The 121,896-nt window shown below is 48.4% G+C and overlaps 1 protein-coding gene across 2 annotated transcripts; it reads right to left on the bottom strand.

Annotated features, from left to right (window-relative positions):
- Window positions 1-3,150: 3,150 nt before the first annotated feature.
- On the bottom strand, window positions 3,151-106,390 carry CCDC149 (coiled-coil domain containing 149). 2 transcript variants are annotated; one of them, XM_041752841.1, is made up of 13 exons: window positions 106,190-106,390; window positions 71,816-71,977; window positions 69,699-69,737; window positions 54,200-54,307; window positions 37,461-37,577; window positions 36,498-36,670; window positions 35,692-35,764; window positions 34,209-34,293; window positions 32,041-32,185; window positions 23,072-23,148; window positions 21,638-21,670; window positions 16,851-16,967; window positions 3,151-5,800 (listed from the first exon to the last, which is right to left on the bottom strand). In XM_041752841.1, exons 1-13 carry the CDS (start codon window positions 106,235-106,237, stop codon window positions 5,421-5,423), a joined length of 1,557 nt encoding a protein of 518 aa, XP_041608775.1. In that variant the 5' UTR covers window positions 106,238-106,390; the 3' UTR covers window positions 3,151-5,420. The 2 variants fall into 2 exon arrangements, with proteins under 2 accessions (XP_041608775.1, XP_041608776.1); XM_041752842.1 differs by lacking the exon at window positions 21,638-21,670 and having other exon boundaries at window positions 106,190-106,388.
- Between the last annotated feature and the right edge of the window lie 15,506 nt (window positions 106,391-121,896).

Here is a 121,896-nt window from a genome sequence, read left to right as displayed (position 1 = left end):
TGGCCCTTGGAGGCTATTTTTACCCCTCTCATCTTACAGATCTGTTTTGTTAATCTCCTTATATTCGCTGTTTTGACTTCCCAGCCAGCTTGCTAATCAGTTTGCCTGTTTGACTCACAGGGTTTGCATTTGTCACTGAGACTTAAACACACACTTGTTTTGATTTCTTTTTGTAAAATTAGAAGCGTTTGATGTAATGACTCTACCTAGACACAGCTGGTAAAGTGAGAATAATGCTCAAGTTTGCACAGTTTAAACACAATGTAGACAATAATTAGAAATGCTATCTTTAGATGTTTAGGATAAGCTTTTTCTCAGAATTGCAGTGAGTTTTTTTTTTTTTTCCAAGTGGGGCTTTTCAGTGCGTATATATACAGAAACACTAAAAACGTAAGAAAATAGAGCAAATCAGTGAGTGCTTTGGTCAACTTGAAAGACTGCAGGAAATAAACCAACTGATTTTAGATCTGGCATTTTTGACTGAATGCATAAAATCTTTACATTCTCCATAATTTTCACGACTGCCGTATGATCTAATAATTTTAGGTGACAGATTGCGACTGATAAGTTGTTACAGTATGCTAGAAGGAACAGCCTACATTGTGGGCCTGCAATGGGGGTAGAGAGAGAAAATGGTGCAAATAATAATCACCATTTATACCAGGTAATCAAAAAAGATATAGTTCATGATGTTTGTAGAATCCAGTAACATAGGGTCTGCAAATGATAGAAGTTACTTCTTTCCTTAAATATAACTACAAGATAGCAGCTGGTTTGTGGCTTTTTTTTTTTTTTAAGCCAATTGTTTTAAATTTCATAGGCTATCACTGGCCTCAGCTAAGATCCAAAATATATTCCTGGGCTCACGTAGATTCCAGAACGTCAAACTTGTCAGTATTGTACAAACTTTCCCTATTAGAAAAAAAAAAAAATCCCCCTCAGTCGAGAGGGGCTGTGCAACGTAAGGCGGCACATCTGTATCTATCGTTTTAAATTGCCTTCATGCTGTATCAACTTGCTTTGTTTTGTTTTTGGGAGCAATCATAACATCGGGAGACAGGTCCTTCTTATTTTTTCTGCTTTTCATTTCTAATTAGATTCACTACTGAGCTCTCTATTGCATCTCTGATTTTTGAATTTTTCCCTGTTCAAAAAGACATCTGGAAAAAAAAAAGGGGGGAATATGTTAAAGTAGTGGGTTAAGGGTGTGGGGGGTTCTTTTTTGATATCCTAACTGAGGGTTCTTTTGGCTTTTTGACATCCTAACTGAGCCGTGTCATGGTACCCTCGGTATTCATTAAGGACGGAGATTTTTTTTCCAAATGGAGGCTTCCAGAATGAAGGCAGAGGGAGTAGGTACTCAAAGAGAGGACTTTTTTTTTTTTTTTAAATAATTTATTTACTTGAGAGAGAGAGAGAGAACAAGCAAGGGCAGAGGGAGAGGGAGCAGGAACCACCCCGCTGGGCAGGGAGACCAATGCGGGGCTCCATCCCAGGACCCCGAGATCATGAGCTGAGCTGAAGGCAGATGCTTAATCGATTGAGCCACCCAGACTCCCTCAGAGGGGCCTTTTTCAAAGAGAAGTTAGGACACCACGCTGACCAAAGGGCTGCAGAAAAGCGACAGAGTGAGGAGAAGCCCCAGTTTTTGGAGGAGCAGAAAACCAAGAGGGGCGAGGGCCTGCTGTAATTTTAAGGAAACACGGTAATACCAACCAGCTGGTAGCTGGTCTTTGAAATTCCCCGAAGACAGAATGAACCTTTTGTGTCCCATGGTGAATGGGGGTGTGAATGCCCCCGTGGGCCTCACTTCGGATGTCCAAAGATTCACCCCAACACCCCAATGACTGATGCCAGAACCCATCTTAAGACCTCCTCGTCGCGATGGTGGCGTGTGCCGGGGACCGACGGCCCAAGAGGAACGATAATGGGAAAATGCACTTAGTTTGAGATTGCCAGGTGGAGCAGCTCCAGCCGGGGCTGAGCTGGGTGCCACCGGGGGCCTCCGAGCTAGCTCGGGGAGCGAAGCTTCTGGAGTAGCTGGTGGAGCTGCGAGGGGGAGACGAAGGCGGGCAGAGGGGGCATGGAAAGAGGCGTTAGGCGTGAGAAGTGCCCGGTTTAAAACAGCCACTCCATTGCCAGGGGCCTTAATTAAAAGAATGACACACGCTCATATGTAAAAATCCACACCTAGAGGCTCTCCGGTACCGAGCGGTCACGAGAAATGCAGGATGTGCAAACAAGCTTTCATTAAGAGACCTGTCGGCTCCGTTTCATTTATCCAGACTCCTCTGCAATCTGCCAGCAACTGAGCTGGAAAAATAGCACAAGGACAGACACACTTGAAGAGGCCGACAAAGGTGGGAATGTCCCAGCGACAAAACAGAGCAGATGATAAAGCAGCCAGGGAAGCGCAGAGATGGGGCGGCATTGTTCTTCACCAATACCCAACCGCCGCCCTGCCCCCCAACTCCAGACTCTCAGGAAGCACAATATTCTGGCCCTTTTAAGGGAAGAAAATGAAACAAAAGCAGATGTGGGGTTCAGGGACAGTGCTCCTGGGGGCCCATGCACACCTAGTCTCAACTTGCCCCTACAGTTGCTCGACACCTGATTTTGTTTTGGCGTTCACGCTTTTAGGGTCTGCATGTCCCGTTCACATGGTGATCCTGAGGAACCCACCCCCCTTCTCGGTGATTCCATCTCCCTCACCAGGGGCTGGTTTAGACAGAGGCGTGTGATAATTCTGGCCAATGACATGTGACAAGAACTAGGTTTCTTGCTCTTACATGCATGCACGGACATGCGGGAGAAACTTCCTTCTTGCCTTTGGACACGAATGCGAGAACAGGTGATTGATGCTGGAGCTGTGGCAGCCCTCTTGGCAGCTTGGGGGAGTAGCTGACATTGAGGCAGGCAGATGGAAACCCAGATCCTTGATGACTTGGCGAACAAACCAGCCCCGGGATATCCTGCTTCTGAAGTTCCTGTTATGCAACAGAATTCATTTCCCTATTGTTTAAGTTTCTTCAAGTGTGAATTGTAGCTGAGGGTACTCAGACTGATGCAAGGTTACCCGGTGGAAGCGGGGGAGAGAGAATGCTGTGCACTTTCACGATGACTCTCAGGAAGACAAAAAACAGCCAGAAGTGATTGCCGAAACTCCCTTTAATGTCTGTGGAACAGAGGAGCCGCGTTGGGCTGGAACGGCAGGGGCGAGACAGTGCCACACGGACATATGGGGCATTGTCAAGGTTACACATGTGAACAGGGTCAACTCATTGGCTCCAACTCCATCTAGTGACACAAAACCCTCCCAGGCAGACTGCACACACAGTTCGTGTTATCAGTCCCCCTGCCCCCCACCCCCACCCTGATCCCCACCCTCTCTGGGACTCACAGTAGTTTCCCTGCCCGTGATGGAATGTGATGGAGTTTATTATAAGCTCTGCTTTCCAGCAGGTGATTGAATGGGCCCTAAAGATGTGCACCTGGCCGACTGTGTGTCAAAACCAGAGCTTCCGTGGGGAGAGATTTTTCTTTTTATTATTATTGTATTAAATCTGGCTGTGATTTCCTTTGGTGGCTCTGGCGTACGATGCAGCAGTGCTGAACATTTGCAGATAGTTAAGGCCTAGTGCCGCAGGAAAATTATTTCTGTGGCTGCTGGCCTGTGCAAGCTCTGCAGCTGCAGAAGCCACCTCCCCGGAGAGGAAGCGGAGGGGGCGGGTCTGGGGGGCAGGGAGACGCTGAAGCGCAGGGGGATGAGTGGGGCATCGAGGTCTGAGGGGCAGGGGCAGGTGGTGCGTCCAGGAGCAACAGCGCCCCACCTCGGACATGCCCCTATTCCACTATTGGGGTGACCTCTGCTGAGTGGTAGGAAGGCAGCTGGAGGCCCACCCAGGCCCCAAACTGGACCTTCTTGTCTACACTCTGCTCGCCTTCACGGTGAGACAGCACAAAATCCGACAGAGCTCCTTCTCCGCTGGCAGAGTCACGCCAGAGGTGACACGTGGCGGGCTGGCCGCCCCCGTGCAGGGTGCTCACCTGGGATCACAAGCCTGCCGTAAACATCTGATGTTTCGGATGAATTTTCATCTTGCCCACCCCGGGAGCCTCTCTTTTTCCTGCAGGAGAGCCTCTCAAAGGAGCGATTCTGGTTCTTGGGAGGGGGGGTTGTATTGAGCTTTGGGATCTTGTGTCAGGCCTTTCTGGGGGTAACGAACTGAGGTGAGCTCGAAGATAGGTCTATTGTTTGACGAGCCCTCAATTTTCCGTAGCTCCAGATGCCGCCTAGAAGAGCTAACTTTATCTGGAAGGAAAGGACCAGGAGGTTGGACATTCCCTCCTCCCACCCTTGATTCTTGGTTCCCCAGTCCCCCAAAACAGGCTGTAATGAAGTTACTTTGTTTTCCTCTGTCTTTCCACTATCGGGCCACTTGCTCTGTGTCTTGTGTCTAAGATCCCAGTACCTGGTGGCAAGGGGGGGGCGCAGCCCTAACACCGTGTGGAGGCGCGGAGGGTTTCACGCAGCACAAGAAACTGGATTGGCCCTAAGCAGTGATTTCTGTTTATCTCGTCCCAACCCCACATGGCCAGAACACCCTACAGGCCAGAGAACCCTATATGCATCACAGGTTAAATGCAGAGAAGCAGCATTCCCAGGTTGTGGCTCTTATCTCAGAAACAAAAAAATCAGAATACCTTCGGAGTCCCCCTCCTCCCGTCTTCTCCCTCCCATCACTCCAGGTCGATTAATCCTCCAGAATTACAGGCCGGAGAACTCAGCTCTAGCAGTCAGCAAACAGGTCTCCACGGGGACAGTGGATTTCAATCCGGAAACCCAACCTTCTGGGCCCGCGTAAGCCCCTGGGCGCCTGCCAGTCGGTGCCAGGACAGACAGGGCCGCGGGCGGGGTGCCCAGGACACCCGTGCTGGGAGGTCCCCCCGGCCCCGACATGAGGAGGCAGAGCCGAGGGCCCTCTGGATCCCTTATGCTCAGTGACACCTTTCTCTCCGGCCGCCGAACCGTCACAAAGACGGGGACCTGATGAAAAACCGCATCCGTTTCTAGCTCTTCCCATAATTTTGATCGACATTAAACGCTACTAGAAAAACATCTTACCTCTAATAAAACTAACGCGGGCGGGGAGCCGTGTGGCCGCCGCGACTCCGGGCCTGGCCGTGTCCACGGCGGGGCGTCTCCCGCAGAAAGAGATGACACCGAGGAGCCTGAGGACCCGCATTTAATAAATCAGACTGTGGCGGCACCGTCAGGAGAGTCAGGGTGCCGCAGGGCCCGCGCCTCCTGTTGCTCGCTGACGGGGGGACGGGTCTCAGGAGAGCGGCTCCCCCGGGCTGCTCTGAGGCTTCCTGCGCCCCCCGCGCCCCAGCGTGTCACCCCGCGGAGCCCTCGCCCCTCAGGTTTGCAGGGCGCTCCTGCTCGCGCCGCCGCCCCCGGGGGGCTCCTTGCTGTCCCCTGGGGCCGAGGCTCCGGCTGCTGCCCGGCTGGACTCAAAGGAGCCCGGGCGAGATTTGGGGGCGTCCCCCCTGCAGGCCATCTGGTGCCTCCGGGCCACCCCGGGGCTCGCTCGGCTGAGCCCTTCTGGTTCCAGCGCTGTCTGTGCCTCTGTCATTGTCGTGATTTCCCCCACCAGCCTGTCGGTCCCTTCTTCCTCGGAGGCCACCGAGGGGTCACACCGGTCCCCGTGGCTCTGGCTCGCCGGGGCGCGGACAGCCAGCCTGCCCGCATCCTCCGGGGCGCCCCGGCTTTCATCGCCATCCGGCTTCGGATCCTCCCCTGAAACAGAGCCGGACGGCGTCAGACCTCTGGCCTCACCTGTCTCTCCTCCCGACCTCGGGCCCACGTCACGGGGGCTCGGAGGCGGGCAAGGCCGCTGCGGGGGATCGGGGTCGCGGGGTAACAGAGGAAGCAGCCACCCCGGCGACTGCGGGGTCACCGGCGGAGGGAAGGGGAGCGGAGGCCGTGGTCCGCAGCCACCCCTTCCAGGCACCTGCCCCTCTCCTGCTTCCCCCCCAGCCGAGCCTCCTGGGGAAGCATCTCAATTGCGGACAGAGGTTCTGCAGATCCCGCGGCTCAGCAAAGACCTGGGATGTTTAGTAACGAAAGGAGGTGCTGGTGGCCTTCCGGGTGGGAGAGGGAGAGAACAGTGTGGGAGGGATTTAGGGTCCTCCGTCCTCCCATTCACCAACAGCACCTCATCCTTTGATGCAGACTGCGGATGCTTCTTTGGTTTCTTTTTAAATTCTTTAAAAAAGATTTTATTTATGTATTTACTCATGAGACACAGAGAGAGGGGTAGAGACACAGACAGAGGGAGAAGGAAGCTCCCTGCAAGGAGCCTGATGTGGGACTCGATCTCAGGACCCCAGGATCATGCCCTGAGCCGAAGCCAGATGCTCAACCACTGGGCCCCCCAGGTGCCTCTCTTCAGTTTCAGTAAGTGCTACATGCAAAAGAAATGCTAAGCTCCCCACCCCTCCTAATGAAATTGTTCTGCCCAAACCTTTTCTCTAAATATCAGAAATTTTCAAGGTGCCTGGGTGGCTCAGTTGGTTAAGCCTCTGGCTTTGGCTCAGGTCACAGACCCAGGGTCCTGGGATCGAGTCCTGCACCAGACTCCTCACTCAGCAGGGAGTCTGCTTCCCCCTCTGCCTTTCCACCCTGCTAGTGATCTCTCTCTCTCTCTCAAATAAATAAATAAAATGTTTTTAAAAAAAATAAAAAATTCCTGAGCCCGACTAGACTGGCAGGGGATGGGGGGGAACGGGGTCCTGAGAACTTGGTGTGTAGCCCCATCCTCCTCCTCACTACCCTGTGATCAGGAGAACTTGTCTGGCCTCCTTTCCTCAGACACAAAACGAGGGGCAGGACTCTCCGATGTCCCTTCCAGACCTAAGCAGCGGTGGCTCTGCAGGCCTGAGCCACACTTTGGCTGCCACCTCCCAGCGCCTGGTTGTGTGCATTCAATGCCAGGCTCTGAGGTTCCCAGAGGTCAAGGTTTTCTTAGTCTTCAGGCCAAACAGGGGTGAAATGCATGGAAGAGTCTCACGGGGCTGGTTTCAGGGGAAGGAGTCTGGGGAACACTTCCGGGTATCCCCAATGGGACCTGGCAGGCCTCGGATACACGGGGATGCTTTCAGGCTGGCAGCTGGGACTCGGGGAAGCTGAGGGAGAACTCAGGATGGTGAGAAATCGCTGACCCGTTCTGACCATCATCTGCCTGCCTGGGACCTTTCCCCGGAGCCTCGCTGCATCCAGGATCCATTTTCATTCCTTTCACGTAGATCTCCGCCCGCAGCCTCATTTCCTACGGTTCTCTCATGTCTGTGTGTCCTTCCATGCAGTCTGTGCTATCCTGCAGTCTCTGCAGGCACCTAGGGCCCACCCCCCCAAAGTGAATCATGCCAGCTGACGCGGTTTAGTGCTTTTCTGAGTCGGGCTCGGGGCTCAGCATTTTACATGTTTATCTTATTCCAGAATGTAAGCAGTGGGGTGGGGGGTGGGGGGGCTCACCTGACTTGTTCATAGTGCTTGGCATATTCTAAGCATTCAAGAATGTTGATAAAAAGTTCCTCACTTTCCTTTTTTGGATAACATACATAAAAGTGTGCCCATCGTTAAGTCTACCCCTCACTGAACTTGCACACTGGGGACACACCCATGGAACCAGCAACCAGGACAAGGGGCGAAATATCACCAACCCCCTACAGCCACTTCCCAGTCTCCTCCCCTAGGTTCCTTCCCAGCTGCTCTACTGCCAAGAGTGACCACTAGCCTGCACGAGACACCAAAAGAGGAGTTTTGCACGGTCCTTGGAGTCGGTGCGCGAGGACCGTACTGTATATCCTGGTTCGCGTCTGTGTGGCTCTAAGTGTATGAGATTGATCGATGTTACTGTCTGCGGAGTTGGTTCATTTGAATGCACCACAGTGTTCAACAAATATTTAAGCACCGAACGAAAACAAGCGGTCCGCAAGGAAATACAAATGGAGGGCAAACCTGAGAAACGACGACATCGAGCTAACTAAAGATACCGAAATTGCAAAGAGATGCAATTTTTCATCTACTGGACTGGAAAAATTAAAAGGTTTGCTAAAGCTCAGTGTTGCTGAGGATGTGGGGAAACAGGTACGATCATACATTACAGAGGAGAATACAAATGAGCAAAACGCTGGGACAGGGCATGTAGGCAGTCTCTGTCGCAATCCTAACGACGTTTACCCTTTGAATCAGCATTTTCATGATTAGGAATCTACCTGTGGATGTTGGCCCAAAAATTTCAAGATATACGTACCTAGATGCTCACTATGGCATTGTGGTTTTATTTTTGTTTTTTAAGATTTATTTATTTATTCATTTGAGAGAGAGAGAGAGAGAGAGAGAAGGGAGGAGCAGAGGGAGAGAATCTTCAAGCAGACTCCCCACTGAGTGCGGAGCCCAACTCAGGGCTCCATCTCACCACCCACGAGATCACAACCTGAGGCAAAACCAAGAGTCGGATGCTTAACTGACAGCACCAGCCAGGTGCCCCAGGACATTGCTTTTTTTGTAGCAGAAACCTAGAGAGAATCTGAGTGCCCCTCAGATTCTGTTTATAATCGCAGAGTCGTAATAAATTTTTTTGGTGGTGTACACTAAAACTTGTAAGTTGTGTCTAGGGGGGCAAGCTGAGGGTCAGGACAGAAAACAAGCATGGACGAAGACTTTAAATTTAATTTTATATCTTTCTGTGCCATTTACATTTCACTCATTCATTCATTCATTTTTATTTATGTGTTTGTTTGCTTATTTATTTATTTATTTATTTATTTATTTATTTATTTATGTAGGCTCCACGCTGAGCACGGAGCTGAAGGCAGAGCTTGAACTCAAGACCGTGAGATTAACACCTGAGCTGAGATCAAGAGTCGGATGTGTAGCCAGTTGAGCCACCCATTTGCCCCTCTGTGTCATTTATATTTTAAACATGTGCTTGTGGGACGCCTGGGTGGCTCCATGGTTGAGTGTCTGCCTTTAGCCCACGGTGTGACCCCGGGGTCCTGGGATCGAGTCCCGCATCGGGGTCCCCGAAGGGAGCCTGCTTCTCGCTTTGCCTACGTCTCTGCCTCTCTCTGTCTCTCATGAATAAATAAAAATCTTTAAAACAATAAACATGTGCTTGTATTATTAATTTAAAAAGGTAAGATATGCAACCCGCAAGATTTTATCACCAGTTACGGTCTCGGCTTTCCTTTTCCGCACTACGCTGTAGACCTACGAGCCTCCGTCCACGGCTTCCGTTGCCCGGCGCTGATTCACAGCTCAGATCCTTCCGTCTGGCCTGTGTCCTTCCTACCAGCCAGCGCTGTCACCACATCCAACGCTCCTCTCCGTCCCCTCCTGTCTCCTCTGTAGCATGTTTCTAAGGGCCACATCCACCTCTCGAGCTTCTCTCCCTTTGGTTCCCCAAACACTGTATCCTTCTGTTTCTCCCTCAACCTAGCTCGGTAAGGATGCCATAGTCGTTTCCCGTAACTGCTGGAACAAATTACCACAGATTCAGCAGCTTCAAAGAACACACATTTATTCTCTTATGATTCTTGAGGTCAGAGGTCCAAAATGGCTTTTGCTGGGCCAGCACCAAAGCCACACGCCCTTGGAGGCTCTAGAGGGAAGATGTGTTCCCTGCCTCTTCAGCTTCTAGTGGCTGCCAGCGCTCCGTGGCTTGCAACAGCATCCCTCCAACCACCCCTGCCGCGTGGTCACGCTGCCTTCTCTCTTCTGTGTCTGCCAAATATCCGTCTGCCTCCCTCTTACAAGGAGGCATAGGAGTCCATTTAGGACCCAGCTGGCTAATCCGGAATAATCTCTCCAGCTAATCCAGAATAATCCTCTGTCTCAAAGTAAATCAATCATGCTGGCACGTGCTTTCACCCATCAAAGGCCACATTTACAGGTTCCAGGAATTAGGACCTGAGATCTTTAGGGGCCATTATTTAGCCTACTCTGGATGCCTCCTGGGTTCCAGATCTCCGTCTGGCCCCTCAGAGTGGGCCCCCCTCAGCTATGTGCCGTGCGTTTCCCTTGTCTTCATTCACTCTCACTCCCTGGCCGTCTCATGACCTCAATTTGGCCCCCAAATCTGTGTCTGTGGCTCTGACCCCTTTCTGCCGGCGATGCACCTCCGGGTTTCTGGCTGCCAACTGGATTCCCCGACCTGGATGATCTGGAAACCTCCTCCTCCTTCAGCCTCCCCCAGTAGGTGTCCTGGGGCCTGCCATGCCAGGACTGGGTTTGTGGCGATTTGGGCTTCACACCTTGTATTACTGTTCTCTCTTTTCCTACCCATCAACCGCCGGGTAGTACTTATGCCCCCTGGGCCATGAACCAAAAGCAACCTCTCCACCACCCAAATTTGAACGTGGAAACCCCAATCCTGAAAGTGATGATATTAGGAGGTGTGGCCTCTGGGAGGTGATTCAGTTTAAATGTGCTCATGAGGGTGAAGGCCCCATCATGGGATTAGTGCCCTTTAGAAGGGGAAGAGACAGCAGAGTTCTTGTTCTCTCCCTCTGTCTCTCTCTGTCTGTCTGTCTGTCTCTCTCTCTCTCTGCCGCTGAGGACACAGCACATGGTTCTCGGCAAGTCCAGTAGAGAGGACCCTCACCAGACACTGAACCTGCCAGCAGCACCCTGATCTTGGACTTCCCAGCCTCTAGAACTGCGGGAAATAAATATCTGCTGTTCACGAGGCTCCCCTGATAGTCTCTTGTTAGAGGCGCCTCGGCTGATGAAGACACTCATGGCTTCTTGCACCTGCCTCTTCCTCTCCTTTCTCAAGGCAGACCCTCCCCGGGCACGGCTGGATTTCTAAGGCCTCTCTATATAAGTCACGAGGCGCATTTCCCCAAAATTTCAGCTGGATTTGACTTAACACCACCTCAGCCAATGGACAGGTGAGCATTCAGAAAGCAAGTGCAAACCACTCCTGATGGTTCATAAACCTACACCCTGGCGGGCGACAGCAATATGGTGACTAGTTGTAGGATCTGTATGAATTTTTGAGGATTATTTATATGATTTAGAAAGGCTCGGCATTCAAAAGTGTGTAAGGCTAATTACTTGCAGCCTAAAAAGTCACTCAGTCTAAAAAGTTTGAATTAAAAGGCAGCCTAGGATTTCTACACATGTGACAATATTATTCTACGCGTGTTCCATTTTAACTGTGCAGATGGTGCATAAAGGTATCTGTTAGTAAGAACAGTGTGTGTTTTGAGCATCGATTTATTTAATTAAGTGGCTGCATGTGGTCGTGAGGCTTTATTAACCTAATCAAGCATTTACAAGTGCTGAACCCCAGAGTTAAAAACTCTGAGAAACTCCAGAAGAAATGAAATGTTAGTGAGCTTCGATGCACCGTTAGGCCTGAAATGGGACTGAGATGAAGGGACGCAGGAACGGGTGGTGGGAGACGGAAGTGGTGGGTGCGATGCTTGGCACACTGGAATCACGGGGGGCAGGAGGGGCGACTCAACCTTGACCACTGTCCCCACACCCCGGGCCCCACACCTCTGGTACAAATTTGCCTCCCCCGTTCCAAAAAAAGCCATTTTCTTTCTCTTTAGCCTTTTCGATGTCCACAGACAAAGCCCCAGGGACAGAAGTTTGACCAGGTCTAATGTATCCTGTCTCCCGCCTGCTGTAGTGACGGGCAGCAGCGTCTTACTGTCCCAGGAGCTCACTGACTTCGGGAACTTTCCTGTACCTGAAACTGACGCTGTTGCTCGTATTACAGTGAAACCCACGAACATACAAATGTGCAAGTGACGCAAGCCTTGATTTTTTTTTTTTTTTTTTTTTAGAAAATAACCAGATCAGTTCAGCCAGAATAATGTACCTTCGTTCCTAATGGGTTTCTTTGCTTCTTGTCTCCGCAACCCCCCCCCCCCCGCTCTGATCCAAACGGCCTGGGGAGGGACCTCGCCTAAAACTTTGCCACTGCAAGTGGGGTCCGCGAAGAGTGGTGGCACCGCGGCCTGGGAGCTTGTTAGACATGTAGGATCTCAGGCCCTGCCCCACGCCTCCTGGTTCAGAGCCCGCATTTTTTTATTTAATATTTCAATTTATTTATTCATGAGAGACACAGAGAGAGAGGCAGAGATACAGGCAGAGGGAGAAGCAGGCTCCATGCAGGGAGCCCGATGCGGGACTCGATCCCAGGATCCTGGGGTCACACCCTGAACCAAAGGCAGATGTGCCACCCAGGCGCCCCCAGAATCTGCACTTTAACGAGGTTCCAGGCGATCTGGGTGCACATTATAGCATAAGAAGCATCAAGAGCTTTACCCACAAATCTATTTGTGTAGTCACTAATCTGTCAGAGCTCCTGGCCTGACGTTCTAGGCCTTGAATGACTCAACCTCCATCTACCTTTCTACTGACACCCCAACTCCTGCCCTTGTAGCCCCGCACTCCCCCCAGCCCTGCCCCCTGGGCCTCTGCCTGCGTGGATGATGCCGCCGTGTCGCCTCCGTCATGCAGGAAGGTGGCTGGCTCCATCGCCACTTCCGCTCCAAAGCCCGTGGGACTCAATCCGGGCAGATGTCATCTCTACAGCACCCTAATCTCCACAAAGCCACGTCTAGACCTCCGGGGGAACCCTGTGGTACCTTTTTACTCTTTCACCCCTTTAGTTGTTACTTAGGTGTACTTGGCTTATAAAGATCACCGGGAGTACCTTACCTGTACCTTACCAGTTTTTATTTTGTATTTATTGTTATTTTTTTCTCCATCAGTGTTTAAGCTCTGTCAATGTTCTATATATAGTGGGGACTCAATAAATAGCTTATTAAATGCTCAGGCCTGCAGACATATATATGAATGTGTGAACAAACGAACGTATCAGATATGGAGATGCCACACGTACATAAACGAAAGCAGCCCTTGAACGTATGGTATTTGTTCGAGGCTGTATTTGGCTTGTGACCCGAAGAAGTTCTTACAATGGGACTTTTGGGGAAAAAAAAAAAAAAAAAAAAAAGACTTCTAACTCACACATTTAGCTACATCCGGGGCAGCTCAGGGAAGCAATAACATAATTTTCATACTAACAAAAGAAAATTTTTATGGTGGTTGTACAGGGGCTATGGGAAACACGGAGTCAAAATGAACAAGTTTCCAACCAAGAAGCAAGAATGGGTAAATTACGGTCCTTTCTGCAGTTAAATTTTTCACCAACGTGAGATGAATAAACTCCTTCTGGAAATTACTCTTATGAAATTACTTCTTCCAGGACACTTAATAGTATATTCCGGTGCCCCTGAAAAATTAATTAACCTTACCTGTAACAACCTAACCCCTAAACCATTTGCGCTGTTTTTACTGTGGGTCAGGCTAATCTTCTCTACCTTAATTTACATCTAAGGAAGGGTGGTCTAAATTACACCGGGGCCTTTTGGTCGCTGGTACTTTGCCTTGTGCCATTTCTTTAGATGACATTCTGCTCATGTCCAAACGCATGAATCTTTTTTAAAATGGCAAACCTCTGAGATTACCAGGGAGAACTTTTCAACCTTTTTTGGGGGTTGGAAGGAGGGTAGCAACACTGCTGCCACCCTTAGAGGTCAAAATACAGCTGCAAGCAGGAGGTGGACAAGGCCATAATTCTATTGTTTGGTCCTAGCGGGGAATTTTTTTTTTTTTTTTCTGAGGAAGTCTGGATTTTCAGAGCCTCGTGACCATAAAGATAGAGGGGCTAGGCTCCATCCAGGATTAGATTACGGGTCAACAGCAAGATTTATCAATCCTCTCCACCCTTTCGTTATCTGAAAGATATCTAAAAAGTACACCCAAGTCATTTTCAGGAGACAAAGAAAAGTTACCGAAAATGCCACAGCTGTTGATCTGTATAACTAAGGCCTTTGCTACTTGCTGGGGGAACAAAAATCTTCCTTTAACTCTGTGATTCTGTTAACTCTTAAGCTGCGAGAGTTCTGGTTTTCCTTCGGGAACGGACACATAGTGTTGCCATTTCCATTAAAGAAGGATTTTTGAGCTAGCTCCGCCTGGGGAAATATTATTAGAAAATCATTGTAATTATCCTGTGCTGTTTTAGCAAACAGAATTAGCGTCATTAATACTTATTAATAACAAAACACATATCAATAATGAGGAGGCAATCAGCTGATATAAATGCTTTATGACACAAATAGTACAGAACAAAAAAATATTCTTCTCTAAAAGATGAAGAAAAAAGTAGCTCTTCACAGAAAGACTGTTAGTCTCCCAAAAATGTGTCACCCTCCCACATTGGCCCAAAGGGGACATTCATCTTCTTTTGTTAACTGATCTCCGATGGGCTTTGTCCTCCCAAGTGGGAGCTTCTTTCACTTGGAATTAATCAGAGATGCGGCGGTGATGAGACCATCCCAGACGCTGACAGCCGCTACATAAATGCTTCCTTATTCCCACCCGCACTGGTGAAGGACAGGCCTGGAACAATGAGAGCTAATGATGGGACTCTGGAAGCTATCATTTTGAATCAGGCCATTACTTATGCTACCCTTGTGAAAATCAAGCCCGGCTCATGTTGCATTTCAGTTTAGCAGGCCTGGGCCCACCCAGGGGCTCTGCAAGCTCAGAGCAGACAGAGGGCTTCAGATCTCCACGCAGACACCGGGTGCTGGCATGGGATGACCACTGGCCAAGGCACGCTCCAGCCTGCACGGTGGGCCGTGGTATGTTACAGGCCAGACTTGCAAACAGCCGCGTGCTGCTGGCTGGAAAGAGCCGCCTTGCCTTCTGGCCAGTGTGAAAGCCACCCGAGTCAGGGGCTCTCTCTCTCTAAGAATTCTCCTTGCATACGCTCGGAGATCCTCTCTGTTGAAATCCTAGACCTGTCCTATTCTTACCATTCTATGCACTATTATGAATGATTGAGACAAGCTTCAAAACAGCTGTGCAGATGCACGAGTGAGCCTTGCTGAGCCCAGCTCAGATTAGCAGAACTGCTCGCCTGAACCAAAGACTCCTGATAAATAGTACATGGTAGCTGCTTCCAGTTCTACATGTTGGGGTGGTTTGTTACACAGTGGTAGCAACAGATTCGACTAGTTAGTACAGTTTGATAAAAGCACAGTTTTTAGGTCAGATAATCATCAGGTTAGAAAGACAGGGCAGCCCAGGTGGCAGGGTTACAATGTTAAGAGGAAGACAATTGGGGGCCACTAGAGATTTCTAAGCAGGATACAGACATGTTGGAGAGCAGTTCTCCAGAAGCTTTATCCTACAGCAGCAGACGGAAGACGGGAATGAAGTAGGGAGAGTCTAGAAGACAGGGAGATTGGGACTGAATTCCTGTTGAGGAAAGCAAGAGGGTTAAGCCAAAGCCAGAAGTGGTAGGAATGGAGGTGTGAGAAACTCTGAAGAAAGAGTGGCCTCAGACCAGATGTGGATGGGGAAGGAAAGTTGACAGTGGTCAATGGTGACTCCAGATGTAGCTGGGTAGCTGAGGGAGTGACGAAAAAGGGAGGAAATGTGGAGAGTTGGTGACATCATACTTGAGAAGTCCAAAGAATATTTAGGTGGTAAAGTTTGCACTTTGGGAAATAAGAGGCTGAAAGTCTGCAGATGGCACCTAGTGGGGGGGAAATATTTTGAGAATATTTTCATAGAGGTGATGGTTGCAGGCATGACTCAGAGCAAGAGAAAATGGAGAAAAAATATAGAAATCAAGGAAAGAACTTTGGCACCTGCATGCTGGGTATATTAGGTACCTACTGCTGTGCCACAAATGACTTCCAAACTTAGCAGGTGGAGACTCAGGAGCCTGGGAGCAGTTTATCTGGGTGGTTCTCACTAGTGGTCACTCATGAAATTATCATTAAAATGTTGAGGAGGGCTGTTGTCATCTGAATGCTTGACCGGGGCTGGGGAATCTGCTTCCACCATATGGCTGGTGGCTAAAAGGCCTCAGTTCCAGACCACATGAACAGCATGTGGGACTGCTTGGGTATCCTCAAGACATGACAGCCAGCTTCCTTTGGAGAGAATGACCCAAGACAGAGAGAGCAAGGAAAACCCTATATATGTTTTATGACCTGGCCTACGAAGTCACATACCATTACTTATGCTGTATCCTATTAGTCACATGGATGAATCCTGATACAACGTGGAGAGAAATATACAAGGGCATGAACACCAGGAAGAGGGGATCATTTGGGGCCATGCCAGAAGCTGGCAATCACACTGAGGGTAGCAAAAGATGACAAAAGAAAACTTAGAAAGATGGGAAAGATAGTTTAGCTGGGGAAACAAGATTGCCACATGGGAAGACAGCTGCGACTTGCCCTTGTGGGCTTCTCTGGCACCCTCAATGGGCCTGTGATCCCCTTCAAGACACTCTGCCTCCAGAAGGTGTGCCTGGTAGAGGAGAAGCTTTTATCCTGCTTTCGACTGATTCCTACACCACACACCTTGTGCCCGGCAATGTGCCAAGATCTCCCCAAGGGTGGCTCCATCATCTCACCAGCGCAGAGGCGAGGCGACAGACAGAAGTCACTAGTCCAAATTCTCAGTGCCAACACGATGGGGTGGAGTATGAGCCTGAGCTGTTCAAGTCCGGAGCCCTTTCTCTCAACCTCTGTGCCACTGTGCTGAGGACAGAGGCCTGCATTCTTCTGCTGGAAGCCCCCAAACAAGACAAACCGTGTAGGCAACAAGAGGAAATGCAAGGGATGACCTCGCGGCGCCAGAGAAGCTGCAGGAAGGGGAAGAACTGACGTCCACCGAGCCCACCTCCGTGCCAGGCCCAGGTCGGGCAGAGGCAGAGAAATCAAGGTGTACTTACCGTCCTGGGAATTTGCTTTGTTCTCAGTGGGCTGCTCGATGAACTTCAGCAGGGGGGATCTCGACCTCTGTATGGTGGGAAGACTGGGGTCACTGAACAGTATGGTGTCCTTGCTCCCTGTTGTGGAAAAGGGGGAAATGGACATATTATGTCACCAGCTGACTTGTGGTGATATTCGCCCCACACAATCGACTGGCTGTTTGGGTGAATGAGGCACTTTCTTTAATCATAGGTAATGCTGTGGAAGGGAGGTGGCCAGCAGGTTCCTTCTGTAGTGTGAGGACCAGGCAGTGAGGGCCAGGGCCAGTCTGGGGGTCCTGAGAGTCTGCTCAGGACGCGGCCTCCCACGAATGCCATCATTGCAGGGCAGCCTGTTAGGTTGGCTCAAAAGTGAGTGGCTTTGATCTGGGTGAGATGACAACAGGCCTAACCACAGCAGAGTGTTTCGGAGTGTGGGTTTTGGGGCCACACTATGGGGTTTGTGTTCTGGACTCCGTTGCCTGCTAGTGGGTTGACCTCCTGCAAGCCACCTGGCCTCGGAGTCCTCATCTGTAAAATGGGCAGCGCCCACCTCGTTGGGCGGTGGTGATGAAGTGAACTGATCCAGGGAAAGCACTTAAGCACTTCATTAGTGCTCAATACACATATTTTGAAATTATTCTGTTACAGTGTAGACAGCACTGCCATATACACTACCTTTGGTTTAATCCACTGTGGTCATTTAGACCAAGTACTGACTCTGTCATAAGGCAGGTGGTATCAGGTTTCCCCAGATTATTAGGACATAGAGTCCCGTTCCAGCCAAACCCTTTTATCTGTATGAAGTTTGCGAGTGGACAGAGGGGTTGAGGGAAAGACTGTTATGCCTCTACTGTTGGGGCCATGGCAAGTTCTGGAAGCCAGGAGCAGGGAAGCATGGCTTTGAAACACGGGCATCGTGAACACAGACACACAGACACAAAACACGTGGACATGAAGGGATGCTGCCCAGGGGTCAGGAGAGCACAACAAGCGGATCTGATCCCAGACTTCTGTCCACAAGGCCCGGTTATTCCCTTGGTGGCAACGGCAGTGCCGGAAACGAAACACCCCCCCGCCCCGCCCCGGTCTGTGGTCCCAGCCTGTGCTCCAGCCTTAGCTGTCCAACTCTGAGCATGACCTTTTCTAAAGCCAAGCCACTAAACCTCTCTGGGGCTCAGATCGGGGACCCCAAAGCTTTGTGATGTTACCCTGTTTCAGATTCAGCAGACACAGAATGGTATTTCTGTAGAGAGAATGGTATTTCTGCATGTCTACACAACTCTACAGGGTTCTAAAGAATCCTCCTTCAGAGAACCAGGTAGACCTCGGACCATACCTCTGAGCCCTCAGTCCGCTTACAATACTGTCTTCCCATTAGGGAACTTCATTTCTAAGACTGTAGGAGAGAGTTTGGCATACAGTAGGTGCTTAATAAATAGCCGGTGAACATCCGAATAAATAGGTGATGGATTCTTGGGATTCCTGATGTCGTGGTGGGCAAAGGTGCTTTTTTTTAAGCAGAAAGAGCCCTCTGGTTTCTGCCGAGGGTCATCCCAGAAGAGAAGTCTGGCGGGAGCCAATCCCGAAGCTCTCCACTGGCACAACTACTATCTTACATAGGAAAAAACCCGAAATCTTTAAGGACGCAGTCTGGAGAAGTGTCCCAAAGAGAACTAGATCTACAGGCTGGGATATTGCTAAGAGGCTCTCAGGAAGAAATACACGCCATCAGGTCTCCCTTCGTACTGCAAGGACCAGCTGGGAACACTTTCAGGGTTCCTGGGACCCCGAAGCAGACGCCTCAGGGTGGACTTCTTTCCTTTCCCTCGATCAAGGCAACCGCTGCTGTCCCCAAGTCAGGGAAGATTCCATTTCTTGAGGCACCTTTCCCTAGCAGATAGGCTGTTCCTGCAGGAAGAGACACACGCTGCCCCTCTGTGTCCCGACCAGCCCTCTGAGTCCCCTCTGCCCTGGTGGCCCAGGAATCAGAATTACGGGCTGAGCCGGGAGCCCGTCTCAGCTGAGTGCGAAGGTGGCCCTACGGGAGGCCCTCAGCCCTTCCTGTCATGAGGGGTTCTCCAGGGTGCCAGGCCTCCGTGGGCCTCTCCAGCTGCAGAGCATCATCCGTGTCACAAGGGATCCGCCGAAACGCAGGACCAGCACCAGCCTCTCCAAGAGGGAGCAACAAGCAGAAGGGGAGCGAAGCCCATCACAGTGGGGGACGGGCAGGGAGAGGATAAGCACTTCCCGGAATTCCTGCCTGGAGAGATCATGTCCTAACCCGAAGGTAAAATGGTAAGAAGATTTGATCCTTCTTGCAAGTGCTGGAAGGACCTGCAGGCCTCCCCAGAAGCCTGCCCCGCTGTTGCTCAGTCTGGCTTCCATCTATGCTGAGGGACATGAGCTCTAACCCGATAACGTACCGTTTCACTGTTTCATTTTGGTGCCTGGGCCTGGACAAGGAGGGGTGGGCGAGGTGGCCCACACGGAGTCAAGCCACAGCCCCTCCACTTGCTGGCACATGAGTGCCTGGAAGCCCTCCTGGCTCCCTGTAACACAGCATCCCTTCTCTCCTCCTCCCCTCCTCCCAAATGTACCAAGCACGTTCAAAATTGCACATTTTCCTCCTCAGGCTGATGCTTAGAGTGGAGAAGAGAGAATTAAAATGAAAAACTCGAAGAGCCAGGCTCTGCTCTTGCCAGGTTTTTTTTTTTTTTTTCCTGGCTTTGAGGGTTTCTTTTTGGAGCAGGAGCACATCCAGGAAACCTCCCGTCAGAGCCCCCAAGCACCACCCTCCCTGCAGAGGCTAGCAAAGGGCTGGGGAAACTGAGGCTGGGGAGAGGGGTGTCATTCCCAGGTCGGTTGCCCCCCACCCAGCACCCTGATTTCTCACAGGAGCCCGTGCCTTCCCACCTCCTGGGAACCGATTAAACACTCTGGAATATGCTCTGCTATCCAGATGACTTCTCCACGCGGGCTGGGACATTTGTCAAACTTGCCTGTTTCCCAGCAAGATCACAAATTCTCCCCAACCCTATCAAACAACGTGGAGAACCACGTATTTGTTGGCTGAGACTGAAAAGGGAGGGAGAAGAGATCCAAAGAATAGTCCTTGTACACTCGAAGTCCAGCAGCAGTTCTGTCTCGGAGGAAGGCCGACTTCACCCCTGCCCCTCGGAGTCTCAGGGGAGACTCTTCTGGCTTCTGAATCCGTCTTCTCCAGTCCATCTTGCTTTGGAAACCAGTCCCCAACTGACCTCACCGCCCCCCCTCCCATTCCTCTCTTCTCTGAACTGCGGTTCCCCAGCACAGGTGGAAACACCTGAGTCCAATACCAGCCCCTGCAGCCTTCGGTACCCTCTCATTTCCCAAGCCTTGGTTCTTTTTCATCTGAAATGAGAGGGTTAGACTAGATCAGGGAAGGGGAAATGTTTGCTCTCATGTGTCAACTCTAGCCAGGAGGTGGCTTCCTGGAAAACCAGTGGGGACGTCTGTTCTGAGGGCCACATGTGTAAGCAGCATGCAAGGGCCGTGCGATTGATTGGCGATGCCTGCCACTGGCGCGGCAATGGGTGTTCCATAATATACACCAAGTGCTGGCCGTCCTGGAACTCTTGGCTCTCCACATCCTTCCAGGTCTGACATTCAATGACTCTTCACATTCTTCACTCACACACCAACGCCTTCATCACTCGGCACTTAATTATGCATCACTTTCTGCTTTCTTGTCACTGTACGCATCTCGCTCCCCCAGTGAGACTCTGGATTCTTAGAGGGGGCAAGGGGCGTGACTAGAATGCCTGGTGCAGAACCGAATTCGCAAAGTTGATGCTCAAAAAGGTATCAATAGGGGTGCCTGGGTGGCTCAGTCGGTTAAGCATCTGCCTTTAGCTCTGGTCATGATCACAGACAGGGTCCTGGGATCAAGCCCCGCATCATGCTTCCTGCCCCAGGGAGCCTGATTCTCCCTCTCCTGCTCCTCCTGCTTGTGCTTTCTCTCTCTCTCTCTTTCAAATATATAAAATCTTTTTTTTTTTTTTTTAAAAAGGTTTCAACACACCGATGGACTGATTTGTTAAAGACAACACTGATCCTTTCAAGATGCTTTCAAGTAAGAGAAAGCTAGCAATTCTCTGAAATTACTGGGACTCATTCCCCTCCAGGGGGTTGCAACTGATATGGCTTCTATGTGGGGAGAGGAAGAGGAAGAGGAGGAAGAGGAAGAAAAATGGAAGAAAAAGAGAAAGAGGTGGAGGAAATGATGAGAAGGAGGTGGAGGTGGAGAAGGGGAGGGAGGAGGAAAGCACACGCTGCCCCTTGCTCCCCCTTGCTCCACTACTCGGTAGGTTAAATGGGGACCAGGAACCAATGAGCGGATGGAAGGGGCTGATTGGATTTATACGGCAAGAGGCCCTTCCCTTACTATTTCCCTCTGTGATTTAAAAATGTCACAAGGCGATGCCTTGTTGTGACATCTGGGGAGGCCCCACTGTTTTTCCTGTCCCCCCACTTCGTGTCTGTGTGGAGGCCAGGTACTAAAACAAACACGGCTGTGGCATAAAATCGATTTAGCCAGGTCCCTCAAAGCTCATTTTACCATTTAATATTTGCTGGGTACTAATTGAATTCTCTATTTCAATTGACTGTTCTAATCAGAAAAGTGCAATGATACATAGAAAATGCACTTCTATTTATTTACATGCAGGGATGACATTAATGCACTGCTGATATTAGCCACAAACACAAATATTTTAAACAGAACATACTCCCGAATCCTACTGAAACATTGTAGCTCAGGCCTTCAGGCAGCAAAAAAGGAGGAAAGAAAGAATTGTTAATGCATAATAGCCATTCCAACCCAGACCAAACAACACCAGAGAGAGGAAATTCTCAGCGTTCCTTTACTTATTCAACTTCCATCTTTTTACATAAATTGTAGAAATAAAACATCGTGAAATTTCACTAAGTCATTTGGAGAAGGGGGAAAAAAATCAAAACTCCAGTACATGCACAGAAATAGCAATCTGACTGCACAAATAAACGATAAATTTGCCTGACTGTGTTGAAATTCAATGCAATAAAAAGAAAGGCCTTCAAAGAAGATAAGGTTTTAACGGCATCAAAAGGTTCTCGTGCAAAATGGATCATTCAAATCCCCAGAATGGCACTTGCCACTAATTAGTTCTGTTAGGTCTTTTGACATCAAGTTCAAGGAATCTCTGTTAAAACTTCCAATTTATGAAATGCACTTGCAGGCAACCTAAGGCAGCTATTCAGATTTACATTAAGAAAACCTGTTGTTGTCCATGTCCCTATGGCAATTTTCATTTCTCGAACATTACAACAGGGCAGCAACTGATATGATTCAAGGGTAGAGGAGGCTGGTTTGTGCAGAAAGGTTAAGTAACTAAAAATATATGTACAATCCTGCTTCCAGGGAAAGGGAGGGGGTGGAGAATGATAAATACAAGTTTCTAGAGAGTGTAAAGAGAAGGGGCATAGAGGCTGGGGGGGGTCTCATAAAGGGGGTATTTATTAGGATAAATATAGCTAGTTAAAGTGAAACAGCAGAGTTTCCTCACAACATGTACAACTGTAGGAAAAAAAAATCTCCAAAGGAAATTTTGATTTTAGAGCTGCATAAAATGGGGTAGGGGCAGAGAGGGGGGAAGAAGGTTCTTAAACTCATTTTTACAGTCATTTTTAGGAATGATAATAGAACAAATTTTTGTCAGCATATTTATTTTTAGGTGTGATTCATTCATTTTTGGGGAATGATAATTAAATAGAGCACATTTCTGTCAGTTCTTATATTTATTTTTAGGACTGATAAGTAAATTGAACAAATCTCTGCACATTCTTATATTCAATTTTAGGGATGATAATTCAAACGAACAAGTCTTTTTAAGATACCTATGGGTAAAAAAAATGAAACAATTTACTATATTTGTAAAAGTGAAAAATAAAACGTACACATAGACAATGACAATTTCTGAATTTAGGCCAGCAAGACGTCATTGTTTCACAGATGAAAACTTGCATATTTACTGAGTTTTTCTGATTTCCTCAAAACTGATGGCTTCTAAGTTTAAAGTGCTTATAAATTTCTCAGTAATGATCGTCAAATAAAAGGATAATTATGTGAGGGCTGCCTTTAAAAAAAAAGAAAAAGGAAAATAACTTTCATGAAGTTGGCTTACCTGGAAGACTCCACAAACCAGAAACTTCCAGAGTTCTTAATTTTTTCTCCAGTTCAGCCACCCGATTCCCTAGGATTCTGGAAAATGGGAGAAAATGGCAACAGACAAATGAGCATCTCAGAGAAAAGGTTTTGAGATTTAAGGTGTATGTAGAAGGCACAGTGTGTGTGCATGTGCAAAGAATATATATGTACGATATATAATATATTACACACACACTGTTGAGAGTACATATGAAAATATAAAGCGAATGATTAAAAAATATTAAAGTTGCCATTCAAGTGAGTCCTTTGCCACAACGGTGGGGAAGCTAAACAATTATTCCATCATTGCCCAAATGTCTTACACAATCTCTATCTGGGAGTTGCTCATTGCTAACAACTATAATTCATGGGGCACCTGGGTGGCTCAGTGGTTCAGCATCTGCCTTTGGCTCATGTTGTGATCCTGGGGTCCTGGAATCGAGTCCTGCAATCCAGCTCCCTGCAAGGAGCCTGCTTCTCCCTCTGCTTGTGTCTCTGCCTCTCTCTGTGTGTCTCTCATGAATAAATGAATAAAATCTTTTTAAAAAAATTATAATTCATTTTGAATACCCTTAGTAGTATCACACCTGATTCTTTGAGGGTAGATCTGAGTTCTGGAAAGAACCAAGTCTAACAAATAAGATGGGCGAACATGCTTGGTAACGTGGTGTTGAGTCAATAAAATAATAAGATCTGCCTGCTTAGACCTAACCTGTGTCTTACTGATCTCCACATCCTTGATACCTAGCAGGATGCCTGGTTGACAGTAGGTGCTCAATAAATATACTTGATTAAAGAAAACGGCTTTCCTTTTCTCAAGGCTTGCAATTATCTATGGAAAGAATGAAGAAACAGGCATTTCCAAAGAACTTCCAGCAATTGCAGGATCGCTAGAAGAATTACACCGATTTCCAAGGCGACCATTCTGACACGTTGTGGCATATTATTTCTAGAATGTGTGTCCGAAAAGATTATACTGTTTACTACTTGGAAGCCAAACTTTGTATGCATGGAAAGACATAAACGTGGGCAGGTATTTCCCCTCTTCCACGCTACACAAAATTAAACATGGTTGGGAAATGATTTCATAGTCATCTAAAACTTCAATCATTTTCCTTTGGCCTGGAAATTGAAAAACCAGTCTTTATAGTATTTGGGGGATTTTCTTGGTGCTGCCGTGCTAAAATGATGCGGAAATCACCTTAATAGCAAAGTTTCAATTCCTTTCAGCGAGAGAAATCAGAAGCCAGAATTGTTCTCCTACCTCTCTTTATGTTCCAGAGATAGCTGCACACACCCACATACACACAGAGACATGAATATGTATATATCTGCACATATATATATGGCTTTGGATTCATCCTTATTTTACCTGAATTGACTTGCAGCATCTTAATTAATATTCCCTTTGAGTTCCCAGAAAACCCTGACATTACTATATGTGGTTTTCTTCACCTAGGCTTTTCCTTAAGTCTTAAATTCTGCATAGACTTTATCAATTACTTTCAATTTTCACCCTATTTGTTGGGTCTATTCTGCTTTCATGTCTCTGACCCTTCAATAAACACCATTCCTCGTAATCTCGCTTTCAATATTTTGCTCAGACCTTCTGATCCGAGCTCCCTTTTCACCAGCTGATGGGTTTGAGATGCAATCACAGCAGAGTTCAAGTTGATGCCTGTTTCTTAACGAGATCAGATCATCTGTATGTGGCTGCCTCTTGGAAACAAAAGATAAGGCTTAACTCCTCTGTGTATGCTGAAGGATGCCATCAGAGCAACGTCTGGAGGCGTGGTGAAGAGACATTTGGGTTTTGTTTTTTGTTTTTTGTTTTTTTTTTCCTGATATTCCCAGACAACAGAGCCCTGTCTCTCAGGAATGGACTGAGGCGAACTTGCTGGTGTCCTGTACTTTGAGGGACCTGCCTGTTTGTCAGTGGTGACTGCTCTCTTTGGCCTGACACAGGCATCTGATACAGAGCTGGGGGTAATAAAATGGACCCAATGGGAGTTGTGCTAGCAATAATAGTAGCAGTAACATTATCTAAAACAATAGCAACCACACTACTGTTAGCATGACAGCGAAACTAATCTTTCCTGGGTCCTGGCTATGAGTCCGAGCCCACGCTGAACACCTGCTGAGTTTACGTGAGCTCATCTGACCTGACAAAAACCCTGCAGTGCATGTTGTATCATTATCCTCTTTTTTTTTTTTTTTTTTTTTTTTTACAAATGTGGACCCTAAAGAACAGAGAGGTTAAGTAAACTGCCCAAAGGCACACAGTTGACCTCTAAGCTGTGTCTTTTGCCAACCCTCAGTCCTCTCCTCCACTCCTCTCTACTCCACTCTTCTCTACTCCACAATCTACTCCACTCACTCCTCTCACTGGGACACAGAGGCACAGAAATCAGTTAACTTGAGCAGAATCACAAGCAGAACTCAGCTGGTGATGAGTCTGGATTTGAACCTACAACTCAATTTCCCACCCAAGTGCATGGTCTTAACCAACATCTCATAATGGCATTTTAATTTAGACAAGCATTCTTGTGTCTGGAGCGAGTACTCTTTAAAAACTGTTCACAGTTGGAAATACAGATGCAGCCCGGCTGACCTGTGATATGACCCAAGATTCCTCAAATGACAAAAAGGCTCTTCCTGATTGGCTTCAGACACGGAACAAGCATGGCAGATGGTGCACTGAACGTGGTGTGGTGCAGCCGAGGGAGATGGCAATATGCACTGAGAAGGCAGTAGACGAGGAACAGAGTCCACTGGGCTCAGTCTGACCAATGCAACACCCAATTATCGAGACTGTAGGGGATAGCGAAGAGAAGCAGCCTGTGTCCCTGTACTGGAGGGACTAAAAGTCCAGTGGGAGACAGACGTACACACAAAGAGACGCACGCACGTACAGAGCCTGTCCAAGGTAGGAATACTATTTCTCTATCACTTGCTCTCTCGCAGGTATTACTCTAAGCACTGCACAGGTATTATCTCCCTTGCCCCTTGCAACAACTGATGAGGGAGCCCTTAATGTGCTTAGTTTATAGATATGGGAACGGGGATTCAGAGAAGTCACCTAACTCGCCCAGGGTGACACGGCTGGGTGGTGGGGGCGGGGAGCCCAGAATCAAAACGTCGGCCTGGAAGTGCACAAGTACTTCAGCAGAAGCACAGAGTGGGAGCGAAGTAAATGAAAGATGAATCCAGAGTGGTTTTTAAGGACCCAGATCATGAATGATCTTGTTGCCAAATTGAGAATGGTGAGATTTTTAGACACTGGCAACAGTGAGATATTGGAAGTAAAACCTGCACAGAAGCAGCATAATGAAGCTTAGGGGAAGTATTCTCGATGCAGAGTACAGAATGGACCGGAATGAGTATGAGTAGAAGCAGAAAGGCCAGTCCGCAGGGTAATGTCCAAGTCAGCTCAAAACAAGCCAGTGGGGACGTGGGAAGTCAACCGAATGGAGTAATAACACGGAGGGAGGTGAGGCATCTGACAGCTGGCCTCGTGGCCGAAGGAAAGTCTGGGAATGCGGAGGTGAGCATGGAGGCTGGGGTAGGTCTGCTCACCGGCACAGTGTGAGAAGTCAGCAGAACTGGGCCCTCGAGTATCTCCTGTGAAAGGCAAGAAAAGACTAGAGAGGTGCAGCTGGCCAGGGAAGAGGAGAGCCGGGCAACATGTGCCTGGAAGCCAAGGGGAAAGAGATCCAGGTGGGGTGGGGTCAATACCATCTCATTCTGGAAAGTGGTCACATGGGATGAAAGAAGTCCACCTAGAAGATGTGCCTGACCCTTGAGAGAGATGTTTTAGGACAGTGGAGGGGGCGAAATCCAGAATCCAAGCGACAGGGTTGAGAGAAGCAGACTCGGAGCAACTGTAAGCAGTGAATACAGATGACTCTTCAAGGAGTTCAGCAGGGAATCGGAGGAGACAGCTAGGGCAGTAGCTTGAGGCATAAACAGGTTTGAGAGAGGATTTTTTTTTTTTTTTTTTTTTGTAGGATGGGGGAGATTTTAAGATAAGGTTTTTACTTAGCTGTGGTTTGTTTTAGGAGGGATTTCAGCCCATGTCTACCCAGGAGTCTAGGAAAATCCTCAAGACATGAGGCCTCCAGATAGGTGTTTAGTAGTAGTTTCTGATAGTAACAGTGTCATTGGGGATCTGCAAAGGCCGACCTAACCCAGGAGCTGGCCACCACTGTGTGTCTACTTCCTGCTCCCCAGACAACACGGGGAGCAGAAACCCCTAAGTGAGGGTCCTTGGTGGAGGGTCCATCCTAAAGAAGAAGGGACCGTGGCTCTTCCCTGCCACCACCTCCACCCCAGGTGGCCTTCTGGTGCATCTCTGCTCTGATCCATGACAGCTCATGCTGCTACCAAGATCATGAACTTCCAAGCTACCTGTTGATAAGTCACAGGAACCTCATCCCTTCTTTAGCAGAAGTAAGACAACTGCCAACTCTCTGGTGACGAGTACCTCCAGGAAAATGCCTATTAATTGAAAATCCTCACAAAATATAAAGTCCTATGTAGATTCACCAGTTCTTCAAGATGGCTCCCGTTTGGGCTTCCCAAGGTGTGTGTTGGGGGGGGTGACTGTCAGGCAGGGGAAAGCCAGTAGGGGGAGCACAGGCCTACAGAACAGGATACCTCCATTCTCTCATGGAATGCTCCACCGAAATAAAACTACTGCATTATCTTAGTTACAAAAGGCTAAGTCAAGGGGAATCACAGCAAGCAGACGGGATCCAGATTCTATTCCTAGCCCCCGCTCCGTTTGTTGTATAATTAGTTTTTTTACATGCCCCCAAATAAAACATTTATTGAAAGTGTGAAACCAAAGGCCTCCTAAGTATTAAAAATGGCACATTAGGTACTTTATGTACTGATGTGAAGCAATCTTTAAGATCTATCATTATGGAGAGAAAAAGAAAGGTGCAGAACAGTGAAACGACTTTTTTTTTTTTTTTGATACCAGCTATCACTTGTAAAAAGGAAAGAAAGAAAGAGAAGGAAGGAAGGAAGGAAGGAAGGAAGGAAGGAAGGAAGGAAGGAAGGAAGGAAGAGAAAAAAGAATATCTATACTTATATAAACATACACGAGTATTTATATATGTCTGGGTAAACGTATTACACATTTACTTACATATGCATCCTTGGAAACAGATACGTAAGTAAGGAATGGGGGTTCCTTCCAGGAAGGGGAATTGGATGGCTGAGAGATGGTAGTAATTTAGAGACACATTGTTTAACATTTTAAAATGTGAACCATGAGATGCTACAAAATTATTAAATAGGAGTTACAAAGGACAGGGTGCATTACAACAAAATTAAACCTGAAAAAAAACAAAAGCAAGCAAACAAAAAAAACCCCAAATTAAACCTAGTATAACGAGCATGTCTGTTTTTTTAAAAGGAGGGTGAGAGCCCATGGAACGTAGCTCCGGGCGTGCTGGTCACAGAGGGTTATGGCAGGAACGTGTTAGGAAATCAGTCTGTCTGGAGAGGCAGGAGCGTGGGGCTGACGGCCTGGGGGGTACTGAGCAGGACTCTGCTTTAACAGTCCAGCTTTTCCCTGAAACCAGTATCACACTACATGTTAACTGCCTAGAATTTAAAGAAAAAACTTGAAACAAACAAAAAAAGTCAAGTCCAGCTTTTTAGGGGAGGTTTGTGCCGTGCTCTGAACTGTAGCTGGCGGGCAGGTATGAGAGCGCTGGGGTGGGCGGTGGTGGAGGGCCCAGGGTCTGAGGTTGGAGGGTTGATGAGGAGGGGGTCTCCCCAAGGAAGAAGGGGTGACAAAGCAGAGGGGGCGGGGAGGGGGTGTACACTGAAGGCCCACGACAAGGACCTGAAATAAATACCAAATCCATGAAAACCGTAAAGTGTATTAAGGGAGCAAGAAAAAGGATTAGATAATCCATTCATTAAATAACCATAAGCACCCATGTGGGCTCAGCACCATCCTCCCCACTGGGAGAGAACAGTGATTCTGATGGTGGGCAGGGCCCACCCATTAAATATTCTTCGAATCATACTTTAAATGGTGGCACAATATTCTATCTTATGGATTTACTATGATCTTAACCAGTCTCCAACTTAAAAACATTCAGGGGGGGCAGTGCCTGGGTGGCTCACTCAGTTAAGCATCTGACTCTTGATTGTGGCTCAGGTCATGATCTCAGGGTCGTGAGATGGAGCCCCGAGTCAGGCTCTGTACTCAGCGCAGAGTCTGCTTGAGATCCTCTCCCTCTCCCTCTGCACTCCTGTAGTCTCCCTCTCTCAAAATAAAATAAAATGCAAATAAAAACATTTGGGCTGTTGCTGTTTTCTCCTCCCTCTTATAAACGAATCCATGGTGAACCCCGTATGTATGAATCTGAGGGCATCCCACCGAGTTTTTCCTTTAGGATAAGTTCCTAGATGCACAGCCTGTGGGTCAAAGGGCACAAGCACTGTGAAGGGTCTTAAAATGTACTGAGGAATGGACGGCCCCAGGTCTGGACTCCTTGAATGTGAAGGGCCGAAGGGATGTGGAACCTGTCAACCCAGCAGTTGGACATGTGGGTCCTGCTCTCGATGGCAAGGTGGGGACAAGAGCTGTGAGGAGAGCCTGCAGAGAGTGAGAGGCAAAGATGGGGGGAATGAAGCCCCCCCACACACCCCCGGCGGGGTAAGGAGAGCAGGAGACCTGCGGAGACCTGGGGTGGAAGTGAGAGGTGTGGAGGGAATCAAGGGGGTGAGGAGAAAGTCAGAGGAATCCAAGGAGGTGAGTGCAAGACAGGAGCTGGGAGGCAGAGAAGCTGTAAAAGGAACAGACTCAGAAAGTGGGTTTTGGGGGTACTGGGGACCCCCGAAGGAAAATTGCTGTGGAAAATTTGGGAAGAGGTCTTGGGAGGTGTTGAAGCGGGGGTGGTCTTTCTTTCCTGTGCACGGCATCCCCTAGGGCTTGCTCAGATCCAAGAACCCCAACATTCCTTCCAGAACCAACCCCCCCCCCACCGAATCTGCATTTCAAAACCAGTGCCTCCAAGTGATTCTGACACGGAAGTGTGCCCCCCGGAACACACTTTGAGGGGGTGGCTGCTGAAGCAGCAAAGGTGGCCTCTTGTTCACAGAGATTCTGGGTTAGTGGAATTTAGGGGGGAAGCTGCACGGCTGGGCAAAGGCTTTGGGGGTCCGGGGAGCTCCGTGTGCTTTCTGGGGGAAGAGCAGGGGCCAGAGGAGGGGCGGGGTGAGCAGGTGGGAAGAGGTGCTCACAGGGCAGCCAGGCCCAGAGGAGGGAAGGGGTGGGGCCCGCCAGGCTGGGGGGCCAGGGTGTCTCCGGGAGACAGGAGGGCAGGGTGGAGGGCCCGGGTTCGAGGGGAGAGTCATTCTGGGGGCTCATGGTGCGGAGCGTCTATTTTCTCAGTAAAGCCGAGGTTACCTGCTGGGAACCCACTGGGGCTTAGAAGGCCCGCGAAGGTTTCAAAGAGCCCCAGTGGGTGCTTCAGAGGGAGTCAGCGAGGACAGAGAAGCTCATGCGGAACACCACCGGCTGCGGGGGAGTCCGCCTGGATAAAATAGACCTCGCACCTATTCTGGGGAGATTTCCATTTCTTCTCCCTCCCCTGAGGAGTATCTGCATTTTAGCACCTGCCCGTTTCATTCCTTGGTTCGGGTTTTCTTTTAAAAGAATTTCTGAAAACTTCTGTCAATAAATTACCCCGTCATCCCGCTGAGACTGCCAGACTCCCTCCACTGCCCTCCGCCTTCCGTACGTGTATCTTCATCCCCCGCCATCTGCCCTTCACTCCCGGCTTCTCTTTTTTCTTTTTGGTTTTTACAATACTCTCCATCATCTTCCAGCCCCCCCCCCCCGCCCCGCCTGTCGCCAGGACACCGATCCCGCATCCCTCCCCTCCTCCTGGAAGCCCAGCTGATCCCGCATCCCACCCCCCCACCCCACCCCCCCGAAGCTCAGCTGATCCCTCATCCCCCCCTCTCCTCCTGGAAGCCCAGCTGATCCCGCATCCCTCCCCTCCTCCTGGAAGCTCAGCTGATCCCGCATGCCTCCCCTCCTCCTGGAAGCCCAGCTGATCCCGCATGCCTCCCCTCCTCCTGGAAGCCCAGCTTCTCAGTGCCTGCTCCTGTGTTCCACGCCTTCCTGTTGGTTCTGTGTGGAGGTGTTAGAAGTGGGATCGGCCACGTAATTTGGGGGGGCCCCCGGTGAAATGAAAACGCAGCCCGCCTTGCTAAAAAATGACTAAGCATCTCAAGACTATTGGACCAAGTGCGGGGCCCTTTGGAGTGTGGTCGCTTGTCCTCAAAGCCAAGCCCTGTTTGTAGTGTCTGTTGCTCTTACTGCCTATTCACCATGCTCTGAACACCTCCAATTTTGCCTGTGTCTCACACTCCTATAACTCAGGGGAATTTGCCCCACCTCATCACTATACTTATAAAAACCAAGGGAGAGCCTGTATTTCAATGGTTCCGTCACACCACCTCTTTTGCTTCTCTGGAAGAGACATGACACTCCCTCCTAGGCCCAAGTGCCCGTGGAAGTTGATGCTTGGTGTTCCTGCTAGACAGGACCCCTCAAAGTCATGCCATAGGTTACAGTGGCCCTGAGGGGGTACCCCCCCCCCCAACGAGGGGACCTGCAGGGGAGGTAGGGCGAGTTACCCGCGCAGTTGTACAGTCAAAGCTGTGTGTAATAGGCTCAGAGGGAGTGTTCAGTGTGCAATGGCTGGTAGTGTGCCCCCACCCGACTCTGGAGAACGGCTAAGATACGTTGTGATGCAGACACGTCATTCCAGTTGAGGAAGCTTCCTTCCACACCTAAGGGCTGCCCTCCCCTCCCCAAAGGCCTGCAGTCCCACCCGCTGCCACCCACGGCTGGCAGCCAGCCTCCCACATCTCTCCCGCCCACCCCACCCCCCCAAGGGTGCAGCCACCTACTTGTTGGTCTGCCTCTGGTGCTGGATGACCATGTTTTTCTCGTGGATCGTCTCCAGCAGGGCTGTTGCCAGAGACTTCAGATCAGAAATGGACTGTGGAGTAGCCGGGAGACTGCACCCATGATCCTCAGATAACAGATCTTGAACTGGGGGGATATAAAGTTTGCAGCTCAGTGTTAAGTCCCTCGGGAACACTGGAATGCAAACCAGCGTCTGGTTGTCCTGGATAATGACGGTGGGAGAGGCTCCCAGCTTCTGAATGCTATGATGTTATATTGCAGACTCCGTTTCAGGTGTCAAAAGTAAAACAAAATAAAATTCAGTGTGAGGGTTGAGCAGACACAAAGAAAGTCTCATGGACTTTTATTGGCAATTTTTTAAGGCGATAAGAATCTTTTGCATTTGTCTAGTATTTTGCCCTTTCAAAACACTTCCAAACTAACTCATCTGGGGCCCCCAATTTAAAGAAAAACCCACCTGGGAAGTATTATTTATTCCCATTTCATGAACAGGAAAGCAAGGTGGTGACGGATTAAAAACATTAGCTGAAGGTCACACAGCCATGCAAATATCAATAACTGGTCCTGAGCTCCTTTGGGGCGGTTTCCTACGGTGTGGTATGCTCAGTGGACGGCAAGATCACACGGGACGTTATTTCAAATGCAAAATATGTTTTGTGTCTGCATGTTTTTAGAAACTAAGAGTCACCACAAAAAAAGATACCACTTGTATTCCTATCAGACAGAAAAAAATAAAATCCCTCACTGTATCTCTGATCATTTTCTATATGCCTACACGTAGATACACCGATTCATACATTTTTCTTCTAGAATAGGAAAAAGCTCTTCTTCTTTCACTTAACCCTATTCCTCCATCCTTAATATCTTCTAACACGTAAGATGTAATGGCAGCTTGGTAGCCCATATGTAGATATACAATAATTTATTTAATTCCTGCTGGACATTTATGTTATTTCCTAAGATTTTTTTTTTTTTTTGGTGGCTCTAATGTAGGAAGAGCTTTCTTGAAGCAGTATGCTTTCATACATCTGTAATTACTTCTTGCTGCTCAAAGGGGATGAGTTCAAGGTTTTTCAAAGGAAGTTGCCAGAGGTTTTCCAGAAAGGCTGAGCCAGGCATATGGCTCTGCTGTGGTGACGGAGCGTGGCCAGCATTCCCCACACCCGTGATAAGACTGGCCCTCGCCCTCCAAAGATGTTTGGCCATCAAGGGTGTTCAGAGCTAAAACTCACATGGGCCACTTCACATTTCTGTGAATATTGTCGTTTTCTGTTTAAAAACAATTCTAGGGTATTCTTTTTTTTTTTTTTTTTTTTTTTAGTGGAAAAACAGAAGTTGCTTGGAAAAGTGCCTTGGTTATCAGGTTGGCTGGAGATTCAGCACTTTTATTTTTCCTAGCCACTCCAGCCCTGATTAAGACTGCCACATGATCGTTGCTGGTCTGCACAGCCGACAACCCGAAAGTGGGCCAGTCGGGCATGTTCAACCTGAGGCTTACGTCGAGAACTGAATTCCCAAATATTAAGTGTCAGAAGCAAGCTCTCTGCTATTTATTCCCCTGGACTGTTCCTGGAAGATCATTATTTTTCATCAGAATCGACAAGGAGGAGGAACAGAATTGCAATCAATAAAAGCTTCTTTGAAAAAGGCACATGTTCCATGATAAAATGATTTCAGCAGCTGTGAGACTTTTCTATTCTGGTCACAGAGGCCAGAAGAAGGAGAAACGCGATGAGGTTGGAGCATGTACTCAGGGATGCTAGCGCGGGGGTCAGAGCAGGGAAAGCATTCCTGAAGGAAGAGCGCAGTATAGGGGAACTGATGCGAATGGGCTCTCGTTACACATCTAATGCAGCGGTTCTCAAAGCAGGATCCCAGAACCGGCAGCAGGGACCCTGGGAACTTTGCAGAAATGCATATTCTCTGGGGGCCCCAGTAGACCTACTAAATCGAAAACTCTGCGGGGTGTGGAGGGAGGGGGCAGTAACCTGTGTTTTAAAACAAGCCCTCCAGGCGATGCTGATGCAGGCAGAGGTTTGGGAAGGGCTGTTCTAAGAATCACCTTGGTTCCCAATCTACAAACAGAGCTGTGGGCCCAGATCTCCCGCTTCTGTCCTCATAAGAGGTCCCTCCAGAGGACACACCCTACCTTGCTTTGCAGACAGGACTCCAGTCAGCGCACTGCTGCTAGATTTACTCTGGCCTTTGGAGTTCTTCCGTCGCTCGAGAGCATTCTACAGCAGCATGGGGAGAAAATACAAACCTCTATCAAAAAAAGCCAAATAATAGAAAAATACCTACTTGTAGGAGACACGTTCCCCCCCTATCTGGCACACAGGAACCCTTGGCAAACCCCAACGCTGACCCAACTTTTAAAATTCCGAGTCCCTGTCAAAGAGTCATGAAATTTATGGACCTGGTAGAGAGTTTTGTGGGTTTTGTTTTGTTTTTAAAGTTGGTGCCCAGCAGAATGACAGCAATTACCTTCTCCTATATATAAAAGGCACTCGATGTGTATTCATTAAATTAAATCAAGCCTGAAGCAAGAACTCCATCTAATGTGTGAAGTCACTAGTTATGGAAACCCCTTCTGAATAGGCATGAGAGGGAGAACGGGTCTACTTTCATTCACCAATGCCAAAAGATCGTTATTGGCCTTTGGAAGGCTTCCGGTGGCTGGGCTGGAAAATGTCCTGGCCGGTGAAGACGGCTGCCACGGACTCAAGATTCGGAGGTGCACGTGTGCCACCCGAGTGCCATTCCTATCGCGGGCCCTCACGTTAAAATTGATAACGCCCTGTATAGCCAGTGCTTGGCATATTGAAAAGCCAAATAAAGGCTGTTAAACGAATGCATACACACATTTTTTAAATGTATGTATTAATTATACAACTTCAAAAGCCGTATTCTTCTTTGGCTCCATGCGTATATATATATAGACTGGCGTAGAGTGTGGCCCCCACAGCGTGGAAAAGGAAGAGGAGCACAGAGGCTTCTGAGCAAAAAGCTAACGTCGAGAGCCAGGAAAATGAGAAGGTTCTCCCAAGCATCTAGACTGCTGTACAAGTGCACCCTCAGGAAGAGAAATCAATCTATTTTCAAAGCAGAGAAGCCCAGGAGATGTTTCTAATTATAACGCTCACAACGAACATCTGCAGAAATAGATATTATCAGACTAATGGTGCTGGAATTAGTCTAAACAACAGTGGGAGAATTTAAACACTCTGTCCTTTCAGTGTGACGTGAACGTCCTCGCTTAGGTTGTGATTTCCCCATCTTGGTCGCTTCCCTTTGCTCAGAAACCATTTTCTCATGGGTGATTATGAGACAGATAGTGTCTGATGACAGGACAATGCACTGAAAAGCAGGTAAGGAGCCTAAGTCTGCGTGGACCGAGGCTGTCACGAGGCCCCGTCCAGGTAACGGCAACGGGGGGCTCTGGCAGAGGCTATTTTTGTTACGCTCGTTGTTTTGGGTTTAACTCTCCCTGGCTACCCACGTTAAAGCTCTTTACTCTATCTGGGAGGGCAGGCAAGCACTCAGATGTCTTTGGCACACGACAGGGAATTAAAATAGGATGACATTTAGACGTATCACGGTGAATCACTGCCAGCATTGTCGGGATTCTCTACCTTGTACTTGGCGATGTTTGACTTCAAGAGGTTGACCTCTTCGTGGAGTTGCTTTAACCGCTCTTGAAGGTACCTGGAAAAGAAAACATACACCTCGGAAGGGTTTGGGAGCGACACAAAAATACAGACACGCAAGCAGGAGCCGGAAAAAAGAAAACAGCACGCCTCCAGAGCCATCGTGTACACAGAATGCCTCCTCACCACCAGCAGAGGAGGAGAAAAGTGCATCTTTGTGACCTTTTCTTAAATGGATGTGATCAAGGTCAAATATGCCCAAATCACAGAAACCCCACTTTAGAACAGCCTTCTGCACAGATCCCCTGAGGGACAGCAACACAGTTTTCACATAATTCTCATTAAGAGGATTCCACTGGGAAGGCAGGCTGGAAGAGGCGACACCAGACATAACATTAAATTAGACACACACACACTCACACGCGGGCACACATGGGCACGCACACACTGAAATTTGCCTCGGGGAAAAGACACAGCTAGGGGAGTTTCTCAATTTATTTTCTTATTCTTTTCCCTCTCCTTGATAGCAATACCTAGCAGCTTTCGCTGGCTCCCTCCCCTTCTTGCCCACCTGGAGGGTGGGGAGGGGGAGGGTCGGGGGAGAGAGAAAGGGGAAGGTACGCAGGCAGGTAGGTGTGTGGGGCTTCTTTTCGGACTTTCACAACTGATGGGTGACATTAATGCCACCATTTCAGCGTTGGGACTCTCACTGGAAGGCAAATGGGAATCGGGCTGCAGGGAGGTCCCAGCTAGCATTCGGCCGGAGTGCCCGCCTGGGCCTGGCCACTTGCCTGTTCTCCATACACAGGGCGTCCACGTCAATGATCCGGTTCTCATGGCCACCCAGGATGTGGTTTAGCTCCTGGTTGAGCCTCTCCACTTTGTCCTGGTAGGAAGATCGTTCTTCCTTAACATCCTGGAGCTCATCCACAGAGGCCTGCAGGTCATGCTCCAGAGACTCAATCTGCAACCAAGGAAGTGTCCTTACTTAAGATGTTCTTCAGACATCATTTTATGGCCAGAGATAGAGCCTTCTGCTTGGTTGACTGACTTTTACAAGGCATATTAATACCACCCGCATGCTATAAAACCGCAAGCACCACACACTGGATCACAGCTTAAGGAAGGGAGCAACTTTCTGCCAGACGCTCATTATGTCCAGGGTAGGGTGGGTCCAGTATCGGCTCTGGAAGCATCAGAACCAATCCCATCCCAACTGCAGCATGCCCCAAAGCCAGAGGCCCCGGGAGACAAATCCAGACCCTGGGAACGGCAGCCGGTGTCTTACACGCGCAAACTTTCTCAAGCTCCTCCAGACCCAGAAATCTTGTTCTGTGTTTCAAAACCAATTAGGGAAAGAAGGAAAATGAGGTCTAGGCTCTCTTCCTTGTTCCCTAACTAGGCCTCTGGACCCGCTGAGATTTTGCCTAAAAAGCATCACCCAGCACTTCAGTAAACTTGCAAATTAAGGCCAGTTTGCCACATTTGGTTCCTTCCTTGTCTATCCCGAGTAGGGGGGATGTTTCTTGGGTCCAGAACCACGGCACCCAAAGTAGGAGAGCAGACTCACTGGAGGCAAGAACCACAAGAGGCGGCCTGGGAACCAGCAGAGCCCTGAGAAAGTCAGAGCATTCGGCTTAGACCCTCCTCCTGCCTCCGACCAGCATCGCAGGCACCTCACTCTCTCTGGGAACCAGGGCTGCAGTCCCACTGCACACACACATCCCCCACTCTTCGCAGATGTTACCAGTCACCTGTTCCTTAGCTGTCTCCAGCTGCTGAACCAAGTCTTCACGCTCATGGGCTGCAAAGTGCCGCACGCCGATTTCTTCATCTCCGAGCCTCTGCTTGGCAATTGTCATCCTCAAGAGCTGCATTTTCCATTTGTAGAAAAAGGAAAAGAGAGAGAGTTAAAATGAATAGATCCAAACAAAACCCCGAGCCTATTAGGCAGAAAGTTCTGGAAGGTAAGACTTTTCAAGAAATACTAAGGAAAGGCAGAAGACAGAGAAATTTATTGCCAATATCATGAATTTAAAAAAATTAAATGGAACATATATTGTAGTTCGTACACACAATCGTGTACCCCTCCATGTGTGCAATCACAGTGTACGTCTCACGGGAACGCAGTTCTGGGCCTTTGAAGGTGGAGATCCTTTGTAGCACTGCCACAGTGAGGGAAAAACTCTGGGTTTGTTTTATACTCAGCGAAGATTACAAAATGGTAGCACAATTTTGGGAAGCATCTGGTAAGATGGACATGTTCCCACGCGCTGAACGATGAAGTTGCATCATCAAGGGCCTTAAAAACGTCCCCACCATTGATCCAATAGCCCTGCTTCTGACAACCTGGGCTAGCAACAATCCAGGACATGCTCTAGCTTTAGGAAAAAGGAAAAAGTAGATTGTACTCTCGTTTCCAGAAAGAGCTAAAACAACCGAGAGACAACGTCTAACGAGAGTGGGACGGCTAGCAAACTGTCGCGCAATCAATCAACGGGCTGGTTTGCAGCTGTTGGAAATAAGGGTGATGAACTGTGTAATAACACAGAACATGCTTATGATAGCATGCTAAGCAGGGAACAAAAAGCAGAAGACTAACTTTCATTTGCAGTATAATTGAAATTATACTAAGAACCCGTGCACAGAAGAAAAAAATGACCTGATACGACAAAATGTTTGAATGTGTGTGTTTCGGTGACAGTGAGACCGTGTATGTTCTCCGCTCTGTTCTCTATGTTCTAACTTTTCAAATAAACACACACAGGTTTCACAACAGACTTTTATTTATGTGTTTCAAAATGCCAATGGATAAGGGGCACCTGGGGGGCTCAGCGGTTAAGCATCTACCTTGGGCTCAGGGCATGATCCTGGGGTCCTGGGATCGAGTTCTGCATCGGGCTCCCCACAGGGAGCCTGCTCCTCCCTCTGCCTGTGTCTCTGCCTCTCTCTCCCTCTCTCTCTGTGTCTCTCATGGATAAATAAATAAAACACTTTTAAAAATGCCTATGGATAAAATTCCAGTCTTCAAAATATAATTTTCCAAAGGATCCCTGCAGAACCTAGAGCTGCCCCAGGCCCTGGAGCCTAGCTCCACATGTGGCTCAAAGCTTTCTGGTAGGGCCAGGATGGAAACTGTGATCCCTGGAAGATCTGAAGGTACCAGAACACCCATTAGGGGCCTAGCTCGGTGCCAAATGGGTTGCCATGAGGGTGACTTTTTCTGATGCTTCCTGATGCTTCTTCTGAAAAGGCCGTAAGCCTGATTCCCCCCACCTCCCTGTAGGGTGTGTGTGGACAGGCTTCATAGACGGATGACATCCTGGGGACAGGGTGTTTTACAACCCAGCCCGTGAGGCCTCCTTGTTGCAGCATGGATCTTAAGGGGTTTGTGGTCATTAAGAAAATGGATTTTCAAGTTTCTAAAGGATTTAGGGGCAGGTAGAAAGTTAAAGTCCAAGGGAGAATATTAACTAGATTGAGACAATAAATACCAGCAGGAAACACAGAAAACAATGGTACCTAAAGGAAAGCAAAGAGCATTTTCAAACGACATCTATTTTCGGCTCTTATTTGAAAACCATGCAATTGAACGTGACCAATGTTTATTGTGCACCTAGTATGAGCTAAAGCATCACTGACATTAAGTAGACAATGTCCTTTTTTTTTTTTTTTAGATTTTATTTATCCATGAGAGACACAGAGAGAGGCAGAGACACAGGCAGAGAGAGAAGGAGGCTCCATGCAGGGAGTCCGATATGGGACTGGATCCCAGGACCCCGGGGTCACACCCTGAGCCAAAGGCAGATGCTCAACCGCTGAGCCACCCAGGCATCCCTAGCAGACAACGTTCTGAGCAGCTTGTACTAAGGGCCAGCCGAGGATGTACGATGCTTAGGTCTACAGGTGGCTGTGCATCATGGAATCTGATCATCGCACAAGGATCCCGTATATTTATACATATAAATTTGTGAATTTACCTACCAGCAAAATTATTCACACTCTCAAAATCAATGTTTGTGGCACTTGTGCACCACGGGCAGACATGTGCCTGCAGGTAAGTAGAGAGGTGCCAAAAAACAGAAATCATCCGACAGCAGCGTTCCCCGCTGAAGTAGAACAAGGTGACGGTTTGCCTTCTCGTTTCAGTTCTCATGCTGCAAATGAGTGTCCCTTTCGTGGTCTACTTGGTGCCTTGTTGGTTCATGCTTTTGTGCTTTTTGTTGGTATTTTACTGGGTGCTATATGCAACTGATGAATGAAAAACTGAAATTGATGATGTACTGTATGTGGGCTAACTGAATTTAAATAAAAATAAATAAATAACATGCACAGTGCCGACGTGCTATCTCATGTTCCCAGGCACAAGAAGGCTGTGAGCTGTGAGGTGCCGGCTGGAGAACATGGGTCAGGAGTGCGAGTTCCAACGCTGCGGGCCCTGCGTTCAATGCTGAAGAATCAACGGTACGGATTAAGTACGATGGCTTTACATGGAAACATACATAAAACAAAGTTATGTGTGAATTGATTAAAAAAAAAAAGTATTGTGCCCAGGGGCTCAGAGGAACCTAGTCTGGCATCTCCCCTTAGGAGCGGTGGTTCAGTATTTGTTCATTCGCTGTCTGTGGAGAATTGAGAGAGCAGAACTGTAGCAGATCCCGCGAATCACCTGTGCTGGGGGGCGATGGAGATGACGGCGGGGCTGGTTCATTCAGCGCAAGGCAGATATGGGAAAACATCTTTCACATCGCACAGTTTCTCGGCTCAGAACTCTCAGAACCCCAAGACAAACAGCAAAGCAAATGAGAAACACTTCTCAGATCTCCAGGTCTTGGAACAAAAGGGCTTGTGCCTTTTTTGGCGGGAGGCATCAGGAGGCCTTTGACACGGTGTGGAACTTTGACGTGGGGGGCGCTTCTCTTGACATGCGGAAAGCCAGACTGATGGCCTGGACTTGAAGTAATAAAGCACCGCTGTGGTTTTCCATGCACAGTACGCTTCACTGAACACCTAATTTAGAATCACACAATTATGTTTGCTTAACGCCAATTAATTATTAAACATGTTTATTGAGGTCTGACAGCCATATAAGAGAGTCATCTTTTATATGCCGGATGCCTGTTAAGCTTCAATAAATATGTTAACAATCATTTGGTGTTTAATATGCATACAATATTGCCTATTAAATTGCAGGGCTGGACTGGTTGAAACATTTATTTTTAAAAGTGAGGCCCAAACTGGTCAGAGCTGGATTGTTAGTTGGTCTGAAATTCAAGTGCAACCAAGCTGAAGGGGCCCAAGGAAGGGGGTTGCAGCAAGGATGGCACAGAAAGAGTTCTCCTGCCTTCCAGGGTGACAGCCTTGAAGGTTCTGGAGTCTGTCCTGGTTGGGGGGTCTGCGTCCCGGCTCCACGGTCTGCTAGCTGTGCAACCTCGCACATGCCTGAACTTCTCTGAGCTGCAGTATCCTCCACGGAAGCAGTAACAGTGTGGCTTCCCGTGCAGAGGGTGGTGGTGGAGATTGCGGTAAGCGTGAAGTGACAAGGAGTGGAGTGGCTCCAAGTGAGCATTTATTTATTTTTAAAGATTTATTTATCCATGAGAGACACAGAGAGAGAGAGAAAGAGAGAAAAAGAGAGACCCAGGCAGAGGGAGAAACAGGCTCCCTGCAGGGAGCCCAATGTGGGACCCGATCCCAGACCCTGGGATCATGACCTGAGCCAAATGCAGACACCCAACTGCTGAGCCACCCAGGCATCCCACTAAGTGAGCCAGGGATTCAAATATCCGTTGCTTGGTAGAGAGCCGGGCGGGGAGGAGAAAAGAGGAGGAAGAGAGAGATGGAGAAGAGAGGATGAGCAAGCAAAATGTTTTAAGTTGGGTCACTACCCACCCCTGCTTTCAGTGTCCCGGACAGACGGGTGTGGGCGAGAGGCTGATGAAACATCTAGACACAGTCACATTGTTCTTAGTATACATACAACCCTGATCGGGAACATAAATGCCACGGGCCCTGAACTTTATGGATAATTTAAGGGACCATCAAGGGTGGGGGGGTACTGTGACCAGACACAAGTGTCTGCCTCTCACATGCTGACATCAGGACCTAATCCTGAGAGAGGATGGGATTTTTCTGCAATACTCAGCGCAGCCCCTGGAACACACACTGTGTGCACTGTTGGCTGCTATCACGACCACTGCCAGGATCACAAGCACTGTTGGGATCACCACCACTGCCAGGGTCACCACCACTGCCAGGATCACCACCAGTTAGGATGGCCATCACGGCCACCCTCGATGTGAGTGGCCCACTGGGGACATCCAGTCTTTCTTCCGAGCCAGAGGACGTGCAGCTCTGGAGCCAACCTCATCTGTAGACGGCGGGCAATGAGGTTGATCTCACGCCTTGGAAGTGACCATGAAGCAACTGCTCGGGCCACTTAATCCCCCACGCGGGGCCGTCAAAACTCCACGGCCAGCCTCCCGGTGGCAGCCCGAGAAGCGGATCGTTGCCCTGCGCGGCGCACGCGTGCCACCGATGGATGTATTCATTTGCTGATTTAGATGGAAATAAACGTTTATGAATGAATTATGGGTGTGAGTCGTCAGCTCATGGATGAGGAGCAGCTGCAGCTGGGATGTGGCTGAGGGACGCGGCCACGAAACCACGTGGCTGAATGGCTCTTGGGTGCCCTTCCTGTACCCTGTGGATGGAGCCCGCCTCCTCCTCTGCCGAGGCCCTGTCCAATCTGGTCTTCCGTGGGGGGGGGGGGGGGGCAGTCGGAATGACTCACTCCTCTCCACGTCTCTCCTCAGGCTTCACCCCGCAGCCCTCCACATCCTCTCCTCCTCCGCTCTTCATTGCCTGACGCCCCCACCCCCACCCCACCCCCACGCAGTCAGTGACAGGTAGCCAGAGGCAGGAAAGGCTGCTAGTCCCAGGTGTTACCTGTGTTCAGATCCCGATGCCGCTAATCCCACTCGTGCAACCTTGGCAAGTCGTCTAACCTTGCTGGGCCCCAGGTGACAGCTGTTTTTTTGAAAAGGAGGATTGTCTTAATCCGTGCAGGCTGCCGTGACAGATTGCCATAGACCGGGCGGCTTGCAAACACCAGCATCTCTTTCTCGTAGCTCTAGAGGCTGGAAGCCCCCGATCAAGGTGCTGGCAGCCTGGGTGTCTGCTTCCTGGTTCACAGATGGCCATCGTCTTGCGGTGTCCTCGGGCGGTGGAGATGATGACAGAGCTGTCGGGGCCTCTTTTATAAGGACGCTGATCCCATTCATGTCAGCTCCACCCTCCTGACCCCAATCAGTTTGCAGAAGCCCCACCTCCTAATACCGTCCCTTTGGAGGTTAGGATCTCAACACACAAACTTGGGGGACGGTGCACAAATATTCAGTCTCTAACATTCCACCCCTGGCCCCCGAAAATTCATGTTCTTCTCACATAATATAGTCACTCCGCCTCAATAGCCTTCAAGGTCTTAACTCATTCGAGCATTGATTCCAAAGCCCATTGAAACAGCATCTAAATCAGATACGGGTGAGACTCCAGGTATGATTCGTCCTGAGGCAAACCCCTCCAGCTGGGAACCTAGGAAACCAGACAAGCTATGTGCTTCCACAGGACAAAGGAGGGACAGGCACAGGGTAGACATTCCCACTCCAAAAGGGAGGAATGGGGGGGGAAAGGGAGTGATGGGTCCTAGGTACGTCCAAAACGTAACAGAGCAAGCAACGTCAAACATTAAGGCTCAAGAATAATGCTCTCCGGCTCCATGTTCTGCCTTCGGGCCCACGATGGGTGGCAACCTCACCCCTGTGACTTGGTGGGACAGCCCCACAGTGGCTCTCTGCTGGCCCTGCAATTCTGGGTGGCCCCATCCTTTGTAGCCAGGTGTAGACTGCCGTGACCCCAGGCACACTTGGTGATCTCAGGTTTGCCTTCACGTTCACCCTTCCGTTGTCTTGAAGAAACCACCTGGCTTGCGCCTGCGCTGGCTGGTCAATACTTACCTTCCTTATCAGATGGTCACCTGGCCATACCCTTGGTGGTCTCATTTTCATTTTATTTTATCTTTTGGCAATACAGATAGGCTGAGGACTGTCCAAATCTTTACGTTCGGGGTCCTTTTGGCTTAACAATTCCACCTTCAAATCATTTCTCCCTTGGATTCTACACGCAAATCAGGAGAAACCAAGCCACGCGGCCAACACTCTGCTTAGAGATCTCCTCAGCTAAATATCAAATTTCCTTGCTCGTCAGCTCTGCTCTCCTTAAGACAACGGACTCAAACACAACTCAGCCAAGTTCCTGACTACTTCAGAACAAGGAAGGCCCTCACCCTAGTCACCAATATGTCCCCATTTCTCTATGGGGCCTCATCCATGGCCTTTCCGCGACATCCTCTTCACGATTCCTTAGGAGTTCTCCAAGAAGACGTAGGCTTTCTTTGCAGCTCTTCTCTCTTCTGAGTCCTCCCCGGAATCGCCCTGGATGGCGCATTCATCTAGCACGCACCGCCAAACTCTCCGAGCCCTACCCATTACCCAGTTCCAAACGCACTTCCACGTTTGTTATTTGTTACAGCAGCATCCTACTTCTCGGGACCAATTCCTGCCTCAGTCTGTTTGCGCTGCTCTAACAGGGCACCATAGCCTGGGTGGCTTCGGATCAACAGAAATGCACATCTCGTCGTTCTGGAGCCTGGAAAATCCAAGCTCGAGGCACTGGTGGATTTCATTTGCGGTGAGTGCCTGCTTCCTCGTTCACAGACAAGCATCATCTTGCTGTATCCTCACTTGGCAGGAGAGGCAAAAGAGCTCTCTGAGGTCTGGTTTATGAGGGCACTAATCCCACTCATGAGGCTGTGCTGTCGTGACCTGATCACTTCCCTAAGGCCCCACCTCCAGACACTATCCAATTGGGGGTTAGGTTTCAACATATGAATTTTAGGGGGACATCTTCAGTTTATAATAAGGATAAAAGCTAACTGTTCTGTAGAGAGGACCGCTCCGTATGGCTGCCCATCCTGCACACTGCACAATGCCAACTCTGGACGGGCTATCTCCACAAGGTGAAGACACGATGCAATGATCCCTGTTGATGTAACTCTCCAAAAAGCTGCAGAAGTTCGATCCCCAGTTACAGTTGGGACAGTTACCATTCTTATGGCTCTCTATTTGTCAGGGTTACTGGAAGGATTGGATGAAGGAACTGCTAACAGGAAATGGATGCTTGCCTTCCCTCGCCCCCAGTTCTCGTACTGCTGCAAACAGCACACCTAGGGGGAGGTCAGCATCAAAAGGCATTTATTAAACATTCATCTGGCCTAGGGCCTGGCTGGCCGACTTAATAAACAAGGCCCCGCCTATCTTTACTCTTCCTGTTGGTTTTCTCCATATGCTCTCCGACTGCCCCCTGACCTTTTGAAACACCTTCGATAAAATTGGACATAACTGCTTAAAAAGGCTCCAGTGGGCAACTCTACTGTGTACACCAGAGTCCAAATTCCTAGATCTCTATGAGAATCCAGTTCTAGCTTTAAACAAAAGAATTTGTCACGAAAAAAAAAAAAAAACCAACAAAACAACAAGAAAACAACCCCAAACTGAACCAGACAGCTATTTCCATTGTCTTCCTCCCAAGGCTCTGGAGATCATCACACACACTCATGAGTGTGTAAATCAACGTCTCCCATTTAACCAGCACCCAGTTTGAGCCACACAATGTGCTAGAAGCTTTTTCTTACACATCATATCTTCAGTGGCTTTTCACTGCACTGGAACAGACGCCAAAGGTTTTGGTTGGGTTGATGAAGCGCAACATGAGGATGTGAGCTGTTCCCCACCTGCCTCCTGACTCCATCTCCAGCCAGTTGCCTTTTCTCTGTTCTCTAGCCCGGCTGGCTTCCTTTCAATGCCTCAAACATAAATGCTTGTGCCTGCCTCCGGGCCTTTGCACATCCTCTTGGTCTGTCCAAGAACCCACTTCCTTCTTCTCTTTCAGGTCTCAGATCAAACGTTACTTCCTCTGTGAAGTCTTCCCTGGATACCGCCACGAGAGACGTTCATCCCTAAGTGGCTCTCCCTCCCACCACCCCGCCCCACTGTCTTTATCACACTTATCAGAAATGACCTCACGTCTCTTGTGCCCTCCCCACCGTCAGCTCCACCCCAGCAAAACCTCCCTTATCACATGCACTGGAATACCCATCACCCATAGTGGTGTCTGGCTAAACATACGTGTCCTTAAATGCTTCCTAAACCTGGGAAGCCTCTCATGTGATGCTTCCCGTAACTCTGGGAGGCAGACACCTCCTCTGTCCCCTCTATAGGAGCGATCCCCCACTTACCCTCCTAGAGAGGCTGACCCAAGCTCTGAAGCCAAGGCCCTTGCCCAGAGTCCACACTCAGTTCAGTGAGCCACAGTACCCCCTCTCTGAAGGTCTGTCTGTCTTTATTTTTAAATTTATCTGAGAAGAAACAGAGGGTGAAAGAGCATGAGAGGGGGAGGGGCAGAGGAAAGGGGGAGAAGCAGGCTCCCCACTGAGCAGGGAGCCCAATGCGGGGACCCTGAAAGCATGACAGGAGCCAAAGGCAGATGCTCACTGACTCAGCCCCCCAGGTACCCCAAGTTTCAGTCTCTGAACACTTAGAGCAAACACACATGCGGTTCTTATCACATCCCTCGCCCTGGCCTGGGTGCTTACACACACGAACCCAGTTAAGTCCAACAAGGCACCCTACCCTGTTGGTATTCCCATTTTCAGGTGAGGTAAAGTAACCTGCCCTCGTTGCAAACCGAGTCAACGGCAGGGCTGGGCAGTCAGCCCTGGGAGGCCTAGGGTTCTGGAGTTGATGCTGCGCTGCCTCTCCCCACAACAGCTGCGGCAGCCACTGCACTGCGTTCCCCGGGGGCTGTTCCATGGGAAGTGCTTTGTATGACTTTTCATATTTAATTCCCATGAAAGGCTCACTGGCCTCCCTGTTTGTCCTCATCCCTCGGTTACCTGACATCCCAGCACACGCCCTTCAGGTTTCTCGGCAAAGGGCATGTGAACAGACATGCCTTCCCCGACCGCCCAATATAGATGGTGCCCCGCTGTGCCCCGGCTGCGCTCCACAGTGCTGTAAGTCATTTTTCCACCTACCGTTAAACACCCCCTGACATATCAGACTGTATTTCATCAAATATAAAACTCCAGAGGTGCCTGAGTGGCTCCGTCGATTGAGCGTCTGACTCTTGATTTTGGCTCAGGTCACGATCTCAGTGTTGTAGGATGGAGCCCTGCAGGGGGCTCTGCGCCTAATGTGGGGTCTACTTGGGAGTCCCTCTCTCTCTCTCTGCCTCTTCCCCTGCTCAAACTCTCTATCTCTCTCTAAAAAAATAAATGAAATCTTAAACAAAACTCCATCAAGTTTAAGACCTATCACTGTGTACCTCTAAAAGAATAAAACCGGGATCCCTGGGTGGCGCAGTGGTTTGGCGCCTGCCTTTGGCCCAGGGCGCGATCCTGGAGACCCGGGATCGAATCCCACATCAGGCTCCCGGTGCATGGAGCCTGCTTCTCCCTCCGCCTGTGTCTCTGCCTCTCTCTCTCTCTCTCTGTGACTATCATAAATAAATAAAAAATTTTAAAAAAATTTTTTAAAAGAATAAAACCTGTTAATCGTAACAACATGGTATCACTGACTACATGTCAGAAATGTTCAAGGGTGAAAAACTGCATCTCAGAATCTGTGAAATAGAATATATTTATTGGTTTATTTGATTACTGTTCATCTATCCCTACTAGAGCAGAAGCCCCATGAAACCAGGGACTTACTGTTTACGACCCCAACCGTAGAGCATATAGTTGGGTCCTCAATAAAGATGTGTTGAAATAATTCGAACTGAACCATGCCCTGTAAGGCGAGTGCTGTCTTCTCCATCGTCCAGATGAGAACAACTGCGACACAGAGAAGTCAAGCAACTGGACCAAGATCACACAGTTAGGAAGCCCCTGAATTACCTTCAGACAGTTCAATACACATTAAGCTCTGAGCCACGGTCTTTATAGGGTCCCACCAAACAGTTTTAAGGCTGCTTCAATTTCTTTGTACTTCATACCATTAATTTGGACATGGTATGCCGTAAAATGAGCCTTGGGGTAGGAATCTCTCAGAACCAGTTCTCCGTGAATCACTAAACTCTACCTCTGACACTATTCATACCCTCTGTGATAATGAAATTGATTTTAAATTTTTTAAAAAGGCGTAAACCTTACTTAAATAAAAAATAACTACAGTGTCCAGTCTATGGGATGAATGCCCAAAACCACTGGCCTCATGGGCCACCCAAGCTACATGCTCATAAAAGGCAGAACAGGCTCAAATACGGTCTCTGAGACCAAACATATCTAATTCATCTGACCGTGCTACATTAGGGAACACTGAGCTAGTCTGGCTGCTTGCTGAACTAACTGGGCCTTGTCTATAGTTTACAATCAAGATCCTGGTTAGAACAAGATACGCTGGGGCTGGAGCAGGTGAAGGGCCCTTATCACTCATTTTAATCTTTCATAATTAATTTCTATAATGCCCCAAGGTCAGAGCTTTTCATTAGAGTGCTCTCTTCATCTAGGTTTCCTACAGACTAGGACATCTCTCTGTTCCTTTGAAGCATAAAGAGGAACAGTTTACAAAGAGCTTTCTGATACCTCATTCCGGACCATTACAAACAGCCACAGCTGAGCACTCTCTTTTAAAGAAAAAAAAACAAAAACAAAATATACTTTAATTAGTCTCCCGCATGCTCATTGGTCTGTTTTTATTGGCTTGTGGCTTCGACCTAATTGGCTTGCTCTCCAAATCCATCCAGAAGACCCACGTCAATAGAGGTTATGTTCCCGGAAGGGCTCTATCATTTTATGGTGCCAACACCAGATAAAACAGAGGTGCTTAAAGACCATCAGCTGGTGTAGCGTAAAGCTCATTATTAAGGGCAAAAGTCCATGTTTATCCAATATTACAAACAGCTACATTTAAATTGACCAGCGGAGGCCCAGGAAATGTGAATACAGGACACTGCTAGGAGCAGTTGTCCACCTGAACTTCCTTACTTTTGAATACTTTGCGTTGCATTATTGTTCTTCTGCAGTCAAGTGCCATCATCTGTCAACTGAAGAAAGCCAAAAGCAAATGGACAAGGAAATCAAGTTCTGGCTGTCTCAATGGGAACATGAGTTCCTGTTCCTGGCATTCCCTAATTCGGTGCTTATTCTACAAGGGGCATACAAAATGCAAGGAAGCTTCCAGAAGCTCTGCACCAAAGTGAACAGGATTGGTGCTGGCAAAGGCTGGGCTGGTTATATGGAGTGCTGGGTTTTGGGGATCCATCTTCCAGATGCCAGGCTTCCCACCCAGTTTCTGTCTCTAATAGGAGGCACACACCCGGCTCACTTGAAACAGCTGACCACCAGAAAGGACATCCCAAGTTTCCTGGGTCCAGTCTGGCCCCAGGTCATGCTAAGATACCAGCAACAGTTACATTTATGGAACACTTCTGGGTGCCAGGCCCTATGCCACACCCTTTACAAACAGAGTATTGCACACACGCACCCAATTGTTAAACCTCATTGTCCTGCTCTTTTCTTCCCAGCACTCACCACCCTCTGATGATCTTACGTATTTTATTTTCTTACTGTATGTCTCCCCAACCAGAATATAAGCTCTATGAGGATGGGTACCTTGTCTTTCTTATTCCTCGATACATCCACAGCTTCTAGAACATTAAGCAGTCTGTAGCAAGTCCCTAATTATGTGTGGATGAATAAATGATAAAACCTGACAGGGCAGCCCGGGTGGCTCAGTGGTTTAGCGCCGCCTTCAGCCCAGGGCGTGATCCTGGAGACCCGGGATCGAGTCCCGCATCGGGCTCCCCGCATGGAGCCTGCTTCTCCCTCTGCCTGTGTCTCTGCCTCTCTCTCTCTGCGTCTCTCATGAGTAAAAAACAACAACAACAAAAACTGACAACAGTTCTATGTGAGGTATGACTGCTCCCATTTTCCAGATGAGGAAACTGAGGCCTGGAGAGAAAATGGACTTGCTCAAGGCCATAAAACAATCCCTGGCAGAGCTAGAATACAAGCCTGGGTCTCATGATTTCCAAAGCTGGATCTCTTGGACTGTATTTCTGTACACCACTTAGACATGGGCAAGGCTGGAGCTGGCCTTTCCTGGGATGCTGACCTTTCCAACTCCCAACTCAGTGCCTTCATGTCGGTGGCCTCATGATTTGTCATGGAAATTGGCAAAGCGCTATCAGCCAGCCTTCCACTTTTGGAGAGCTGGTCTACCAGTCGGCTATATGATCCAAATGTGCTCTGCTAGTTTTATTGATTGGCTCTTCCTAATCCTAAAATTCTTGGAGAACCCATTATTCCTCCTGGTCCCTTTTCCCTAAATCTGCTCTTCTACTTTGGTTTTTTGTTGTTGTTCTTGTTTTGTTTTGTTTTATTTTGTTGTTGTTTTCTGCTCTTCTACTTTGCATTGCATTATTGTTCTTCTGCGGTCAAGTGCCATCATCCGTCAACTGAAGAAAACCAAAAGCAAATGGACAAGAAAACCAAGTTTAGAAAAGGAGCAAGCAGTCCTTTAGGGCAGGAAGGAAAGCTGCACTTCTCTCAGTGGGCTACTTTTTTAGACTTAGGGCCCCAGCATTGTCTGCGTTTTTCCACATAATTGGTCCTTACTCCTCACAGACTGACACCCTGAGAGCCCAGGGCAATCTACCACCCATGAAAAGCTTTTCCCAGGGTGATTTGTGGAGATGTGAGTCCTCAATTCCCCCACGTGCCTCCTCTTTCCTCATTAACCTTTCAGAACTATAATTATCAAGGAAACGGAGGGTGTCTGGTGAGTTTCCCTTCTCACACCTCTCTTCTAGCTTGGACAGGGGGGTTGTGTCCATCCAGGAGCTCCAGGAAATTCTGGGGCACAGTTCAGAAGAGAGGGCAGGTGGTGTTTGATCACGGGACCCCCCCTCCCCACCCCATCACAGAAACCCACCCCCCCCCAACCCCACAGAAGGGCTGAGCTGCTCGTAAGCCAGAGTGGCAACAAATCTTTCAAGAGGCTGTTTGAAAATGCTTTATGGCACGTAGGGTTACAAGGCTCTAGCTGAACAAATGGAAAAATTAGTCTACCTTAAAATATCCAAGGCAAGTAATTTCCTATCACCTTGTTTCTTAAACGTACTTAACATCTAGAATCTGGGCTTCCCAAAATATGGATAAGGGTCATCAGTTAAAATGGCAACTTGGAGATAAAAATCTTCTGCTTTAATAGTCACTCATAAAACGATGCCATCGGCCCTTCTGTTTGGAACGGGGTGGGAAGGGGAGTCGGGGTCCAACAACAGCAGTTACCAAGTGTTCTTGAATTTAACGGGCTTGAGGCAGCCTGTGAGCAGGATGCTTACCCCAAGTCCACCAAGGCTCAGCCTCAGACTCAGGTCTGCTCTCTCCACAAGGGCTTCCCAAGGTGAGATACCTGGGTTTGCTTTGGTTTTGCTTTTTCTTGGGTGAAGGTTTGCGTTTTTCTAGCTCCTTTCTCCAGATTTCAAAACTACTTCTCAGCCATACACAGAGTTCCTGATGACAACCAAAGCTTGTTTCCTCAGTCTGCTTTAACCTTATATTCTTTGTCCTTTTCGTTTTCCTCTTCCTCTTTCTTGAGCCTTTCTGCTCTTTTCATTCCCTTCATTCTTTCATTTTTTTCATTCACTCATTCATTTATTCCATTCCTTTAACAAAGATTCATTACATAATGTCGACGTATCAGGAATGGAGAGTGCTCATCCTAGCACCTCCGTGGTATACCAGTCAGACATTCCGCCTGCAGAGAGCTTCCTCTTGGGGCAAGGGGGCCATACAAGTGTAAGCAGAAAGGGGAGAGCAGAGCACTGTGGGCATGCACAGGACCTGCTGCTAAGAGCTGAAGAAGGCTCCCTTTGACCTAAGACCTGTAAGATGAGCAGGAGTTTGAGAAGGAGTTAAAGGGGAAGAGAGTCCCAGACAGAGCAAACAGCCAGTGCAAAGGCCCTTGGGCACAAGGCAATATATAGCTCAGCAAAGGCACTGACCTGAGTGCTGCTGAGCTGAAGCATGAGGTGACTAGTGGCAAGAGATGTGGATGGAGAAATCAGTAAGGGGCCAGATACTGGAGGGCTTAGCCCCCCATGGCTAGAAAGTTGGACGGGATTTGGAAGGTGACACAAAGGTCAGAGCAGCAAGTGACATAATGAATAAAAAAGCAAATTAAGGGTTAACCCATTCTCCACCACACACCAAGGAACAGGGGCCTCTAAATCTCCCAAGATGCCTGGTGTCATTATCGAATGAGTAATCTGGCCCTAATGTTGATGACTGGGGGTGGGGGTGGGGGGAGGGTGGCTATGACTCACAGGGATCTGAAAATAAATCAGCCCTATAACTATAGATGCAAATGAGAATAAATGGAATCTCTGGGGCTGACTGCAGTTGGCTTTTTTTTTTTTTTTTTTTTTAAGGAGAGGCTGGATACTGAGATACGGGGTCTGCTGAACATTATAACATCTTCCCTGTACCTTTTGGCAGGCGAATTACTTCACAGGCCATGAATATGAGTCACTAAATTCTAAACCTTGGGCAAGAAAACAAAGTTTGATAAATGTGTCCAGCTACTGGAATAAAGACCCAGAGCACAAACAAATCAAGAAGTTTAGACTGTGCCAATGCAAAAGGAGCCCCGGACCTGTGCTTAGTGTTAACACACGCATACATATACACACACTCAGCCACACACACTCACACGTGCATACATGCACACTCACATACACACACGCCCTCCCTTTCCTCTTTCTTCCCTTGAAATATCAGTTGCAAACACTGATTCCTAATATACCACATGTCTGAAAGGTGACAAAATTAAAAGTAACTAGAAGATGCAGAAGAAGTATATTTCAGAAAGTTGGGGAAGGGGTAGCTCATTTAAGGGGAAAAAAAGAAATAAGAAAAAAAAAATCAGTCAATCAAGAACCCTGAATCCAAAAATCTCATCTTCTTCAAAATGTTCTAGTATTCTGTGGATTTATTCTATCTCCAAAATCCCTGTAGTATTTTTATGGATTTAAAGGAAACTACTACCCACATCTCACTTTATTCTCTAGAAAAACCTTATCCTGCTGTTATCACTTGAGGAAGTGACTAAGAAGGCCTGGCCTTTAATTATGGACCAAACACCTAGGTTATAGAACTTAAATCCTTTTAATGGTGCATAAAACCACACCAGAGGCCTGATTAGCTTGTCCAGTGTTAATTATAACCCTTCTTAGGCATCACATTCTCTCCCACCCCCTACTTCATGACCTGGAATAGAAAAAGCCTAATTTTTCAAATATATGTTAAATCCAAGATGTCTAAAAAAAATTTAAAGGCAGATTAAGTGGAGAAGGGGGCTACATAGGAAGACTTCCAATTGGCCTTCACACTGAGCCTCTCAAGCCAGCAATAGCAGAAAATCCTCTCTGATCTTTTGTTAGAGAAGACTTCTCTGGATAACCCAGACACCTCCCTGCCTTTTTTTTTTTTTAAATGCATCTTTCAAAATGGTGCCTTCCAATAACCAACAACTCCCAGAAACAGTGAACATCACCGTCATTTGTCAAGAAAATTTGGTACCATTTAAGAGACATTTCCCAAGAAAGGCCTTTCTCCCCACCATGGAGTTTTCTCGAGTCAAACTCCAATGGCCGTCTCTATCAGGAAAGCTGCCTCTGGCAAGGAGTTGAAAATGAATCTATAGTGGCAAAACAGAAAATTATTTAGGGGGGGGAGACAGAATTAAACTTCGATGGTTTTTCTTTCTTTTCTCAATTGTACTTTTGTTCATAGATTCAGCTGGGAGAGAGAGTGCACACATTTAGTTTGGAGTTTATGAGTTCATATTTTATAATTAACGTTGCCAACAGGGGAGTTTGATTAATACCACGCAGTGGATTTTGAGCAATGTTCCATACAAATTGCCAAATTTAGCAATAAAATAAATTGGTTATGTGAACATAATTAGTAGGATGACTACTTAAAATTCAAAACTGAATGTGAATAATTCCAAATCATCTGAGCCACAAATCCATTATTTGTAGAGAAGGAGGAAAGTATAGCATTTTGCGTTTTATTTTGCCCTCAACCGCAATGTTATTCACCACCAACCTGAACATAATGGAACTTCTACAATGGGTTGTGGCAATATTTTAGAGCAACCCAGGAGCACGCACATGAGCGTGTACGCAAGCACAAAGGGAGAGTAATAAAGATAAGAAATGCTAAACTGTGAATTTTCATTGCAAATGTAAAAATCTATAACAAATTTTTCAGCAAATGCTGCATTACATTTTTCTGATGTGCTATACATAAACCTCTAGCGCACAATTACACGGCAGAGCTTTTTCCCTTTAAATATTCACACGGTACCTTATTGTCGCCCTGGACTTCTGCAAGCCTTTGCTGAAGTTCTTTAATTTCTTCTCCCAGATGTTTATTTCGGTCCTGAGAATCTCTCAGTAGTTGTGCAAGATTAGCCTGGAAATGTCAACATATTACGGAATACAATCAGAAACACAGGAGTGGATAACTTGGGGCTTTGCAAGGCTTACTGAGGCTGGCGTCCGGGTCGAGTGGAACCACACAAAGCCCATTAGGATAAATTCATACACAAATGCAGCAAGTGTGCAAATCACACCACTACAACTGCATGGAGGGGAACGGTATTGGCTTTGAACTTCAGTGAGGGTTGTTCTTTGTTTCCAGAAGGCCTCACAGACAAGTAACAGAAGAGTCAGTCATATCCGACTTTTGAGACAAAAAATGGTAAGGGCTCCACACCAAAAATTTTGCAAGTGGATGCAGAGTTCAATTCTAAAATTTGAGCTGGTAATACAAGAAAAGCTTTCTTCATTTAGATAGTTTTCTTCTCCTTTAAATAGAACTGGTTTAATGAGCTTTTCTTTGCTACCTCAATGACCAGAATTTCGATCATGAGATGAGGCAGTGGGAGAGGGGACAAGGGATGAGCAACCACTTCAGAAATCGGGGTCCAGAGGTGGTCCAGCAGTCCCCTGGGCTGGTTTTTTTCACCTCCTTGTTCCCCTCTTTGGGTCCTGTGCTCCTAGGGCCATTCACCTGCTGGTCCCAGCTTCATGACGACATCCCCTCCATAGGATGTGCTCCCTGTTCAGACCTGGATCCCTCTGGCCCATGTGGATCTCTCTCCATTGCTCGGGTTCTCGCCTTGCTTATAGCCTGATCTAACCTTGCAAGAAGACTGCAAGCTACGGAAAGGCAGAGATTCTGTTCTCTACTTCTCGGCATCTGTGACTCTTGCTCCAGGAAGGGCTCGTGTTCCAGCAAATGTTTTAAAGACTCATGATGAGCAAATGAATGAATGAAGGAAGCAAGCAAGCAATGAGAATATGGCCTTTGGGAAGGAATCATTCAGAAATAGTCATACAGGAGATTTTAAAGATTATCTTGAAGATTCCCTTCATGTTATAGCTGAAGAAACCCAAATCCAGAGACATTAGGGGACCGGTGTAACTGTAGTGGCCAAATCTCCAAAGACTTCAATGCTAATACATTTTGGGGGGGATGGGCTCCTGGCTGGCTCAGTTGGGACATCTGACTCTTGCTCTTAGGTTCATGAGTTCAAGCCCACGTTGGACATGCAGCCTACTTAAAAAAAATAATAATAAAGATTTTTTTTAAATGCTAACACTTTTGGGAATACTCAATTATGTCAAGTACTAAAAAAAGGAATGAAGGTGAAAGAGACTAAAAAAGATTAAACCTTGGCGTGGCTCATCCCTGACTCTGCTCTTGATCTCATCTCCCACTTCCCACCAGTTGGAGTATAGGTTGTCTCTACCCTCAGGGTCTTCCCCACTCCAATTCAGCTCACCCCAAGTTTACCTCCTTGCTGTTCCCCAAGCATACCAGGCACGCTCCCAGCACGCTCCTGGTGCCATTGCCTTATGCTCTCTCATGGGAATGCTCTCTCTCTAGAAAAGCTCTTGGCCCCCTCCCCCTCTCACTTTCTTCAGGCCTTTGTGGAAAAGCCACAGTCTCAACAGAGCCCACCTGGACCTCTGGTCTAACACTGTGACCTCCTTTCAAGGTAGAGACCCTGATCTTCCAAGCCCCTTCCCCTACACTACTTGTTTTTTTTCTTTCACAGCCCATGCCACCACTGTGTAATTTATTTCATGGCTTACTGCTTACTACTTATTTCCTGCCTCCCTCTCCCTACAAAAATAGAAGTTCCATGAAGCGCAAGGAACTTTGTTCTCTCTATGGATCTACCCCAAGCACCTAGTAGATGCTCCATAAATATTTTCTAAATGAAAGACAATATGCTGAGTCTGGAGGTCGTGGTTTCAGCCTAGGGAAGAATCTGGAATATTAACAATATGTACCAACACTGAAGCCAGTGCTGGGCACAGACCGAGTCTTGTGTGGAAACCTGACTCATCCCTGCTGGCTGGATTTAACCAAGCCCTGTATCACTCAATAATGCGATTTCATTTTCCACCTCATATGTGCAAGGTTCGTATTTTAGGATAGTTGTATTCTGATTTTCCCAGATCTCCATTCTTATCAGATAAAAATTTGGTGAGGGATGAGGAAAATTCATTCCTTTACAAGTAACAAAGTAAGAAAACACCTGAAGACATACAAACAAACAGAAAAACAACAGCTACTGTGACCAACAGACTATCTTTGGAAATTTTTAGAAATCAGAGAAGTTAAGCTGGATCCCAGTCTGCCGCTTACTGGGCTGAGTGACCATGGGTGAATTCTTCAACCTCTTGAGTTTCCTCACCTGCAAATACAGCTAACCACACATACTTCATGTGGTGATGTGCTACCTTTATTGAATAGTGGGCATAGGACACCGACCACGGTGTGTGGTATATAGTAGGTGCCGGTAGAAGGATTGGTTATCTCCTCTTGACTGTGTCCTTCCAATAGCTCCAACTCAACCACTCAGGCAGCTGTTGGGTAGACATGGCCAAATGCATCCTTGGACACAACAGGCTCCTTTGTGATCCTGCCCCTTCACTATTCCTTATCAATTCATTTACTTATACAACAAATATTTGTTGAGCATCTAACAGGTGCCAGGCACCGTTTTGGACTCTGGAGACACAGCAGCAGCGAGCAATACAGACAAAACACACCTTGCCCTCGTAAACTCACATTTGAGTAAATGATGTTACATTTGTTACATTATGTTGTAATGAAATCCAGAGGATCCAATGGTTGGAGGATGAGTGCTATGGAGAAAAACCAAGTGGGTAAAGGGAACACAGTGTGCCCCCAGAAAAGGATCACATTTAAACCAAGACTTAAAAAAAGCAGAGAGAGTGGGACGTGAACTTTGTGGATGGGAGGGGGGAATGGTCCAGATAAGGGGAAAGGCACCTGGCTTCCCTCGCTCCCTCTCCCATCACATGACACCATCATGCTGGAAAGCAGTTCAAGGCCATGAGAGGGGGCCCATCCCCCGGGGACCGCAGTGCAGTGATGATTCAACTCTTGACTTTCCTATCCTGCTTCCTCAGCACAAGGTATCACAAGTGGGCCGCCTCTGCTTTCCCTCCACAGAACCCCAGAACATCTCCCAGACATTAGCTCAGCCAGCATAATCCCTCCCTCACAGGCTGGAGGGACTGGCCCCAAGGAGGGGCCGAGAAGCAGCATCTCAGCACCCCCTCTGCAGGAGACACAGCAAAATTCACCTTCGTAGGACCTGCCTCTTCTTAAGCAGCCCAAGGGGCGCTCAGAAACAAATGCAGGTGACAGTGAAGGGGATCAAGAGGACACTGATCAGGACAAGCGCTGAGCAATGTCCAGGGATGTGGAATCGCTACTGTACACCTGAAATGAATATAACATTGCGTGTAAACTACTCTGGGATTAAAAATAAAATTAAAATTTTAAAAAAGAGTATCAGTGGAAATTTAATAAAAGACCCCCCTAAAGAATATCTGCAATGTTCCTAATATTTCCTTTTTTTTCCTAAAGATTTTTATTTATTTATTTCTGTAGACACACACACAGAGGCAGAGACACAGGCAGAGGGAGAAGCAGGCTCCTTGTGGGGAGAGCCTGATGTGGGGACTCGATCCCAGGACCCCGGGATCATGACCTGAACCAAAGGCAGCCACTCAACCACTGAGCCACCCAGGGGCCTCTTTTTAATTTCCTTTTTGAATCAACAGTGGCTTGAGGCCCTCGGGCAGTGGCAGGACTCTGCTGTTCACTCACCAGCCTCAAGCAGTGGCTAAACCAGTACAACTGGATCTGTCCGAGGTGAAGGCCCGGGTCTCTACCTCCAACCCCGGCACAGGCCAGAACTTTTGTAAAGCACATTAAAAAAAAAAAATCAATTACTACAAAAATGAATTTCCGGTGACATCAGGATAAAACCCCAAGTGTTTGGTCGAGTCAACAGACATAAAGTCATGCTGTCCAATTTGCCATGGGAGTCTCTGCGTTCATCGCGGGCCAGAAGCAAGCAGCCTGCTGCCCCAGCATGGGCCTTGGACCTCACCTCGAAGTGCTCCACGGGCTCCCAGGTGTTGGCCCCTTAGCACGGGACAGGCACGCGGTGGACACCTCAAAGGTCCCAGTGCCACCCGGAGCAGAGGACAGGGCTGCTTTCGGGAACAACGATTTACAGAGCCAGGGATGTGACTGCCAACCCTCACTTACTCCGCAGCCGGCTGAAAAGAGTTTTACCAAAATCAAGCCAGGCACCTGTACAGTAGCCGAGAACGGGGGTCAGCAGGGAGCACAGAGCCTCCCAGCTGGGCTCTAGTAAGCCTACCCCAGCTTTGAAACTGCCCCCCAACCCGCGGCCCTCACCCCCTTGGCAGGCCCAGCTGGGGGCGGCACCCCGCTTCTAAGCAGGTGGGACCGTAATTTTACATTTCACAGGCTGGGTTCCTTGTCAGCACATATTTCTTCTCTATGGAGTCTTTTCAGCCCTCCCGCCTCCTCAGCTGCAAAACAATAACTTCGGGAACTGGAAAATGACTGTTCTGATAACGGTACCTAACTCCTTGACATATACCTTAAGGAGGGGGAAAGGCAAAAAAAAAAAAAAAAAAGAAGAAGAAGAAAAAGAAAAAGAAAAGTAGTACATTTGAAAGCACTCAAAATAGAGGAGAAAAGTTCACACGATTCTTTTGACCAAAAATAACACCCATGACTCACACACGCTCCCTCTAACAATCCATCAAGCTAGCACGTGGCGCCTGCTTATAATTTATCAGCCAAGCAGAGCATTTTGTCTCTGTGTTCTTGAGAAGGACTCTGCGACCATCAGTTTGCACGAGCAGCAGTGTTAAGGAAATGTCACAGAGAGGCTGGCAGGACGGGCTCACGCCGGGAAGGGTTCCACAGGGAAGGAAACCCAAACGGAGAGATCGTCGCCTCTAGATCTCTGGGGCGGGAGGTAGCAGAAACAGCAAAAGTGTAAAAAGGTGTGCAAAGAAGCTCTTTTAAATATTCAGATCTAGGGGCACCTGGGTGGCTCAGTGGCTGAGCCTTTGGCTCAGGTCATGGTCCCAGGGTCCTGGGATCAAGTCCTGCAGGGAGCCTGTGTCTCTGCCCTCTCTGTGTCTCATGAATGAATGAATGAATGAATGAATGAATGAATAAATAAATAAATAAATAAATAAATATTCAGATCTAGTGGGGCCGATGATAAAGGTTGACATTTTAGCTGTTGACATTTTAGCTCCAATGACAGGGGAATGACTACAGCGGGATGGATCGTAGGACCCGTGTACCAAAGGGACTATTTCTAGCTGGAAGTTCCCAAACCTTGAGATGGGGAAAGAGAGGCAAGTGAGGTTTGATGAGAACGTAGCTGAGACACCTGAGGCCAGAAGGAGCAAGGCACATCCTCGTCAGGGAACAATTCAACCCCCAATCACAAGGGGGGTGTGCAGAGGTGTGCCACCAAGGCCAGCCCCGGAGGTGGGCGCCGTGACACTTACGGAAATTCTCTCTGCACAGAGATGAAGGCCACAAACCCTGACAGTTCTCGTGAAGGCAAAGACCAGGAAGTTCGAGAGGGCAGTGTGGATCTCACCCCAACCTTTCCGCTTTCGGGGGGCCGACACTCTCCCTAAGGCAGATAGTTCCGCGGGCAAGGGGAGCCATTCGTCCAGCTTTCTTCCAGTCCCAGAGCATCCGAGGCTCTAACTCTTGCCTCTACCCCTGGGTTTCCATTCCCCTATAAGTGCCATAAAATATATCAGAGCAGTTTACACTCTAGATGCAATACATTTTTTAAACTCACGAGAAATGATGGCAGGGAGATTTTTTTTTTTAAATGATATATTTGGCAATGACAATCGCTGTTAAGGACTCTTAACTCTTGTTAAGGATCATCTTGTTGATGATCAAGTCATCAACACGGCTCGCAAGGAAGGGATTTCAAGACACTAGTTACAAGAGACAGCCCTGAATCTTTCAGATGGGGAGACAAGGGTCCGCTACATAGCATTTTCCTCCCTGAACTAAGAGAAGCAAAGATGGATATAAAGCAGATCAGATTATGCCACTCCAAAATATTCCACTCTTGCCATAAGGATATTTTGAGCTGAGAGCAACTGAGAATCAACAGATACAGAGAGTTCCCATCCCTCCTCCCCATTTCTGCTGAGAAGCAGGGCATAAATTTCCCCTTGTAATGGGGAGCCACCCTCTTCCACACCAGGAAGAAGCAAGCAGCCCATCACCGGAGAGCCACTCGGGACACCCCCATGAGTCTGCACAAAGAAGCTTCACTAAAATAACCCTCGGGGTGCCCTGCTAGTTTTCCTGTACATTTCCTAGTCATTTTCCTATAGCCGATCATCCCTGGAAGCCCCAACCCCCTTTCTTTTATTAAAATGGTACATAAGAAAAATAAATAAAAATAAAATAAAAATAAAAAATAAAATGGTACATAAGTCCCCGAGCCAACCACTTCACCTGTGAACTCCCATACATGTAAAATAGTCATGAAGTTATATACTTTTCCCTCTTCTATCTTTTGTTAGTTAAATTTGCAGGCCTCCAGTCACTGAACCTAAGAGGTTAGAGGAGGAAAAAAAAACACAAAATAAAAGAAAGCGATGCAAAGTTTAAGATTAACCTCCCATCCTTGCACTAGCCACTGGGAAGAGCAGAAAAGGGGGCAGGCCACTCTTCTTCACCTGAGTCCCTAAATAATCCAGACTGGCAAACCAGGGCACAGGGGCAATACTCCAGGGACAATCCCTCATGTCATCATGGACCTCTGTAATTTATTAGATACATAGCGCGGCTGTAATCCAGCCACGGAAAAGTTAGTCTACATCACAATGTAAAAATGATGTTTACCAGAAAGTCCTGTAACTTACCTCCCGATTTGCTGACATATTGAAAGTGCAAGTCAAAAGCGGGAGGGGGAAAAGATAGGTAAGAGACGGAGAGACAGGTGAAACCTTGACCTATGCACTTCCTCCAGAACAGTGGGGAAAAGAGATGGGGAGGGGGGAGGAGACAGAGATGAGACTTAGACACTGTGCCAGCTGGACATGGTGTTTGGAAGTTTGATGCTGTGTTGGGGGCGCCTGGGTGGCTCGGTTAAGTGCCTGCCTTTAGCTCAGGTCGTGATCCCGGGGTCCTGGGCTGGGATCGAGTGGGGTGTCTGCTTCTCCCTCTTCCTCTGCACACCACCCCCCGCCCCCCGCCGACCCCCGCTGGTGCTTGCTTGCTCTGTCTCTCTCAAATAAATAAATAAAATCTTAAAAAAAAAAAAAAAGTGGATCCTGTGGACTTCTTAAAGCCGCACCACTGACAGGGCAAAGTACTCGATTAAACAAGCATATATTAAAAAAAAAAAAAAGAAAGAAAGAAAGGTTTGATGAAACATCAAGCATACTTGAGCAGGGTGATTGATAGCAAATTTAATCGCAATTTCTACTCTGCTGCTTGGGTCTGTGGCGACTCCTGTGTTAATAGTAATAGACTGAGTGAGACTTGCTTTGCTGAGCAAGGGCCCCCTATTCATGGCAACTGCCAAAGTGATGACCTCTGCTACGGTGACAGTTTTCCTATTGACAAGAAAACAACCACCCAGAGGTCACTCCGGACATATTTTCTGGCCGCACAAGGAGCCCCCCGCAGCCTCCTCCCCATAATCTCAAAGCACACGCTTGCCAATGAACACATTTCCAGGCCCACGGGCAAACACGTGTCAATAGATTTGGGAGGCTGCTGTTGACGTGAATGTGTGCTTCATCTTGGCCATTGGGATTCTCCATCTGCCTCCTCTCAAATCCTCTAGACTCCTCGGGCCTAAATATCCTCATCTGTAAATGTGGGGGGTGCTCCCACCCTGCCCCCAAACTCCCTGTGAGGGTCCACAGAGCTGTAGCAAGATGCACTAGTGCTCAAAATGAAGTTACAGTTACTAAGATTTGGGCGGGGAGAGAGGGGGGGACCTGGATTTTCTTCCCTGTTTCCCTGATGGAACAGGAAAGTCATACTGTTCAAAGTGCCACAAAAAGAAACATCTCAAGGCACCAGAGATCTTTGTAGGAAGTTTTAGGTTGTGAGCACCATGCCCAGGATGCATGTACAAAGTTGCTCTGATTCGCAGTCACTGGGGATGAAAATAAGGTTGACCAGGAAGACTTTTCCACTGAAGTAAAAAGGCTCCCTCCCATCCCACAAAGGGCCACTCTAGGCTCTGATTTCTCCAGGGCCGGCCTTCTGGCACATGTCACCATCTAAATAAACCACCACTCTTTAAGGGAACAAAGCAAAGGCTCCCTCCTCAACCAGGAGCAATTCCTCCCATGATGCATCGGCTTGAAATCAAAACGGGAGAAGACAACCGTGGGTTTGATTGTTTATTCAGGGAGGACTTTGAATGGGGAGAATGGGCTTCTGTGACCCCAAAGAATCCCATCTTCTAAGAACATGAACCCAAGATAATTTCAATTCCCTTTGTCTCCCTTGGAGGAACTGCTTGTTTAACAAAGAAAAAAAAAATATTTAAAGGGTTGTTTGAGATCTTCCGGTGAGGTCTCGCTGCGGCACAAAGAGGTGCTCTGTGTACAGGTCTGCCTAGAGTATCAAGAAGACATCTTCATTTCAATATCCCATGAGAAGTTATTAATGCATCGCTGTTGTCATGATCTCTTCACAGCTTCCTTAACGGATGATTTGCCATTGGAAACTGAGTTGTTTTAAAAGGGATTCTAAGTTCTAAAAGAACACCTTGACAGCTGTATTTCTACAACTACAAACATGAAAGCTCTGGTCTGTCCTCAGAGGAGGAGAAAAAAAGGCAGGAAAATATTTATGACCAGACAGTTGGTTGCCACGGGAAAGAACACCGGCTTACCAGGTGAAGATGCCACGCTCTTTCTGGTTCTCCACCACTTCTAAGCACTTCAAAGCACTTAATTTCCAGACTTCCAAAATGGGTGTTGATTATGCTCCCCACCCCCCAACTCAGCTTAAGAGTCAAATATAGAACAAAAAACCTGAACGAGAACATTCAACTACAAGTCAGCAGATCTGGAGTTTTAGGTCTGCTCTGTTAACTGGCTGTGTGATCTTGGACAAGTCATAGGAAAAAAAAAAAAGGAACTAGCCAACATTCACTGAGCACTCAGCAAGTACCAGGCAATGAGCATGATAAGCATTATCATCCCAATTCCTTGGAGGAACTTTATGATTATGTCTTGTTATTATGTTTGTTTTGGAGAAGAGGAATTTGAGTCTAAGAAAGGTTAGGCAGCTGGCCTGAGACCACCCACCAGGAAGTGGAGGGTTAAGTTCACATCGGTACTACTGAGGGCACAGAACCCGGGCTCTTCCCACCTACTGCTACCCAAGACGGTGCCTTGCAACTTTGTGGAAGACCTAATTTGCCAGGTCAGGAGACAGCTGGGAGATCACATTTGTACGTACGTGCATGGATACGTGGTCTCTGAAAAGCACAAAGCCACTACCAAGGCTGAGAATGTGGTGTATTGCTTCTACCTACATCTGAGAAGAACTTTCAACTACATTTATGGTCAGCTCAAGCTCCTATGACAAAAGACCATAGTCTGGGTGGCTTATCCACCAAAGAAAATGATTTTTTAGAGTTCCACAGGCTGATAATGTGCGACCAGAGTGCCAGGCTCCCGTGAGGGCCCTCTTCGGCGGGGACTCCTTGGTGTATCCTCAGAGGGCGGAGAGCGGAGCACAGAAAGCAAGGCCTCTCCTGCCTCTTGGAAGGACACTAATCCCATTCATGGCAACTGCACTTTCATGACCTCATCTCAGCCTAACTACCTTGCAGCGGCCCCGCCTTCTAATACCATCACCCCCTGGAGAGTAGAGTTTCAATATATGAATGTTGAGGGATGGGACACAAACGTCCCGTCCATAAACCGAGTGATCACAGCAATCTCTCCCTCTGAGTTGAGAAATGAACAGGGTAGAGTGTAGTAAGTAGAGACCACCAAGATTCCTCCTTCCTGATCAAGAAACAAGGCTGATGGGCAACGAGATGCTCCGTGTGGCATCTTCTCCAATACGTAGATCTTTCAACCTCCATGTCCTGTCTGTTAACCTGACAGCTCTGGTTCTGGTGCCTTCTGCATATATAGGGAGCACTTGCTTTGTAGCTGGAAGGGTAAATACTTTACCCATTGTTTGCCTTTGGGATAAATATGTAATGTCATATAGGAGACACTAGGTCGGGGTGCATGCTTCTATCCTCTTCCATCTAGCAGGAAGGAAGGATTTTCTTAAGAAAATCACTGTGCCTCTCCCTACCACTCCTGTCACGTGTGTGCCAAGCTATCTGCTTCTGGCTAAATGGAAAGTTTCATTGCAAAAATAATAATAATAATAAAAATAAATAAAAATTAAAAAAATTAAAAATAAATAAAAAAATTTAAAAAAGGAAGTTTCATTGCAGCCAGCACCTAAACACTTACTGCTGCATTTTCTTCCCCACACCAGGCTGATGAAGAAGGCATCTTAACATCCACTCCCCACAAACCAGTCACACGCCTCCAAAACTAAATCGAAGGTAAAAAACATTTAAAAAACATATTTTCAATGGGTAAAACTCTTCATTTTTCCAAATCCTGGAACTACCTTTCCCCGCTATTTATCAAGACATCTCTTCCATTACAAGCCAGAGTTCTCTCCCTTGCTTCGGGCTGTATTTTTCTCTCCATAGCACCGATTGCTATTAACATCTGATATATTTTAATTCTTTTCTTTATTGTTTATTCATAGCATCTCTGCCGGAATTAAGGTGTGTGGCCATATTATTTATCATCCAGACCAAGAGATTTTGGAGAGTGGAAAAAAGCACTAATACAAATGATGCCAGGACGAAACGGAGACGTTCCTGGGGAAACGAAGGTGTGGTCACCCTAACTACATTGTAAGTTCCATAAGCTCGGGGACTTGGGTCTGACTTTTCTCCCCCAGTGTCCCCACTGTCTAAATTAGCACAAGACACCCATGGGATGCTCCATAAATAGGTACTGAGTCATGATGGCTCCAAGCATAAGCTCTCAGTGGACTGCAGGGGTTCAAACTCTGCCTCTGACATCAATGAATTACGTCATTTCCCTGCGGTAATTTCCTTGACCACCATATGCTTCAATTTCCTCATCTGTCAGATAGTGTCACTAATGAGAGCACCCACCTCACATGCCTGTGAGAACTAACTGAGCTTATCAACAGTGCAATCTGAGCACAGGGTCCACACCCTGCAAGAGAGGGCACTCCAAAATGTTGGCTACCATCATGACTGTTGGCCATTCCAAGACTGTCTTTTTTTTTTTTAAGATTTTATTTATTTATTCATGAGAGAGAGAGAGAAAGAGAGGCAGAGACACAGGCAGAGGGAGAAGCAGGCTCCATACATGGAGTCCAATGTGGGACCTGATCCTGGGACTCCAGGATCATGCCCTTGGCCAAAGGCAGGCGCTCAACCACTGAGCCACCCGGGTGTCCCCATTCCAAGACTGTCGTAAGAAGGCGCACAGAGCAGATGCTTATGACACTGCCTACGCAGCACCCCTTAACAAGACAACAGTAGAAGCCTCCTTGTGTCCATGGGATCCCTGGCTGCACTTGGCTGATCCTGAGATCGGCCCCTGGCCTGAGGCTGGTCTAGGGGAGCTCTCTCCCCAAACTGAGGAGCAACATTTTTCCCTAGAGATCAAAGATGTGGAGTCTGTGGTCCTCATGCAATCGACAATCACATTGTCCATTCTACAGAAAAGGCAGGTCCACAAAAAGAAATGATGGCTGCTGAGGGCAGAGGAGGGAGCCGGAGTACTTGAGGCCTGGCTGCATTTCTGCCTCTCTGATGGCTCAACCAATCCCTCTGAGGTCCTATGAGCCAGGAATCTCCTCTGTGGCCCCAGCTACTTTAACCTGCCAAATGTAAATTAAAAGGTCCTGACAAGGGCAGTGGTAGAGATATTCATCACACTAATATACAACTGACTTAAAATAATTTTTTAAAGGGGATGAGGAGGAGGAGGAGAGGATGATAAATATTTATTGGTGCTCACCCTTTGCCAGGTACCATGGGGAGACTCTGCTTGTACCACTATGTTGTGGGTACCATATTCATTCCCATTTTATGGACGAGACAGCCAAGACTCAGATATCCAAAGAAACCTTCCCAAGGCCACACAATTAGTTTACTGGATGTCCCTGCTGGCTTCCTAGCAGCACTTCTATCCTAGGTGATTAATCTAAGCCAATTAACATATGGTAGTCTCCTGGTGAATGTTAACAGACCAGGATTGGGAGCATGTCCTACACTAGCCCAATTAGACTGGAGAGAAAGACTTATATCCCATGGCTCGGGTGTTTGCTTCTCCTGCTTAGGAGAACCAGCCTCAGAAGAAAGCTAAGTTCCTTCTTCTAAGAAAAGAAGAAAGAGAAAGCAGAAGAGTTCTTTTTCTCTTCAAGGGAGAAAGCTGATGTTAAAATTGGCACAGTGGAAGAGCAATAATAAAATACAGGATGTCTTGTTCAATTTGAATTAGAGATAAACAATGAATAATGTTTTGACATAAATCTGTCAAATATTGCATGGGTCATACTTTTTTTTTTTTATAAGTAGGCTACACAACCAGCATAGAGCCCAGCATGAGGCTTGAACTCAGAACCCTGACATCATGACCTAAGTTGAGATCAAAAGTCAGGTGCGTAACTAACTGAGCCACCCAGGTGCTCCAAGGGCCATTCTTCAATACTAAAAAAAATTACTGTCTATCTGAAATTCAGATTTCTCAAGTGTCCTGTATTTTTTTTAAAGATTTATTTATTTGAGAGAGAGCGAGCACACATGTGCATGCACACAAGCACAGGGGCTCAGCGAGGAGTCCAAACGCCGGGCTCCATCTCATGACCCTGAGATCATGATCTGACCCAAAACCAAGAGTCGGACGCTTGGCCAACTGCACCTGCCAGGCACCTCGTAGGTGTCCTGTATTTTTATTTGCTAAGTGTGGCATGATGGAGAGAAGGAGTATACACAATGAAGAAGTAGTACACACTACCTCTGAGCTTCTGGTTATGCAAGGTCATTGATTTCTTTACTGTTTAAGCCCTTGAGAATTTCTGTCACTTGTACCCCAACACAACCTATCTCATGCAAGTCAGAGGTTCCAACCCAAGTGGGAAGGACACAGAGCCAAAGGCACACCACTGTACAACTCCTAAGGGGACAGAAACTAAACGCCATATTCAAATCTAAAAAGCTAGTGCTTAGGACACTTTTTTAGGAAACTTGTTTTTTTCAGAGCTATACAAATGCAGCTTAACAGACGTACTGGAATTCTTCAGATTCTCTTCAGTCAATGTAAATTTTTTATTATAAAGTCATGGAATGTGAATTCACTTAAACTGTAAAACCCCTTCATGAATACTAACAAACTCTAAAATCTCAACAAAGATGACTGTTCATAGCACAAAACATCTAGCAATTCCAGATTAAGAATGCCAATTTTTAGACACTCATATTTCCTTGTCATTTTGTTAAAAAAAAAAAAAAAAAAAACGATTAGCTCCATAGCAAAATTTGACTTTAGAGCAAACCTGGGCCATTATAAAATAATCAAATAAAAAAATAAAATAGGAAGTGAGTATAGGAATGAGCAGAACTGAATAACCAAATGGGTAACCATAGGACTAAGATGTGTTTCAGGGTAAAAGTCCTGTGTGTGTGTGTGTGTGTGTGTGTGTGTGTGTGTGTGTGTGTGTCTTGGGCATATTATTTACTGAGCGTCGAAAAATCTCAAGGAAATGAACCCAACAAGTTTACATGTGATGTCAGGTATATCATCAATGAACAAGAACAATATGTTGAGTTAGCCATTATTGTTACGAAAAGACAAAACAATCCCCGTATCTTTATTTGCATCTACCAGTTTCAAAGCCCTGCTCTTGGGCAGAGGCTCCTCTGTAACGTGGAACACAGAGCATTAACATTACCGTCATCTAGGCTCCCTTCGAGCCCATAAAAAGCCACAATTCAGGGCATGTCAGTAGAGAACAACTGTGAGGTTGAGAAAGGTCTAACAAAGATATCTTTGGAAAACAACAAGATATATATGTGTGTATGCAACTGGATTAAAAGAAATGTGGGGATCCCTGGGTGGCGCAGCGGTTTGGCGCCTGCCTTTGGCCCAGGGCGCGATCCTGGAGACCCGGGATCGAATCCCACGTCAGGCTCCCGGTGCATGGAGCCTGCTTCTCCTTCTGCCTGTGTCTCTGCTTCTCTCTCTCTCTGTGTGTGACTATCATAAATAAATAAAAAAATCAAAAAAAATTAAAAAGAAATGTGATTTGTGATATTCCTGAACATAACATGTTATGAAAATCTAAACTGGCCCCAAATTAATCTATACATTTTACAAAAACCCAACCAAAATACCAACCGCTTGGATGGTTTGTTTTGGTGGGATCCGAGAAAGCTTCCTAAAATATTTGTAAGTTTTATCTGGAAAAAGTAACAAATAAGAAACATGTGAAAAACAAGAGCAAAGGAAAGAGACTAGCCCAAACAGATGTCACAAGAATTGTAAAGCCAAATCATTAGAATAACGTGGTACGACCCCAGGGTTACACAGGAAGCTCCAAGGAACAGAACAAAAAGTTCAGAAAAAGATCCACAAATATATAAGGATTTGTTCAACGACATATGTAAGTATCCAAAAATCTGTGGGGGAGAAAAAGTGGATTTATCAATAAAAAATAAAAAATGTTGGCTACCACCTAGGAAGAAAGAACATAAATGGCTTGAGTTTTGCTGGTAAGATGGCTCTTGAGGCCTGAAGTAGTAGAAGCAAATGGGAGAACAGAATCCATCCCAGGACAGGATGCTAACAGGTGACGGCCCTAAGCCCTCAACTCCCCCCTCCTGACAGGATTCCCAGCAACAAAGGGAATACTGTCAACTGGTGTGCCCTGGGTGTTACATGATATGTTGGCAAATTGAATTTAGATAAAATTTTAAAAATAATAATAATAAAATAAAAATAAATAAATAGTTAGATCCAAAGGAATAATAATGGACACACATGTGCTTGAGTTTTCTCTATGGGCAGAACAGGTAGGGAAGAGGGGATACGTATGATACGCTCAAAATAAAAGAGAATTAACTGAGAACTTCCCCCTCCCCGTTGGACCTCACTGGGTTTCCTTCCACACCCCCACCTCCACCCCCAGCCCCACCGCCAACCCCTCTTCTCAGCCACCCAATCCCCACTCCGAACACAAAAGGATTCTGGGAAGTTAGGAGAAGTTCTCTACATATTTTGGATTCCCTGATCCCCCTCAGTCATTGTAAGGCATTGAGAGTTAACCAAACTTCAGGAATATGTCTTACCTGTTTCCTCTTTTCAGGGGGAAGTGATGGATCACCATCCTACAAAGGAACAAATGTTACACTTTACTTAAAAAACAAACAAACAAAAAGATGTACTTAGATTCGAGGAACTGACCCAAACTCTGAAGCAAATTCAGACCCTCCCACTCTTGCCCCCTGCGATCAATAGTGTGAGGAGCCAAAGTCAAATATATTTTTTAAAATATTATCAACTGAACCAGTTATGTTGGAAAAACCTCTAAGAAATCAGTTCCAATTAGGACCAAACCCATATACTTTCTAAAACCACAGGAACCAGCTAAATATATGAATAAACTGTACTTATCAAAATTCTTTTTGAGCAGAGCCCAAACTGAGATAATACAGTTCACTTGGTTTGAGCTGAATTCCTCTTTTAAATGGTTAGATCCAGAGCACTGGGTGTTACATGATATGTTGGCAAATTGAATTTAGATAAAATTTTAAAAATAGTAATAAAATAAAAATAAATAAATAGTTAGATCCAAAGGAATAATAATGGACACACACGTGCTTGAGTTTTCTCTATGGGCAGAACAGGTAGGGAAGAGGGGATATGTGTGATACGCTCAAAATAAAAGAGAATTAACTGAGAACTTCCAGTCCTATCAGACTTTCTGTCCTAAAAGGATTCAATCCTACCCCCTCTTTTGGTGCCACCTGGGAATAAAAAGGGCTCAGGTGAACATTCAAATGCTCCATAAACGAGTACTCTTCTCTCCAATGCTACCTGTATATAACCTGTGGAATCTTCCAATCTGTTTCTGCTCCAAGATGGATCAGTGAATCCCATACAGAGAGCTAAATGTTAGCCATGGGGTGAGCACCCCAAAACAGAGATTGCATCCATGATAGAAAAAAGTAGAATGGAAAATGGTGCTCATGGGGATCCCTGGGGGGCTCAGCGGTTTAGCATCTGCCTTCGGCCCAGGGCGTGATCCTGGAGACACGGCATCAAGTCCCGCATCGGGCTCCCTGCAGGGAGCCTGCTTCTCCCTCTGCCTCTATCTCTGCCTCTCTTTCTCTCTGTGTCTCAAATGAATAAGTAAAATATTAAAAAAGAAAGAAAAGAAAGAAAGAAGAAAGAAAGAAAGAAAGAAAGAAAGAAAGAAAGAAAGAAAGAAAGAAAGAAAGAAAGAAAAAGAAAAAGAAAGAAAATGGAGCTCAGCAGTGGTACCCTCCGTGTCAGCACAATCTGTATCCTTAAAAATCTTGCCACATGAAAACCGAGAGAATCTAAATGCCTGGGCTAAGGGAAAGGTTAAATAAACTATGGAAATCTTACTATGCAAATGTTTTTAAAAATGAATTGAATTTGTATGTGTGGCCTAGAGAGATGACCCAGGCAGAGCACCGAGGGCAAAGCAAGTGCTGGAACATTTGGTCCAACAGAACTCCACGATGATGGAAGTGGCCTGTGTCTCACGGTCCAATACGGTGGCCCTCACGGAAACCTATATCCACGTAATCCCACACAGTAGCCACCTGCCACCTGCGGTGATGGGGCCCAGGAAACGTGCTGGGCCTGAAGAACAGAGTTTTTGATTCTACTGAATTGTAATTAATTTGAAATGAAATTTAAATAATCGCATGTGGCTCGTGGCTTCTGGATTAGTGCAGATTTATAATACGGATCCTCTTTAAAAAGCCCCAATGGGGGGTGCCTGGCTGGCCCCGTCGGTGGAGCAAGCGACTCCTGATCTCCATCCAGGTGCCGAGTTCTAGCCCCACCCTGGGTGTAGAGATTACTTTAAAAAAAAAAAAAAAAGGATAAAAAGCCCCATATAAATAAAGTAACAGGGAGGCACGTACAAACACACGTGTCTGTGTGCGTATTTTGGAGGTGCCGGGGCAGGCAGTCTGGACGCACACACACATCGGCTAGCGCCCGGGACTGGGTTGTGGAGGTAACAGGGGTCACAATTTTCCCTTCCTCACTTCTCCACTTTGGAGCTTTTTGAATGCAATCTTTTTTTTTTTTTTTTTATTGTAATGAAGTGGCATGTTGAAATCCCCACTTTTTTTTATATTTCACTTCCAGTGTAACCCACTTCCGATCTTAATGCGGGCACGAGAACGTCCCGGGACGTAAGACTTACGATCAGCTCCCGGTATTTCTTCTTCAGGGACTGGTGGCGCTCTCGAAGCTGATTGGCCATGAGTTTGTACTGGTCCCTTTCTTGCTGGCATGTGTCCAGCTCCTTGGAGAGGATCAGCAGGGCTTCCTTTTTACTCTCCAGCTTTCTTTTGCACACTAGGTACTGCAAAACAAACACGTCCAAGCAGCTGATCAAACACACCCACAGACCTCCGTTTAACGCGCACTATCTTTAACACACCCTGCAGGCCTGCTTTACTTTTGTTGCATTTTTTAAAATTATTTTTAGAGATCACATATGCAGATGTCTGCAGCAGGTGTACGCCATACAGACTGCTACAGGACGCGACATACGCCCCTCACGACAGAACCAAAACCTTGGATGATCGTGAACTTTGGCAAACTGGATAGACAGATAAAATAATTTAACTGACATATAAGCAAAAAAGCAAAAAAATTTTTTACATGACACAGCTGGACTCAACTTTTGTTTTAAAAGGATCTGTATATTCGGTAAGATGGGGTAAAGTTTTATTAAAATTTAATGAAATGATATACACAGATTATTCAATACAGATTTTGTAAAAATATCGATAACTCCTGGTCACATGTTTTTTACGATTTTATTCTTGATGCTTTGCTGTGTTTTCTAAGTTGTCCAGATTAACCCATATGGCTGTACTATAATAAATAAATAACAAAAAGTGTTACTAGAAATAGCTTCATTGAACTATAAATCACTGCAGATTTTACCTGCCCATTCAGCCCAGCAGACATTTTTCTCACCTGAGAAATGTTTGCTAATTCCACCGAGATGTGTGCAACTTCCGTAATTCCAATGCAGGCACCTGCCACCCAACTCTGTGAGCAAAGTATTTTAGCCACACTTCGATTACGCACCCAACAGGTGGGTACCAGGTACCTAGCTGGAATACAGGGTGTACCTAGCTGGAACTCTTCCTCAGACACACAGGATTTCTTGGTCCCTCCTTCCCCCCTTCCCCTCACCCCTACCCTGACCATGAACCACCCTCAGCTGATAATCACCCAGCACGTGGGCCAGTGTGAGCCTGACCGGGACTCTTTACTTTTCTTGGATATACTGCACCGTCTGGCGTTATTCACGTATGTGAAATGTGGCATTAAATACCTTTTGAATTTGCCCCGTAAAAGACCAAATTCAGAGCATTCATGAAAACAATTTATAGTTTCATTATACACTCTGACATGAGCACTTTGTCATTATGGACGCTCACACAAAGCAGAGAGAGAATCGGCGCTCCCGTACCATTGGAGTCAATGCTCTTTTATGGACAAAAAGCATTACTCATATATAGTGCTTGCTTGGAACTGACTTTGTTAAGTTCAATTTCAAATAAATGAAAGGGGAAAAAGAGTTTTGTGCATTAGCACAATTTTTTTTCCTTAAAAAAAAAAAGTAATTGCTTAGCTTCAAAAACAAAGGGGGAAGAAAAGCCATTCGGAGACAGATTTGAGTTCTAAGAGAGGACGCTTCCACCTTGGGTGAATCTTATTCCCGGCAGTAATGAGGTTGGAATCTTGCCTTAAAATGTCCTGGACTTTTAAGACTTTGACATCGTCTTCGTGGAGGCAAAATGGTTCTGTTGCCACTGTGATTTCTCAGGAGTAAAATCCCCAACGAGTAAATATCAGAGGAGAGTGGCTCAAATATCTCAACTGCAATGTCCTAAGGGAGGTATTGAGATTTCACAGGAAGAAATCCCATTTACACACAATTTAGCAGATCTGCCCTCGTGCCTTCGTGCCTTCGGTGCTTTGCCCACGATCAGCAGCCTCCGTTGTCACTGCCATTAGTATTGGTGGCACAAAGACGGCCACCTTTGTCCCTTCAATTTTTCAGATCCAACTCTGAGGCCGCAAAGGTACTGTCTTCCAACTTTGGGGAAGAAAATCCTAATTGCACGGAGACATGGTAAGGTGCTTTGGCCGAGATTAGCTGGAAGATCTGGCCCACGAAGGGAAGACTGGCAAAGTGGAAATTCACGTTCCCCGACCCTGAACTGCTGTCTGTTAGGATCCAAGACAGAAGCTGTTTCTCCCCCAAGACATGGTTCAAACAGGGCCTCGGAAGCCGTGAAGCGCAGTAATAGGACTCGCTTCCCTGAGGCCTAAAGTACGAAGCAGAAAACAGGCACAAAGGGCTCTGCTGAGACCCAGTGGCCCCGGATCTGGAGAGCAGGATCCCTGCAGTCCCTTCAGGGCATGCAAAACAGGACAATTATACCTTCACCCAAGGGTAAGAAAGCAAACACATCCTAGTAGAACCTAAAGCAGCGGCAACAACAGGGGGATCCCTAGGAACCGCTGCTCAACCGCTCTTCCACGTACTATGGTTTAGAACAGCAAATTGCAAAATTTGCATTCAGTGTCATTTACTTTTGTCAATAGAACAGATCTCAGGCTGGAGCCTCATTTCTTCAAGAGCTCAAAGTGGCGCTGCCCTGGCGAGGGTGGGACGGCTCCCCGGTGGTCCCTCCTGCGGCAGCATCGAGAAGGAACACCGCTCTGTGTCCCCGGGGATGCTCGTGAAAGTGCGGACTCCAGGCCTCAGCTCAGACCCACCGAATTGGAATCTCAGGTACTGGCAGGAATCTGCACTGTTCGCACATGCCCCAGGGGGTTCCTACTGCAGCTGCACTTTGAAAACCCAGGCTCGAGAGGCCTCTAGCTTCGCAAGGTCTCCAGAGTTAGAACCCTAACTACTATAGTTAGAGAGGCCAGCAGCAGCCCATGGATCCAGGGCCAGGGCACGGTCTCAGAACCGTCCCGGGGATAGCTGCGCCTCTTTCTGTAGCACAGAGGGGTTCTGACCAAGTACCAGCACGTCTACAAGTACAAGCACGACTACATTATTCTGCACCTGGCCAAAGAGCCTACGTATGTTATCAAACAATAGAAAACCCTGGGAGAAAAACGAAAAAGAAAGAAAGAAAGAAAGAAAGAAAGAAAGAAAGAAAGAAGAAAAAAGAAAACCCTGGGAGAGGGTGTGTGTGGAGGAGCCGAGACCAGGGGATGGGAAGGAATTTCTCGTACTCGTTCTAAAATGGTTATTGTTTACTCCCTGGGATGGCAGCTGTTAAAATGACCCATTTCCTATCCCTCCAATTGGAAACAAACACCAGAAAAACTGGAAGGAACCGGAAGGGAAGGGTCCTGAAGAGCCTCCTTGTTGGCAGCTCTGAACAACTGGCAAGTGCACGGATCCAGCCCCAGCCTCAGGAGGTTCCACAAATGGAACAGAAAGCCAGGCAAACCAACGTGCTGTGCTCGAGACAGTTCAGCTCCTAGAGGAGGAGGATGGGGGAAGTGTAGACGCCGGAGGAGGTGGACAGTAGAAAATCACCAGGCAGAGCCAGGCGGCCTCCGTCCAGAAGGGGGTCTAGTGAGATGCTGATGGTGAGCTGCGGTGGCCCTGGGAAAGCCACACAACACCAGGAACAGAACAAACACACACCACCTGGAAAATGAGAGGGGTTCCCAGGGTGCCCTGTGATTTGAGGGACCCAGGATTTTAACACCACCATCTAGTATCCTTGGGGGTAATGGGTGTCCTGGAAAACACTGGGGTGGGGAGGGGCTCCAGTCCAGGAGGTAAACCTCGCGTCAAGCCCCCAGAAATTGCTTCCTCTGACTTATCTAGGACAGAGCAGCCTTAACGATTTCCAAAGATCACCCTTGACAGTAGCAATTCAGGAATCCTTGGATAGCAGGGGCCACAGGATGCCACCGGGTGGCAGTGGGTGCTGGGCTGAAGCTGTGCTTGCAATAACAAGCTGATGCCTATGTGGCTGACACTGGCGCCTCTAATATTTCCAGCTTTCCTTTCCTGCCAGGCCCGTGGCAGGCCTGCCCCTCCCCATGCTTTGGAGGAAGGTAGAGCCATGAGACTTGCTTTAGCCCATAAAATAGGCCTAGAGGGGACATGAGGTACTCCCAGGGTGAAAACGCTTAAGAGTCAAGGTAAGAATCGCCGCGCCTTCCCCTCCCCCGTTGCAACAGGTGTGGAAGCAGGTGTGGCTACGGAGATGCCCAAGAACCAAACAGCCGAGAGGGTGATGCCAACACAGCAGACGCCTGCCCTGGAGAGTCGTCTGGGTCCACAGCAAAACTGACATTATCCAGAAGTAAAAGTTTGTGGTGTTAAGGTACAGGGATTTGGGGAGGGGGGGGGGTGTTTGGTACCAGGGCGTAATTTAGCCCATCCTGACTCATGCAGTCCATATCAAAGAATGCGAGCATAGGGAGATGGGCGGAGATGATCTCTGCTTCTGCTGAGCCACCACAACTGGAAGATCCACTATCCCCAGTATTATAACCATGCCCCAAATGCACAGTTTTTGTGACAAATACTTTCCACGTGAGAAGGTGGACCTCAGGTGGAAGAGGTCACGTAATGTGCCGAGGGGCCGCAGAGTCAGAATCCGAACCCAGACCTCTGGAGAGCCAGCCCCTGGAAGCCCCAATTCCTGAAAAACTAAGCATTCTGTGAAAAAGAAAAGAAAGAAAAAAAATACCAGCATATTCGTGGCATCGGTTGCTACGTTGAGTTGGTATTCCCGGCACAGGGAAGCTAAGGAAGGGTGGTTTTGAATTTGGCTACTTTTTAGACCTGGAACAAATGAAGGGAAACTCTGATTTCTGCACCCACTCCCCTCCTAAACTAGGGGACCTGCTCTTCTTTCCTCAGACGAGGCCGGCAGGAAGAAGGGAAAAACAAAAGACTCTCACCTGCGCTCCTTGAGAGGGAGCCAAGTGGAAGCAATAAGGCTTCTCTCCACTTAGAAGAAATGGGATCAACTACCGGGCGTCAGAGAACCAGAGGGTCATTTCCTCCAAAGCGGCCGGGCTGGAACTGTTGTCTGTAAGCTGTAGCTGGTCTCAGCTGCCCACTCAACAAATATTTTCTAGATGCCTCCTCTGGGTGACGCACAGAGCCAAACACTGGTCTCCCAAAGGGATCAACGGTCTTGCTGATTGTTTGTTTCCTTCTGGAAATTTTATTTTATTTTATTTTTTACATTTTTTAATTTAAGCTCAATTTGCCAACATATACTAGAACACCCAGTGCTCATCCCATCAAGTGGGCCCTGCTGATTTTGAAAAGGAAAAACATGATACCCGGATAACAAACCTTATTTCCACAATCCCTTGTGGGTTTTTCTGAATCCCTCCCTCCCCCCAGACGTTCTGAAAACCGAAAACGTGTTCACGTCCCACGAGTGACCTCAGCCAACGTGAGGGTGTTTATGGTCTTTCTGCCACCAACCATGAATATTCATACATTTGCTGAAGACAAATCAACGTGTTTGATTATCGATTAAGTCACTCCCCGGGAGTCAGCGGGGGCCGATACCTAATGTGCCGTATGCTTATGGCATTTCCTCGCAGGGTCCAAGAACTCCTGCATCTGAAATGCCTCTGGGGCCCAAGGATTTTGGACAGGGAACCTGACTTTAACTTGAAAGCCACCCTTGCAAATCTCTACATAGTCCCGGTGACATGTATGGGACTAAAATCCAATCTTCCTCAATCAGTAATTGTCCCAAACCTAAGCATTTATTAGATTCTGACTTCCTCGTTCTGAGCCAGGAAAAACTAAAAGTACGTTACATGCGGCCCATCTCCAGGCTGCCATAATGCTGTGTGTCTGTTCCCACAGCCTCCTGTTTTCTTTCTTTTTTCCTTAGAATTGGCCTCCAGTGCTGGAACCTCACAGATAACCTCACAGATAAGCAACGTGCCCAACTGCAAAGAACAAGGTTCCTGGCTGCCGTCATTTCCAAGTCTGGGGTTGTGACGCGTTCATCGGTGTAGCGAGATCAATTCACTTGCAACCCTTCATTTTCTTTAAAAAAATAAAATAAAAAGATGCCAGTAACCCATGCAATTTCACCAAAACTTTTCTTTTTGAACATGTGTGTAGGAATACACACACACACACACACACACACACACACACACACACCCCTGCATATTTTCACACATTTATTGCAGACCGTCATTCTAGAAGCTTGTACACTACTGTTCTGTAGTAAGGCACTCTGCACGCTTACTCATTCACTGGACAAATATCTAATGAAGGTCACCGAGAAGGGTGAGGGTTGGAAGGGGGTGGTGGGTTTATGGGCAGGGGAGGAAGACTACATGGAGGAGATGGTGCTTAATGAGTTTTGAGAGATGAGTGGGCACAATGACACCCAAATAAAGACTATTCCGTAACGGAGATCATTAGTGCCTTGGGATTGAGGCCCAGCCCTGATTATAACTGATCCCTGCCCTGCCCACCTCACTGAGCTTGAAATGGAAGGTGCTATGCTAGAATTTGACTTTGTACACTTTTTCAAAATTAAAGGTATTATTCTTCTAGCATTTCAAGAGAACAAAACACTTTCACAGACACTCCCTCGTTTGATGGTCTGCATTGTATGACAAGTGCGACATGAACTGTTTTCTCTCATTTGACAAAGTAGCTGAGATTGTCTTTCCCGGACCAGGACTTTTTTTTTTTTTTTTTTTTTTGAGAGAGAAAGAAAGAGAGGAGGAGGAGTGAGTATGAGCAGAGAGAGAGGGAGAAGCAGACTCCCAGCTGAGCAGGGAGCGAGGCGTAGGGCCCGATCCCAGGACCCCGGGATCATGACCTGAGCTAAAGGCAGACATTTAACCGACTGAGCCCCCCAGGCGCCCCTCAGACCAGGACTCTTCACCACAAATTCCAGGCTCTTGTTAGTATCCTCTGTGGTGCCACCTACAGTATTAGGAGGTCCACATATCACCTCTTTCAGGTCTCACCACATTTTTAACAAGACACTTGCAGAGATCATTGTATTCTGAGAGTGGCACATTTTGAGTCATAGTATGTTGAGGCCCTGCTTGGAAGACAGGCAGCTCTCCTGGGGCCTTTTCAATCGTATCGTGGGGAAGGGCTGAGGCGCAAGGGGCCACCTAGCCATCTGCTCAGCCATCAGCCAACTCCATCCCCGAGAATTCCGGCCGGCCGTGTGCTGATGACCACACGGGGCCCTTCACCAGCTGAATCATGAGCACAAGTCACTTGGTTTTTCAAAGGACACTTGCACACGGTTATGTAAGCTGTGATTCAGGCCCTGGGCCCTCTTCTCTTGGCTAACTCAAATCCACTCCCCAACCCCAACCAAGGCATCTCATCCATTCCAATGGTTTTCCTGTCATTTCTGTGCTGATTTCACCCGTATTGGTATCACCAGCTCCCACTCTCATCTGTGTTCCCTCTCATCTCTACCTGGGTGCCTCCATCTGAACACCCGAGAGGCTGCTTGGTCTATGACCACATGAAGCTCTTTGTAACCTCAGGGCCTTTGCACTGCTGTTTCCTCTGCTTGGATTGCATGGCTCATTCCCTGTTGTAATGTCTCCTCAGGAAGCTCGTCCCTGTCTGTCACCACCCAGACTCTCAATCCTTATACTGTTATTTCCTTCATTGCACTTATTACTTGACCTTGAGTTATATAACTATTGGTTTATTTTCAACCTCTCTCTCTCTCTCTCTCTCTCTCCACAGCCACAAGGGCTTTGCTTCTTCATTCCATATGCTACACAATAAGAATAATGCACAGTACATAGTTGGGGCTCAATACGTACATACAATGAATGAGAAAACGTCATCCATTATCTTACCTCGACACCCTGTGACACACGTGGTGTTGTCCCCTTTTTTACAGACTCTCAAACTCACGGCTAGTAGAGACCTCAGGAATCCTCTAAACCAGGCCCCTACCTGCACAGATGAGGAAGCTGGGACTGAGCATGGCCCACTGGCTTACCCAGGGCTGACTAGTAGGGCCCAGAGCCAAAACCCGAGCCGAGGGTTCCTCTCAGCCCAGTGCATCTCTCTCCACACACCAAATCAAGGTGCACATTCCCGGTGAGACATAAATGCCTATAAACTTAGGATGGTGCCTGGTACTTTTTTATGGTGATAAAAATTATTAATATCATAAAAGAGATAATAATAGATGATAATAGGTAGCCTGGTCATCATTCACTAATCGTTACTAACCATAGTATGCTCAGTGCTGTAAAGAGATACAAACGAAGCTCCCAGAAACTCAGGGAAAGACAGTTTAAAGCAATGGTCGAACACGACACCTGAAACTAATGATGAACTATATGTCGGCTCATTGAATTTAAATTAAAAAACAATAATAAGTTAATGGTTGACATATCAGATCAAACTGCAGGATCTGATCAGCCTCTTTATCTCCAGCCAGAAGGAACTGGGATTCCTACGTTTGGATCTTGGCTTGATCACTCGCTTGGTCTGTGATCAGTTACTTAGCTGCTCTGTGCCTCAGTTTCTCCACTTGTTGAATGGGTATAATGCTAGTGCCTTCATAGGGCTAATATGAGAATTAAAACAACTAGTACGTATAAAACATTTAAAATAGTGAGTGCTGCATGTGTGTTGCTCTTCTACTAGTTTTAATCGCAAGGAGAGGATCACAGCTCAAAGAGTGGGAGGAAGATGTGAACATTATTTAAAATGGATCCCCGAGGACGGGTGGGGGGTGCATTGCGTTTGGGAATAGATGGCGTTGTGACAGGTAATGGTGATGGGAAAACACTATTCCCGGTAGGGACACAGCCACGGCGAATCACAAAGGTGAGACACGGGAAGACGTGCTGTCGGGACAGAGAACGACACGCCGGGCTCTCTTGGGGGGGGGGGGGAGGCACGAAACCTGCATCGGATAGAGCTGGAAGGAGCGACAGGTGGGCGGTGAGGTCAGAAGGGGCCTGGAAGTGGTGCTGGGAGCTCAGGTTCTTTTTTTTTTTTTTTTTTAATTTTTTTATTTATTTATGATAGTCACACACAGAGAGAGAGAGAGAGAGGCAGAGACATAGGCAGAGGGAGAAGCAGGCTCCATGCACCGGGAGCCTGATGTGGGATTCGATCCCGGGTCTCCAGGATCGCGCCCTGGGCCAAAGGCAAGCGCCAAACCACTGCGCCACCCAGGGATCCCGTGAGCTCAGGTTCTATTCTCCCGGCAAGCAGGAGCCCTGAGGGGCTCTGAACGGGGCGGGGGGGGGGGGGTGACATCAAGAATCCTTTGAGGAAGACAATTTTGTCCTGGCATCACGGGGCGTAAGTTATCTTTGTCTACACAGCTTGGGTAAAATGGGTTGCCAAGCTCACGGGGCAGGCCGTGGGGACCAGGGCCGGCTTTGCAGACACACCTGGGCATCTCGCGGTTTGACCTGGTCAAGCCTGCAAAGAACACACGGCCTTGGCTGATCCCTAATACGGATCCTGTTATCACCCTGGGTAGTGCGAGTCTGTGAGGTGGGCTGCTACCCAGGCAACCGGAGGCGGGCAGGGGCCCACCTGCGCCACGGCAGCTGGTGTCAGAATCCTGCCAGCGGCCGAGTGGGTCGCGTGGCGGCCCAACCGCTTGTCAAAGGCTTGAGCCCAGCAGGACAAACCACAGGAAAACGCCCCACTTTCGGGTCACATGGGTGGGGCCCAGGGGTAGGCACCCGGTTCTCGTGCTCCCATGTCTGCCCCCGGTCTAGGCGTACTTCCGCCTGGGCAAGGGTGGTACAGGGCCCACGGGATACGTGCTCTCCTCCCTACCCAAGAGAAAGGAGAGTTTGGGGTTGGTTCCGGTAAAGAGGAAGGAGGAGACAAAGTCGTACTTCCCCCAATGTCTGCTGTGCGCCAGGCGCTGCGAGGACTTAATAATAACGAGAAGTAGGCCTCTGTTTAATTACGATGGCAGGCGGAGCGGCCACTACAGCGAACACTGCTGTGCTCGATTGTCCGAAATGCCCGACTGCAAACATCACGTTCAACCCCCACAGCCGCCCGCGAAGTAAGTCGTACGATTAGCCCCACGTTGGAGGCGAGGACGCTGAAGCTCCGCGGGGTCAGGTCCCCTCCCCTGCTGAGTGGTGAGGAGCGGAGCCAGACGTTCACTTCTCGGCCGGGCTCCTCTGGCTGTAAGCCACGGTCACGATCCTGTGACGGAGGACGTGTGGGAAGGCCACTGGCACCCACAGAGCGGGCCCGAGGACAGAGGACTCACAAACAAGGCGGCGGCTGGGCGACTGCGGAGCCAGGAGGCAGGACGAGGAGCAGGAAAGACCAGGCCAGAGGCCCGCGATCTGGGTGGGCCCAACCCCGTCACGGTTCAGCCTCTACGGCTCTGCCCAAGGGCCCCCAGCCGGCCTATGGCAGAGCCTGTGCCAGCCCCCCCGCACCCAGGCTGCAGTCCTGGGCTCCCCCCGCCGATTACATCCAGGGGAACACCCTCCAAAGCGGGGTGTGGCTGGAAGTGAGAAAACAATGAATGTTCGCCACACTCACCCGGTAGATCCATCGTGCTGAGCTTACTCCTCAACTCTGCTAAGATCCCCCCTTCTGGGGGCTTACGGATACGGGTGGAAGAGGAAACAGCGGGCATTTAATAAGAATTCCTTTTATTTTAATTGACCTCAGAGACTCTATTCATCATACCCAGAGACACATATGCAGAGGTGAGGCTTACAGGCTGCGGCGAGGTCTACAACTACCGATGGGAGGAAGGGGGGAAAGAAACAAACCCCCCAGAAGAAACAACTAGACCGGGTAATCGGTGACACGGGAACGGAATAAACTTGGTAAAATACGCCCACTTTTCGGCAGGTATACTAGGTACCATGAAATACTTTTATTATCCTCTCAAAGATAGATTTCTTTCGAGCTGCATTTCAATTATATTTTTAAGGCACAACTCACAAGCCATCCGTCGATGTTAATTCATGCCCGCACGCAAACACCATGAAGGCAGCCTGGTGCTTATCACCTTAAGAACCCGGGCCCGCGGTCTTCACCACCGAGCGCCTTTTATCTACCCGCTTACTGTTATCTGCAATAAAGCACATCATAATTCGCTACAAGGAAGATCATAATAATTAAGTGTCTATCTGACGGACTACATTGCTAGTTAGATGGCTTTACAACCAGATACGCGCTGAGAGAGATGAAGGTGCGGGATGTCGGGGAGGGGACCTCTCCCCTGCCTCCAACGGTGACTCCTGCTCCTTGGCGACTCTCGCTGATGGGACCGGGCGGGTTTCCTCACAAGCTGCTGCAGGAACCTACCTGCTAAGCCCCAGAGGCTTCGCGGCGTGATGATAAATACGTGTGGCTGAAGGGTTCACGTTCAGGAATAACTGAGTAACTTCTCAATTGCAGATTTGTCCTTTTCTCAGGGGCATTTCTTCCCCTGCTCCCCCTCCTACTCTGCCACCGTCCTCTTCCTACCCTGTCTTCCAGCCTCCATCCAGGAACACAGCTTCAGGTAAACAGTAGTCAACAACCGACAGAACTTCAATTTCAGGGGCGCCTGGGTGGCTCAGCCGGTTAAACATTTGCCTTGGGCTCAGGTCTTGATCTCAGGGTCCCGGGATCGAGCCCCCATCAGGCTTCCTGCTCAGTGGGGAGTCTGCTTGTCTCCTTCTGCCTTTGACCCTCCCCCTGCTCACACTCTCTCTGTCTCTTAATAAATAAATAATCTTTAAAAAATAAGTAGCGGACAGCCCTGGTGGCTCAGCAGTTGAGCACCTGCCTTCGGCCCAGGGCCTGATCCTGGAGACCCAGGATCGAGTCCCATGTCGGGCTCCCTGCATGGAGCTTGCTTCTCCCTCTGCCTGTGTCTATGCCCCTCTCTCTCTCTCTCTCTCTCTCTCTATCTCTCATTAATAAATAAATTTAAAAATAATAAAAACTTTTAAAAAAATAAAAAATAAGTAGCTTAAGCTTCAGACAAACCACTCCCCCCATTCCTGGAACCCCCACTTTGCCCTGCCCAGTTATGTCTGGCGGGGACCATCAATGACAGTCTCATCTCCCTACCTGTCTAGTCCACGTACCAGTCCCTTTGAAAACCATAAACCAGGTCCTGCCACTCACTCGTCTTTAAAAATATCTCCATTAAGGAGATTGACAATCAAGAGCTCTTCGCTGTCTGGCTGCAATCCACCTGACTCTCCCTGGCTCCTGAGAGCCACGTGACCTGCTGGGTACACCTTCACTAGGGCATCACAGCCACCCGCCCACCCGTCTGCCTCCCCACAGACCGACGCCTCCCTACAGCCAGGGTCCCACTCGTTCACCTTTGCATCCCCAGGGCCAAGCTCCTCACCAAGAGTGAGTGCCCAATAAATATTTGAGAAATAAGTGAATTTTGGTTCCCACTAAGCTGAAATATATAAATGTACATAACATAGAAATACATATATGTATATATGTTTATTTACATATTTGTAATACCTCTTCTAGTAAGCTAATCAGTTATAACTTACTGTTAAGCCTAAATCTCTAAATTCCATTGTAGCATCCTTTACAAACAGAAGTCTGTTTGCAAAAAACTTGCCATGTATGGGGAGGGCACAAGACAGCTCCTACAGAATCAGCAAAATGGCCTTTGCATTTTCACCTTGTTTTTATTGCTTAGGACGAGCACTTCCCCACATCCCAAGGGCACAGACTTCCTTTACCACCTTCATTCTCTGCGTCGGCAGCTTGGAGACACACACGGAACTGTGCCGGGCCAAGTGGGGGCCCGTATGGAGTAAGATGCTAAGTGAGGCCAGGCCCACACGGACGGTCCCGTCGCTGAGGTCCTGCAGGCCACAGGCATCCCAGCCGTGCTGCACTGACTCCCCAACGCCTGGGGGAGTGGCCTTTGCTGGCCACGACTGTACCCCACTTTCCAACTGTACGGCTCCTGAGCGTGTCCGCAGCCCTGTTCTAAATCTGTGTTCGCCTCTGTAATTTTTAGATAACATTTCAGCAATTTCGGGTTGGTGACTTAATGATTCTCATGCCATTCTCTGAGAGGGTTTTTTTTTTTTTTTTTTTTTATGATCTTTCTCGGAGTCACCACGGCAGTTTCCCTACTTCAGGATTACTTTCGACAGGCAAACTTTGATTATTTGAGGGCCCCAGGGGATGTGCTGAAATTTAAGTTAAGTGAGATTTCAGGTAATTGGAAGAGTTTATAATGTGAACTCGAGTAGCTGGGAGGTATGTGAGATTCACTGACAGTCTTGGTTAACCGAAGTGAGGAATGGCGAAGGCTTGCCTGGATACCTATTTCAATCCTTCGCTCCTATTATTTCTCCCTTCTTCCCTCTCCCCGTCTTCTCGGTCTCTACTGTCTGGGCGTGCCCCCTTTTCTTCGCAGGCCTACAAAGATGAGGAGGAAATGCAAGGAGAAAAGACTGGCTTTCCTTCTAGTTGGCCATACAGGGGCCGGGGAAGCCCTCTTCATTTGCTGAAGATTTTTTAAAATCATCGCTCGCCTAGAGGGAGCTTGCACCCTCCCCACTGCTGGGTTGATGGGAACTTGCCTCTGGCCAAGGTGCTGACGGCAGGCTGTGCAATTCTGGTTCGTTTCAGAGATCCAGCGTTCATGCAATGACATATTATAACACACAACAGTCACATGTGGAATGTGATGACAGATTCGCTCGTCACTTCGTTATAGGATAATAATTCAATTCGGTCGCAGAAAGCTTTTCTTGTGGGCCAAGTAGCAATAAAAAGCCAGCAAAGCATGGACAACATTTTGGTCAAACTATCTTTAAAAGCTATAAAATTGCTGTGGCTCATCTTCCCCTGGTCTCAAAAAGAAATTGTAAAAAAACAAACCCTAAAACCCCTACCACTGATGAGCCACGGCAGCCACTGTACATCCAACCGTTCCTAACTTCTCAGATCTGCCCCCAAACACTGTGAGGCAGAGGGGACCTCTAGCAGTGCCTCTGCTTTATAGACGAGGCTCAAGGGATGGCATTTGCAGGACTACAGCTGATTCCAGGACTATCCTTTAACTAAGGGACTTTGGGAGGCATGGAGGCAAAGGGCCCATTGACAGACACAACATGGCACCTGGGATTTAGAGTGAAATGACTTGGCTCTCACGGCCATCACCTATGACTGGCCATGAGAAGCCACTCACCCTCTTCTGTTCATCACTTTCCCTTTTCATAAATGCTGTGTGAATGACCATCATCTTAGGGGTCATCTCTGTGCCCAAAGGGGATTCGGAGTTTTGCATATATAAATCATTAATCCTTATCACAACCCCAAAATGTAGACATTATCCCTTTCTACAGATGAAGAAGCTAAAGCTCTAGATTTTTTTTTTAAGTCACGCAACTTGTAAGTGGCAATGATGGGATTTATTTTTTTTAAGATTTTTAAATGTATTTATTCATGAAAGACAGAGAGAAAGAGAGGCAGAGAGACAGGCAGAAGAATCCTACAGATTCTGTAAGACAATTCATGAGTGGAATATAAGAAATAGTGCAAGGGACGATAAGGGAAGGAGAGGAAACTGAACGGAAAAAATCAGAGGGGGAGACAAACCATGAGAGATTCTGAAATCTGGGAAACAAACTGAGGGTTGCTGGAGGGGAGGAGAGTGGGGGGATGGGGTAACTGGGTGAGGGGCATTAGGAGGGCACGTGATGTGATAAGTACTGGGTGTTACACTAAATGTTGGCAAATTGAATTCAAATTTAAAAAATAAAAAATAGGGATCCCTAGGTGGCACAGTGGTTTGGCGCCTGCCTTTGGCGCAGGGCGCGATCCTGGAGACCCGGGATCGAATCCCACGTCGGGCTCCCGGTGCATGGAGCCTGCAGTCTCCCTCTGCCTGTGTCTCTGCCTCTCTCTCTATCTCTCTGTGACTATCATAAATAAATAAAAAATTAAAAAAAATAAATAAAAATAAAAAGTTTTTTGAACAGACACTTCAAAAAAATTTTTTTTAATTAAAATGCACTGAGTGGGGCACTTGACGGGATGAGCACTGGGTGTTATTCTGTATGTTGGCAAATTGAACACCAATAAAAAATAAATTTATTATTTAAAAAAAGGCACTCGAGGGGTGTCTGGGTGGCATCCAACTCCTATTTCAGCTCAGGTCATGATCTCAGGGTTGGGAGATTGAGGCCCGCGTTGGGCTCCACGCTGGGTATGGAGGCTACTTCAGATTCTCTCCCTTTCCTTCTGCCTCAGTCCCTCCCCAAACCACTTCTCACATGATCCCTTTTTCTAAAAATAAATAAAATATATTTTTAAAAAAATGTAAAAAGCACTCGATAAATCTAAAGGCACCAATCTTATTAATAATCACAATAATCCAAAGAACTGCACCTGCCCTTTTCAAAAAGAGAAAACCATCTTTATTCCTAACTTTGTCAGAACTTGCCTTTCTGAAAAATGTCATCTCCCTGCTGGGATGAATGTTCCATAAGAGGGTCAGAGTGCTCCAGATGAAGATGTGACTCAAGATGGAGCATTTGTTGGAACATTCCCTGGCTCCCATCTCTGGGATCCTTGAGTCAGGTGCAGATACTCCAAAGCAAGGAGGTGTTCCATCCCCATCTGCCCCCAAAAGGCAGTCATCTGCAGACTGGAGATCTTGAAATCAGACATGCAAATCCATCACCATTTTAATTCTCCAAGTAAACAGGGCTCTTACCACCATCTGCCTCTAAGATGCCAACCAATCGTGATCATAGCTCCCCCAGGGATTCTCTCTGCGTGACAACCACAGAGTCATCATTAAAGGGCCACTTGGGCCCCCATTTCTGCCTACAGGATGAAGGTGTCCCCAGATGAAGCCTGTGGCTGGGAGCTGGATTTGCCCTCTCTCTACACTTAGCTCATAGTCTTCTGAGCACCGCTAATTTGCTCCTGCACTTGTTATCAGATTCTTCCCACCACCTCCAGCCAGCACTGATCAGTGAGAAATTTCCTTCAACAAGAACTGCCAGTTCAGAACTCAGCCCCACAGCGGCAAGTTAGGTAGAGATTCAGTCCAGAACATAGGTTAGATGTGCAATCCTGGTGACTCAAATCACAGGAGTTTTCAGGGGACAGACTAAACTGTAAAGATTTCTTAAGGCTAGGGCTCTGCCCAGGTCTCTGGCTGGTAATGGTGCAAATGGATCAATTGTGCTAGCACAGGGCTCCTGTGGGTGACCTGAATTTATCATGGCATTCAGGGAGGATGACAAATCCTCACTGGCTCCACATCACCAATGAGCCACCAGCCAATACTGGCATAATTTTAGTGCTTCCCTTGTTTCCATTTGTCCACCACCATCATGGTTCATCAGAAGAGCATTAAAATGACAATAAAACGGGTTGTTCTAGCTTATTCTTCAGCAAGTAGAGACATAAGACCTGACACTTAAAAAGAATTCCTTTGGGGAAGACATGCTTGGGCATTTCTCTTTCAGTAAGGAAATTCAATGATAATCAGGATCACTACAGACAACAGTGTCAAAGGGACTGACTAAATACATGGCCAGGCTGACCATTCTGAAAAGAGGTGAAATTTCCGAGGCAGAGACATCTAAAAGGATATGGATGACAGTGGACATCCTGAGTAAGACCCAGAGCTTGGGGGAGGTGCAGAGTGCGGGGGTCAGATTTTCCTGGATTCCATCTCTCTGCCCTGCCAGTTCTAGCTGAATGACCTCCAGCAAGTTAATCCATCTCTTGCTGAGCCAAAGACACCTCATTTACAAAATGGGGACGATGATAGTACCTAGTTCATAGGGTTTGTGAGGTTAAAGGACATAATGGAACAAGGTATTTAGTCCAGTAACTGGCATGTAGCTGGCATTTACTGAGATGTTATCTTTATCATCATCACCATCGTCATCATCATTATCAACATCATCACCCTCCAGCATCATGTTCATGGCTATCATTAGGACTGTTGCTGGCCATACTGTGTGGGAGGGCACAGAGACCAAAGTAGTTAGATCAAGTCTTTGGGAAAGACCTACCAAGCCTGAGGGGTCTAGTTCCCAGACATGACCATGGAGGCATCAGACAAAACACTGATGGCAGACCTTCCTCCACCACTTATTGGATGCCAGGGACGGCTCTGGGCACTTCACACGCATTAGCTCATTCGGTCCTCACAATGAGGTCCTATGAGGTGGGTATTACTATGATCCCCGACATCCACATAAAAATGTTGGCCAAGAAGATGGAAGCAGAAGTGTCCTGGGAGACTTCTGGGAAATTTCCTTAAAGGAAGGAGCACACTCTTCTTCATGTCTTCTCCCTCCTGCAAAATATTGATCCCAAAATGGAAAGCTCCACTCTTGGAATGGTGGATGAGAGAAACAAGCGATGCCTAGGTCCCTGACAAACTAAGCCAACATATCAGCCCTAAACTGTCTTCCTCTAAATTCACTGTACTCGAGGGAGAAATACAGAGAACTCTATCTTATCTAAACCACCGCTGTTTCTGGTATTAATCCTAAATTATATGCCAACATGCCTAAACAACTGATATTGAGGAAATTGGGTACCTTTTAATGTAAGATATGTAACTGGATTCATAACAGAGCCCTGTGTCACCACTGGCAGGTGTCACTGGATATCCATGACACGAAAGCACACAAGTGCTATTCCGAGGTTTCAATAGAATTTAAGTGAGAGAATACTTCCCTTTTGGCTTGATAATTCAAAATACGTGCCTCCTGAACATGAGCACGACACCATGGCAGGTCTGTTCGGTCGCTCACTCACTCATTCATCTGGTGAGGCTATGGAGGTGGCGGGGAGGGGGGTGGTGGGGGGACACAGACTTTGGAGTCAGAAGAACCTGGGGGTTCAGATCCCAGCTCTTGCATTACCAGCATATTCTCTTGTCTTTACTTACCAACTCTTAGCCATACTGGTCACAGCGACTGAAATGGTGGTAACTCCAGTTGGCTCTCAAGGCTGTTGTGAGGAATTAATGAAACGCGTACAGCAAGCGTCGGCACATTAAACAGTGCCCAACAGCTGTTTCCTTTTTCCTTCCACAACGTGCCTGAACCAAACCTTATCTGCCCGGCACATGACAAGGGCTTAATAAATGGAAACAACAACTTTACCGCTGTTACTAATACTGATGATACTGGGAGAGTCGTAGCAATCACGGCAGTGCCGCAGTCATAGTAATAGTGGTAGTAAAATCCTCGAAAGCTCAGTGCCGAGAGAGGGTGAGAAAGCAAGGAAGGTCCCCAGATGTACGTGGTTAATGCCTGCATGATCAAAACTGAACTGTTCAGCGCTGGGAAGGAGACAGGTTCTGGGGAAGCATAGAGTTCTTTCCATGAATCCTTGTGAATGTTCCTCATAATTGAAACAGCTGTTTTCCTTGCTCACCAAGCAATCCTATAAACTTAAAAGAACCTCTCTCTAAATCCAGGTGTTTAAATTGCCCAATGAATTCCTCTCCTCTTTTATTTTTATTTATTTTTAAAGATTTTATTTATTTATTTTAGAGAGAGAGAGAGAGAACGTGTATGCACACACGAGCAGGGGGAGCCAGAGGGAGAGGGACAAGCGGACTCCCTGCTGAGCAGGGGGCCCGACACGGGGCTCCATCCGAGGACCCCAGGATCATGACCTGAGCTGAAGGCAGACGCTTAACCAACTGAGCCACCCAGGTGTCCTCCTCTCCTTTTCTAAAAATGAATTTTTAAGATGAAGTTGAAGGATGGGATGAACACACACCCTAGAATTTGTTCTCCTGTACAGATGTTTATACACCACATGGTAGGATGCGAGATGCCCCTGCCAATGCACGGGGGGTGGGGAGGTGATTAGGCCATTCAGCATAACTCACATGTATCCAAAGAACCTAACTGAACCAGGGAAGGCATAAACCAGCCATTGCAAAATACCACAGGAAAATCTTAAAGTCACTGCCCCCCCCCCCCCCCCCCCGCAGCTTCTTCTGGAGCTTGAGAAAACCCTGATGTCAGACACCTGGGCATTCTGATAGTGGGAAATAATGCAGTAAGACAGCAAATGTATGGCTTGCCAATACCGTGGAATCACATGCTGCCATAGAGACTGATGTGGGTGACGCTGATGAGTTAGTGACATGGGAACTAGTCACTACTTATTGCTGAATGGGAAAAAGGACAAGTTATTAAAACAGCATCCAGTGAGGATTCAAAATAATGGTTACGGGGGTAGGGCGGGGGTGAGTTGACTGGGAAGGGTGTTCGGTGTCTTCCGGGGAGCTGGGACTGTTCTAGATCTTGACCTGGGTGGTGGTCACACAGGTGTGTGCACTTGCAAAAAGGCATTGAACGTTCACTGTGTGCACTCACTCTACATGCCTTAGCCTCAATGCAAATGGGAAAAAAAATAAAGCGGCATATGATATAAACTCATTTTCAGAAATAAAGGCACGGAGGGCACCTGGGTGGCTCAGTCAGTTAAGCATTTGACTCTTGGTTTTGGCTCAGGTCATGATCTCAGGGTCCTGAGATGGAGCCCATGTTGAGCTCCATGCTCAGTGTGGAGTCCACTTGAGATTCTCTCTCTCCTTTTCCCTCTGAACCTGCCCCCCTAACCTGCTCACACACTCTTTCTCTCTCTAAAATAAATAAATAAAATCAGAAAGAAAGACAGACAGGCAGGCATGGAAAGATCTCCGAGAGATTATCTAGTATATTATTAACAGCAGTCAGCTCTGGGTACTGGAATTAAATTTTCTTTTAAACATACCCATATTTTCTAAATTTGGGGAGCGTGTCAATCTGCCCAGATATTTAAAGTTAAATCCATCCTGACCCAAACTTTGAGCATCTCTAGGTAACACCTTCAGCCCCTCACTCTTCTCCTGCACCTGCCCTTTCTTCTTCACTCACAGATTCAGGCTGGCAAGGGCCGGACCCTCACTGCTGCCTCAGGAACTCCGTGTGATGGGCTCGAGGAGGCAGGGCTTGGGGGGACGGCTCCGCGGCACTGTTAGACTCACACACTTGTGCAGAGCCTCCGTTCAGACAGGTGGGGGCCACCTGCTGCACCTGCCTTCAGCCTACACGCGGAGGTGGCGTCCTGACCGTCCTTCAGTTACGCTCACATCTGCAGGTGTCCCTGACACCGCTTCTGCTCAACTTCCAGCCTCTACCGAAGCCTGGACAGGGATCTGGGATCAGAGCCCAGAGGGCTCTAGCTCAGCTCCAGTTCTTGGGCTTTGATCCTGGCGTGAGAGTGCGGAGGGTACGAACCCGAGCCTTCCAGGGGGAAAACACCTGACCTGAAGCTAAGAGGCCTGGCTTCACACGCTCGCTTCTTGCCCAGTGACCACCAGAAGGACTCTGAATTCCCATTTCTTCATTTATAAAAGGACACCCCCCGCCCTGCTCCTTCTAGCTGACAAGGCGGTTTCGAGGATAAAGGAATGGAGAGGAAGGTGACAACATCCTGCTGGCTTCTGCACCCCAATTTTTAGCCAAGTGCCTGAGGCTGCATTTAAGCCTCTTAAGCATCAGCAGAAAACATGCAATGTGAGGCACTGTTTTTATTATTTCTTACGACAAGAAGATGACCACAGGGACCAAAGAGATTGCACAGCTGCTTTGCATGGAAGTCGGCCGTGGGGGCAGACAGCCTTGCAGCAGGCCTCTCTCCTCTCTGAGCAGAGGCAGAGATGGGTGACGCTCCGACGCGCCTTAATACAGGTCAGAGCCTGTGACAGAAAGTAGCTCTTCTAACCCAAGGATTTCCCACCCGCAGCTTCTGCCCAACTCTTTTCAAGCAGTATATCTGGTACGATAAAATTTCAGTTTGGAAGAAAAGGAGGGGAGAGAAGGGGCGGCTGGGAGGGAGAGAGGGAGGGAGGTAATGACTTCTGGGAAATTCATAAATCCCTCGGAGCTTATTAAAAGGAGATTTGACTTAACTGCCTTTAAAAGATCACAATCTGTATTTTGAAGGTCAGAGGGTCTGCGAGATCAGATGGCTAAGAGGGGACTTCGGGGGAAGAGACAAAAGAGGATGTTGTGACCAACAGAAAACGGATGTCCTTGTTTTAATTCAGTTGGGGTTTTCTACTCGAGTAGTAGTGGAGCACCCGACAGGTTAGTCCTCTCTCTCGGACTTGCCGACCCCGAGCAGGCCTCTGTGCTGGGTGCCACTGCAGATGCGGAAATGCATGCACCCGTTCCTTCTCCAGGTTACCCCCAGCTGGCGGAAGGGTGTGTGCATGAACAATCCCAACCTAGGGCGGCCGGGGAGACGCTCGTCGCAGGGGGCACCCGGGTGGGATGGGATCACAGAAGGCCAAGGCCTTCCGGGTGGAGGTTAAAGTGGTTACGACTGAGCCTTGAGAGGGGCGTGAGAAGAAGCAAGGGAACCAGCGTTCCTGCCAGGGGGCCCAGCCTGAGCAAACAGCAGGTGTGTGGAAACACAGGCGTCGTCGGGTGGAGACCCAGAGTGGTTCTGTGCGACAGGAGCACAGGCCATGCGAGCGGAGAAGTACAAGGCTGGGACATTTGCTTTGGATGAAGGTAAGCGAGGCGGTGACAATGGAGTCTGGGCCCAAGGGAGAGCCAGGAAGGGTGAGAGTGTGGCAAGGCAGCGGGGACACAGGAGGCAGGGAGGCTGATGAGGACGCGCCTCCTCCGGGGACGAGGCCACCACGCATTCCTTGTAAGTGAGCACTGTGACCCGAGCCCTCAAGCCAGCTCCCCAACAGGCTTACTCCAAACCAATCGAGGTGGGTAGAGGGGTCAGCAGGCGCTCTGAAGGCCAGACAGGGGTGCGAGCAGCCCCAGACCAGACTCGGGGACCAGCAGGAAGGACGCGAGGCCAGAGGGGGCCTCAGAGGGGAGCACGCGAGAGGCCGAGGACGTGGAAGGCACCCAGGGGTGGGCCCGGTGACCTGCGAGCAGGCTGGAAGGTCTGGCAGCGCAGAGCCCGTCAGGAAAGACGGAAAGCTTAGGGACTGACCCCAGCGGCACTGCCCAGACTGGAGCAAATTAGGAAGCAAACTGGAATTGGCTCAACAAAGGGGGGTCTAGCCCTGGCACCTCCCACACTACCTTGGTCACGGGGCTGCAGACGGCAGCGCAGGCAGGCACGTCGGCCCACACCCGCTCAGTGTGAATTCTCAGTGGCCTCCTGTTGACAACGGCAGCTGACACGTCACCTCCCTCTGCAGGGGCATCTCTGAAGCCCTGGGAAGGGTTTTCCTGAAGCCCGGGCAGGGACTGGACCGCCACCTCGGCTCTGGGGGGCTGGGGGACCTTCAAACACACTCTCACATACGTCACCTGCTTTACCCTCATCCTAGGTGAGAGACACAGATAACGTCATCCTCATTGTATAAAGTCCAGAGAAACTGAGGTCTTGGAGGAGTCATGAGGTTTGCCCACCGGTGAGTAGCTCCGTCCTGGTGGAGCTCGCTGACCTGACGCCCCGCTGCAGCCTGAGCCAGGCAGCTGGGGCCACGGGGACACTCACTGTCAGCTTCCTCGGGGCTGTGATCCGTGCAGGGGAGAGCCTGGGAGTGGGGCCCAGCAGCAGCCGAGCAGGGCTGGCTTCATAGAGACCCTCGGAAATGCCAACACGAACCATTTCCTCCCTCCTCGCCTTGACTTCATTCCCTCTCTTCCTCCTCTCCTTCCCTCCTCGAGTACCTGCTGAGTCTCACGTGCTGGCACCTGTACCACATGCTGTTGGCCGCCCGCCTCCCGGAGGGTCCCCATCCTCAGGCACCACCAGTCCCTTGCTCGTCATGCTGTCCATGGCCCCCCACACCACCTTCCCAACTCAGAGACACTATCCACTTCCCACATAAAATACGCCAGGCCCAGGGCAGGGACGAAACTCAAGTGGAGGATGTGACGCTTGAGCTGGGCCTCAAAGCATGTGGCGGAGGTCACCTCGGGGGCGAGCAAGGGTCTAGAGGCCACCACGCATTCCTTGTAAGTGAGCACTGTGACCCGAGCCCTCAAGCCAGCTCCCCAACAGGCTTACTCCAAACCAATCGAGGTGGGTAGAGGGGTCAGCAGGCGCTGGAACGCCTGGTATCCATGGGGCATGGAACGGTCTGGTATCCATCAAGAGGTCTGTGGAGAGTGGGGGGCGGTGGGAGAAGGGGGCTTACTGGCGATGATGGGGAGTTGGCCCCTGGAGGCCAACTGAGGCCTGGTTTTCACTCTGCAGGTCCTGGAAGGCCATCAGAGGGCTTGAGGCCGTGGAGCGGTAAATCATTTCAGGGCTTAGAATGGCCACGCCAGCTGGACAGCTGGGCGGGGAAGGAAGATCTTACAGGATGGGGCAGATATTCTGGGGAGAGAGGACAAGAACCTGGGCCACGGTGGCACGGGGAGGGGGGGGGGGTGGCGGGGAGTGGTGACACGGAGCCCGTACTGAAGACTTGTGCGGGAGCAGAAAATAGGGGCCTTACTTAATATCTAGACTGGGCTCAGCTGGGAAGAAGCAAAGACTCTGTAGTGACGTCATTAACTGAAATGGGATGGAAGAGGGGCAGAGAGAGGAAGGGTGGAAGGCAGAGGGAGGAAGGCCTCAGGTTGGGGCACACAGAGTGTGAGGAGCCTGGAGACACGTCCAGCAGCCACATGGGGGGTGCTGAAGCCCAGCGTGCAGGGAAAGAAGAGTGGAGTGTCAGGGGCTGGGCCGAGGCCTGAGCGCACACTACCGCGTATGGCCAAGGGGACGCTGGTATGGGATGGCCTCGGCAAGGGCATTTGCCAGAGCAAAGAAGGGGTGGCGGGCAGATGCAGGTGCGCTGAGAGTGTTGAAAGCAAGGGGACAGAGGCAGAGGTACAGGTGGCTCCTGTGTCCTGCTCAATCCTCATCCCTACCCCATACCCATCCCTACCGCATACACACCTTCCCAACGCACCCAGGTAATTTTTCCCCTGCTCAAAGGGTGCAGTCATGCCATGGGTCACGTCCAGAGTAAATGCCACACTCGGGACCCTAGCACTCTCTATAGCTAACAGGACATGCAGGTCTGCCTAATGACCACCACCTCAAGCCCCACGACGCACTGCCGACCAGAGACCAGACTCCAGTAATTCCCAAACAAGCCTTGCATCTCGCCACCTCTGCACCTTTGCTATTTCTGTTCCTTCTGCCTAGAACACCCTTCCATTATACTTCTACTTGCTCAAATCCTGCCCAACCCTCCTGGCCCAAGAACCTTCCTCAATCCCCTAATCTAAATTAACTTCCCCTTGACCAGCAGCACACTTATCACGATGTATGTCATGGGGGAGTAGCCCTAGCCCCGTTCCCTATCACCCCTGGACTGTAAACCCCTCAAGAGCACCTGCCACTGCACACAGTTCTAGATCCGTGTCTGGGATGTTGAATGCTGACCTTCTCCCCTGCTAGCCTCTGTCTCATTGAAATTTCCTGGCTGTCCTTTACTCCTCCATCGTGCCAGCCTAAGCCAACCTAGTGCAGTAAAGGGTCCACCCTAATGTCACTAACACCCTACCTGTGTGTCAGCCATTTAATGAAGCTATAGGTGGGCAGACATGTGGATGAGTTACTTTCCATAAGTGAGGATGTAAAATCAAAGCAGAGGCCCTGCATACGGGCCAGAACTAGGTTGGTTCTTGGGTAGTATTCAGGATCCTCACTCAGTTCCTGCTCTCTTGACTCATAGCATGAAACGCATCCCTACCTGCTACCCACCATAGGTGGTCACGGTCCCTTCTCTTAGGAGCTCACTACCTTGTGTAGGAGTTAAGATCCCCATACAGAGAAGGTCATGTCCTTCCTCTGGGAACATTTTCATGCTGGATGAGTGGCTTAGAACCCGAGCTACATAAGGCAACAGGTTGAAGGGTTCACTTCAGGCCTGGTTGGTCACAGATGATCTTATGAGGGAGGTGGGCTTCTATTTGACCTGGAAGGAGAAGTTAAGGCTGTGGTCTGGGAAGAAGTAGAAGGCCCACCCAGGTGAGATGAGGAGGTGAGAATGAGGTGGAAGCTAGAAAGCATGATCAGATCAGTTTGTCTGGAGCTGCCAGTTTCTGAGGAGATCGATGAGATATAAAGCTAAAAAGGTCAAGGCTAGTTTGGGGGGAGCCTTTGAATACCAGGTAATGGGGAGCCACAGAAACCTTCTGAGTATGAAGACCTCGTGAAAAGTGCTTTTCTTTTTAAGGTGGCATAAGAGGTTAGTTGTATAGAAGGCAGGCTGGCTTGAAGACAATCTGATATCCCGCACGTAAACGTTTGTTACAATAAAACAGCATCAGACAACGGAAACAGAGGAGACTATTCAACAAACTTACATGGAAAATGAAAATGGGAAGACTTCAAAATAAAAAAACCACCAAAGGTTTCTATTCCTTGGGAACCAGGTATCCCCTCCCACTGGCGCCATGTTACGTGATGGGCCAGAGAGAGATGCAGACTCTCCACGGAGCAAAGTCCTCTGCCATGAGGCACCCAGAGTCCCCATGTGGTTTGATTAGTGGAAAAACCAGGTGATGAGTGAGAAATGTCATTCACTCTGGTCATTTTCATTCAGGGACTATAGCAAAGCCCTCTTCGAATCTTCAGCCAATGTATTTTATTCAATGTGAAAGCCACTAAATTAATTTTTAACATAATAAGAGTAGAAATTGTCAGTTTTAGAAGCACATATGCGAATTTCCCTGCACAGGAGAGAACATGAGTCCTATTAGTTAAAAATAGCAGTTGTGCTCACTTTCCCCCACATGCTAATTTTAATAAACTTACTCTGAAATTAGCTTGCCACTAGGAAGATAGCTGCTCATCCAAAATGCTCCCAGTAAGCACGAAGCTTGCCTTGCAAGAGTTCAAGTACTCCCAGGAAACTCTGAACAATGCAGATTTCTAAATGGAACTCATCTCTTCTTTCCAGACTCGGCCACCCCCAACCCTCTATCACACCCAGAGCCACCATTCTCCGGCCACCCATCAAAGGTCATCTCGGATGCATTCTATTTCATCTTCCCAATACAGCTGGTTATGAAGTCCTGTTGCGGGTCTTTTAAAAAAAAAATTTTTCCCCTAGCCATCCTTTTCCCTCTATTCCTACTGATGCTATGTCTCTTTATCACTTCATTTATTCAAACATCCAAATTCATATATTGTACAACCAATACCTATGAAGGGCAAAGTACAGGGCAAAGAGCTAAGGCCACAAATTAATAACACATGGTCTGTATTCTCAAGGAGTTCAAGATCTTTTGGGGTCAGTGGAGAGATAGACAAGTTACGGGTTGGTTAGAAAACCGTATGATTAGTATGGCTTATCATATGCAAAAGGAATGATCAGGAACGTTGGTGGTAACAGAAAAGACTGGGTTACTGGTCTCTCATCTTGTCTTTTCCTGATTCCTGGCAAAGTCATCAAATTTGTCTGTACATCCCCGCTGCCTGGCATTGTGCCTCATAGACGTTAGAGGCTCAGCGATCCCTGAGTTCAATGGAAACAAATCTATTACAAACTTGTACTTTCATCAACTTGTACTCCAGCAAAAACCAACAAACAAAACAAAACAAAACAAAACAAAAAGCATTCAGTGCTTCTCTATGACCAGCTACATTAGAGCACAGCCTCTGTCTTGCTTTTGAAGTCATCCACCATCTGGTCCACCCTGGCCATTCCAGCCTTAATGTCTGCTACACCTCAACCCACTAGTTCCAGCCTTCACCAGAAGCATTTCCTCAAAAGTCCACCACGAGCCCAGCGCTCATGCCTGCTTCCTGTCATGATCACCCATGCCCTCTCCAACCAATGGGGATGCACCCGGTTCAAGGTCCTCCAAGAAGCCTTTTCCCACTTCTCAAGCCCTACCAACTGTCTATACGTGTCCTCAGTATTGCGCAAAATAACATCCTTAATACAAATAACACCTTGAAATATTAACTGACATCCTACCTGCCCACCTAGCCTCCATTTCCTATAACCCCTAGCCCGTTTCTCATTACATATCCTTCTCCCTTTTTAGAGAAGCTGGACATTCTGCCTTCGTGTCCCGAGGAAGGGAGCACCCAGCAAAACACAGGTAACAAAGTGATTGACTGGCTTTTCAGTGTTGAAAGCCTGGTCCTTAAGACACTGGCGCAGAGAAAAGTCTCCCCAGTAGCTCCGCCCTCTCCCAAGGGCCCCACCACCACCACCCAAAGACTAGAAAGATCTCCAAAGTTTAGGGAAGGGCAAAATCAGAGTGCAAGGAAGGAGAGCCCGGCAATCAGCGAGTCTCCACGAATGAACACGAAGCTCTGACTAATCAGCCCCGGGTGGGGAGCGCAGAGTGAGAACCAGGGGACTGGGGTGGGGAGCACACTAGGCTTGATGGAAACCTAATGAGGTGGGGACCTGGACAGCTAAAGAGTAAAGATCTCTAGAGCGATGGTGATCTTCACTACCCATCTCTCCTCTTTAAAAAAAAAAAAAAAATTACATTTATTGAGACTTAATTCACACAGAGGAAGATTCATCTTTTTGGGTGTACAGCTCTATGAATATATGCACCCCCTCATACGGTCATGGAGTCATCACCCCAAGGGAGGCCTAGAATAAGTCCATCACTCCAAAAAGTTCCTGCATGTTCCTCTGCACTCTGTGCTCAGCCCGCGCCCAGGCTCTGGCAACCACTGATCTGTTTCCTGCCTTTTGAGTTATGCCTCCCCAGAAATTTCATATAAATGGAATCTTACAGGCTTGGCTTGAGCCTCTAGTTTCTTTCACTTGCCAATTTTTTTTTTTTTTTTTTTGGTATAGTTGGCACATGGTGTTACATTAGCTTCAGGTATACCAAATGTCTTGAAGATTCATTCATGTTTTTGCATGGATCAGTGATCTGTTCCGTCTTACTGCTGAGCAGGAGTCCACGACACGCATGTACGGCAATTTATCCGCTCATCGGTGAAGGGACAACGGGACTGATTCCATTCTCAGCAAATAACGGCTGTAAACATTCACATACAGGTGTTGGTGTGGACATCTGTCTTCGTTGCTCCGGGGTAAACTCCTAGGGGGAGCACTGCTGGGTTGTCGGGTTAAGTGTATGCTTGACTCGATGAGAAATCGCAGAACTGTTTTCAAAAGCGGCCGCACCATTTCCTACTCCTCCAGGAACACGCGGGGCTTCCAGGCGCTCTGCATCCTTGTCAGCACTTGGTTTATCCATTTTTTGTTTGTTTTTCCATCCTAATTGGTGTGTCGGGGCATCTTATTATGGTTTTAACTTAACATTTCTCTAATGACTGATGGTGTTGAATATCTGTTCATGTGCTCATTTTCCATCCAAATCTCTTGAATACAGCGTCTATTGAACTCTTTTCCCATTCTAAAAATTAGCTTGCTTGTTTTCTTGAGTCCTGAGGGTTCTTTCTATATTCTAGATATGAGATACGTGTTCTGCACAGATTTTCTCCCAGCCTGTGGCTTATCTTTTCATTTTCTTAATGGAAGTTTTCAAAGGGCTGAAGTGTTAAATTTTGACAAGATCCAATTTATCCTTTTTTCCTATTATGGTTTCTATTTTTCGGGTCCTATGTACCCTTCTTACTCTTGAATCTCCCAAACCGTGAAAAATCACCTCAGGGGGGGTGGCAAGAAGAACCCTCCCAAATTGAAGCTGGACACATACTGCTAAAGATTATATTCCCTGGCCCTCGTGCTGTGAGGTGTGGCCATGTAACCACGCTCAGACCAAGGGGATGTGAGCAGAAGTCATCCCTCATTAAAGAAAAGCCTCCTCGCCCTGGACTCCCGGTGCCTCTTTCTCTCCACTCTCATGGGCTGGGCAGCAAGCAGCGTCCCCCATGCAGTTGAGGTCCACCCCCAAGACACACTGTAGTAAGAAGGTGCCCCCCAAAATCTGGGTTCTTAAATGACTGTGGACCAGGGCCGCCCTCCCAGGCTGGACCACCTCATTGTAAATGGACAAGACCCTCATACCTGCCCTATTTAAGTGATGTACTTTGAGGGTAGGTATCTTCGTTACAGCAGCTTACGCTTCACTGTAACAAATCCATCCTTCTTTCTGAGGAAGTAGAAAACAATCCCAAGGGTCCTGGATCCAGCCTGGTGTCTCCACAGACAACTGCACAATAGTTTCCACAAGTTCCACTCAGCTCAGGAGTGATCTGGGGGGCAGCAGACTAGGAATCACTTGCCCCGACCGCAGTCAAGAGAGTGACATCCCCTATGCTCAGAGCAGTGAGGGAGCGACAGGCCAACTTGTTCTTCGCTCATCCAAACAGCCTGGGCGTGCAGAGCCACTGCTGAGAGGGGGACGAAGAGGGATGCAACAGTGACCTATGACCAGGCTGGGGCTCAGTGCAGCGGATGCATGCCCTCCACCCCATCACCCCTGCCAACGGCTGAGTACGGCTCAAACCCCCCCACCTAGGATTTAACTACAGGCTCAGGGAAAGGAGAGGCAGGACTCCAATCCACGTGACACTTCCCCCGCCCGGACAAGGGGATCTGGAATAAAAAATTCAGGTGTTGTAGCAAAACACACAAGTTTTCGCTTCGTGACTACCGAAGTCTCTGTCCTGAGGTTCAGCTCACTGGACTAAGGCCCACTAGGCACCACCTGTCAGGCTGAGGCCTAAGCACTAACCAGCATCACCTCATTTGGCCCTCACGGCACCTGTGAGGTGGGCACGTTATGACTCTATTTGAAGACGAGGCTCAGAGAAGCTGCCCAGAGCAGTGATTCTTTCAAGTCCATTCCACTCCGTGCAAACAGCCCCCACTGCCCTGACCCGCTCTCAGGCCACGTGGCCTCCTGGGCAAGGCCTAAGACACCCAGATCACCACGCTCCCGAGCAATTTTTTTTCCATGGCAGGCAAGTGATCTAAACGGGTTCACGGGGAGCGACTCCTGGGGTTTTATGGAGTGTACTAACAAGAGCTTCCGTCTTCCCCTCTGAACTGTGTATGGGAGGCTGAGACCGAAGACAAGCAGCAAGGAGACCCAAGGACAGAGAGTCTCCATCTCAGTGGCGAATCCAGCTATGCCCCAAACCAGCTGTCTTGGAATTAGTCGGGCCGGCTGTATTGGTTTGCTAGAACTGCTGTAACAAATGGCCACAAACTGAGTGGCTTGAAACAACAGAAATGAACTCTGACACCCCCGGGGGTTAGAAGTCCAAAACTAAGGTGTCAGCAAGGCCATGATCCCTAATGAGGTTCTAGGGGTGGACTGTTCTTGCCTCTTGCCTCTGGTAGTTGCCAGCGGTCTCTGGCACTCCCGTCAGCTGCAGACCCCTCTCTCTGCCTGTCATCACATGCCCTTCTTTCTTCTACAACTTCACACTGTCTTCCCTCTGTGCATCCCTGCGTCCAAATTTTCCTCTCCTGATGAGAACACTAGTCACTGGATTAGGAGTGCACTCTAATGACCTCACCTTGACTACGTCTTCAGTGATTATTTCCAAATAAGGTTTACATTCGCAGCTATGGGAGGGGTTAGGATCTGAACCTAGGTTTTTGGGGAGCACAGTTCAACCCACAACACCAGCCAATAAATTTCCCGAGCTGAACCACTTTGGGTTGGGTTTTTGATCACGTGCACCCAGAAAGAGGTAGCCAGGATTCACCCCCAGATCTCAGTGGACAACTGAGACCCAAAGCTGTGCCACTAACTGTAGGGTCGACTATATGCCTTTCAACCCCTTACAAATGTCAGCACCTCCACTCTGGGCAGAGGCCCAGGGTTATACAACACGCTCAAGGAATATGAGACTGATTGTTATCTAATTAATTAACCAAAATACAAATAGTGAAAAAGGTGAAATTGAACCAGGCATGGTTTATCACGGGGCAGTAGGCTGAGAGCTGGCGAGCATTTTTCATTTGAGAAATAAGAAAGTTACGGATTGTCTGCATGGCTACATTTCAAGATTTCTCCCTGATTTTGAAAGATCACCTCAGGTGGTGCGAGGGACAACATTTCCCCCTCCTCAGATATTTAATTTCCAAAATAGAGCACGAGTCACGCTTCTTTCACACGCATGGCCGTGTGTACTTCAGGGCCCGAGAGTAGGCTGTAATTTCAGCTTGTTATACTAAAAAATATGAAAATAAAACTGATCTCTGTAGGATCACTTTAAATGAAAACTGCTTCCCAGAGGCAAGCCGAGGAAGCAAAGTGATTGAAGGAGAGCACAGGGCTCTGGAATGGTGATGGGCAGGAAGGGTGATGGAGTGCGCATCCAGGGTGGGAGGCCGAAGCCAGGGCTTCTGCAGAAACCGGCGTGAACTGCCACAAAGCCTTAACCTCACTACCCAGGTCGGACGTCTGGTGACAGCTCCCCCAGTTCCTTCAGCTGGGTTCCCACGCCACTTTGGAACACCACCAGCCACTGGCCACTCTCCTCCTTGAATCCTACTTGGCTGAGTATCAGATATCTTCTCCACGCCAGACTCAGTCCACACCCAGCCAGCTAAACTTGAGCGGGCAGGGGAGTCCCCTGGGTGGCTCAGTTTCGGAGAAAAGCAGATTTGAGGCTACACTCCTGGGCACGTTCATGCCGCTGGTGTATCAGTTTCCTGTGGCTGCCATAACCAGCCACCACAAACTGGGTGACTTAAAAGAGAAGTTTATTCTCCTGTGGAGACCAGATGTCCACAGTCAAGGTGTCAGCAGAACTGATTCCTTCTGGAGGCTCTGAGGGAGAATCTGTTCCGTGCCTCTTCCAGCTTCTGGTGGCAGCTGGCAAACCGTGACATTCCAGAATTTTCGCTGTACAACCCTGATCTCTGCTTCCATCTTGATATGGCCTCCCTCTGGGTGTCTGTCTTCCCATGGCCTTCTCCCTTGTATCTCTGTGTCGGAAATCTACCTTAACTTTCTTTTATAAGAAAGATTAGATTTAGGGCTCACCTGAAATCCAGGATGATCTCATCTTAGGGTCTTTAACTTGATTATATCTGCAAAGGCCCTATCTCCAAATCAGGTCCCATTCACAGCTACTGGGGTAGGGAGTAGCGCTTAGACAAATCCATGGTGAGGAGGGGGAAGCACACAATAGATTGGGGGAAGGACTTTGAAACTTGCTTTTTTTTTTTTTCCAAAAACGCAGAGTGACTCTTGGCACTCTTTGCTCCCCAAATGACTCTGATCTTTAGATCATACTCTGAAGAACACTGATTTGGTCGCTGAGGATACAAAGATGAATGAGACATGATCCCCTCCCTTGGAGAACCTGCTGTCCAGCTGAAGGTACAGACAAATGAACCAATGATTAAAATACAGAGTATGACCTAATGATCCCGAGCTCTGGAGTCAGATGGACCAGAATTCTCCAGCTGTGAGGCTCGGGCAAGTTCCCTAGCCCATCTGAGCCACAGTTTCCTTATCTGTAAAGTAAGAATTCCTACTTTATAGCATTATGAGAATGAGGCTACATAAAATGCTTAACAGTGATGAGGGACTCAAGAAACAGACATTGGCTGTTACGAAAACAGGAAGCACAGCTCTTTGCTGTGTGCCTTCCACATCCTAAAGCCTATGATTGTCTGTGGAAGGCAAGAAGGCATTACCCTGAAGAAATGCAGCTGGGACAGGCAAGGCAACTCCTGAAACACCCATTTCAGGATCTTGATTTATTCCATAAGCATTTTTGGAGCACCTGCTGTGTACAGAACTCCAAAGAGTATGTAGGCACTTGGAATAAAACCAAGGAAAACACATGTCCTGGTGGGGCGACCACCAGGCTAAACAGTGTGGTCAGTGCAAGGCGGAGGCAAGCCCACCACGGAGAGGCACATTCGACGGCAATGAAGCATTTCCTTCCTTTGGTTTTCCATCCTCTACGTTCTGTTCTCCAGCATTCTATGTATTGTGTGACGCTCCCAAACTGTAGCATATGCTCCAGAAATTCTTGGAAGGTGGAAGCGCTTGCCTGTCTCCTCTACCAGTGAATCCCAGCACCATGTACCTGGCTGCTAATAGACATCCGATAAACATTTGCTGCAGTGGTGGACATTCTGGGGCCATTTCAGAGCCCAACACTGGACTTTTATGAAGAACCACCTCCAGCCTCCTTGACTACGGGGAATGATTCCGGAAGGACCAAGAGAAAAGTTCTCTAGAGGATCTGTCCCTGGACATAAAGCCTGATGGTGGGAAGAAACCCGGGCAAAACAGCGTATCGGAGTCCTGTCTAGTTAGGAGCTTTCAACCAGGAGGCCAAGAGGAAAACACTCAACCAGGGAGAACTTAAGGCCTCTTGTTCCTCTTCAGAAATACAGTGCTCCGCACACAGTGGACGCGAAGTAGTTATCAGACCGACCCGGAGGCCCAGAAAATGATTAAAGGAGAAAGACAAGACAGGTTTCCCCCCCAACAACGGAAGGCAGAGCGCCAACCCTTACACCCTGTATTGTGTGGCAGGAGTGAAGCCAAAGGAGCCCCCAGCTGGCCCTGGGGGGCGGGGATGGCTCTCAGGAGGGAGAGGACCCAATGTTGGGGGGGGGTCCTCAGCACTGCTCGGTGAGGTGGCCACGAGCCGTCACACAGGGCGGCAGGTCAGGACCAGCAACTCACCTGGAGAAGGAGCCCTCAGCCCTCCCTCTCACCTGGCCAAGAGGGACAGCCCCGCCCAGGCCACAAAACTCAGGCTGGGCTGACCCGGGAACAGCGTGGGAGGCGCCCAGGGGCCCCCTGGGGTTGGGACAAAAGAGTTTGGAGGGAGAGGGCTGGTGTTTGCTGCTTCCAGGGGCGGACCGGGAGGCTTGTGCACCTGCCTTTCAGCCTCTGGCGCCGGCGCTCACCTTCGGCGGGGGGGGGGGGGCCCGCGGTGCTCGGAGCAGGCCGAGCCAGGCCACCGACGCCCGAACCCCGCCCAGCGGCACCGCAGGGAGGGCCCCGGCAGGGAGGGCCACGGCGGGCAGGGAGGGCCCCGGCGGGCAGGGAGGGCCCCGGCGGGCAGGGAGGGCCCCCGCGGGCAGGGAGGGCCCCGGCGGGCAGGGAGGGCCTCGGCGGGGAGGGCAGGGAGGGCCCCGGCGGGCAGGGAGGGCCCCCGCGGGCAGGGCAGGGCGAGCAGGGCCCAGAGGACCCGGGCCGCGTCCCGCCACCGCCTCCCCTGCCCGCCTCCCCGCGGCGCCCAATCGGCGGCTCCCGAACAGCGGTGACCGGGGCAGCAGGTGGGGCCTGGCGCTCTCCTCCCGGATCCCCGCTCCGCTCTCCAATCCCGGGGCCCGACGCCGCCGGGGGCGGGGGGGGGAGGGGGGAGGCGGGGAGGGGGGGGGAGGGGGGAGGCGGGGAGGGGGGGGGGAGGGGGGAGGCGGGGAGGGAGGGGGAGGGGGAGGGGGAAGGGGGCCCCTCCCCCCCGACGCTGCCCCAGATGGCGCGCAGGGACGCGGCCGGGAAGCGCGGGAGGACCCGAGCTCCGGCGCACCTGGCGGGGGGGGGGGGGGGGGGGGGGTCGGGCGCGGGGCGCGGGGTACGGGTGCGGGTCGGGGTGCGGGGTGCGGCCCCCCCCCCCGCCCGCCCGGCGCCTCGGCCTCACCTCGCTCACCAGCCCCTGCCAGTCGCTCTCGGTCCGGTCGCCGCTCATGGCCTCCTCCTGCGGGCGGGCGGGCTCCGGGGACGCCGCCCTCCGCCTCCTCCTCCGCCGCCGCCGCCGCCTCCTGCTCCGCCGCCCCCGCCGCCCCCCGAGCCCCGCGCGGCCCCCACAGGCCGGGCCCCTCCGAGCCGCGCCGCCGCCTGCGGCCTCCCGCGCTCCCCTCGGCGTCCGCCTCCGCGGGAGGGGGAGGAGCCGCGCCCGGGCCCAGCCTCAGGCCGCAGCCCCGGGCCCCGCGCCGCCGGCCCGCCCGACCCGGCCACCCCGACCCCGACTGCCCCGCCCGACCCGGCCCGACCCCGACCCCGACCCCGCCTCCCCCACCCCGGACCCCGCCTCCCCCCACACTCCCGACCCCGACCTCCTCGCCCTGGACCCCCAACTCCCACATCCCGGACCCCAGCTCCCCCGCCCAGACCCCCCACTCCCGCCCCCCAGAACCCCCGACCACCGAGGGACCCAGCCCCCACCCCCATCCCCTACTCCTGCCCCCAGCCCGCCCCTCCCCACCCCCAGAGCCCCAGGGCCCAGCCTCGCAGGGAAGGGCAGGTGGGGTCTCCGGAGCAGGTCACTGCTGGCTCCGGCCCTGCCCCCCACAGGCACCTGCGTGTCCCCTCCCTGCGGGATCCAAGCCCCCGATTCCAGCGCCCCTGACCCACCTCCAGGAGGGCCCCCCCAGGGCGCGGCCGGGGCTTTGCCCCCCTTGGGTTCCGGGCCTCGCTGGCACAGCGGTGCTGCTCGGATGGCGATTCACATGAAGGAAGGGACCCCGCGGGTTATTATATATTTAACATTGTTTTTAAGGCTATGAACGGTTGCTTACATTTATTTCTCAAACGATCAGCTGCCGCAAGTAGAAAGCAAGTGCAAAAATCTAAAGTAAACCAATATTGAACTCTAAATAGGACCCAAAGCCCTGAGTGGGATGCTGCGGCTCTGGGGAGAGGCGTTAAAGACCTCCTGGCACCAAACTGACACTGTCTCCGGGGAGGAAGGGCTGAGGAGCCATACAGAGGGCAGGGGTCCCCACAAATAACGCCCTGGTACCCAAGGTGGTTTTCCCAGGTGCCCCAGAATCCTCTCACGGGCCACCGGCGATCGAGAGCTTTCCGGCCTTGCAGAAGCTCTACCCATGGAGACAAGCAGCCTGTTGAGAGGTTACGGACCCATTTCACAGCTGTGGAAGCATCCCCGCCAACATTTACCTATTACTCCTTAGCCGCTGTGGATCCCAGACCCACCCCGTGAGATGGGTGTTACCTTCATTGATCAGTTGGGAAAACAGAGTCTGAGACCGTCATGCTGCATTTTATTGATGGCCTCGCTTTGTGGGCAGGGTCGTCTGCCAAGTGGTGTCATTAATTCCCTGCCTGTGTCCCAGCCAGTGTCTGTAGCTTTGGTTTGAGGCCCCGCCACATAACTCGCTCTAGCGAGTGCGATGATACAGACCTGCACACAGAGGCTTGGTAAGCGCCTGTGGGTAGGGCTTTATCCCCGCTCATGCTCCTGGGACCCTGTGAGCACTAAACCCTAGGAACAAGGCCACGGTAGCATGCTCGGTGGTGGACTCACGACCGACCACCAGCCGCCTGCCACATACATGTGTGAAGCCAATGACCCCCACCTGCCACAGAGATGTTCGTGCGCGAGCCCGGCTGAAACAGGCCGGAGAACTACCCCGGCTGAGCCTTGTCCAGTTTGCTGACCTCCCACACGTCACAGGGCTAAACACACGGCTGTTGTGTTGGACGCCGCTACGGTTGGGGCGGTTGGCTACGTAACAACAGATAACGGGCGTAGATGGCGACACTACTGGGGAAGGGCCTGGGTGCTCGGAACCCCCCTCGCCGGCTGCCCTCACAAAGCGACGGTCCCTGGCCTCGTGACCTCGTCGGAGGAAGATTCCACGACAGATTCTGGTAGGCCAGGGGCTAGGAGAGGGAGCCAGTCACCAGGCAGCACATTGATCCAGCGCCTGTCGTGTACAGACATCGTGCACCTGCCAGGAATGCTCAGTAACACTGCGCGGTCCCGTCCTGGAGGGCTTGCAAGCCTTACCATCGCAGTTCTGGAAACGGCTGTTCTAGGGGAAACGGCCGTTTCTAGACAAAAGAAGCTAGAATGTAGCCTAAGGCTTCTGGTTTTCTGCCCATGTGGGGCCACCCTAATCCATTCTCTTTCTAAGCCAAGGAGGCGGAAAGAACTTTCCCCCTGAATGTTTGGGGTTAACCCAGTGCCGAACCCTTGTTCCTAGCGGCCTGGTCTGTGTCTCCTGCTACGAAGCAAGGTGCCATCTGCCAGTATACGGCCCCCTGGCAAGCCATCTGGTTTCATCCGACCTGTCGATGGCATGAACCGCAGGAAGGGCGGACCTAACTTGGTCCACCTGCCTTTCACTGCCTCCTGGTCTGTGCGTCTCTCTCGGCTGGCGTCCAGGTAGGAGAGCAGCCCTTCCCTTCCGGTTCCCTCTCGACGTTGAGGCTTGCAGTAGAGACGCTGCTTTGGAGCCTTCACAGGTAATTTCAGCAGTGGGCAGCCCAGGCATCTTCACCTGAGAGACCAAGTTCCTTTAAGACGAGCCCCTGCGTGACTCCGTTTCCCCTATGTGCTTTCTCCTTCCCTGTAGTAAGTCAGCCAGTTATTGAGGTTTTTAGAAATAAAAATCGGGGAAGCAACTCAAAGAATGGCAAGCCTCTACCCACCCCAGCACGTCGAGAGACTTTCAACTCTATTGAAACGGCGTCTGTGGTTGCCTGGGGTTTTCCTTAGAGGTTTCCATGCCCGGAGTGCCAGCCCGAACCTGCTTAGCTTATGAGATGTGATTTAATCATGAACCGAGGCGATGGAGCTGCAAGCGATTCTTTTTTATCTCTTTTCATTTATGCAGCCTGACATTGAGTAATAATAATAATTAAATGCAGTTTAAGCTTTTAGGCACCTATACCAGGAGGCCTCTAGATACCTCATCAACAGCAGCCCAGGCTAACAAAAACAAAGCTAATTATATTGTGGTGAACTTTTGTCAAAAAAAAAAAAAAAAAATCAAACTGCTCACCAACTGTCCTTATATCTGATAAAAGCAGTACATTAAGTGGTCCAGCCCACAGTCCGTTTGCACGGGACCATTTGAAAACCAGGTGCCTCTGTCTTAAATTTGCCACCCGAGCACTAAGTATTGAAACTTTGGCTTTAGCCTCTATTTTTCACACCCCTCAGCGCTCTAAAAAATCTCCAGGGTCCCAATTTTTCCATATTTATTCATAGCCCCAGGGCCAGTTTTACTTATTTATTTATATGTATGTAGAGCGTTAGAAGAAAGTGCTTAGATGCTTTTGAGTGATGCTTCTCACTTTCAAAAGTTTGAGAGGGTTTTAGATGTGGCAACTCCAAAATAGCTTAATCTAAGAAGTTGAACCAGCAGATACTGATCAAAACAAAACAAAACAAAAGAAAAAAAAATCTCTGGAGAGCTGGGGAAAGAAAAGACGACTTGAACCTGTTGTTAGAAACCTAGCCCCTCGTCACCATGTCTCTACTGACGTGCAAGATGACTTTGGCCGGGTCCCAACAGCCCCAGACACACGAGATAGCCCTAAAGCTTGTGATACAGCTTCTCCAGACAGTATTTTCAATTCAAATTCTAGCTGCCCAAGCAAAAATGTCAGTGTTCTCATTAAAGAAAACTTAGCAAATCTCCACTTGAGATTTTTGGCTCAGCTTTTCTCTGAACTACACAATTGGGGCAATATTCATGACCACTCCTCTCCCGCAGTCACCTTTCTCCTGCTTAAATTAGGAAATCCAGTCTGATGAGCCTGGGAAGAAAATGATTCATAATGATAGTGGTTTATAGTGATGTATTTATATATATATATGTGTGTGTGTGTGTGTGTATACACATATATATATGAATTTTTAAAAATTAACTCTATTAGAGCCAAGGTCTCCAGTTCTTGCTTTTATCAAAGGAAGGACAGTTAGATCCTACCAGCCCCCCCCCACCTCCCCCCACACACACACACACGCCCATTGCTAAGTGTATTTCTTTGTTCTTGATTTTAAATTGGGGGCGAGGGGAGGGCAAAGGAGGGCAGGTCCTGGTGTGTATGGCATGTGGCAGTCAGGCTTCCTGCAGAGCCCTGAGACCTGAGGTCCCCTGGGCCACTGACCTCAATTCTGTAACAGATAAGCCTGCTCTCTTCCCCCTACCTGGGGATGCTCAGCAAAGCACTCCATCCATCATTTCCCTACCAGGGCCGGCAGTCAGACACCAGACAGGCCTGGATTCTGCTGGGGGTTCCTGACGCAGAGCATCCTCTTGTCTGTCTGCCTCCTGAGCTCCTGGGCCCTCTCTCTGCCACAGCTAAGCCCTCCTTGCCCAGCAGCAAACAATCAGTTGCTCACTGCTCCCATCCCCAACCCCGTTGGCTGCCAATCAGCCAGGCAGCAGGGGGTGGAAGGAAGTTCCACTCCCCGCTGAACCTCTGCTCAGGTGCTCAAATGACTGAGTGGGGCTGATGATGGCCTGGCCAGCAGGGACCCGCAGTTGCCGTCCTGGAGAGGCACGGGCACGGGCACGGGCCTGATTGGCTGGGGCGTTGCAGGGCAGGGGGTGGTGATGAGCCGAGGCAGAGGGGCAGCTCTTGGGGTGGAAGGGTCCTGAGGAGGGGGCTGGAGAAGTCAGCAGGGGAGGGCCAAGAGCTGGAGGAGGCCAGGAAGGGAAGGAGGGGACAAAGGGAGAGGCAGGGCCCCATGAGGGGGGCCACTGGTAAGTGGTCAGAAAAATCAAGAAGGTGGGGGAGACAAGAGCAGAAAACCGTGGGCGCAGGTCTGGGTAAGGAGAGCAATGACCCTGGCTGGTGGGGGCAGTGGTGTGCGTCATGGCCCAAGGAAGGAGTTAAAGGGTCAAGAGACAGGGAAAGTCACTCCGCTCCCAGATTATTCAAATTTGTTGTACTTATTGATAATGTATTTCATTTCTTCCGCGTGGGGGGGATATGATTCAGCACAAATTTGATGTAAATTTATGGAAATGAAAATGCAGAGAGGCTGCGGGCCTGAGCCGCTGGCGGGTTGGCTGCGTGGCCCCCGGCACAGCGGAGGTTAGCGCTCTCTGGACTTGGGGATCCGAAAATAGAAACGATCTGACTTGGGGGCCACTGGCTTCTCCTGCAGGCCGAGAGAGGGACTGACCCTGTCGCTCTGCAAGGCTTATTAAAAAAAAAAAATTCTGACGATTGTCTAAAATAGGCTCACCTACATTGTCCTACGGTCTAATTTTTTTCCTCTTAGGGTTGGGGGGGGCAGTTTTTACCCAGTAGAGATGGGCAGGCTTATTTCAACAAAAAGGGACACCAAAAGAAGAGAACTAACATTATCTAGAACCTACCGTGTGTACAGAATTCACTAGCGAAGTGACAGCAGTTGTTTTTCCTTCCGCGCTCTGGAAAAGTCATGGGACTTGGGGGAGGAAGGAAAACAAAGAAAACAATTTGATAGGGTGAAAAGGTGGCATTCCGTATAAAAGGCTGGAGCTGGTAAAATATTTATTGTCCATTAGGCTGTCCTTCAGAAACCTGGATGTTGGTTTTTCTCTTCCCCCTTCCTCCGGGGTCATGACAGTTATCTAATGATGTGCCTCTCCCGGTGGGGAGAGCCTCTCCAGCCTGGCCGTGACTGTGACTGTGACTGCAAAGAGAACCCTTCACAGTTTTCGAGAATAGCTGCCCTGAGCCCGGCCTTGCTCCGCAGCCTGCAACTGCCGTGACACAGGAGATTCAAGACCCCAAGACGCAAGGTTGACCCCACGGTTTTACTGCCCCTGCGTTCCCACCGCAGGCGGACCTTGCACCAGCGCTAGGTCCTGCTCTCCGCACCAAAGCCGTGATTCCCTCGAGCGTCCAAACGGTTGAGCTGCTGTGGCTCCCGTGGTCTGGGGGCCGACCAAGAGGCGTCTGCCTGCGGTCCGCAGCCCCGGCCTGTGGGTGTACTTGAGCGAATGTTTCAAAGAATGACAGCGATCTGCTCACTTTTATTACATCCGTGGGGCAGAAATTGTCAAGCCTTGGTGACACCAATGATAAGGCTTGACCTCATTCAGTCACCATAGGGCAAATTTCCCTTTGTTCTCTAGCAGAAGCACAACTTGGCAAATAAACATGATTTCTAAAGAGAGGCTGTCAACGAGGGTATTTATGAGCTTGCCGTGTCCCTGCTATTCCACTGAGTAGCTTACCTTTCGGGAAAAAGGGCACATATAAGCCCATGTGTGACACAATAGCTGCCATTTATGAACATTCCTTCCCCTGAGGCAGGAAAAACATGTGGGTTTTTTTTAAGATTTTATTTATTTATTTAACAAAGACAGAGTACATGCAGGGTGAGGGGCAGAGGGAGAAGCAGACTCCCCTCTGAGCAGGAGAGTCTGATCAGGACTCGATCTCAGATCCCTGGGATCATGACCTGAGCCAAATGCAGATGCTTAACCTATGGAGCCACCCAGGTGCCCAGGAAAAAGAATCCAAAGGTGATATAAGACATCTTAGGAAGGTCTTCTGACAACCAGGTTAAGACCCTGTCTTCTCTCCTTGAGGCTCTTAGTCTAATGGCCAAGTTCCCGAAGCAGCTGAACCCTGCAGAAACATAGGAAAATATTCCAGAATCGGCCCTATGGCTATGTTATGTCACATGGTCACCCTTTCCAGGAACCGGGAATGAATCATGAAGACTAGATCCATTTGGCACACTTAAAAATGGTTAATACAACATATTTTATGTTCTATGTATCCTATCATAATAAAAATAAGTTAAACAAAAACAAAAAGAGAAAAACAAAAAACACACAAAAAAGAAAAACCAGATCCGTTGAGAAAACTGTGAGAGGGGAGGATCAAAGACCACAAAGACACAGAAACCATGAGTTGACGAGTTTACTTACCATATCCCGGATCATTTGAAAAAGAGGAAGCAATGACTCCTTTCCAAGGTGAAGGAAGTAGTAATTGGACAAAAGCTGGAGAAAGGGAGCAGAGGGTTGGAGCAGTGAGTGCGGGAGCTGGGGCACCCCCACCCTCTGTGATGTGGTGTCCTCATCTATACAATGAGCAGATTGAGCCAGCTGACCTTGAGGGTCTACAGCTCTGTGAAGTCAAGCGGAATTTTACACAAAAGGTTAGTGGAGGTGCTGTTAGACATCACCCAAGAAGGGTTACAGCACCATGGAGTGTTAGAAGTATGAGGACTCTCAGAGATCTGGACCCCTTATTTTATAAGGGAAGAAATAGAGGCCCAAGGTGATGAAGCACCTTGCCCCAGGTCACAGAGCCTGTTAGGGACAGAGCTGTGGCCAGAGTCCAGCTTCTGAGTCCCATGCCCTGCTTCTTCACAATGCTTTGTAGTTGAGAATATTTGAAATTCACGAAGAGCAGAATCCTGGTCACCTATTGCTATGCAACAAACTACCCCACACCTAGTGGCTCAGTCATTGATGTATTATTGTCTCTGGGGGTTTTGCCGGTTGACTGGGCTCAGCTAGGTTGTTCTCTATGGAGTCTTCTCTGGGGAGGTCAGATGGAAGCCGGCCCTATGGTTCTCTGAAGGCTCATCTGTACCGGACATCCAAGGTAGCTCATTAACATGGCTGGCAGGTGACATTGGCAGTCAACGCTGCATGCCGGCTGGGAACTCAGCTAAAGCTGGCAACTCAGACACCTACCCCTGTCTCTCCATGTTGGGCTTTTCATTACACGGCAGCCAGGTTCCCAGAAGGAGCTTCTCAAGAGCAAGTGTTTCAAGGAAGAGAAAGTATGTCCTCGTTCATTCAGGAGGCTCTAACAAAATACCGTAAACTGAGAAGCTTAAAAACCACAGACATTTATCTCTTACAGTTCTGGAAGCTGGGAAGCCCAAGATCATGGTGCAGACAGATTGGGTGTCTGGTGAGGGCCAGTTCTTAGATGGCCGTCTTGTCATTGTGATCTAACACAGTACGGTGACACAGAGGTAAGTTGGGTCTTTGGGGTCTCCTAAAAGAACATCCTAGTCATTTGAGCAGAGCATTCACAGTGTAATCACCTCCCAAAGGCCCCACCTGCACACGGCATCACCTGGGAAGTAGAATATCAACATTTGAATTTTGAGGAGACACAAGCATTCAGACCATAGCAAAATGGAAGTTTCCAGTGCTATAAAAGCTCAGCCCTGGAACTGGCATGAAATCTCTTCCACCACAACACAGACTTTGGTCGAAGTAGTCACAAGTCAGCCTAGTTTCAAGAAAGTTGAGTAACAGAGTCCCCCTCTAGATAAGGATGGGATGGAGGCATCCATGTACGTATCGGGACAGAGGAATTCCAAAGAATTCCATCTTTGGAAACGAACTACCACTGCAGCGGGTCTGATTTTTATCACAAATGATCCTTTGATGCCGTCCTGGAAAAAACAATACTGGGCACATATTAACTAAGCTTGACTTTGTTTTTCTTTTTGTCTTAATGGAAACAAAATCAATTGAGTTCAGGCCTCAATACAAGTTTTTTGTTTGTTTTCTTTTAGATTCGATCAGTTCAGGGATCACGTAAACCAAACAATGGCTTGGGAGAGTCCCTAAAGAAATACCCAACTGATGATGGTAGGAGTGCATCTTGTGTGGAAAGGAAGGTGGAACCTACAGTAACAGGCACTGAGGCATTGAAAGACTCAATCTCTCTTCATTATGAAGAGCAGGGAAGTAGAAAAGAATAAAAATACATTCCTTGAAGACAGAGATTGGACCATATTCATCTCTGTATCCCTACTGCCCAAGACAGTACAGCACATAGTAGGTGCTTAATAAATGTTCCCTGAGTTCTATTGAAATACCATCTTTCTCAATAATAATGTAAACTAGCATTTACTGAGCATTTGCCATATGCCGGGCGCTTTGCTAAGCATTTGGCATGTGTCACTTCACCTAATTTTCACAAAACCATGTAGTGTCTGTAATTATCCCAGGTCTTGGTAGTCAGCTGGTAAAAGCCAGGAAGCCCCCATAGGTTGTTGAAATTGTAAAATATTTCCATACGTGTTGGTAAATAACAGATGCTCTGTACCCTAGGAGTGAACTCCGTACCCTTATACCACTCCCTAACCAAATACCTCAGCCCAGGAGAGACCTAGGTGGGCACCGCCAGGGAGCTCTCATCATGTTCTGAGAGCCCTGTGTGGTTCCCCCACAATGGCCCCCATCCCCACATGTTCTCCTGGCCTAAGTTGACCAGATGCTGAAGCGGTGGAGAGAGCCCTGGGTGGTGGTGCCAGCATCTCAACAGGCAAATGCTTGGTGTCCATGTAGTTGTCCAAGAGTGGAATGAGCCTTCAAGAACTAACACATCTGCGGGCACTTTCCTGTGGCTGCCTGGGAGATTGGCAGCCTCTGCTGTGTACCCTATGGGTTGTTAAATATTTTGAATATCATTCCTGATTATCTGTGTTTGAAAGAAGAGGGAGCTGAGAATGTTAGAGCTTTTAAATGATTGACCAATGTCACCTAGCTAGTAAGGGTGGATCCAGGATTAAACTTTCTCTGAGCTCTGTGCACACTGCTATTGTGCTATGCTACTGTATTAGTTAGCTAGGGCTGCTGTAACAAAGAACCACACACTGGGTGGTTTTAATGACAGAAATTTACTGTCTCATAATTGTGGAGGCTAGAAGTCTGACACCAAAATTGGCTATGAAGGATCTGTTCCAGGCCTCTCTCCATGGCTTGTAGATGACTATCCTCTCTCTGTGTCTCTTGTCTTCCTTCTATATGTGTCTGTCCCTGCATCCAAATTTCTCCTTCCAACAGGACACCAATCATACCGGAGTGATTAGGGACCCACCTCACTCCAGTAGGACCTCATTTTAACTAATTACATCTGCCATGACCCTATATCCAAATCAGGTCACATTCTAAGGTACTAGGGGTTAGGAATCCAACATAGGAAGTGGGGGATGAGACCCAGTTCAACCCTAGCAGCTATTTTTCTTAATGAGACCTTCCTCATCTCTGTCTAACAAAGCTAATTAGGCATCTACACAAGTTGTCTGGAGAAAGTTCATGGTGTATAGAACTACTGGCTCCCCAGTTAGTGTTTTACCTTTCCCAAGGCTTTCCCACTTCAGTCAGAAGTGGTTGGAATTGGCCCTACTCGGCGGCATTTGCCTAGCATCATCCGTATCTTTCTATTGTGTCAACCCATTTTGATATCTAGTTGAAGGATCTGAGATGAGGTATTTTTTATGGAATTTTATTCTTTTTCATGCTACTTCAATGTCCTTCAGCTCACTGTTGTTTCAGCTCTTGTCTCTTCAACGGTTCTGTGAACTCTGCAGCTCAAGAGATTCCAGAACCACTGGTCACGTATGATGATGAATCCCTCCTTCGTCTTCAGGAGCTACTGCAAAGGCCTTTCCCAAGAAGTGTAATAGGAAGCATTGCCTTGGAACTTTTCTCTCACTGAATCCTTCAGCCATATTCTGTATAAATGAGATGGTCGTCCACTTCTCTTGCACACTCCTTTGAAACAGACAGTAACCTTGGTCTCAGATGCAGTGTCCTCGGACTTGGAAACTCATTGGACCAAAAATGTCTACAACTTATTTTTCCCCTTAGATCTTCTTTTTTTTATTGATTTTCCATTTTTAGCACAAGATTGATCACCAGCAAAATACCAATTTACATACAGATTCTGCTAAACTCAGCATCCTATATACTTGGGACTTTTTCATCCATAAACCAATTTTTTAAAGAGAGAGATTCTATTATCAGAAGTGTCCCTGATGACACTCAAGATAGCCTATAGGGAACAAACTCAGGAGGCCTGCAGCCTAGTGGGGTGAGCTCAGCTGATCTGTGAGTATAATAACTATGAAGCCAAGGTCATAGGTTGATACCTATATGGGCAGGTTCATCTTTTGCTTACTTTTCCAGCCACAAGTCTACCCTCCAAACTTTGGTCAGCTGTCTTACAAGTTCATGCAATAAAATTCAACAAATACTGTTTGAGGAAACTACTATTTGCCAAGCATGGTTTAGGCACTGGGAATAGAGCAAGAAACAAGAGTGACATGAGCCTGATCCCCATAATATCTACAATGTAGTGGTGAGGCAGGTACCAAACAGTTATGCCAATGATTATTTCATCACCAGGGTGACAAGTACCATGAAAGAGAAATACAGGGATGCCGTAAGAGTACATAATAGGAATCCACGTGAAGTGTCATTTAACATAAGACCTGAAGTTAGTGAGGCAAGAGGATGGGCTGAGAAGGAGTGCCACCCTGGCAGAGAGAGCTGCCTGAGAACAAAGAAACTTTATGAAGACTAGCTGAACTCGAGCACGAGAGTAGGGAAGAGAGTGATGAGTGATCAGGCTGGAGGGAAGACCAGAGCCTTAGCCACATTCTGGAAGTGGGACTTTATCATACAAGTACCAGGAACCTTTGAGGGGTGTATTTCGATCAAAGCTGAGCTTGAGTAATAGAGAGCCAAATAGACAGGGACTTGAATAAGAAAGAATTTAATTTCTCCTTCACATGGCATGTCCGCAGGGCAGAAAGGGCTCGACGGGGACAGCTGGTCTCTGGCCTGCCTGGTTCCTTAGCTGGAAATACTTGAAATTTTGAAGCACTTCATGACTGAGAGTGTGGAACATCTGAAGACTTCTTCAATCACAGGTCTGGCATCTGGGCGGTGAGAACTCAAAACCTAGAACTTAAAATTTTGTTTTCATTTGACCATAGTGGACACACGATGTTACATTAGTTTCAGGTGTACGCATCGTGATTCAACTTCTCCATACACTACTCTGTGCTCACCACGAGCGTAGCTACCATCTGTCACCATAAACCCCATCACAATATCCTTGACTAGATTCTCTAGGCTGTGCCTACTTCTCTTCCATCTGGCAACCATCAGCTTGTTCTCTTTATTTATAGGTCTGAATCTATTTTCTGCTTGTTTGTTTATTCGTTTGTTCTGTTTTTTAGATTCCATGTATGAGTGAAATCATATGGTATTTGTCTTTCTCAAAAACCAGGACTTTTTAAAGTCCTATTTTCACTCCAGTGTTGTTAACACACCGTGTTGTATTAGTTTCAGGTGTACTAGACAGTAATTCAGCAATTCCATACATCACCCATCAAAGATCAGGACTTTTGACTCGAGCACCTATCCGTGGTTTCTCCATACTGTTTAGTTTCCTCCCAGAACAGTAGCCTCAGGAGAGGCAAAGCTCTGGATGTTCACGTTCTAAGAACAAGGTTGAGGAGGCTATATCGTCTTTTATGACCCTGCCTCCAAAGTGGTGCATGGTGGTCACTTCCACTGTGTTCTCTTGGTTACAGGCAAGTCGCAAGCCCATTTGGATTGTAGAGGAGCGGACAGAGATGCCTCCTCCTAATGGGACAGGGTCAAGGTCACATTGTCAAGATGTAATGATGTGAGACTTGGGGACCATCTTTGGAAAATACAATCTGCCACATCCAGGAAGGTCATTACTGATGAAGCAGAACTGAAACGCCATTGTTTTTATGCCTAGACCTCTCTTCTTTGGCTTAACCATGCTGATGAGTCAATAGCATCATTTGCATGAATAAAGGATCTTATGTTATTAAAAAGAAAAGTTGAAACATAAGGCAAGAAGCCAAATCCAGTCTCAATTGAACACTCTCTGTATTACAAATGCAGACTAAATATATGTTTTCTCTTGCTCTCACAGAGCAAACAGCTGCATTTATTTGCGTCCAAAAACATGGAAAAATCCCAAACTATAAGCAAAAGGAAGGAACTCGAGAAAACTCATCAAACTTCTATAAGTGTGAATCTTCATAAAAATAGTTGTAAGGTTGATTAAAGCAGGTGCCGAAAACTTCTCCAAGCCTGAAGTGTTCCACTTACAACCACCTTCCCATATAATGATGTCACCCCCTAGGTACTACTTCTGTATTTGGCTAAGCAGTCAAGTGCGGATTAAATTTCCTTGTGTTAACTGGATCCACCACTCTCTCCCCTCCCCAACATACATGAATTTAAGCTCGCATGTGCTCTCTCTCTCTCATGCCACACGCACACATTCATACACACATGCGTACACAGACTTTCCTCTATCTCCCTGGCGTCCTTGAGAGTTCCTTTACAGAACAGGTATATTTTCCATAGCTAAGACTTGGCTTGGACAAAAATCAGGGCACACACATCTGGGTACATCCATGAACACTAAATGAATTCCTTCCCTTTGCCCCACAGATAAAGACGTAGTCTGGACAGAATGTTCCTAAAGCAGCTCACCCCTACTCCCCTCCTTGATCATATTCAATCTCTGGTCTGGGAATCTGAAAATGTCAGGAAGCACATTGTTCCTTACGATTTAACGTTAGCAAGAGAGCTCTTTGAAAGGCCCCTATTGCGTCCTTGTGTCTTGGCACATAAACCAGGTCTTCTCTAAAAACTCACTTCAAATTTGATTTGCAGTGAAAAATCCCTAAAGTTGTGCTAAGGATTTGAAGAGATAAGAAAGGGAAACACCACTCAGGGCTTCCCATGTGTTCAACGCAACATGCCAGGTGCTTTTCTGGAGATATTGGTTGTGTGGGCATAGAGGAGGTCAAGATTGGCAGCATATGTAGACAGAGTCGATGCCCAGGAAGGAGACAGAATCAAGGGGAGGGGGCACGAGTGGATTTTAAGGGATGCCTGGGATTGCCAATGGAGGGGATGGTACATGCCACGGAAGAAGGCTTGGCATTAACCTCCTGTATTTCTCTCACTTTCTTCGTGGCCACTGCACTGGCCATGCGAGCCTCCCATCCTAGAGCCTTAGCAATTCTTGTTCCTTCCATGTTGAGGGCTCTTCCAAAGTTGTGAAAGGAAATTCTTTCCATTCTCAGCCACCAAGTTTGAGGCGTTGTGTTGTGGCAGCCCTACCTGAGAATGAATGCAGTCTCATGGTCTTCACGGAATAGTTGTTTCCCCCTTGTTCTCTACTACTGTGTCTGGGAGCTGACATGAGCCCAGAAAGGAAGACAGGCAAGGACTGTCCAGAAAGGGCAAGAAGGGCAGATTGCACTCCGCAGAACAGGCTGGGCAGCCCACACCCTTTCCCGTACGTGACACTGGTGGTCAACTGAAATGACTTGGATTGTCTCTAAACTTCATCTGTACAGGTTGCTCTTGGTTCCCTGCACTTGGCTGGTCTGTCTGCCTAATTCAAATGAAGAATAAGCAGCCTAATTACCCAGCTCTTATGTGTTTTGTGTTTTGGTTTGGTTTGGTTTGGTTTTGAAAGGCCGATGGTGGAGTACACTGGTCTCAGTACCAGGGATTTTTGGCCCCGTGGTCTGGTGGAGATGTTTGAGCCTCTTCAGGCCTGGCCTAAATGTACTGCTTTGTGACTTCCGTGTTCTCCAAACTGACTGCCAAGTCGCCGTGCTCTGCTGATTCTCAAAAGCAGTCCCTCATCTGCTGCACTTCCTCCCTTGTGAGCTCCCGGAGAGTGGAATTCGGCCCACGGCAGCTCATGAATGCCGATCTCGAGGATTCCTCTGAGTGAGGCAAAGATGTCTGAGTACATTAGGAAATTTTACAAAATCTCTTCTCCCTCCTAATCATTAGCATCACCACCGCCACCATCATTTCCATAATCATCTTTATAATTATTTGAAGTGGAAAAGGAGCAGGGTACTGGCTTAATGAAAAATGGATGGGGGAAAATAGGTGATTGAATAGCCTTTCTCAGAAATGCATCATCACCTGTGATCAGTGAGAGTCCGAAGGCGGTGGAATTGAACAAACTTGTCCAACTTACACGTCCTCTCTCGTCTCTCATCTCCTTCACCCTTCGCTCCCATTAGATCGAATCTCCTACTTCCTGCCTCGAGGACTCCCTGGCTTTGCTCCTATTAGCCTGCAGCGCCCCACTCCTATCCTAGGATCCTCCACCCAACCCCTCTGCTGAACTTCCAAAAAGCCCATCTGAGCCTCCCCTGGAGCTTTTGTCATTTTCTGCCTCATAAACTCCTCCAGGAAGGCTTTCTATCACATTCTTCCCTGAGTTCCCCCCCAACCCACCCGCAGCCACCATGCATGTACTTTGAACACAACAGGTGTTCAATAAATATCTATTGAAAGAATGAGCAGAAATTTAATTCACTAACTCATTTTTTTAGTAAATCTATATTGGGAGAAAAGCAAACAATAGCAGGTGTGGCAAAGCTGGCCATTATTCCCCAGACATCTTTTCTTTTCTTTTTTTCCTGGACACACAGGTAAATGACATTTACCCGCCAATTTTGCAGTTAACAGAGACCCTATAAGTGAGTGCTGGCTGATGGAAGGTGAGCAGAAATGATGCGTACCACTTCAGGACCTGGCCGGTGAAACTTCCATGCATGAAACTCCATTCTCGTTCCCCTTCTGCCAGCTAGATGCAGATTAGCTTGATGACCTTGGACCCTTGAACACTACAGCTGGAAGGGGACAAAGCCACAAGATAGAAGGAGCCATGATCCTTGAGTCATCATACAGAGAGAAGCCACCTCCAAACACCATTTAGGATTTTGTATTAACAAATCAATGTCTATGATGTTTGAGCTATTACTCAGTTTGGGGTTTATTTGTTATAGTAGCTGTG

Source organism: Vulpes lagopus, chromosome 4 (assembly GCF_018345385.1).
Source record: "Vulpes lagopus strain Blue_001 chromosome 4, ASM1834538v1, whole genome shotgun sequence".
Taxonomy (NCBI): Eukaryota; Metazoa; Chordata; class Mammalia; order Carnivora; family Canidae; genus Vulpes; species Vulpes lagopus.
This window is presented reverse-complemented; position numbering and strand designations above follow the sequence as displayed.

Bases quoted from the DNA above. Each gene is read 5' to 3' on its own strand.
- CCDC149 (XM_041752841.1), bottom strand. From the start codon at position 106,237: ATGAGCGGCGACCGGACCGAGAGCGACTGGCAGGGGCTGGTGAGCGAG. The intron at 34,294-35,691 runs GTAGAGAATCCC...ATGCTGCTGTAG, and splicing joins CAAACATCGCCAAGTACAAG to AATGCTCTCGAGCGACGGAA. The intron at 5,801-16,850 runs GTAAGTACACCT...GCTCTGTTTCAG, and splicing joins CAAAGCAAATTCCCAGGACG to GGGAGGATCCGAAGCCGGAT.